Raw genomic sequence first — 118,295 nt, 5'->3', positions numbered from 1 at the left:
AAAATAATGAGGGGAAAGGCCATGAGAAGGAATTTAATATATTGCTGATATAACGTTTTAAATAGCATAAATATGGTTTTTTTATACGGATTTCAACGAAAAAAATCATTTCAATAAACTATTTGTGCTTTAATACATTTAATATTAATATTTTTAGTTGTTTCTTAAGAAAAACATTGAGAAAAGTTGTGAAGATTAAATAAGTAGTTTTTATATAATAATTTTTAATGCTTTTGGCTTTTCTACGACAAAGTAGTCATTTTGGCTCTTCATTTGATTATTGGCTTTTCATTTGCCTCTTGTATTCAGAGACGGAACCAGGGGAGGCAAGCAGGGCCGGCCCTGCAAAATATTTTAGATTTTTTAATTATTTAGTGTTTATATGTCTTATATATATATATGAATTCTTTTGTTTTTTTTTAATCTATATCGATGTTGCATTAACGAGGTGGTTGCATTGAGAGAGAGAGAGAGGAGCGGTGGTTGTATGTAAGGTAACAGACCGGGGAAAGACAATTCTACTCCTATTGATCTGCTCTCTAATTCAGCAATTTGGATTTGAGTCACAAAATTCATTACTAACACAGAGGAAATCTAATGTAGAGTAGGAAAGCAGGGTAGGCCACGTGGCTGTCCGGATACGATTCAACTCTTAAATAGAAATCATGGGTCTTAAGGAAGGTTTCGGATACAATTGTCAAACATGGAATCCACAAACTTGGCAATTTGTCACTCCCACCATGAGAGGAGGGAGAGAAAGGTTTAATTATAAAAGACATAACAGGAGGAAGGTTTTCGTAATGCAAGATGGACATGGCTTAAGCACTTGCTTTTCGTGTATCGCGCGGCAAAAGACCTCATGATCACAAAAATATATAGCAAAATACTTTTTTGTATAAATGATGGATATTAGGAGCGGCCCACCTGCATACGCCTATATTTTACAACTTGCAATTATTTATCTGCGATATAAAAGCGCAAAAAAAAAGGAGGAAAAATATAAATCAAAAGGAAAAAAAGAGCTTCCTTTAGTTTGTGCAATTCCCCAAATATATTTACAATATTTTTTAATTTTATATATATATATATATAATATTGTTTTATATGGTTTTTTAACTTGCCAGCACAAATCGCGTTAAAAAAATACATGTTAAACCGCATAAACAAACACTACAGTTCATGCTAGGCACAAAGACGACAAAATTTGGTTCATGCTAGCAAGAGCTGTGGGTGTGTGTTAATGGTAAATGTGATAGTAGTTATTTTTTAAAATATTTTATTTTTGTTTAAAAATATATTAAAATAATATTTTTTTATTTTTAAAAATTTATTTTAACCTCGTCACATCAAAACTATAAAAAAATAAAAAAATAAATAAATTTTAACCAATCTCTATGCTCCCAAGCACGGGCGAACCATATTGCGTACAGCCAAGGCAAGTTGCACTGGACTAGCGATTCAAATTCAGCAGCCCTCGTGGGAGTCGATTCTTTGCGATGGGAAAGAAATTGTTTTTACTGTCTTGCTTAAAAAAGAAAAAGAAAAAGAAAAAGAAAAAGAAAAGGGTTTTAAGTTCATTAGTCAAGGTAATTACGAGGTGAAACTGACAATTCTTACAAAAGGATTTACTTTCGCCTTCCCAACTACAGTATCCAACAACGGATAAGGGTACATTAGTCAGCCTCTTGAAATTTAAGTACTTCAAAGCACCACTGTCTGCCGTCACAAGCCACTTTCATTTGGTGACTCTGCACTAGAAGACTGTTTAATTTGTCAATGTTTCTTCAGGCACACACAGCATAAATCATGTTTCCTTGTGGCTAAAAAGAGGGTTTTAACACAAAAATTAGTAAAACCAAGAAAAATAAATTAGAATTGAAGTGTTCATGAACTTCTTGAAAGGAAAATCTATTCACGTCAGCATTCAAAACAAGCCTTTTGGGCCGACCACATCTTTTATTACAGACAGTTTTTATGAAGGATAATGAAATATATCTAAGCTCTCTGCTTGCACGACAAGAACATATTCATTCTGAGGATCCAGCTCATGCATCCCCGCATGGCTCCAGGAGCAATGTTCACTTCACAAGCAACGGTGAAAATATAGTCGCAATTCATTTTCTCCTATTCCAAACGGAACCAATCCAATCCAATCCACAAACCAATCAAGCAGACTGGAGAATAGTCGCAATGCATCGTCACACAGATGCTAAATTCGTAGATATGAAGGCAAAATATTATACATTGACCTTGATAGTTGAAAATAACCAAATCCAATCCTAGTTACAAACCTGTAAGTCTTCATCCCTTCTCCTCTTAATCCTCGTCTAGATCATCAAGCACTGATCATCAAACCATAGAGAATAAAAAGAGTCGAGAGCGCTTGTATGGTCAAAAGGGTAGTGGAGTAACCAACTCATTTACCAAGCCCACACGGCAAAGAAAAATACCAACCACCCATGACCAATTGCTCTCCTCTCTGCCGAGATTCCACAACAAGCAACTACTGTGATATGAATGAGACTAATAAACTGTCACGCACTAATCAGAATATCTAATTCAAAAGAAGAGCTTCATTGCTCAAGAATACAAGAATACAAGAATAATTAGAGTAAATAAAATAAAAACATTGAATAAGAAAACAGAGAGCCATGTGGCTGGGCTATTAAAAATGGTTTTCTTTCAGTCTTCACCTCACGCAGCTCGAGAAAGCACGAGTCTATTCTCTCTTCATCATCAAATTCTGTTCTGCTTGCCTTCAAGAAAAACATACAAAATCACCAATAGATAACATATGACGGATTGAAAAACAGAGAAATAAAAAAGGGAGATTACCCTTTTTCTCTTGTTACTTTTTTTTTATTGCACTGGAGTAAAGATCCCCTTCTCTGTGAGAACTTGAAGAAGATTACAAGATAAACCGACAATGGATGGGAACAAAATATAAAATCAATTGAACCTCATCTGATATATATATATATATATATAAACACTATACTCTAAATAAGGAGCTTAGAAACAGGGAGAGGATTAACAAAAAATACTCAGGAAATTATGTCATTTGTATTAGCCATTCTTCTTACAGTAAAGAGTTTTATTATATTAGTAGTAAAATCACACCCTTACACAAAAAGTAGAAGGGGTTTTGGTTTGATCGGTTAAAACATATAGGATCATATAATCTGTTCTTCAATGTCAAAAAAAAAAAAAAAAGAGGAAAAAAAGGGAGGGGGGTCAAAATTTCAAGGCTCATCTTCGATAACAGAGGCCAATCCGGTCACCATCTTAATCCCAATTTGTAAACTTTTGGGCTTAACATCAGGTGGCTTCCATTCTTTCACCGCTATAACCTCCTCTTCTGCCACGGAACCTTCAGATGACAAAGCAAACACAGACTCGCCCATCTCAGCATCATCCTCCACTGAATTCTTCTCCTGGCAACTCCGTTCAATCTCCGCAATCCCATTTTGAACCAAAGTTTGCTCCTTTTCCGGTTTAGGATATGTTTCTTTTGAGCTAAGAGGAGGTGTGGTTCGCGGGTGAGGAGAAAGCCACTTAGCTTTGATGTACTCAGCTTTTCTCCATGGCGGAATGGGCATGCCCTTCTTCTTAAGGCTCTGCTTTGCTGCATCCGATACAATGGCAATAATCTTCTGGAGACGATCAGCTTTACCTACGAAAATGTAAGGTAGTGTTTGGAGAAGAGATTTGTAAGTCTTGGTTGATCGAGCTATCTCAAATTCCGATCTGAAATCAACGTCAATTAGCAGCCTCTCGCCTGCGATGATCACATCTATGTATTCATATTCCCCTGTATTCGAAACAAACTATACATTATTTCCCATAATTGATTGCATGTAGGTGTTCTGATCACAATTCACATTGAAATGTAATCACAGCTCTTCTTCCCCGTATTCTCCCAGCAAATAAGGGATACAAAATTTTCCGCTCTCTGTCTGATGAACCAAACAGAAAATGAAGATATTCCTAAACTAGTGAGAATTTTGGGTTCAATGATTTTACTTGTTTCCGAAATATGATATAAAAATGGTTCTTTTTCTTTCTGGGTTTTAGTTAATTATCCTTTTCTAGGAACCAAACAGAATATAAAAGGATATTTTGCGCAATTTAGGAAACAGACACAAACACGGTTTATCCATTTGAGAGAGAGAAAGTACCGGCGGGATAGGAGGGGGCTTTTTCCCAGCGAGATTTGCAGATAGAAGCGTCATATCCAAGACCCAACAGACCATCAACAACGATCTTCCTCCAAACATCATCTTTTCGCTTACACATCTTGTTCTTATCAACAACCCTCGCTGTATCCGCCAGCAAATTCCTCTCACAAACACTTGCACACAGCACCAAACTCTGCCCATAAAAACCCTATCACTTGCACAATTCCAAAACCAAAAACAAGAAGAAAAAAATTCAATTCCAACGCAATTGATTTAATTACCTTTAGAATTTCAATTGCTTCAACAGAGGAGGAAAGATTAGAATCGCCAAAACCACCAAACGAGTCAAATTCATCTTCAGAACTGTCGTTACAATTTCCGTTGAAGCAGTTGCAGCGATTACGGTTACACCTAACTGATGGTTGCTTCTCGTTGCTATCCTCGATGAAGTTCTGCACCATTTTCGCCAAGCACACCGAACTCGGCTCGAACTCGTTACAGCCGTCCTTCAAGTGCGACTCCTCGATGGCACCGACCTTTTCAGCAGCTGAATTTCTCAGGAACTGCCTCTCAAACAGTCGCTTCAATCGTGATTTCCCCACCGGCTTTACTGACTCCAACTGGTGAGCCACTGGTTCATCGAGTGTTTGATAATCGATCGGCTGAATCTTCATTGGAAAAGGCATGATCGCAGTGATCAACAACACTAGAAAAAAAAAAAACTCCTCACTCCAATCAAATTCTCTCCTCCATTATTGAATTATTAATTTCTGCCAACAGACTGCACAGAAACCTCGAAAAAAAAAAACCTAAAATATCTTCGCTCTCAAGACAGATTGAGAAACGAAGAAATTCAAGAGAAATCCTTAAAAAAAAGTTAGTTGAACTGTAAAACTCTCTACTCTACACATCGATTAAATGAAGCAGCAGAAGCATTGATTACTCCACACAGAATAAGATCAGCAGATCAAAACGACACGGAAACCCAGGAATTTGCTGCGTTTACCAACTTTTTTCTAATTTGGAGGGACTCTAAAGTGTTGAGACCTCCTCCAGAGATTCTAATTATTACAAAGCAATAGTATTATATTTGACTCTGATTTGCGAGACAAAGCATGGAATAACTTCTAAACTCTGCTAAGTACAAGTCGCTTTTGTTTTGGATTTCTAGAAAAATACTGTTAAAGTTCCCGAAATACTCGACGGCAAGATAACGTCACCCTTTCACTTTGGAAATTGAACAACCGCCTACAATCAGTAGCCGAATCCTCCATTTACCGGTTAATAGATTCAACTTGCCGGCGAAAAGATGATCTCCGGCGACAAGACCCAAACAATACACAAAAAGAAAAGAGAGCGATGGAAATGAGAGCTTTCAGTTGTGTGGTGATCTTGATTTGGCGAGAGAGAGGATAAAGAGCAGAGGCCAGGAGCGTGTGTTTTAAAGAGGAAGGATTGCTGACTGGGATTGATCTGCCACGTGCGTTCCTACATGGCATTTAAATGTAATCTGCATGGAAAGAATCACTGCAGGTTGTGCTTTTTAAACAACAGCACGTTCTGGGCTTGTAATTATATACGGGTCACATTGTTTTAGTTTCCTAAGATGTCCCTGTTCTTTTTCTGAAAGGACAAATTTGGTACCTTAGGGTGGTTCCCTCCTCGTGGATATGGAGGTCTTTTGGGAACAGACTCCTCATGGTGGCAGTGGGTGAAACTACCATCTTGGCTTAATTCACCGTGTCAATTTTTTGGTTTGACGAAAATGACCTTTATAAATTGATGTTTTGGAATCTACTGGAGGACGGTATTTAGACGAGGTGGCTAGTGGACAGAAGGGCTCAATGGTCATTAGATTATTAGTAGTTAATTTCTTGGTTGGTTGAGTGTTCATTATTCGAAATTGCTTGTGGCTGTGGTGAAACCGAATACCGGTCGTTGGGTACTTGATTGACTAAAATGCCCCGAAGTAAAAAGTAACCAAGGCCAAGAATTTAAGAGCAGGAAACTAAAAGACAAGTTGATATTATAGTCATTTCATGCACGCAAAATACACGATACGGTTATTTGGTTAAGACATCAGGTGTGGAGATTTCGATGACGTGATTCGTGGGGAACAGGATTAATGTTACTGTTGAGTAATTACGGTTACGATGATGTTTGGATTGGACCGTGGGTTAATCTTGTAATTTCGAAAAGACAGAGGGTTAATGGGATGTCGTTTAGCAAGAGAACTGGGAGGGGGGGTGTTTTAGTGCGTGATGTGATCTACGCACGTGTGGGTGTTTCAGTATAGAGGTCATTGGGTAAATTATTCGGTAATGTATGGTATGAAGTTATTAATTGTTTTTTAAAGTATTTTTTACTTTAAAATATATTAAAATAATAATTTTTTTAACATCATAATATCAAAATAATTCAAAAACATTCAAAAAATTAATTTCAATTAAAAAACATAGTTTATATCGTAACAACAAACAGGTCCACTAAGTTTTCTATCCTGAATGTCGGTCTGACAGCCATAACACTAATTGGGTTTGTAGTTGTTTAGATTAAGTTATCTTTCTCATCATGAATTTCATGATAATTTAAATTAAGTTGTTTAGCAAACATACATGGAAGAAGTAAATGAAATTCATCTCTTGATTTTTTTAGTTTTTATTAACTGTTTTTTTAATAAATATAGATAATTATCAATTTATTTAAATACATATTTGCAAGAGTTTTTTTATTTACACTTTGAATTTTTGTTATAAAAATAGCTTTCTTAAATTGGACAAAGTCATAACAGATCAAGAATTTCGATTTATCATGGACTTTAGGTGTTAAACAAGACAACTCAAAGATTGGAGCTCTCCAACGGACATATATTTTGGTTGGTTTCTCTCCAGCGGACACATAGTTTCCTTTCATGACTGTATCTTTTTATTTAGAATTTGTCCATAGCCAATGTATTGTCATCCTTATCAGGTCTTTTCTTGTATATAAAACTTTATCATATATATTTTATAATTATATGAATGAAACACGTAGATACTAGTGTAGGCATCAATTGCTACATTGTGTTCATACAATCTTTCATAGTATCAGAGCTATACAGGCAAACACCTTTTTTTCTATGTATCTGTACACTTTCGTAAAAATATCTTCCTCGTTCACCATTTTTAATCTCCTAAACATTAGACAACTGACTTCGGTATGATTAGATCGAACGATTTGCCTAATTGGATTTCCCATTATTTTTTGTTTTATAAAGTAATGATTTGCTAGGTTTCGTGGATGGTACTGAATCATGCCCAACTAAGCTTCTTCTAGCCACTGGCAACTTTGGAACTTTCACTCCTACAATTAATTCGACCTTTCTCCTATGAAAAAAGAAAGACCAATTTATTCTCTCTTGGTTGAATGCCATTTTGGATTAAAAGGTTGTGTCAATAACCTTTGGTTTTCATATTGCTCGTACGAATTGGTTTGCCTTAGCTAACAATAATGCCTTATAATCATGTTTCCGCATCAATTACCTGAAGCGTCAATTACAGTTTTTAAATCAGGAAATGAAAAACTGCGGAGAATATCTTCAGGATGAAAAGTTATAGGCAAATCAACTGGCTGCAATCGGACAACCTATAAAGAATGATGACTTAATTCATCATGTTTTCAGTGGTTTGAATACCTCATATTCATCTCTCTCTCTCTCTCTCTCTCTCTCTCTCTCTCATCTTTATGAGTGCTATATTGCATGCCAAATCAATGAGTTTTAATGATCTTTTCTCTGAGCTATTGTCCCATGAGATTTAATTTGAAAGCCAATGACTTGTGCATGTCCCGTAGCTGCGCTATAAGAATATTTTTTTTATGATGGCTCGTCATCTTCGGGAGAAAAAAAAACAGAATAAACATTTTCAACCTAGTTTTTAACAAAAATTAAATATTCTTATTGTCTCCTCGTAGTTTGATGTTCTTGGTTTTTAATGGTTTTGACTTGTAATGAATCTCATTATCCTTCACTACTAGTTACAACAATTGGTATCGGGGCACAATGATTACCGGTGGTTTTGGTTGGAGGTTGTAGAAAATGTATATTGGAGCTCACTGATTCCTAATGGTTAGTTGTTAAATAATCATGGCTGGAAGATGTTATTAAATTAGACGTGCCTGTGTAAGGGGGAAGAGGAGGTTCTCTCTTGAAAAAGATGTCTCATTAATAATGTGTTGTTTGTGTCTATGTCAGTTGTTGTTATCGGAAATCCTGATAGTGAAATTCATAATGGGGCAACTTGCACAAAAATATTGAGTTAATGATTTAGAATAGTGTTGCTCACATAAAAATGTTGTGTTAGTAACTCATGATAAGAAGACTCACACAGAGGTGATAGGGATCCATGATAGGGTAGACTACAAATAAAAAATATTTGTGGTGAATGACACTCTTCGATGGAGGTCTAAACTCAAGAAAGAGTTTCTTACAACATGAAAACTCTAATGCATGAGTTTTTATTTTTAGGAAAATGAGTATTTTCCTTAGTTAATTTATATTTTCCTAATTTTACTTTTCTTTTTAGTATTATTATGTTTTTACCCTTTTTTTCTTATCTAAAGGGATAGTTTTTCTAATTTATTTTTTTTATTCAGTATTATTAGAGTTTTTATTTTTTTTATATATAAAGAGTTGTGAAAACTTTTTGATAAGTGAAGGTTTTAATGAATAAAAAATAAATATTTTAAGTGTCTTTTTATAATTATAATATTCTTGATTTTTAAGAGTTTTGTCCTGTAACAAATATCATTATTCTACTCCCGCGTGCATCACATTGCAATATATTAGCTTATGCTAAATTGCGACTGTAAGATGTAATAACCATATAATTCTATATGCTACAATTCATTTCAAAGTCCAATTCCACTCTGTCAAAGAACCCCTTTCTTATTCCGAAATACTAAGGGTCTTGTTCAGAATAATTAAGATTTTACAAAAATAATTGTAATTGTAAGACAATTAGGAATTTAAACGGAAAAGTCAACAAAATAATTAATTAAGCTTTCGTCTTACCAAATTCATTCAACTTTTCGACATTCAGATTCACACCATCAATATTATAACATATATTTGATCACATATTCGAAGTAATTTTGGGTTTGTTTCGGTCAAAATTGAAGGTTTTTTTACCTGATTTTTTCCATCTCAATCGAAGAAAAAAGAAGAGAAAACTTACTTTAGAAAGATGGAGATAAGAAAACGAGGAGGGAAATGATGATTGATTATATATGTAGATATTTTAATCTTTTAATATTTTATTTTAACTTTATTATGTAAGGTGTAATAAATAAATAAAAATTGGATTATAAAAATTCGTGTGCTCAACAAACTACAATATTTTTCAGTAATTTATCCAAATAAATATTATGATTTTGTTCCTCTATAATTTATGTCATAATTGATATCAAGTAATATCTTCTAAAAGAAATTGATTTCAAGGTTGTTTGATATTGAATTTTAATCTGTTTTTTTATTAAAAATTTATTTTTTTTTATTTTAAATTTTTTTAGTATTTTTTAATCGTTTTGATATGCTGATATTAAAAATAAATTTAAAAAATAAAAAAATATTATTCTAATATATTTTCGAGCTAAAAACATTTTAAAAATCAATTATTACCGTACTTTTAAATACTAAAAAAAATAAAATCTTTGCCGCTCATAGTACCTCTCCTTTATAATATCATTGCCTCAAAAATGTATACATATATGATTATCCTAGTTGTATTTTCCTCCTCTTAAAAAAGAAAGTAGTCTACGTACATTATTTTCATGATGAGTTCTATTTATAAAAAAATAAAAAGGAAAAAGTATAACACTAAATATATATCTAATTAAAAGAAACTAAAGTGTGTGGCATTTCCGCGGTAGTATTTTTTACTATTTAGTCTCTTACAAGTCATTATAGATTAAAATAATGATTTTTTTTCAAATTTTTTTGGCTGAATTTGTTTTTACACAATTGGGTTTTTTAATCCCAAATTAACACAGAATTGCACATTTCTTTGGAATAAAATGTCAGATTTAAGCCGGAGATCTAAGCATGCGGATTAGGCTGGCAACCCACGTGCCAAAACGTTTTTTTGTTTTAAATATCTATATCTATTTGGTAGTATGATAATAATTATTTTTTAAAATGTTTTTTTATTTTAAAATATATTAAAATAATATATTTTTTTATTTTTTAAAAATTATTGTTGACATAGCATATCAAAATAATCTAAAAATATAAAAAAACATAAGAAAACATATTAATTTAAAGTAAAATAAAAAATAAAAAATTTTAATTTTTTTCAAAAATATTTTTTAACCAGAGTGCCACATCAATTTTTTTTTTTTTTATCTTTCTAGAAGATACATCATATTTTCTTACGCTATAAATTGTTTTTTTCTCGACAGCCGGCGTAACACGTTACAATGAACTAATAATTTCTGTTAAAGATCATAATAAAAGGGCACTTTTGATAATGACGTGTGGAATTTCAATCTATCTATTCAGAGAAGTGCAAGACAAGCTTATTATCCCATCGTAGATAAATTAATCACGTGCCCAGGACAGGTTTATTTTTTCAATGCGGAAAAAAAAAAAAAACTGCAGGAGTTGGCAGTGCACTTTTCAGCGACGAGATAAATTTTAATTCTTATCTAAAAAGATTACATACGTGTTTAATAAAAATAAATCTAAAATAATATGTGATAATAATATTAAAATTTATTACAATGTTAATTAAAAATTAAGTAGGTAAATTGATACAAAAATATATATTAAGACATTTTATTATGGAACACGGGCAGTTCTTCAAATCTTTTTATTTAATCATGTAGCAATAAAAAAAATTCATATAAGAAAAGTAATAGTACAATTCATGCTTTTCTTATATATATATATATATATATATATATATATATATATATATATATATATATATATTCTCCCGACAATATTGGGGTCAAAAACATGGAAATGGAACCCGTTTTGTCAAATAAAAGCCATCAACACCAAATTATACTTTTTGAATCCACTATTTTCTGTCTTATCTGTCATTTTCTGGCATGGCTCTCTCTCTCTCTCTCCCCTGTCGTAAACTCAATGTTGTTATTTACTCACGCTTGAAATTTCTTTTTAATTTTAATATTATACAGGACATATATATTTCATGCTTTTCTTCTTACAACCGAATAACCCTTGAAAGCTTTTGAAGACGGGCTTCCTGTGTAGCCCCTTTCAGACGAAAATGCTTCGACGTACGTTGTCGCTATTTGCTTATTCTTTTCTTGCATGTCACGATTTACCTTGTGTAAAAGAAAAGGTAACAAATTAACTTGTGATAAAATGAAGACAACATTTTCCCATTATTAACAGGGACAGTTTAATTTTTAATGTCTTTTGTTAATAAACTATAACTCAATTAGTGTTAATATCGATCCCTTCTCCATCCAGAAAAGTTTCAAGTTCGAACCTCTAATTATTTGTAAGAAGAAATCAAACTGTTCTTCCATTTAACACTTCCATGCATGCATTCATCCCATAAAAGGAAGGGTCATGGGCTTGTTCGTGTTTGATATTTCATGTGGGAAGTTCAGTATCGATCATTCTCTACAAAACAATGGATGGAGTAACGTTTAATTCTAGTCTCTAGCTTTAATATATCTTATAGTATGTTTGAAGAAAACATGATGATAGAGAGGACAGGCAATCTTTTACATTTGTCTGTATCGACCGATCTTTGATATGATTGTGATATTGGCTCTGCCCTGCATCTCCCGATACTTGGAGATGGCCATAGTTCTTCGGATATCAAAACAAAAGAGTACTCACCACATGCATACTCGTGGCTGAGGAATTCACAGCACTATACTCCATGTGTGTGGATGTTTGCCGCACATCTCCCTCGACATCGATTTTCGATGAAGCAAGACTTCACATTATACATGGGACAAAGCAAAGAATCCTATGTGCAAGTAATTAAATTGGTTTTAACTTGTAAGGTTTTTAGTTTGTTTTTTAAAAATCATTAATTTAAATATTATAAACCATCTCAGGGTCAGTAAAAATTTATATAATTATTAAATTTAGAACCTAGCTCAAGAAATTAATTATCAAAATACATGTAAGCTGGTCTAAACACCCATATTTAAAAAAAAAAATTATTAAACTGGTCTCCTCCATTCCACGAAGTCACCTTGAGTTTGTAAGAAATTAATTTCCTATAAATATAGTGTGGATTGCTAAGACTCTATCAGAGAATAATTATGTTTTAATGTGTAAAAATTAATGAAAAATATCCTTACACCTTCAATAATAATATATATATAAAAAACTAGCCATCTCATGTACTTTAAGGTTATTGTCATGTAACCTCGTATAGTGTCATTTTCATATATATTTATTTCCACGATTATGGTTAAGAGTTTGTTTGTTGTCATTACATGAGTAGGGAGATGCATTCTTCTCTCATAGTCACTTTTTACCTTTTTAATAATAATAGAAAGAAAGAACTTCTAAATAATGTCTATTTTATGTGCTTGTTATTTAGGTGTGATGTTAATTTTTATTTTATTTTTTTTACAAAAAAAATCAGGAAAAATAAAAAATATTAATTTTATATTTTTTCAAATAAGATATTTTTAAAAAATAAAAAATGAAAAGCTATTACACACTCAAATTGGACTCAACAGTTGATGTGGGCTCCAACAATGGAAGGACAACCGAGTGATTGAATTGGACCCCACAGAGACACTAGTTTACATCTATGTGGTCCACACAGAATGATTCTATCTGCACAAGAAAACCCATTTACTTTATTGCTACACAAGAAAGACTACCTGTACTTGAGTTTGTTTGTCAAAGACTGGGCAAGAATTTAGCTGGGCCCATGAATAATTGGTTCCGTCTGATGAGTCTATGAATTGATATTTTGCATCAGCACCGCTCATTTGAGGCCAGACTTTGTAGATTTGATCAGTTGTGGGCCCTTCTCAACTGTATAATGAGGTGGTGTGTAGATGAGTTGTCAAATCTATTATGGGATCGTACCAGGTACAGTAACTGAGAAAATTGCAATTCTGTGCTCTCTTCCTTCCTTTCTAGTTATTTTGCTCCCCGTTACCTTTTGGTGGTACGGTCGTAACATCGTAACGAAGACTTGGGTAATGATGGGTATTATGTAGGTGGTTAGTTTTTGAATTTTTTTTAAAAAAATTATATTAATTTTTTTTAATTTTAAATTTATTTTAATATCTACATAATAAAAAAATTAAAAATTTTTATTTTTTAAAATACTGTGTCATTGAAAAACAAATATTATTTAGGTCTTGTTTGTTTTATTTTTCAAAAATGTTTTTAAAAAAATTGAAAATTTTATATTTTTTATTTACTTTAAATTAATATTTTTTTATTTTCTTAGATCATTTTAATGTTTTGATATTAAAAATATTTTTTAAAAAAATATATTATTTTGATGAATTTCAGAGCAAAAAATATTTTATAGAGCAACCACAATCACATTTTCAAACTCGCTCTTGATATGTTTCGCGTAGTTTTTGATGTTATCGTATAGAAAAGGTAAATTTTAAAAAATATTTTTAATTATGATTTTTTAAATATAAGTTTGAATAAATATATATTTACTTAAAAATTTAGTTAAAATTGTTATAAGATTAATTCTTGTTTGCAAAATAAATAAAAAATAAGATTTTATAAATAAAAATATATTATTTTAACCTTTATAAAACCAAAATTTTAAACAGAATTATAAGTCAATGCAAAACCCGAAACTATTTAATTAGTCAACCAATTAATTCTATAGTTAAACAAAAAGACAAAAACTAACATAACAACAAACTGTCATAGAGAGGAAAAATATCGCAGGAGAGGGTGGAAAAACATAGGCTAGCCTTTAGACTTTATTCGAACCACATCTTTTTTCTGTCCTTTAGTAGTTAGTAGCAGATGTGATTTAAAATGTTTTTTTAATATATTAAAATAATATTTTTTATTTTTAAAATAATTATTTTTAATATTAGTATATTAATACAATTTAAAAATAAAAATAAAAAAATTATTCTGATCTTATTACATATTTTCATAAAACTCATTTTAAAAGCATGGTATGAGCCCTTGAGTTCATCTCAAAAGCCGAAAAGCTCGTGTTAAAATTGGTTTTCATGCTATATCAACTCTGCTAGGCCCCATAAACAATAATATTTTTTTTTTAATTTATTCGCTTCGAGACTATGCTGGATAAGAGTATTCTGAATTAAACCCATCATTTGGTGTTTGGAGTTACGTGGGATTGATTAATTATTAATATTATTCTAAAAAAAACTCTGTGATGGATACTGGAGGATGAATAATTCTTTTTTTATTCCTAATAAAAATAAAATAAGGTCGTGCAATTTATAGTTTGGTAATCATCGTCTATTTTTTTTTAAGCTATACCTAGTTTCGCAATTATTCCTTTCTTGATGAGCCACGCGGTGCCTCTTTCTGTGGGCTGTGAATTACATGATGAGTCACAGTCAGGCATGTCCTTTCTGCAACATCAATCCATGGTTTATTTAAAATTTGTGGCCCCTGGTTTTACATTTCCGGTGGCTTTTACAAAATTTTATGTCTTGCAATTCAAGCGATACCACACATGTCTTTGTCTTATTGAAAGAACAATGATACCCTTTATTTAACCTGCTGACAGCAGGATTTGAATACCGGTGGTTTTTATTTGTAGATATATTAAGATAATATCTTTTTATTTTTTATAATTTTTTTTTAAAAAATTGAAGAGTCTTTGAAAACATGGTTGTAGCTTAAAAACAAACATTTTCTAAGAAAAAAAAGTTAAAAAAAGGAAGATAAGATAAGATTTAAAGATACAAGAACGAACATGTGGGAAGTTTTCATTGGCTAAACTATTTTAAACGAGTAAAGCAAAAAGGTTTTTGGCAGCAACCTACTCGATTAGCTTGCCAACTACAAAAGCACAAGTTTTCTTGACTTGGGGCAAAGTTAATTATGTTTTCCGAGAATGCTTTAGGGCTCGGACCCATTGGCTGCCTTTCTTTTTGGTCCCTTGATCAACGACTCCATTCTTTTCCTCGAATTCTTAATGATCAACATGACGACAAATTGATCTCAGGGGAACACAACACAATCTCCTCGTTTTCTCCACGTTTGGGATTTGCTTTATTCTTGTCTACTTTTTTGTCAACACCCGTTAGATTTCCCTTCCACCACACTACCAAGTACCTCTTAACGCGTCTGAGGGTGGCAATTTTCACAGAGCCATCAATCACCTACGCATGATGCATTGTGAGTGCTATCTGCGAGAGAACATACGGACGCTGGATGATCGATCAATGGCGGGGTTCAGGAAAATGGGCCAGCGAGGGCTTGGTTTTGCCACCCATCTTATATGGCTATCGCCAGTTCTCTATCTGGAATCGGGAACGTTCAAGTTTCAATGATCATGGGCTGTGATGATTTCGTAAATCAGATGTGCATAAGAAATTCTCAAAAATCAAACCAATTTAGCACGCACAGCTTCACTTTTTTATAGAAAGAAATACATGTACCCTATAGTCATCCAACTTTTCAATGGAGCAATCATAAAATCTGAAGAGCATCATAATTCTTCCTGCTAAAAAGAAATACTAGTTACTCCTAGAGAGTATCTTAAGATTTTCTGTCGCAAACTACATCATATATACACCAAAAAGTAATTCTCTTGAACTGCTATATGATCACTGTCATTTAAACTCATGGTAAAAGAGTACACCAGAGCCCAGAGACGGAGTCACGATGGTCAATAAAGAGCCCAGCGCCATGAGGAACCATGTCACCGAGCACCATACGGGCACAAAGTCCTCTTTGTTCTTGATATTGTTGACGCCTATACGGCATGGGATAAAGATTTCACTGCGCCATTAATGGTGGGTAGAGCCAGGCATGCAAAAATATTACAGCGGAACTAGTAAGAAAGGCGATGATGTATGGTAGTAACATGTATAGCAACAAGCAATGCTGCAATTCACAGACTGCATTCTACTAAACTGAACTGGGAGGTAAAAGAAAAAAGAAAACAAGAACATTTTCCCTTGTTAATTCAAACAACAAAAAATCTATAAAAAAATATCTATACAATTGATTCCAATCAACTTGATCTCTGCAAATCAAAACAATAGTAATGGCCCTTGATGTATATTTGATCACAAGATTGCCAAGTGCTGACCGGAAATAGAGTGACAAGCGAGTGTACAGGCCAATCTTATTGCCTGTCCAAAATTCCTTCCTGCCACTACCACAGCCAAAGCTAAACTACAAGTTCACAACTAGCAAAAAAACACTTGCATCTGTTGATACTGTCAGCGTACAGGGAAAAAGAAATAAAGTAAAGCATGTACTGATGTACTGGCTCTCAAGGCACATTTCTCTAGCTAGAGTTTCGCCTCGATGAAGCTGAAAAAGAATAGCAGGTGGTATCAATGATCTCCTTCACATCCTCAGACGATCAGAATTTGTCATGTTCATAACTCGCTTTATTGGGTATCTCGATTTATTAGTGTGTGCATAAATTAAGAAATACCTGAACTAAAATGAGTTAGGACTTTAGAAGGCAATCGTATAAGTATAACCAGAAGAACATTACGTTCAGGGAACATCAATCACTTCGAACAGACTGAAGGACAGGCAACAATGATAAGTTCACCAGACACAATGATCCCTCTCTTGAATTAAGAAGCCAAAAAAGTTCCTTTTAGATTGCTTGCCTTGACATCACAGGGAAAAAAAGAGAGAAGGTAGAATGGTATCAAACCCCCCTGCAAGTTAAAGCGCCTGTGCACAGAAAATGACGATGTAAATGCAAGGATTGGGAGGTCAGGACGAGAACGGGAGAGAAGAGATGCCACTTGCCCATTTTCCATATAAAACCAAAAATGCATCGTCTTCCAATTTGGGGGTATCTGAAATTCCAAAAAAGATTGCCTTGTTATCAACAAAGAGAAAAATTTCAACGGTTTAGCATGACTCGCAGGAACAAATACATACAGGAAAAAAAAAAATCCTGGAAGATCTCTATGAAGCACCAATGAGATCAATGATGAGTTGTAGAAACAGGACTTTAAGATGAGAAAACTGATGTTAATGTCTTCTCGTGACATAGACCCATGGAAAAATATCCTTTTATAACCGGATTTAAAAAAACAAATGACACAATTTGTCAAAAAATTTGGAAGGATGATATAGATTGAAAATCATTTTTTTTATAGTGGGACCAAACCTCTTGATCCCAAACTCTTACCACTAGACCACCACCTAAATAATTAAAATCATATTTGATAAATAGAATAGTTTGGACACATAATTATTAATATCAATTTTATAGCTCTTACCACTGTGTATATAAATATCAATTTTATACATAATTATTATTTCAGTAATGGTTATTTAATCCTGTTTCAAAAAGCATGTTGCAAATTAATTAATTAATTAATTAATCTTAATAAAAACTAACTTAAAATTTTATGAACATCTAATAAAAAAAAATTAAAATTCAATGGCAAAAACATAATGAAAATCTAATAATCACAAGATAAGACTCGAGATCTAATTACAAAAGAAAAAAAAAGGGTTATGTAACAAGAAAGAAAAAAATAAAAAGAAAGAATATGTCACTGAGACATACTGGGAATTTGACACATTCGGTATAATTAAAAAATCTTAATGGGATAATTATTACTATATTTTGAAAGATTATCAAATGAGATTGTGATTAATCCTAAATTAATCACAAATAAAACTCCTATCCAATTACGATATCATCTGGTGATCCTAAATTAACTGCGAACAAAATTCCTAACCAATTACGATATTGTCTGGTGGTCTTTTAATATGTAGTTAGAATTGTCTAGTTGTAGTTTTTCTAACGGTATCGAGTATGTTAAAAACTAAGCTGTGATATATTTATAATGACCCATTTTTTATTTTTATTGTTTTTTACTATTTCTCTTTCATGTCAAATCAACTTTTCTCTTGAGCAATTAAATTTTAAATCTCGTCTTTTGATCTTTGAATATTTATAAAATAAATTTGAGGTTAATTTTTGTAAGTGTTAATTGATTTCTAGGCAATATGAATTTTGAAACGATTGTGTTCATATTTGCTATTTTTTTATTACATGTGTTATTTTCCCAAAATTTTTATTAATCCATGTAAGAATGACAAGAGACCCTAAATATTACCCTGCAAATTAAATGCAAAATCTGGCCATACCCAATTTACGGGAATGAAAGCATGCCCAATTTGGCAGCTGAACTGCATCTCTGTTCTGAAATACCAACAGGTGAGATAACTAGAGGTTCCATGGAGTTTCTCCTCCTTCCACCACCTCACGATTCTCAAAAACCAACACTTCTTACCACAGCTAATGCCTTCCAAGGAAATTGAACCATGGCTGAACCATCAGAAAGCACTAATTATCCATTCGCCCGCTGTCAAACTGCTTCAGATGCACCAGCAACTTCAGCTCTAGTTGGTATAGGATCGACCATGGATTCAAACAGCTGGGGTGTGACAACAACAGGCTTATTTTGCTATCTGCATAGCAGAAAAATCTTCTTTTGTGCTGATGGGACCTGTTCTAATGGAATCTGTGCAGCTAAATCTCTTCTGGCTACCATGGCTCCATCTGATACGTGAATGATTTCTTCCAAATTCTTCCAAGAGTCAATGCTCTCCATACTTGCTTCGACTGCAACATCCCATCGGGAATAAACCAAGATACACATCATGGTTGCAAATAAAGCATGTTCAATAACCAAAATTTAATATTTTGACCATTTCGATTGGGAAAAAATGACGTCTTTGCTTTCAAAAAAAAATTCCAGCATGGCCATTCTGTTCCTAGAGTCGTGCTTCCAATGCCATTCTGCACTAGAGCTGATATAAATTTGTGCTTTGAAGAATTCCTGTACATGGAAAGATTCCAGAAACGATTGTCAGTGTGAAAAGTAGCTGACATGTCATACATCCATATTCCAGTTTAACGAAGAAAAATTCATTATTTCACCATCATAACGTAGTTTCTTCCGAATAGCAACTTCGCAAAATTGAAATCTGAGATATGTCTGCAGATCCATTTCTAAAGTTATGCTTTCAATACCTTTTATAGGATGAATATCATATGCCAGGCTTAATGAATATCGCATGCTAAGCTTGTTGGTGCTTTAGGATTTTTTACGGGAATGGGCTTTAAGAGCTCTGACCCAAAAACCATTTTCATAGTGGGTTGGGCTCAGCCTGCCCAAGCCCACCTCTCAGAGGTTTGGGTTCGGTTAAACCCTTGGAACCCACCAACTCAAGCCCATGAGAGCTCGAGGGTAGGTTTAGGAGCGAAGGAAGCAGAGAGCTCTATTGTTGACTGAATAATACAGCAGAGCAGAGGGCTTCCACTTTACGGGGTCACGCTACAGCAAAAGGTAAGGGTATCTCTCGTAATTAAATGCAAATGCAAATGCAAAATAAATTAGCTCACAATGATGCTTATTAAACCTGATATGCTTGGATACTTTCACTCGAGAGATTTGTAATTCAGTATTGGATTTTAATTTTAATTAAAAAATACTAACCTTATTAAATTAAATTGGTTAAATGAATTAACCCTTATCAAACTCAGTTAGATAACTAATAAAAAATTAAAAACTTAAAATAACATTATTCAGCCAAAAAATAATCAAATTGGGTTAACACAATAACCTATAAATTATCCATTAATTTAATAATTTTAACATCTTAAATCGGATTTAATAATTTTAATTACTAAATACAAAACCCTTAAAAAAAACCAAAAATAAAAATAATTAAGTTGGTTTAACCTAATAACCTATAAATTAATCTGTTAATCTAATGACTACAAGATATTAAATCAATATATAACTTTAACTGTTAAGGTAGTATTTAATACTAATTGTTTTTTAAGTAATTTTTATTTAAAAATAATTTTTTTAAATTTATTTTAATATTAGTTCATCAAAACAATCTAAAATTATAAAAAAATAATTTAAAACAAAAATAAATAAATTCAGAAACGCTTTTTAAACAGGAAAACAAACATCCTAAGGGTAAAACATAATTAGAAAGGAAAACAAAGCCAAAAATTTCGAAATCGAAAATTTGGGGAATTATTTCCCACCAAAAGAAGCCGCCCCTTGGGTTTTTGCACATTCAAATTCCCACCTTCCTTATTAAATTTATTATAATCCTCAACACCAAACGCTAGCCACGCATTTTCATTCAATCTCTACAGTCCCCTCTCCTCTCCTCTCCAGATTCAAAGCTCCTCAGGTCTCTCTCTCTAACTCTCTGATTTTTTTTTTCTTTTTCTTTCTAAATTGGAATTTTGGGTCTTCCATATTTTCTTTACTCTACTCCTGTACGTTCAAATTCTTTTGAATTCTCTCAAGATCTAAGAGTATTTTTACTGGATTTTGCTTAGATATTCCAAATTCCAAATTTCTCGTTTTCCCTAAAAAGTCCAGCCCAGATCTCTTTCTTTCTCTCTCTCAACTACAAATCTCTGTCAGTTGCTCTCATTTCTGGGGGTTTCCTATATCTTTACTCTGATTCTGCTGATAATTTCGAACTATGTTTTGCTAACAGCCTCTTAGAGGCACATCCTTTTACAAATTTTCTTCTGCGTTGTATTTTTTTGTGCCTTTTGTTTTATTTGTTAACTATTATCAATCTGAGAATTTGAATTTTTTAAAAGAAAAGGTGAAAGATGGCTGGGAAAGGAGGAAAAGGGCTTCTGGCAACGAAAACAACTGCAGCGGCTAACAAGGACAAAGATAAGGACAAGGACAAGAAGAGGCCCGTCTCTCGCTCTTCTCGTGCTGGCATTCAGGTAACATATATGCCCAATCAAATTATTTTTCATGCGTTCATTTATCATCGCTAATTTGACTATTCTAGCAGTAAATCAAAGGTCATTTCTTTGATAGTTTTCATTACATGTTACAGCTTGTTTGGGATTGTCATGTCTTGCAAAAACTGTCTTATAATTGCCAGTATTTGTTCTTTTCTTCCTGGTTTTGTACGAAAACAGCTGTGATTTTAAGGAAGTGGGTCTTCTTCTGCTTAAATAGAATCCCAATTTTAGGCATATGAAATTACAAGCACACATTTTGAAGAAAATAATTAGGTGTTAACGAAATGAAACGTGTAATTTTAAAGATCCTTAAGCTTGCCAGTGTGTGTTAATGTAGGTTTTAGTATCTGACTTGAGCTAATCAGAAGAATGGTAGCCATCTTGTTTTAAAATTTATTTAAAGTACCTTTTGTTTTGGGTAGAAAGAACAGATATGGTCATCACTTTAGTTTATAGGGTAAGATTTTGGTTATAGTACTGCATATATTCTGTTTACGAAGGTTTTTTTTTTCTATCACGGTGGCATTTGTTCAAGACTGTTATGATTTATTGACGATGTTTGGACTCATTTGACATGATTTTCTTATATCTATGATGGATGGGTGTAGTTTCCTGTGGGACGTATCCACCGGCATCTAAAGCAAAGGATCTCAGCTCACGGGCGAGTTGGGGCCACCGCTGCTGTCTACTTGGCTTCAATCCTTGAATATCTGACGGCAGAGGTTCTTGAGCTTGCTGGAAATGCTAGCAAGGATCTGAAAGTGAAAAGAATCACACCAAGGCATCTTCAGCTGGCCATTAGAGGAGATGAGGAGCTGGATACCCTCATCAAGGGAACCATTGCTGGTGGTGGTGTCATCCCTCACATTCACAAGTCTCTCATCAACAAAACCACCAAAGAATAAAGTTTTTGGCATCTGATCTCAAGTTGCTTTCAGCTGGACAATCATGTGTTAATTTGGTGACTGTATCTGGGTTTAGGTTAAGGTTAAGTTAGACTTGTTTGGTATTAATGTTGTGCTTGCGTTTGTGTAGGACATCTTGGTTAAGTACATATCGTTTGACTTCTAGGTTTGTCCTCTAGAACTAGTTCCTTCGTTTAGAATAGGAATGTTGTTTGTTGGATCCGTACCTTAAATTTCTTAGCATCCTCTTGACTGCTTCTAAATGCTGTGTTTTATAATTATGCTACTAAAAACTGAAAGGTGATGAAGGTAAATTCCTTTTTAACTTATCATGAATAGAAAAAAGTATTCTGTGATGGGTTAGCCTCTTTCTGGCATGAAGATTATGCCAGTTATTGGTCTGTTGCATCCCAGATAAACACTCCAGGCAATTCACTACTTACCGGGAACAAGATTTTCTCGGTTGCGATTTAGATCCGTTGAGTTCCAAGTTTTGAGGTGAAGGGTCAAGGTCGTTAAACAATGCATTGTGAACTAGCATCCGTGAATAATTTATGAAATCGATTAGAAAGGTTGGATTGATTTTACAAATTGTATAGTATTATTTAAGGAAAACATGCAACTGGTTGTCCTAAAATCACCCTGTAGCATACTGTCATTAAAAATGTAAATCAGATAGCCTTATCCTGCAATAGAAGTTTCCTCTCTTTCCATAAGAAAGACGAGTTAAACAAGGATCAAATCGAAAAGAAGCATAATATTGGAACTGCTGCAAGCACATTCCTGTAGTGGTATAACGGTACCCTCTAGGTCCTTCTGCTGGGAACTTAATCCCAAGGCTTATTCATGAATCTGGTTTGCCTACAACCGCAAGTGTCAGATGTGATTTGTAATGTGGATTGGGAGTGGCCTTCAGCTGCATCTGACGAGATGGGTGCAATTCAATATGCAATTTGTGGTACTATTGTCCGATGTGCAGAGAACGATGATCACGTTTCTTGGCAAGCTCATCTAAAAGGCGGTTTAATTGCAGAGAGGTTTTTGGATTATTACAGAGAAGGGAAACACGGTAGATTGGTTCGATTTAATCCAGGGTCCTATGCATGTGCCCAGATATGGTTTTTGAGAAGGCCAACCACTAAGACGAGACAGGTTAAAATAGGCAGGGTTATTGATGCTTCTTGTGCGGTATGCAACCAAAAAATGACGAGGACAGAGATCACATGTTCTTCACTTGCCCGGCTGTGGAGGATGGATGAGAGACTATTTTGCAAAACATTTTGGGTCAATGAAGTCGGGCATGCTAAACAATTTCTGCCGAAGAAGAGCTTGATGTCAGAGGTGTTGAGGCTGACCTTATGGCAGGAAAGTAGCCGAAGGACTCCTGCTGCTAGCGAGAAGAGATTTGACAAAAATTCAATGTAAGAAAAATGGAACGTATCGAGCTTGTCAATTTTAGACGGCGAACAAAGATTTCAGAATGCATAATTCTCATTTCTCAAAGGGTAATTATAATTTAGCCCTGTCAATTTTACGATATTATGAGTTAGTCCCTTGATTAAAGCTGAATTTTTTTTTTTTTTACAAGTTTCTAAATTGCTCTTTTTAAATGCATTTTAAATATTTTATGCAGTAGGTGAGAATGCAAATTTTAATTAGAAATAAAATACATTCTAGATAAATAATAATCAAGTTACAAACAAGTAGGAAAATAAAGGGAGTCGATATTAATTTTGTAAAACAAAGGGGTTGGCAAATTATTTTACTTAAATAGCAGGTATTAAACAATAATTACTCTTACAAATGATCATTCTTCCCGGGGCAACATATTTCCACAGCTTCATATGGGCTCACTTGCGATAGGTTTACCCATGAGCTTTAACAGCCCAACACACCTAGACTCTCTCCGTCTTTTTCACATGAGAGTGGCTAGAACAGGCTCCTTGATAATACACTTAAGCATGGAACACATGAACTGACTTTTTGACGAGGTTTACGGAAAATCCCACTGAGATAAGATTCTTTCTGAGATTGATTGATGGACTGAAAGTTGAGAAGACTGAACTTGGACAGGTTAAGTAAGCGTTCATGTAGGAGAAATAAATTCTTAAAAGAGTGTTGTGTGTTAATGAGTGTTGTGTGCTTGCTTATAGAATTTAAAGAAAATGATTGTAGTGAGAAATATATCTGGTAAGATCAGAGTGAAGATAGCAAGGTTGAAGATGATTCATCTCGAGATCATATAGCTTTAAACGTTTATATGGTGTCCAAACAAAGGGAATACTTATTGATATACTTGAAAACTATAATCTTGAACTGCATGGAAACAGGTGCCAGAAATGATAACATGTATATGCGAAAGCTGTTTAAATCATGAATTTCACGAGCTGTGTACTATTGACGATGACTATAAAAGTGACCTCAGAGAGATACGTGCCTTCATTTAATACATGTATGTATCTCTTGTCATGGTTCTAAGCGAGTAGATCAAATTTGACACAAGTGGAATGTACTCGAAGGTGAACAGTTGGTGTAGTATGCCGTGTGGTTCCATCTTGACTTCTTGAGAGATCATAGCTAGCCTTCTACCCAAAGTTTAACGATGGGTGCCGTGAGTCTATTGGGTTAACAAGGACTTCTTGGAAGTTGAGCCATCTTTCTTGGATCCAATATAGAAATGGATCCCATGGTGTGTCTAGACGTGGAAAAGGTGACTCGTGCTTAAGTCTTGAATGATTATAGAGCTTTGAATTTGTATGTCTCGATCGTGAAACTTGTGTTGTATGTCATATAACATGTGATCAAGATGTAAATTCAGGGCCATCACGTTTTTACACAATTTTTAGATGAAAACCAATCACTTTTGGACGAGAAAGAAAATCTTGAGGCTCAAAGAGTAACGAAAAGTACTGATTTTAGTAGCATAAATTGATCAATGATCAACATGATGCATTAAAATTATCTTTAATAGTCTACAATATCGATCACCTCCATTCATCTCGAAATTTGGAGGAATACATCATGCTAGCAGCCCCCAATGTTGTCATGCAATAGCGAGAACTGACTTCATCAGGAAAAACTTCTTTGTGGCTACTAAAAGAGGCATGGCAGCTCAGGAAAGTTGTGTTTTCCAGGAAAACGACATTCTGATTCTGAAAATGATCAGGGATCCACAACCTATATACGCCTTAATGACTCACAGTTTCGTTTGTTCATGTATTGTCTGTATAATTTTTAGATTTTTGAGATGACTGATTTGGAAATCTTCTTTTCTAAGTTTATCATTATAAAAATGCTTGACAAACTGTTGATGAGCAAGCATATATATTTGTACCATCAGCAGCCTCCTCCATAACCAGTTATTCGATCTTTATCCAATCTTGGTCTGTGGAGGTTGGTATATTAATTTATGTTATTCTACACTCTGGTGGGATCCAAATCCAAATCCAAATACATGATCGTGCCCTCTTACATCCTCAATCGTCAGTTGATAGTGAGATGGTCTCGATTAAGCTAGACATCAAATAAATATTAAATGGTGGCTCAGCGGTGGAGCCTGACACAAAATTTAATTTGGAGGGGCTAATTAACTTACTATAATCTTGCACGGTATAATCTTAATAACGCATAAAAAAGGAGTCCCAAGTCCTAACTCAGTGTCTAACCAAAATCAGCACTCATGCTTGTCCCACGGGCAGGAGCTCTCACATTCTTAACATGAACCAAAATAACAGACACCGGCTTGCATTTCTTTCTGAAATCTCTATACTTTTTTTTTAAAAAAGAGGTTTTCTAAGCTACCGTGCAATACTTGCTCACGGGATTCTCATGTTCGTTTTCCATTCACCACGAATTTCTTTCTGACATGGTCATAAACCACAGGTTTCAAAAAGATCCAAACATCTCTGGCTCTGGTCTAAAGTTTTATGAACCTAGTCCAATGAGGATACGTACTCAATTTACCTTAAGAAAAAATAAAAGCATAATTTGCAACTTCCCAATGAAAGATTCTTTGGATTGTGTTTTGTTTGATCCATGATGTCTTGATGTGATGCAAGTTGAATGAAAGACAGGGTGCTTCCACAAGAACCTACGCTGATCACTCAATAAGCTGACGATAATCAATGCACCGAGTAAACGTCCACTTGTACTTACCATTAGTACTATATATATATATATATATATATATATATATATGCTAGTGTGAACAAGAAATGCAATAACACAAATTAAGGTTGCAAGATTCCAAAAAACCTGAAACAAAAACTACAGGATCTTCTTAACTAGGAGTTTTGTTTAAAATGGTATCTACGTATGCTCTCTTTGTTGTCATACGCTCCACTTCTGCCAAAAACTAGATCCGAAGATACAATTCAAAGTCTAGGCCCTTTAACCTCTCTTTCTCTTTCTGATCAACCAGAGACATGGAAGCAGGGATTCTTTGGCAAACTAGAAGTCCTACTCCATCCCTGCCGCGACAGCCGCGTGGTTGTAAGATCAAATATCACTCTCCTGCTATTCTTGCAGTTCTTACAAGAGCACCGGATAATAACATGACTGGAGTAACAGAGAAAAGGAAAGCTTCAAATCGGACAGACAAGTTAACAGGACTTACGAAAAAGACTATCTATAATGATAGCTGGTTTGCCGAGCTAGCGATAAACTATCTATCACAGCAATTTCAAGATGCAACAGGTTTAGTTAATTTCTAATATTGATTATTCATGGACTTTTCTTCATTTCCTTTTCGAGGACAGAAAATCAGACCATGAAAACATGTGCAGGGTTAAGAAACAGCAAGAGAGGTTATGAGAGCTTGGCGCAGACAGCTACAGATACATGGCAGAAATTCAGTCCAATTCAACAACACGGGCTTGTGCTTCAATCTCTTAATCGAGCCATCCCCAGACTGATCTTGAACATGGCAAGTTCGATATTTTCCTTCCTGGTTTTACCTTTGTGTAAGAGTACTAATTATTCTGGTTTTCATGCACACATACTATAGAGAAATGCATGGAAACTCCTAGGCCTTCCAAATTCTCATCTTTATTTCTTTGAGAACAAGTTGAATAGAGTGAATTATAGTGGAACCATGTGCCAAAATAAAGCATTCTGACTGGATTTTTTAGCTGTTGCACATGTATTATGATCCATCCTTTTCATCTTCTTTACATAATTTATCAAAAGAAGATAACATTTCCTCTAATTCCTTCAATCCCTCATGTAGAATTGATTCGGAATTGTTTGAGACAGACACTCAAGAGTCACTACAAGACGGTTTGTTTGGAGAAAACAAATTAAAAGCAAAAAATATTTTTAGATTATATGGAACTCTTAAATAATTTTTCTACTAATCTATGTCATGTGAGGTAGTAATTTCTAAATTCTTCATAGCATGCTCCAATATTATAATGAATCAGCGTTGATGTTTCGATTTGTGGCAGATAAAGATAATGCTACCAGAGTCCACGTTTAAAAGAGAATACTTTGCGGCCTTCACAACCTTGTTCTTTGCTTGGCTAGTAGGACCCAGCGAGGTAAGGAATTTTTTGTTTTTAATGTTGTGGTAATGGTTGTTTTTAAAATGTATTTTATTTGTAAATATATTGAAATGATTTTTTTTTATTTTTTAAAATTTATATTCAACATAAGCACTTTAGAACAATATGAAAATATTAAAAAAATTAATTAAAAATAAAAAATAAAAAAATTTTAATTTTTTTTTAAATTCTTTTAAGATATAAAAACAAACATGATTTGTTGCTTTTACATGTGCTTTAACATTACTCCAAAAATTAAAGCTTTCAATTTGTTTTCTGAACTATAGTCTGGGCATGCTTGCTTTGTTTGTTTGTTTGTTTTTTTATCATCTGAAACCCGAGGGGTGTGATCTGGGAGGTTAGTGGGCCTAGGATCCTTTGCCTTGGGGAAAAACCATGCCAGTAGCAGAACAAAGCCAGTAAGGAATAGTTTGGCATTGCATACTGAAAATTGAGTATTAAGTCCACCCGGAAAAAAATAAAACCTTGAAAAATGGAGAATTAGCCTCCCCCAGATATGGCTTTCCTTCAACTAGGAGAAAAATTAACTCGCACGTTGTGACTCCTAATTTCATTTTCCATGCGAGAAATTATACGGTTGTCTGGATTTACAATTTAATTTCCTAAGTTGTAATTTCATATTAAAAGAAAATTAGTGCTCAAAACAAAATTAATGCATTTAACCTCCAAGTGACTAATTAAAAGAAAAACAGTTGATTTATTAAATATAAGAGTTAAAACCACATTTTTAAGAGTGCATTTAGCATGGCTTTTGAATTATGATTCATAGTTGAAAAATTATTTTCATACATAACTTATGATAAAAAATAACTTTAAATAGAAATATGTTTAGTAAAAATCACTCAAAGCAATTTTTTTAAATAAGGAATATAGTGCAAGTTATAATTTATAAGTTAAAAATTAAAAATTGTGAAAGGACTTATAATTGTGTCCATAGCACCACCCTTATCGTGTAACAAGAAATACTCGTTCAAACAATTGATTAATCAAATTTTAAAGTAATTAGTTCTAGATTGTTTTAATTAATCAAACTTCAGCAACCCAATATTTAAAATCGTAATTCGTAAATAAAAAATTATTTTTTAAAATAAGTAGTCTGATTATATGTTCAACATTATCTAAGCTTCCCAAAACAAGAATATATTGAATATGTTGTCAAAATCCTAAACGTAAAGGTCGGGCTACTGAATTCACATTTCCATATAAATTCATCTATACTGAATCTGTTTACTCATATTTGTTCTCCCTTGTGCTTGGTTTGATATTTTTCTTTGACCCAAAATTCCTCTCAATAGCTAGCTCTACGTTAGGTCATGACAATCATTGATGTCCACAATTATGGGAACATTTTGCAGATTAATCACTCAATAAAGCACAAGCACACACCCCCACAAAGCATTTTGCGAATTAAGATATTTCTATTAAACTGTGATTATACCCTAACGAGAGTGATTTCATGGATTTTACAAAACAAGGTGCGGGAATCCGAGTTCAACGGAAAAAAGGAAAAGAATGTAGTCCACATAAAAAAGTGCAGGTAAAATAACTTCCCTGCAATTCCAAACTTAATTATTATAACCTACGGGGGTCCCACTATCCCATACATGTCACCAGCCTAGGACACTTTACTTGGTAAATCAATCTGCTCCAATAAGTTTGATGCTTCAAGGCTCTCTCCTTCTCCATTTCCATCATGACCATCATAATGGCAATAATCATCATCATTTTCAAATCATCATTAAAGTTTTTATTGCACTTGGTATCTTAGCCATCAATCCTACACCTTGCAGGTTTTTAGAGGAGACAAACTGTGTTGGGATGTGTACCAATCTGTGTAAGATTCCGAGTCAAACATTTATCAAGCACTCCCTTGGAATGCCAGTTGACATGGTTCCTAGTAAGTATTCTCATTCAGCAACTATATGCATGGCCACACAGGCATAAGAACCAAATCACTGTATGTGGCACAATCATAAGAGACGGCATTTGAGGCAAAAAGAAAGAAAGGACAAACACAGAACACTACTGCATAAGAAATCAATACTCAAATTTTGTTTTGCACTGCAAAGGGCGTATAATGTGCAGAACATTGGAATAGAAAGTTGCCAATAGAACAACGATTTTTCCATTTTTCCTCTCATGGCAATTGAAAAGGAACAAAATAAAAAGGGATATACTTCAAGGAGTAATAGTACCTGCACTAGAGAATGTGGAAGCCATGCTCATCATGTCAATGGAGGGCCCCAAGGGGGGCCCAAGCATAACCACTAAGGGTGCAAAACTGCAAGTAAACCCATCCAATCTAAGGTGTGAATTTCAGCATATAGAAGAATACTGCTAATATATCAAGTCAAAATTACCTGAATTAGTGAACATTAATTAAAAATATATGATTCCATGATTGGTGCCACCAAGTCGTCCAAATTCAATACAATCCGCTAATTTTCACCTGTTTCCCATGAAACCAATCATGATCCTTAACCTGCTCCCATATATCATGACAACAAGCACCTAAGTTGAACGTTAGTCACATTCCCACGTGCCAATCATTAGCTGAGTGCAGGGCCACCACTGTTAAAATTTTGCAATCAACACACGATGATTTAAATGAAGGGGATCTGTCTACTGCAGCTAAGTTACTAATGGTTTGCTGTCTGATTTGTAGATTTTGATGATATGAGCTGTGAGATGATATTTGGTCAGGAGCCTCCGGCAATAACTGAAGATCCAGCATTCAAACAGCCATGCTATAAACTATGTAATAATTCAAGTCATCCTCACATAAGCACATGCTCGTGCATCCTTAATTCCACCATATGTTTTGGCTTAATGAACAAAACAAACACATCCAATCTGGCAGCAGATTGGCCATATGTGGATCAGAAGAACTTTTGAGTGTTCTAAAAGGCAGTCTACTAATTGAGAACAATAATATCAAAGTTCAGAAAATAAAAAAGGAAAGTCGTTTCACACTCACACAATCCTTGTGTATTTTGCAGGTAAAGCAAACCGAAAGCACATTATGAAATGCTCAAGTTAACATGAAGACGCAAGGAAGGAGGAGTTCGTTTTACAATATGAACCTTTTGTCCTGACAACTAATTGAGAGATATTTCTTTCATACTGTATACAATTCAGAAGTTCATGACCACTTGTACTAAGTCACAATATTGTAATGATTTTTTACTTATTCAATATACCACTGAAGAAATGAGAGACAACTTGTTCAGCACTGGAAAAGAAACGGTAATATTGTATCTACTGTAGTTTTGCTCTGTTTCTTCAAGAATTTTCATGCAGTCCTTGGAGGTATATAATTGTTGGCCTATAACTATGGTGATTTAGATTTCACAGTGCTATGGCAGTAAATACAAAAATATGATGATTAACCATACATTGAACTACGCAAATGTGTAACTTACCTTATTGAAAAGGTCTGATAAATTTCTTTTTTTTTTTGGCCAATTTATGATAGATGTCACAGGGCCCAAGAACTCAAACCCAGGATGGCTTTGGGTAGAAATGATACTCTACTAGTCATGACTCCAAGATAATTCCATAGTTTTTTTTTTCCTTTTTTGGAGATCAGTAATGGATGCCAGTCATAAATGGAACTTGCTGCTATAACAAGCAACTCAGATGTTGTGGTGTCAATGGGGAAGGAATATTTGTGGATTTGGTTGAAACTCACTAATAATAGTCACACATATCTGAGACAAGAATGTTTGAAAAATTGAAGAGCTGGTAGCAAATCATGATTACCTCTAATATAAATGCTTGCATCATATACTAAACGTGAAAGGTCATTCAAAATCAAAGAGGCTATTAGCATCAACTCTCTTTTCACCCCCTTCATTCAGATGAAACCATCATGTTGGGCACCATTTAAATGAAGCCAAACACCAAGGTCACAGTTTTGATTAGACAGATCCTCAACAGATTGATAAAATGTTAAAACATTGTTCCTCCCCTCTAAATAGAATTACCACCACGCTGATTTCATCACAACATTTGGTGAGGCTTGGGTCATTCAAAATCAAAGAGGCTATTAGCATCAACTCTCTTTTCACCCCCTTCATTCAGATGAAACCATCATGTTGGGCACCATTTAAATGAAGCCAAACACCAAGGTCACAGTTTTGATTAGACAGATCCTCAACACATTGATAAAATGTTAAAACATTGTTCCTCCCCTCTAAATAGAATTACCACCACGCTGATTTCATCACAACATTTGGTGAGGCTTGGACTAGGTGCAAAACCCCTACTTTCTTAATCATGCTCATAGCAAAGCCAATTAACCTTTTATTATGAAAAGTGCTTTGACCAAGGATTTATTGTAGGGTTTTGAATCAGCAGGGTGGACCAAGATTGTTTCCCACCTTTTATGCTCTGTCAAATGATCAAACTAAAGATTTTTCTGCTGTCTTTTCTGTCTTGTTGAGAGAGTGACTGACTACTGCCACCCATTATAAAAAATTTAGCTGAAAGTGGATACCCTTCATAATAATCTCTTTGCAAGTGTTCAAATATGAGACTCAGTGGAGAGACAGGGTACACCTGGGGCCAACCTTGAAAGAGGTATCATTTCATTCTACAAAGACTGTGTTTGGATCTAAACATTAGGCACAATGGAAAATGCGTAGAGAAGCATCACAAATTTAAAAGGATAAAGAAGGACGAATACCTGGGCGATGTTGGCAATAGCAAGAATTTCATCACCATGCCTATTCTTGCCAAAACTTCACGACCATGGACAGAGGTTTTATGTCACCTCGATATCTTATCAACCTAAACAAAGCTGCCAAAAACTAAACGAAACTAAGAATCCATAAAATTGAAGTAAAGCACACAAGTCTAATATTTTCTTCTACTTCAGACATTGGTGGAGCAGGACTTCCACCTTCAACATCCAATCCACAAACAAAAGGGGTCCTAAACAGTGAGTTCCACAGTGTTGCACAACATAATTGCACTCAATTATAGCTAATTGCTTACATCTGTATCTACTAGGCATAATTAATTGATTGATTTCAAGTCTTTGGAGTGTGATTATGGATTAAAAGCATCAGAAACTGATGCCAAATATCATTCAAAACAGCATAATTTTCAACCCATGAAATCGTGAAAAGAAAATTCAGTTTCAGTAAATAATCTTGACGCTGAGATACATCAGTAATCAAAGGCCAAGCCAAGCTAACGAAAATAATCACAAAAAGGATTAAAAAAACTGACAATCAACCAAAAACATATACAAGAAAACGAGAAGGTACCATTCATTGCAGCACGAATGAGCAAAGAGAGCTCAAATGAAGGAACTTGGAGATCCGATTTTGAGATTTGTAGCAAAAACCGTTACTGAATGATCATCGTTGTACAAGATTCTTAAGTAGAATCGGCACTGTGATTTCCTTGGATCAGCGTATCATGTCATGTGCCTTCATTGATCTATTCAGTTCCAATTTCCAAACAAACAGGCTCTGGCTGGAGAGAAATTGTCATCGCTCTTTTAGATAGGGCTTCTAATCGTGGGCTTGCGTTGGCCCGATTATATTGCTTGAGCGAGGGGCTTCGTATGGGCTTAGTAAATGGGTTGGGGTTTTGGGCTAATGGTTAAATGCCAAGTAGCTAATAGAAAATTTAATAAAAAATATCTGATAATGTAATAGTGATAGCTGTTGTTTTTAAAGTATTTTTTATTTAAAAATATATTAAAATAATATATTTTTTTTATTTTTAAAGATTTATTTTTAATATTAGCCTATCAAAATGACATAGAAACAACAAAAAAAAATTAATTTGAAACAAATTTTTTATATATTTTCTAAAATACGTTCAACCACAAAAACAAACACCACCTTATAAGTTTCAAGTCTCCTATTGCTTGAATTTCTCAACGTTTAAGATACTAGACAAAGGTAGATTTCTACAACTGCACCTACCCCAACCCATATAATTAAGTTAGCAAGAACTCTAAGGAGTATAGTTCAACTGGTCATCATGCTATGAGTTTATTCCCAAGAAATCATTATTTTGAGTGCCATAAACTTGAGAGCCACTAGAGGTTTATATGGTCGTTAACTTCAAGATCTCGGTAGATTAGTCGAGGTGCACGTAAACTGGTCCGGACACCCACGATTAAAAAAAAATTAATAAGAAAAAAAAAACAGGCATGGGTGAGTAAAAAACCATCTCCAATACAAAATGGGAAAAACACCGTTTACTGTGATTCTTGGCACGAGGGATGAGAAAGATAAGGGTTGTAAGCAAGGATTGTCGTTTGTGAAAGAGCACTTGCTTGCTACTAAAGCAGGACATCATTCTCATTTATTACGAGAATAATGTTTGTCTGTAGCTCTAAGAAAAAATCAGTGTGTTACACAGTTCAAGAGTAGAGTAAATTAATTGCAAGTTGTAAAAGAGATAGCGATGCAAATAAATAAATAAAAGTTTGACAGAATTTATCTGTCCATCCTTTTTTCCCAATAAAGACCGTCTGCAAACAAGAGATGATGCGCATCCATCGTTGACCAAAGAAAAACGTTAGCTGCCATTCATCACATCCTGAGTGCCGGGGCCATATTGTTTGCCCTTTGGTTAAAAGCTCCAGTGCCCTAAAGTATCCAATCATATTTGAACTCCACGTATATATATCCTTGAGCTTTAGCTTGGCAAATAATACTCCGGCAATGCCCAGTGAGATTGTCATATGCAGAGGCCCCATAGAGGTGACAAAGAAAGCCAGTCACTGTACGGATTAAGACAAGATCGAAGACTTCTTTTGCAGTCTTAAGTTCATGAAACTAATCAACTGCGTGCTACCCCAGAACACATGTACCTCTCAAATTAACGTCAAGTCCATAGCAGTCGCATGTGCACATGCCGGTGCACCACTAGCATCTTTCAACGTATAAATGGATAAGCTTGTGCGCAATTTGGATGACAGGGACCCCAATTTTCCCATGTTTAGAGATTCACGGTCATAGCTTCTTCTTGCTATCGCAGATTTCTACTTAGAAGTGGCGGAATATAGGAAAAGTGGCAAAAAAAATGAAGCCCCTGGTTACGTAGGAATACCCGTTAATATCTGCGAGTGAGAGGAGAAATTGGTCTGGACAAATAACGAAGAGGGACCAGCCAACTGGGACATATGGGCCACCAGGCCTGTAATGGAAAAGTGATATGGAAGAAGGGATCAAGGCCCACAACTAAAGAGGGCAGCGTGTTGAGGTGCCTATCGCTTTATAACCCCACACTGCATTTGTATCTTTGCGTTCATCGACCGGACAACAAGCCTACACATTACTGGCATTTTGGAGGGAAAAAAAAAGTAATAAAAAGCAAAAATATACGATAAAAAGAAGCTTTGACATGTTGATTCCTTCGCACTCAGTTTCGGGGAGTTTAAAAATGTAATAGTAATTATTTTTTAAATTATTTTTTTTAAATACATCAAAATAATATGTATTTTTATTTTTTATAATTTATTTTTTACATTAACATATCAAAATAATAATAAAAATATATAAAAATAATTTCGAAAACAATATTGTATTTTAACCGACGTGTGCTTTGACGGCAACCCCAAACAAAAGTGACAAATTACTATTGAAAGTAAATGATGATATCATTGGAATTTTCTAATCTGCAAGATGGTCTTGGAAATGCAATGCATTTAATGTAGGCATGCCTTGTCCTTATAGTTGGTGGGGATAAATGTGGATGAATTAGCCCAACCGTTCAAGATATGCTTGGCTCTTGTCGTCCGTCTGGGGCTTTGGCTAAATGACCTTGGTTCGTGAAAAATTCCTTGAATACTTATCAGACTGGTAAAACCCTATAAGGTATGCATCAACAACGGTGTCTATGTCAGACTACGTGTGTGTTTTTTTAGATAGTTTTGATGATTATTATTTGAAAAAAATAAATTAAAAAAAATGTATAATTAGTTGTGATAAGTTGGATTTAGATACGTGTTTGATAAAAATTATAATTAAAATTTATATGTAGCAACAAAACATGTATAAAATGTTTGATAGTTTTATTGAAAGTATGGTTGCGGTTGTTTTTCAAAGTGTTTTTTACTTGAAAATGCATTAAAATAATATATTTTTTATTTTTTAAAAATTAATTTTGATATTAACGCATCAAAATGATCTGAAAATCCTAAAAAAATATTAATTTAAAGCAAAGAAAAAAATAAAATAAATTTAAATTTTTTCAAAAGCGTTTTTGAAATACAAAAAAAAAACGGGGTTTTAGAAATTTTTACGAAACTCAGTTAAAAAAAATATAAAAATTATTGCATAAAAACCGCGTTTCAAATTTAATTTTTTAATGAATCCCGCAACATAAAACACAGTTTAATTTATCAAATATATTATTGTATTTATTTCACCGCAAACACAAAAACTAAAAGAAAACAAACGCAGCCTAAATCGTTTGGCATCAAATGGTTATACTTATAGGTGTTATGACTGGTTTGAATAATGTACCAACCACAAACCATTTCATTTAATCACAGCAGGAAGCTAAGCGACCGAACAAGCCCTACAGAAGGACCCAAGAAACCCATGATTTGGTTAGATTGGTGTGAGTGTTCAAGCGCGAACTATAGCGAGCAGTACCCATGAAATTCTGAGGGCCAAGCTCCATGGACTAAGGACTAATTAATTGCCGGAAAGATGGGAGACGAGAACAGGTTTTTCTGGACCTTTGAAAAACATTAAAAATCAGCACATGGCATGCTTATGATGCGGAAGAAGGAGAAGTAATCGTGTCTAAGAAACCTAAGTGCCTTTTATTTAGTCAATGCATTAGCCATTAAGCAGCTTTCTATCGGTACTTTTGAAGACAAGCTTTAAATTCTCTCTGCCTATGGTATTATATAACCGGGGCCAAAGGGTCCCCAGGTCATAATATCTCCTACTCGAGTTCTTCTTGTAATATTTTCCAGCACAAAAGGATTGTTCTTCGGACCTTATGATATATAGAGCAATTCTGCTTCTGTAAGTTAAAAGGGGGGGTTCCCTTGATTACTTATAGACGAACTCACTAATACAGATTCGTATCCATTCCAGCAATTACGAGTGTCAACCAACCAAGTTCTTTAAGATTGCAGACAAGCAAATAATGGAAGCGCGCGGTTAAATCTCCGGCAAGTAAAATGTGAAGAAATAGGAAATTATAGCCAGCTCCAAGCAAAGATTTGGAAAACTTTAGTTAACCAACCCGTCAAACCAAATCTAAATTGACAGCATTTCCACTAGTCAGCTCATGGATTACCCTGGACGGTTTGCCACAGCTCAGTCATTTGTCACTCCAAGCCCTTGCCCATGCTACTTGCTGGTCAGTGAGATTTTTGGGCAGTCCCTTATCTTCTGCATCTTGCATTAAGAAGGAAAAGGTGCAAGTAAAGAGTGAGGCAGTTAAGAGTTACTCCTCCAGTTTCAGTAACAATTACCTGTTGTAGGAGGGATACTGTCCATTTTCGCTCTACTGTATAAATCCATTTTCCCAACCAACTAGAACTTGCATTTCCGAGGATTCTCTTTACATCACATGAACATTCGTGATCCAAAGAAGGGACTAGCTAACAGTCAGAACACTTGTGAGTCTCTTGAAAATTTGAGCTCACGGTGGTCGGTGGACGTTATAAATATGATGACCACCAACCAACACCCTCTAGCGCCAGTCGTCATTGAAATGAACACTTCTGACCATAATTTCAGAGCAGCAGGTGGAATGATTATTCATTGCTTATTAGAGAAGACTTGTGTACTTAACTATGCTTTAGTGGTAAAATAATTGCACTTTTTAACTTGCCAATATTTTAAAATACCAAACATAATGCGTGCTTGAAAGCTTACCCACACCAAATTTAACATTTTCATTCGAGCTCGCCCCCCCAATTCTCTTTACAAATTGCAAAACTGAACGTTAGATTTCCCTGGTTTTCTGGTGAACTAAACTAAAAATTCCCCCCCAAATCGTTAAATCCCCCCCTCCCCTCCCAAACCAAAGAAGGAAAAAAAGAAACCAAGGCCACTTTATTTTTTTTGTTCTTTCAATTTTAGAATAACAATTTCCTTCTAGGCACGGGGACTACTTGATTACCCTTCCGGCAAAAGGCAGCGAGATCTCGGATGGTTTCGCCAATTAAATCCTTGAATATCAGCCTCTCGATATCTAAAACAGCTTCAGACATCTCAATTGGGCAGTCTCCCCATCCAGTTATAGTATCACCTGCGAGGTCCTTTCTAAGCATACCACAGATCACCTCAACCAAGTCATCCGATGCGTCTCTCTCCCTAATTCTTTGAAACTCTGACCAAACTTGTTGCAACGAAATCTGTCCTCCCTTCCAAGGAGGCAAATGTCTCTTTCGATTCAGAATTTCCGTGATTGTATCAAAAACAAGCTTTCTTTGCAGTGCTGGCACTTGGGAAGTGTCCTTTCCTTTGAGATGCCGCTGCCTCTCTAGAAACTGGAATATATCTGAGTCTTCGGGCAAATAATTTGAAGCTCGGAGGATATCAGAAATGTACATAAAGTCCCAGTCGTCTGAATTTGACTCGGCGTGAGAGATTGCTGTGCTCCACATATCATCCTCTAGTTCTGCCAATTGATCGGAAAAATCAAAAAGTGTTACAAGACATCGATGTCCAGAGTCACGATAAATTAACAGAATAACATCATTATTCACAGGCAGCACTGTTCCCATTAAAATGTTCCTCTACTTTTAACACAAGGTAAACAGTGTCCATATCAGTACGGACCATGATAGCAACAAAGTCTTAATAGAACTGGCAGAGAGAGCAACTGGTCATAAAAATAAGGAAATCCACATCCACAAACACCCACTGTGCTAGCTCTCTATAACAGGAAGGCAGGGCACTGTGTTTAACACCGTGGGCCATTATTAAAAGCAACCAAGACAAGCATGAAGCATACTAATTTCTCATGGAAGTCCTGAACGGACATCTGCCAGTCACCTCCCGGAAGCATATTCTTTTCGAAGTAGAGAGAAAGAAGAGTACGGGGTTTGGGGATATATTTTTTTCTTTCTTATTCCAGTAATTTTGCAGCAGGAGTACCTCTTCGACACTTAATTTTGCAGCATATTACACGTCACAGTTACTGAGTTACTCTGGCATTTAACACTCTTCAATAAGGACTGTCCAAGATCCGCAGTCGTTTTCTCGAATCCGATGATCATCATCACTTTTAACTTTAAGTTCTTCCATCTTTCCACGTGATTACACAACTGGTGCGTGTTCCATTTTGCAAGCTCCTACGTCGTTTTTACATGAACCAACCGGCCCCATCACCTGGTTTTAGGTTGCTCCCGCCTACCCGTAACAATAATATAGCATGACTTACCATGTTATCAAACAGTAGCTAAGCCACCAATTAAACCAACCCACGTCATCTATTAATTCGATATCCAGATTTTAGGCATCTTATTAGCCACTGACATGGCAAGTTTTTAATGGATCTTACGTGACTGCTGCACTGTAGGAGGAGGAGCAGAGGACTCCTACGCTAACTACAAGCAGGCCTAGATTTACTGGCCTAAGGTAAGGAATCAGAAACTACGTCACCAATCTAGCTTTTGAAGCTTCCTCTGGAACTTTTTTACCAAGCAAGCAAAAATTAGAACAAAATGCGACAGAGACAGGGAGTCCCCTTACCTTTAAAATCAACGCACCGTTTCATTACAGGTGAAGGAGAAGATTCCTCCTTGTAAAACGAGGAATCAAGCACTGATACTGGACTAGGTTGCAACTCGTTTGCAGTTATCTCTGCTATGCTATGAAGCAGCTTATCACACCTCTCCAAGAGATTTCTTCCTTCGTTATAATCCTCCAGTTTCAACCTCTGCAACTGCAAATTCTTAATGTTATTAAATTTAGCACAAATTAATCAACAAATTAAATTAAATCAATCCCTTAATTATTTAAAAAAAATACTGAAAATTCACCTCTATATCTGCGTGAGAAGAGGTGCTGAGACTACTCTCAGAGACAGTGGATAATTCATCCTCAGCAGGGACCGCCACTTTATCATCCTTGTGATAAATCTCAACCGTTGGTTTTCTTCTTGGTGACCGATTTGTCGTCTTCGAACTAATTTTAGGAGACTGAACCGGAGACTCTCTTCTCTGCTCCAATGAATCGTTACTAACTCTCCTCTGCGTTTCAACACTCATAGGTCTCCTTCTATTGGGACTTCTACCACCATTCTCATTTGCCATTGGCGAACTCGTATTCTTACCTCTGACTTGGCCCCTCACATTCCTTTCAATCTCCGGTCGCTCGCGCCTGGGGCTCATACCAGGCAATGTCTCAACGTAGTAAGGATCTCGACGAACACCATGTCTTTGTCTATAACTTGAAGGAGGCGAATCGCTGATGATTCTTCCATCTGGCCGGTTCATTGAAGCTGGTGATTTTGCTGGCTTCATTAGGATTACTGGAGTTTCTTCGTAAACGAAATTTCTTTGGTTAGTTTGATTTGTTAGCTTTTTGGAATGCAAAAGGCCTTTAAGTTGGAGAGCTTCGAGTATATGCTTAAGAGTTTCAAGATCTTTCGATGGTTCATCAATTCCTCTCATTTTCAGCCTCTTCTCAATCTCACCGCATATAGAAATAGTCTGTTTTGGCTCGGGAAAGAAATCAGCTGAATCGAAGAAGCTCTTTCTCTGTCCAACGCCTTTGTTTTGAGCTCTAGCTGGTTCAGCTCTCAAGTTCCGCACCGCATTGTACGCTTTTGGATCTACTGCTCTGCCATTTGGATTCAGATTCTTACCTCCGTTTCTTGAAATACTGGTTTGTGTGTTTTGCTGCAGCGTTTGCTTCAACTGAAAATTGACTCCATCAATGAATCGATACTGAAACAGATCTCTGGAGGCTCTAGACTCAGAAGCAGATCTTCTGAGTTCAGGTTTGTTAACATGTTCAGAAGGATCCGGACTCGAATCCTGCAATGACTCCAGCCCCATAAGCCTCGCAATCACACTTGGCGATCGGCGTTGTTTGTCATTATCGTCCGTTCGCTCTTCGTTGCACCGATTGACTGAGAAGATTGCAGTGTTTGTACGAATTTCTCTCGGCTTAAGGCTTCCTTTTGCATCAAATGTTGCTCTACTATCAAGAGACAGTCTTGGAGCTTCTTTGCAGAATTTCCAAGATGATTTAGTGCCTTGTTTTAATTCCAGAACAGGAAGAAGAGGAGGCGATTTTGATTGAATCTCAACGGATAATAGAGACTGCGGTGCTGCCGGTGAACTGAGCTCCGTCACCGGAGATTGCTTAAACCTGTCCGGAGAAGGCATTGATCTTGTTTGCTGCGGCTTATCCAATTCCCTTGGCATAGCTGGTGATCCAATTGACTTCTCTGGCTCTGGGGTTGAATCAACACCCTGAAAATTCCAACAAATAATTACACACTAAAATTAAAAACTAAACAGAGACATATCAACAGAACAGAGAGTGAAGATTGCAAAGGATTATTAAAACTTACCGTAGATAAAGGGAGACGTTTGGTGGCATAGAGGCGCTTTCCGGTGATAATCTGCTGACGATCAAAGATCTGTAGGAAGCCCGCCATGCAACCCATCTGCTTCTCCATATTTTGCTCTTGTACCATTCCCATCGTTTTGTTTTTCCTTTCTTTGTATATTGACTCACTTTCTCGTTAACTCTCTAGTCTCTTCTTTCTCAAGAAAACATTTCACTCTCCAGACTTCATCTCTCTCTCTATTTCCCGTGTGTATTTCTCTCTGAGACTGCGCCTATATCATCGTCTCCCGCTTTTCTGGTCTTTAAAAGGCTGGGTAAAGTTAAAAGGAAGGGCAAGACAAAATGACAAGATTTACCCTTTATTTACTAGAAAGGCCAAACTGGTTTTTAGCCGTTTGTGCCTTATCATGAAATGGCACTTCGGTCCTCGAATAAGAACGGGGCTTGAAATAGTTTTCAATTCTTGGCAATGCAACTCAGCATGTAATTGTTTTTTAAAATGGTTTTTTTATTTATAAATATATTAAATTTATAATTTTTTAAAATTTATTTTTAATATTAAACTCATTTAAAATTATAAAAAAAATAATTTAAAAATATTTTTTAACATAAAACAAATATACTCATACTCGAGGTGCCCTGCTTCCTGGTTAATTTGATGGTTTGGCTTATAAATTATGTTTTATTTTAAAAAAAACCAAGGTAAAATTGATTTTGTCAGATTTTGTTAGCCTAACATATCCATTCATAACTTAACCAGTCCATTTAAGGGGTTTGATTTAAAAATAAAACTGCTTTACTTTTTATTAAAATAAAAATCTTAAAACATGCCTTTTGAATTAATTTAAGTTAGGATGGGTAATGAATTTGAGCGGGATTAGCAATTTTTTTTTTTTCCCACTTGTATCGCGCAAGACCAGCAATAAGCTGGTCAGCTTCCGTCGGCAATGTACTCTACGTGTCAGATAATCCATTGTCTAGAGCATCGAGAGTTTGAACGATGACTCATAGATTGACTCCCTTTTTCCCTAAACTAACCCCAACTTAGTTTGTTCCTACTTTTAATGCTTTAGACAACGTTTTCGCTGAGGTTTTACCGTATCTAACTACACTTGTGTGTGTATAGTATAATCTTTGACCCCTTCGGTGTATTAGGTATTATGATACAATTTGTTTTTAAAATATTTTTTTTAAAAAAATTAAATTAGTTTTATTAAAATATTTTTTTAAATGGTTTTAATATATTATTATTAAAAATAAAAAAATATTATTTTAATATACTTTCAATTAAAAAAATATTTTACATCACTTAACTAAATACTCATAAATCATTTCATTCGACTATTATATATGCTTCTTCTTTAAACTCATCCGTTTAAGTCTGGCTGTAAATAGAATTTCATATTGGTTTTTCATTTTCGATTCACTTCTATAAATGGGAAACTGTATTCCTTTTTTGCACATCACTTGTTTTGTTCCTTCACTTTAATTATTTTCATGCATTTTATATGTTTTTGTTTTTAGTTGTTTTTTAAAAATACTTATGACTTGAAAAGGTATTGATGTTTTTTTAATGTTTAATATTTTTATGTACCAATATTAAAAAAAAATCTAATATATTTTTAACTAAGAAATTATTTTGAGAATTATGTGTGGCAAAATTTGAAACATCCCTCTAAAAAGTAAATAGATAGATGTAATGCAAGGAAATTGTTTTTTCAACCATTCTCTTAATAATATTTATAATTTAAATTTAAATAATAAATCAACTGAAATCATAGCTCTTCTTAATTTTTTTTTTTTTACTACACCCCTGGATAGGTGGTTTTAATTTTTATTTATCATAGTGATTATGTTTCTGGCGGTGAAAACTTGAAAGTAAAAAGGCAGCCCATGAACAGTGGAAAATAACCTATCATCCTCCCATCGTCTCACCAAAACGAGACTGTTAAGTATTCACTGATCATTAATCCAATCCACTTCCGTACACTCTACTAAAAGACACGAGACTTGGCTCGACAAAGTTCACAAGTTCATGTAGTCCTCCGCCTGACATCTTATTTCATTTCTACTATTATGTTGGTGCATGAAATTAATGTAGGAAATTTTTTTAAAAAAATATTTAAATAATTGTTTTAGGGATATGATTTTTTAAGCCATGAAACTGAAATTTATAACTCAAATTTGAACTCCAAATATCAGCTTTTAAAACAAAACGTGGAGAAATAAATAATTCATTAATTAATTTAAAATGCTTAAATCTAAAATTTGATCGATTATAATTTTTACAATAAATAATAGTGTAAGTGTATCACCTGTTTTATTCTTTCACTTTAATTGTTTTCATGTATATATTTTTCACAACACTCTTATAAACTATACAGTATATATTGATATCAATTTAACCTGTTATTTGTTATCAATAGGTTACCGAGCGCATGCGCTCCTATATATGCAACTTGAACTAAAAAATCTTTTAACGTAAATAAATAATATTTAAACTGTAAGAACTTTTTAATATTATCATTAAACTTAGTGTAATGAACTAAACTTGAAAACTTTAAACTTAAATATCTAAAATTATTTTATTAGATTAATTTTTTATTGTTTTCTCAAAGTCAAGACTGAAAAAAAAAATTTATCAAAATAAAAACTCTTGAGAATTTGGGATTATATATATATATATATATATATATATTAACATGACAGTCCTATATCTTTTAATTTACTATTTTTTTATAATTTCAAGCTTAATTCTACCTAATTATCTAATTAGATTATAAAAAGATTCAGTTATAAATAAAAAACTTAAAATAATATAAGAAAACCGAGGCGATTCACAGCTTATATAGGATGTCGGCTAAACGAAAGTAATAAATTTTTGTCCCTTTGCAATTATTATTCACTTACTATCTTTTTAACCTCTCAAGACTTCAATTCATGTGAACTGAAAAATACAGACACAACAATAGCTCCTTTTTTTTTTTTTCTCCAAGTGCAGTTGAAATTTAATTAAGGATCCTTCTCCTGAATGGAGCCTGGTGCAGGGATCCGACGGTCTATATGGATTTGAGAACTTCTGACCAATCACTGGTGGAGTGCACGTGCATTGCAAAGCACTCTAATGCCGCCAAGAGAGAGACAGCAGTGTGCTCATACTAACGCGAATCACGAGAGACATGGTGGTGTTTTGCAGGACTTTTGTTTTTGTTTTTAGGTGTTGTTTTAAAGTGTTATTTTGGTTTGAAAAATATTGATAATTTTTTAATGTTGTTTTATAGCTGTAATGTTTTAATGTTAAAAAAAAAAAATTATTGGTGATTGTGTTTCCGGTGATGAAAACTTGAAAGTAAATGTAACTTGCAATATGCTACTATTTTTTTGTCAAATGTTTTTTTAAAATTAAATTTTTATATGTTTTTAAATTATTCTATTAATATCAGAAATAAATTTAAAAAAAATATTTTAAAATAAAAAAATAAAAAACAATCTCATACATCCTCTCAAAAAGCAGCACGTGAGCAGTGAAAAATAACATATCGCTTTCCGAACTTAGAAGGTCGTGAACAACCACCCCACCATACATCCTCGCACCGTCTCACCACAACGAGACTGTTATGTATTCACTAATCGGTAATCACCGGTCCAATCCACTTCCGTACACTACTAAAAGACGCCAGACTTGGCTCGACGAAGTCCATAGAGGACTACACGTGGCATATCATCTTGGTCACCCCTGGAAAAGAAATACACGTCACGACAGGCAAATAAGGAGGCATGAGTACAGTTTGAGAGAATCAAGGAGCCAGCAGTGCTGTAACAGACACTACCTGACACGCAATGTAGTGGATGAAGGGCGGCTGACTGTTTGCAAGTACGAGATATTTGTTTATAAATACTTTAAAATAATATATTTTTAATATTAATATATTAAAATAATAATAAAAAATATATAAGAAATTAATTCAAAACAAATTTTTAAAAAAAACTTCATAAAACTCCAGTTTTAAGTTTTTAACACTTCCCAAATGGGCACTTAGAGTGTGTATTTTTAACTACGATTGAATTTGTTTTGAAAGTGTATTTACTTTAAAAAATATTAAATAAGTATTTTTTAGTTTTTTTTATATTTTTAATATGATGATGATTGTGAAAAATAATGAAAAATTTTAATAAATATTTTAAAAAATATTTTGTGTCATAATATCAAACAAACACTTACTTAATTTGCTTGCTTGTTAGAGTTGAGACATAATTTGTATTTGCACTTGATGATATGTTATAATTACCACATAAATTATTAACAATGATAAACATTATCTTATGATTTTAAAACAAGATTTAATTTGTGTTTGGTAATGTGATCCAATTTTTTTTAAAAAATACTTTTTAATTAAAAATATATTAAAATAAATTTTTTTATTTTTTATTTTTAAATTAACACATCAAAACCATAAAAAACAAAAAAATATTAATTTAATATTTTTTAGATTAAAAATTAAAAAACACTTTAAAAAACAAGTTGAACCATAAAAACAAACACTTAAAATTCATTTATTTGTGTGGGACTGCATCATATCAAAAACATGAACTTTATGTTTTTTATATGATACACTATTGTGTCGTGACACTTATTATATTTCATTAATTTAATGATTTATATACATTTTAATTTGCTTTTTCATGTTTTCACAGTGCTCGGTACCACTAGTAAGTCAATAAAAAGATAATTGGAGTTTCTATTATCCATAATATATAGAACAAGTCAATATAAATAATTAATAATTAGCACCCTAATGTTTTATCAATATACATGACCATTAGCTTGAGTCTTAAGTAATGCAAATGCATTGATTTAATTTACATCGTGTGATAGGTAACTTGTTTATTTACGCAGTTTGATGTGTTTTAATAAGTTACAAAATCCTTTTCTATGTTTTTTTTTAGCTTAAAACACAGTTTTCAACACACAGCATGAATATCAATGGTTTTTGTGGCTGTGCACATCCTTAAATCGAGCACCAACATCGTTTTTGGGATTTTTATATCCGTTGTGAATTTCACAAGCGCTGTCCTTTTTATAAATGGTATTTTCGCGTCCAGGTAACGGTAAACCTACTTCTTTGAGTGAAGCTGCATGCGCAGATTAATGAATTGAGCCCTAGCTGTTCTAGCTAGGTTTCTTTGCCTGTGATTTCAACCATTTATACCAGCTTATACCGACATAAATGTGCATACAAGACAATCAAAGCCGAGGAGTTTTTGACGTCTAGGTCTCCACAATCGACGTAAAACACCAACATTTTCTCACAGTTAGGTTATCTGGGATTCGGTGCTGGCTTCAAATTGGCAAGTTCCAAGCCAGTCTTAATCTAATAAACCAGACCCGTCCAGTTTAGTTTTGCCTGAACTCTGAATCTACACGTAACGTATTATTGTATTCCATCTGCGAGTTTATAAATTTGAGGACCCAACTGGTCAAATCCAAATCTGATGAGCAAATGAACAAAAGTGCTTACTCTATTCTCTTACCTTTGTCACATATGGCTAATTGTAAACTTCGAGCTACTTAGTATTGCTCGACTGTTCCCTCGGAAAGAGCTCCAATTACCTCCAAATTATGGTCATCTCAGTTAGTGGAGATTGATGGCAAGGATAATACAGGTAGTGTTTCTTTATATTTACTTCCTATTTATTATTCATTTAATAAGAAATTTAAATATTTATATTTTATTGATCGGTTTTTGAAGTATCCATGTATATATTATATTAATTTTTTAAAAAATATAAATGCTATGTATGTACATCTATATAATATGAATATATATACCGAGTTGATTTTTAGTTTGATCGATAATATTCATAATTTATCCATTATACATCAAAGAAAATAGAAATCCATGAAAAAATCCTACACATTATCCTCGGATGGGATTAAAAATTGTCATCTCTATGGAGGGAGGTAACTGATACAGTGAGTTTTGTGCATAAATTTCAACAGCTGTAAACAAGCAGTAAGATGGCTGGTGCATGCCAAACAGGGCCCCTTGAGTTGCCTTGAGATTTACTTTTATGACATGGCTTTGGGAGATAAGTGGGGTTCCAATATGGAAATTTGGGGGTTGGGGCTGCCACCCCATGTGGATTGTCTTCGGGACGAATAACCATAGCTTTCTGCGTTCCTCCATGTGAGTCTTTCTCTCAGTGAACAACATCTCTCAAAGTTCTGCCTAATATCATATGCTTTTTTTAAGGGCCTAACATCTCTTTCATACGTCTTGTCCACCTATGGTCCAATAATTATTATATATCATAGGAAAGAGCATGCACCCGCTTCTCTTTCACCTTTCAACACTCTCTTAGTTACTTTTCATTTAACCCACATGCATTTCAGATCTCCAGCATGCCTTTAATTTTTACCCCTTTTTTTTTATATCACTTACCTTCATCACTCACAAGGCTCGCGCAAGCCAGCTTCATAAGTGGAGGTGGTCAAAAAAACAAAACAAGTGAAAACTTAGGTGGGGTGTCCTGATAATTCATGGAGCCCACGTACGCCCCTCTCAAGCCCCATGTCCTGGTTACATGAATGTGGTGAAAGAGCACAAATCCCAACCTGAAACTTCCGTGTAATTCTTTCTCACCAACCCCCTCCCTCTCAAGCCACAGCTCTTGCACGCCTTCGCATTCTAATGCGTTTAAAGGATCGAGTGATTATTTGGTCCTCTCTCTCTGTAGCCTGAGCGAGGTCATATGGTGCTTGAAGCCAGCCTTGAACCACAAATTTCAGCTGCCTACACTAAAATATATAATACAGGGCCAACTAGTAGATGAATGGATATTCAAAACTTGTTCACACGGAAATGCGAGCCCTTATTGTTTATGGAAGAGTCCCCGTATGCTTAGGGGAAGCCCTGGGAACATAGTTTATTCTGCAAATTAATTGATTGGGCTAAATGGATTTGGGAATGCTGAAACAATCATGAAGAGATGGGGGATTCTGATTCTTCTCTAGGTTGGACCACTTTGAATATTTCTGACTCTATCCTAAAGTCACATGGGAATTTTATATTTTCTTATGAAATGATTGCCTATGACCGCTTCAAATTTTGCCGCTTCCGTTTCAATTCTGCTGATCTTCTTTTTTTTTTTTTCCAATTCTGCTAATCTTATTTCCCTCGCAAGAGTCACAACTGCTGGCAAGGGTCAAGGTTTTTTTTTTTTTTTTTTTAATTATTGGAAACAAAAAATCAATTTGCCTGCTGGCTTTGAGCTCCGGTTGCAAGTTCCTGTTTCACCTTTCAAAAGTGACATCTCTCTTCGCTTAACTGCGACGCTTAGTTAAAAAGCAAAGTCTCGGATTTGGGTATCACGACCGTGCTATGACACTTTGACGGGTAAAAATTAGCTTTTTTCACTTTTTTTTTTTAAAAAGAACTTTTAGACTAACCTTCTTCTTCTTTTATTTTTAATTTATTTAAGGAATAAGGGTTTAGATAAAACATCTCCACTATGAAGTTGAAATTCCAAATTTGCTTCCTTTATATTCCTAATTTTAGTATTTTACCCCACTTGTTTTTTTCCAGAAAAAAAAATTACATTTGGCATGCAGCATCTTTTTATAAACTCACATTTCACACTGCGTTTTATTACTTAATTTCTGGCACCGGCCAGCCCGTACTAGCAATAAAAACAACCATCCCAGAATTTTTTTAATCCCAACCGACCTTTTCTTAGTCTCCCCCTTCTTCCTTTAGTTCTTAAACTGTTGCTAAAAATGGACCAGGCGCCTGTTTATGTCCCTTGCCTTGTAAATTTTGGGTCAATTACAAATTTGTTAAGTGATATTCTGGGAGAAACGAACAGTGGCTGAACTAGAATGTTAGTAGTTCAGCTATGTTATGTCAAGTCAAGAAAGGTATTGACTATTATATTACATAGTTTTTTCCAAAAATTATTTTTTTAAAATGTATTAATTTTTTTAAATGTATTTTTATTTTTAAAATCGGCACATTAAAACCATTAAAAAACATTAAAAAAATTAATTTAATATTTTTTCAAATAAAATACACTTTTAAAATATAAACAAACACAATTTTAACAACAACAACAATAATAATAAAAAAACATCCTCTTAAACTGAATGTTGTAGTCAAATAAAGAATGGGCATTTATAAGACCTTTTATTCCATAGAAGGGGAAGGAAAAAAAGGATTGAAATCACATAGCACTTTATTTTACATTGTGTTTGAAAGTATTGTAATGATTGTTTTTTAAAATATTTTTTTAAAATATAATAATTTTTTTTTAAAAAAATATTTTAAATATTAATATATTAAAATAATAAAATTATTTATTTATTTATTTATTTATGAAAGTCCATTTCTGCAGCGTTAAGAAACCACACAGTTGTCTTGAAGCATGGAAGATATTTCCCAACTCTGGAAAAGAAGTCTTACCCACTTTCTCCCGCCTGTACAATTTAGAATCTAATGACAGTACTCCACAACTCTCGTGTCAGTTTTAGTTAGATGGAATAAGTGTCAAGCAGAAGCAAATGTCGCATTATCTAAAAGTGAAACAGAAATTCTCCTAGCATGTGCATATGTACAGTCATTATTTTTTCCTTCCTTCTGACGAGGGGAAGAAAAGGAGGGATTGCTTAACTTTAATTAGGCATGCACATGCATGATGCAATGGCATGTTTTCGTGCTTGAACTTGCTCCTAATTCATTGTCTCTTCCTAGTCCCGCAAAATATTTCTTAATTCAACATCAGATCATCAAGCTTGCCTGTAGATATAATGATTATTGCAGCATCTAAGTAAAATAGCCAGAAGAAAATAGAAAATAGCCTCAATTGATCACGGGCGTCGATCTAAGATTTTGGTTGATTATTGCACCTCAAGACACTCACAGACATATTTTGTGGGAGTGGGTATTCCTCTCACACCTTATTCTAGGGTTTAATTTTAGGCACCGACATTGTTTAGAAGGTTAGTCATTCTCCTCAAGCTAGACCCTAGCTTATTTTGCTTCATATATTCTCTCTGGACCCCATACAAGGTGTCTATTCTGGTCTATATTCTCTATCTTTTTTCTAAAAAATATAGTTTCTATCCTCCTAATTTGACCCTGTGCATGTGTATAAATTACGATTTTTTTTGTGTGCGGAGAATTAGGGTTAGCTCTCCTTGGACCTAGCTACTAGCTTAGCTTAGGAATTAGGATTTAAATTTCATTTCCCTTGCTTCCAATCCATAGGCCATAGATGCCAAAATAAGACTACAAAATGAATATAATGGTAAGAACAGCCGCTTGTTTTATAGAAAGATAATATATAATGCGGGTGTGGCCTGGTGCAAGGTGTGCGTTTCCATTTGCTTGGGAATAGTAGCCAAACTGCCAAAAGTAGTGGGCTTTATCATCGATTCATGCTCACCTCACATGGCTCCCCTAACTCTCTCAGTACTCTCGTTCTTTCAAGCGAAGACGGCCTCATTGAAGAGGGCAAAGAGCATGGAGCCACAGTGGATGCCTCCTGTGATAATCATTTGTTAACAATATATTTAGCAATTTTTAAGTCTTCCAATGAGATTTATGTTAAGTTAATAAATCGATGCACTTTAAGCATATACTAGTGTTGGGGGCACAACGCTTTGCTTGCGGAGTAAATTAACCTAAAGTTGGATGAGAAGTTGTATTCTCAAGTACAGACAGCGAGCCATTACATCACTTCACTAAAATTCTTAAAATGACTTTCCGCCGCTTGCCCCTGCGTTTTAACACTTTCGGCCCATCACTCGTAAGCGGCGAAGCACGATGGCCTCCTCTTGTTTCTCCTCTAGTGGGCCCGTACCGGCCCAGCCCACGGGGATTTAAAAAACATTAAATGGTGTTTTTAAATTTTCTTCTCTTAAGCAGTGCATGTACTGTAGCCCAACCACACAAATCACCAAGCGTGATCCCCCCACCACCCACGATTATTCTCTTTATTATGTGACTCAACATAATATGCATGATCTGTAAATATCTATCTTGCAGTATTGGAGCCCTCGTTACGAGTTTGAGCAAGCAATCCGTGCCGTTGACATTTTTACGTGAGATCATAGCTATAAAAAAATCAAGCTATAGATTATGTCATGATGATGGCAAACCATAAAAGAATTCTCAATAATAATTAATTTTTTTAATTTAAATTTATTAATTGATTCAAAGTCTCGAGAGCTGATAAGTTTTTAGAAATATATATATTATATGATTTAATTAGGCATAGATAATAAATTAAGATTGATTAAAGGTTTAGAAAGATAAGGATGGCTTTTTATGATGCAAGCATCAATTATCATTACAATGGACCGTTGAGGCACATAACCTGTCAGATATATAAAAAGAACAAGCACTCTTATCAACATGACGTCACCTGTGATCCACCACTGTAATGGACGATCCTCGTACAACCAGAATAATCACCACCACTTTCGCAAAAAATAAGGCAAGCAAGCGGTCTTCTCTTCCTTCTCCTTTTACTTCACCATACTGATTTTATTTATATGGATTTATATCGTAAAAAAATCAATAAAAAAACAAAATGTTTCTCACCACTAGATCTATGATCTATCCCTAAGACTATTTTCAAGCAACCATTATTCTCGCCGTGGAAAGTGTTTAGAGAACATTCATTTCTACTTATTGGAGGTCTAAATGATATTTATTACTTGAAAAACAAAGATTATCATTAACTTTTTTTACTTTGAAAAAAATATTTTCCCACTTTTATAATAACAATAATAATTATATTTTAAAAATTAGATTATCATTACTATTTTCACCTCTTCAAACTACTAATTTACAAATATAAAAATTTTATTTTCCCACTTTTATAATAATAATAATAATTATATTTTTTTCTTAAGTTTACTATAATGGTAATATAAGAAAAATTGATTACAGCAATAAAGTATTTTTACAGGTGAAATATGTATAATTGATATAAGAGTTTTTCTAAGCAAACTAAAAAAGAAAGAGAATATACATGAAGGGTAAGATAGGTATCATAATTAAAGAATTACTTTTTTTTTAAGAAATAAATTATAAAATATTAATTTATTGATCTTTTAAAAAATAACATAAAACTTAAAGATCATTTTTCTTTTTTCACACCTTTTCCATAAATGTTTCGGTCGATGGGTCCTGAGTAAATTATACTTTCTCTCCGATATTATATTTGACGTTAACTGTAAAACAATTAATTCTCAATAGAATTAGTATTAAACTATTAATTGAAGGGTGACCGGAGGATAATTTTTATCTCTGTAATTGAATGCTGACTTGAAAATAGGCTGACTAAAAAAATAAATAATAAATAAACCCTATGCTGCAGCAAATAATTAAAGAAAAAACAATTACAAGGATGAATGGTCCAATGAAATTGACACAGGCTGACAAAATACTTGATAATGCTAAACTTGAAAGCGGGTTTAAGTTAGCATCAAATGAGCTATTCCATACTGGAAAAGTTTTTCAAGCAAGGAAGAAGAGTGAAAACATACAGCTAGCCAGTATGCGTAAAGTTGTGGTTATGAGCACAGCAAAGCCGTGTCCCTGTTCTTTTGCAATTGTCATTCCATGTCAAGGTAAGCCCCTTTATTTTCTTTTTGTTGAGCATGATTACCCTTTTTTTTTCTTTTTTGAATTCAATCTTGAATGGTTTAATGTGTGGTTGTTTTGTATTTTAGTCCACAGTTTCTCAGTTACTCATAGTTTAAAGATTTTAATGAATTCTGGGCAGGATCCCTTTTCTTCAACAGACAATCTATTTTTTTTTCTCGGTTAAAAAAGTGAAGTAAGGAAAAGAATGATGTTATGTATCTGGTTGTGACATATTCTAATGCTGATTTTGTCCGATTCATGATTGACAACCTTAATTAAAAGTCGAAGGAACTGGTCTGATGCACAATATAATACGGTTCCTGTTAAATTTTAAAAGCATGAATCTTATGTCGTAGCACACCTCAAAAGTTCGATGAATAAATCTTGTATTGTTGAAGGTTTGGTGATTTTTATGTTTGTGTCTCTGTTGATTGCTGTTCATAGATGACCAAGTTTCAATTCTTATACGATGCTTCTGTTTGTATGAAAATGATATATTGGATTTGAGATCTTACTCAGCATTTTGTTTACTTGATCTGCCAATGCTTAAGACTGTATTCAATTTCATGCTTCAGCAATCTGATCCTTTAAATCTTTGATCTGATGTAACAAGATGGAATTTTGAGTTTTTGTTGGCAGGTTTGGGACGAATCCCTTATAATTTTTCTTCGTGTTCGTTCTTGTTATGATATTAAAAGATGGCACATGGATACAATACTAACTATTCTTTCTGCTAAATTCATTGCTTATATTTTCAGGGTCAAGCTTGAGAGACTCTTGAATCATGAAGTTTAAAGAAGGGAATTTGGTGGAGGTTTTAAGAAGAGACCATGAGCCATGTGGTTCGTGGTTTCCCGGAAGTGTAGTTTCGGCCCGTGGCAATTATTGTAAAATTAGGTACAAATCAGTTTCGGACAACAAGGGAGAGCCAGTTATGGAGAAGGTGCGTGAGGAGGATGTCAGGCCTCAGCCCCCTCATAAAAAAAGGAAAAGATGGATGGTTGGTGATGTTGCTGAGATATTTGATTTTCAATGCTGGAGAGAAGGAAAAATTGCAAAGGTGTTGAATAATAACCTCTTTGTTGTGAGGCTGTTCGGGTCCATCCAACTCAAAGAATTTCATGAATCGAGCATAAGGATTCAGCAGGCCTGGCATAATAATAATTGGTCGGTGATAGGAAAGGTATTTGTTTTCCTGCTTATGCTTATGCTTTGGTTTACCTTCAATTTCTCCTTGGCTAACCCTTTCCAGCTGTTCAAAAATCTGCCTCCTCCCTCTGTATAAATGCTAGTTTATCATACTTTGAGGTTGAACTGCATTTTGATCTGCAAACTGAATGTTTGACATTCTCTTTCTAATATTGAATTGCATGCAAAAGTTCTTGAAAAATCAGCTTAATAGTAAGCTTTTCTTGACTTTTCTATATGAGATCTTGTGCATGTGTGCTGCTGCTTGTGAACACCACCAGTCTTCTGATATTTCTGATAGTTTATCATACTTCTGGTCTTAATGTATTATGTCACTGCAATGTTTCATTTAACCTGTTTTCCTCTGTTTTAAATCCATGTATTTTCTAGTCATTCACTATCATATGGCTAGAAGTCTTCTTCTTTGAACCCAGTGTGTCTTGCTGCTCTTGATAGAAGTCTTTGTTTATTTGCTTTTAGTTTTCCTCTGCTGTGCATCCACACACTCGTATGAGAACAATTACAATTTATTTTGACGAGAATTGTGTCATTTTATTCTTCTAGTCCAAATGGTAAAGGTTTCTAACAAGTTTTGTAGGGAGAAGCTGTTACTGATATCCGAATAACTTCAATTGCAGGTTACTCAAAATATAGAACACTCCAAAAAATGTGCAGAAAATAAGTCAAAGCATTCTGGTAGCTTGGTGCGAAGGGCTCTGGTACCAGTGACGAGGAAAGATCCATGCTTACTAGAGAAAGATGGACAAAAACACCTTAAAGATGGACAGCATAATGTCAAAATGGGTCTTGACCAGCATCATCTTGAAAGATCTTCAAAGGACCTGGTTTCTTGTATGGAAGGATGCCACAAGCAACTTGTACGGAATCTTCCTTTTTTTAAGCGGGCAGACAACATTTCTTCTGAAAAATTAATAGCGGATGAGAAATTTAAGGGATCTAGTGAGATGAATGCCAACATGGTAAAAGCAACTACTTATACTTCTTCCAGGCCTCTTTTGACTGCAGATAGCAACCAAAGTTCTGTTGCTAGCTGCAGTTCTAATGGCTTCGCCGACTCCTCCAGTCATAATTTCCAAACACCATTGGATAATGCATCCCATAGGTCAGATGCCGAGTCATCATTTGTTTCCTTTTCTTTCATCAAGCGTTTAACTCCTTATTTTGAACAAAAGCTAGAAGCTGAAATCCATGAGCTAGAGTTTCATGCTTATCGGTCAACTGTGCAGGCATTATATGCCTCAGGTCCCTTAAGTTGGGAGCAAGAGTCACTCCTAACAAATCTTCGCCTATCCCTTCACATTTCAGACGAGGAACATCTTCTCCATCTGAGGCAACTATTGTCCACTCAGGTCCTGTAATCATCTTCTTTTCTTCATCACCTTTTTCTTTGTAGGTCTACACAATGATAACTCTGGAATTGGTTCCAGCTGATTTCAAACTACTTCATGGTTGGTGGCCTCGTTTCAACTTCTGATTGTACATCAATGTTCCCGTGTACATTGTTTTGAAATATTCTTGTTTCTGTTCCTGATGCTTGCTAATGATAGAAATCCTTGTCTTGCACGTGCTCTCGGAATTCAGCACCTCACCAGATAAGGTTATACGTATGAATAGAATGTTTTGGTCTGTCTTGTTAAAACTAAGTTGGCTTGCATGGCACTCGTGAAGATCCACCGCCAAGTATCATGCCTGCTCATTTCTATCAGGTAGTAGACTGCATATACTGGACTGTGGTTCTATCACAGGAAAGGGCTTATATGATATTATAGGATGGATATGGAGGCGTTTGTCTAACAATTAGCCACCTGCTATGGAAATTATAGTGTTTTTCGGCTGCTTCTTGAAGCCTTGAGAAGTTGAAATCGATCCATTTGAAATCAAACAACAAGTTAGTTTCTGCAACATTGATCTATCCTACATCTAATTTCTGGAAGTCTGGTGCAAACCATTCCAACATAGCAGTCTCTTCGCAAGTGTCATAAGATCCATTACATCTGGCTGTTTACGGTGCGTGCGCATATGAACACGTAGGATATTTTGGTCTTCTAAAATCTAGCGTCGCACCTGCTGTTTCAAGACAACAACGACCGATATTTCTGGCTCAGGGTGTAAAGAACCCACGGAACCCCTCAAGTCAACCCCGCTTCAAGGGAATAATATTGGCAGCTTTGTTTTTTAAAACGGGGGGATTTCTCGTATGGAGCTCCTTATATATATATGCAAATGCAGTATTGAGTTGCACCGAAGTTCCTTCCAAAATATAATGGGGTGAAAATGCAAAGAGCGGTTTATAATAAGATTTGTAGCGCCTCTGAAATTCATCAAAAGCTCAGAACCACCACCATGTTAAGACTTGTTGTGATTTTCCCGTGTTGACTGATTATGTTTGCCGAAAGAGTTGATTTTGTAAAAACGAGAAAGGATCGTGCCCTTTTCTCATTAGCACATTGTTTCAAGCTAAGTGACGGTTGTATAGCGCGGAAACTGGTTTCTGGAAATGTAAAAAATCCCATTCTCAATAACTATCAGGAATTTGTCAAATAAAACAAAATAGCGACTGGTGTTAACATGTTCAGCTGCTAGATGGGAGGATACCGCTTTGACGTCCTTGAGAGAGTGAGAATCTCTTAAATGTCATTGATTTACAATTTTATGAAGAGGAAATGGCTGTAGTATCAGTTGTCAAAACCCAAAATTTCTCTATTGCAGTGGGAAAATTCATTGACCATTCGCTAAAATAATAATCGTGCTGTCATATTTCACAAATCTGTTAGATAACAGTCTTGAAGCTTCCAGCAACAAATGCTACAAATCAGAGTATCCTGCACACGCAACCTTGTGATTTTTGAGGCCCCTCAAACCATCGATCCCACAATGGGTTTGCAGGGCCATTTGTTCTGTAATGGAAGAAACCAATGAATGAACATCATAGACGATAACAAGAAGTCATAAGAGGAAAACAAGAGGGCATATTGAGGGTGTTAGTGAAGTTACAGTGAGAGAAGTGGATCGGGTATGTTCTCCACATTGCGCAGCAACCTGAAGAACAACAATTAAAACATATTCAATCCTAAGAAAATTCTTAACAGCTTGGAGAAGAGATTGAGGAACTCTTGAGCAAATCCCATAGTTCTGAAAAAACAAAAATCATTTGTTATACTTACTCTTCACACACAGTTGATACATTATCTGTCTTTTCGAGCTCCTCCAACTCTTCCTAAAAAAGTGTATGAAACATTCAAAATAAGATGAATCCAGAATACACTCTGCCTACAACTGAGTCCATGCCAATGATGCATAATTAAATGAACATGAAGAAATGGAGATGATAATGCCCCCACATTGATCTGCATAGCATGGCTGAGAAAAACATTTTGAGTGAGGAGCAAACCTCGACTCCTACCATTAACCTCCACACCAACAAAGTGGTCGCATTTCAAAACCCTATTGAATATGCCAGGTTAAAGCAGTTGTTTTTTATTCAAGAAATACAGTCAGGAGTAAATGCATAATAAACCTGTAGCTAGATGGTGATTTTCATAGACATGTTGATGTTTTACTCGCTTTTTCTAAATTCTCCAGTCACAATGTCAATGGGGTACTGTACTTAATCATAAGCGAACAGTTCGAAATAGCCACAAGTATACAACTAGAAATGCTCCATCCCAATGCTATAAGCAACAAAAGGACTAAACTCTTCCTAACATCTGAGCCAAAGCTCAACTGCTATGATGCTTTGTGTGGTATACAAATATTTCCCAAGCATAACAATACAGCTCTTGAAACAAAATGTTAGCCATGAAACTTAAAAGTCACTCCATTGACTAGAATCATCGAAAGAGATTGAAGAGCTTCGACCATAGCTTTCAAAAACAAAATTCAATGAGCATGGTCAAGTAATATGGGTTGGAAAACAACAGTGTAGTCAAACAGTCCAACTTTCTATAGCTAAATAAACACAACAGAATTCATGTTAAGATACAAGTCATCAAGACTAGACACCAAAGATGAGAAGTATAAATTATGTGCTGCATTCTTCAAATTTCCCCCCAAACCATTCCTACTTAATAAATCCCAGAACTTTGCGCATGACTTTTAGTCCACTCCGAAAAATTGCAACATGTTAGGCTCTGCCAATTTAGATAGCATAATTGCCTTCCCCATTTATATTGACAATGAACTCAATTTCCAACCAGAAAGGATCATTTTTCCTATACAATCATCTAGCTCCCACCAAGTTCCCGTGATCTCTCTTTCTTCTTTCCATACAATTCAATCAAAGCATAAACTTTTTCGATGCCGATGTCCAGTCCAAACCCAGTCAGCGGGATTAAGCATAAACCTAAGCCAATGTCCAGACATGCTAAAAAAGAAAAGCTTTCCGGTGATCTAGACAGAATAAGCTAAGGTCTTAACGACATCATGGGAGAAAACTACTTTCCCATAAAACCAAACCTAAACGGCACATCTCATACGCTAATAATGTAGGCTGTCTGTAGCATTTAAAATATCCAACACAAAAAAAAAAGTTTCAAACTGACCTCCAAAAACTTCATTTCTTGCTCCACGCGCTTTAGTTCAGCAAGAATCCGATGTTTTCCTCTCGTATCAGCTCCCGCCGACGCACCTCCCCCTCCACCACCACCACCACCACCACCACCACCACCACTAACTTGTTCATCAGCCGACGACGCCGTTTCAGACTCCATTCCTTTTTCGGCCACGATTGAGTTCCTACTCCTCCATCACCACTTGTTGTTTTTTTAACATAAAAATATCTCACTTCACTGCATTAAATTGAAAACAAGAATCGGTACATACAGCCCTACGGATGGATCTACAACCAAACAAACTGCTAAGAAAGAATGCCCGTACAACTCTTGGACTTTTTGGGGGGGTTTTATTACTGCGTCCTCCTGCTCCTCCTCCTCGAGGCTCCAGTGGCTCTTGTCTCTTATTATTTTATTTAAGAGGCAGAAAATACAGCGACTTTCTTTTCTTCTTCCCTTTGAACAAAGCTGCTTTACTTTTTCTAACAAAAATTAAATAGTAAGAGATTTCTACTATCCCACGAGTCTGCCGACTAGTCTACTTCCTCCTCCTCCTTCTTCTTCTTTTTTTTTTTTAATGAACTAGACAACTAATCTACTTCCATTGCCATTGCTTTTTTTTATACCTTTTATAAATTAATGGTTATTCAAATGGAAATTTTAAATTCTTTAAAGATCCATATTTTTCTACCTTTTTCTTTAATAATATAATTTTCAATGTGTGATTTACTTTGCTAATATTTTAATTTATATTTCATTAAAATTATATTTTACATTCCAGATTTCATTCGTCATTCCATACTTGCACACACCAACATGTTCGCTGTCCTATCTGAGTTCACCCCAAGCAAATAAAGAGCCAAACTTAAACATGTTTCTTGTTGTTCATTGATGCCATTGTCAATTCTTCTTGCAAATTTACTTCGAAAACTTCACCTCTTCGCAGGTTGTATAAATAAGCAACTAAAAAACAAAGAAGACTTGTGAGATTTCCATATCAGGTGCCCCAGCTAAGATTGTTTCGGCATTTTGTTTTTCTTCTTATAAAATATAGAATACTTTACATGGACATCCACTCATTGGTGGCAGCCACCACCATCAAGATGCCGTATTTATCTTGGCAAAGTTGCCTTTCTTGTTAGGCACCCCCCCACACTTTTAGGCTGTCGTTTTTGTTTACTTCTGTATATTGGCACCTGCCATTTTTTAATCCATGAAGTCTCAAAATCATTAAATTATTTATAAGAGGTATTTAAATACATATTTGGTATTATAATGTAAAGTATTTTTTATTTAAAAATAAATTAAAATAATTTTATTTTTATTTTTAATATTATTATATTAAAATCACAAAATAATATTAATTTAATATTTTTTCAAGATAAATATATTTTTAAAAACACTAAAAACTAAAAATTAGCATAACATTAGTTTATCATACTATTCATGAAACTTGAATCCAATTATCTATGGCAACGAGGGAGAAGGAAAATGAACACAGCCCACTTCAAATGTTGCTTCCATTCACACTATTTTACAGCCTTAATTGTTTGGACTTAAACAGAAAATGTCAATTAAACTTGCAAATTAAAGCAACATTAAATGCAGAAATGCCACACAATTAGCACAAGAAATCCCATGTCATTGTGCATCCAGGTCGTGTTTATTATTTTACAACTTCACCCCAGATTAAAAATCTAACGAAGGAGAAAGGAAATGTAAGAACACACAACGATATGAAGAAAAAAGAGGAAACATTTTCAAATAAGCACAACCAAATCATCAAGCCATCTCAACCTCTTTTGATACAACTTGAGGGAACTCTTCAACACCATGGAGTGAGTTGTGCTTGGACTCGTACTTTTCCCCATCACCCCACAATGCATAGGCTTCTTCTCCGTGAATAGCATCATCACCAGTTTGCAATTCCTCATCAGTCAATCTTAATGGAACTACCAACCGAATCAACAAGCATATCGCACTAGTGACAAAAACGTTAAGAACAACCACAAAAAGAATTCCTAGCAACTGAACGCCCATTTGCTTGAGTCCTGCAGCGGTCCTGCCATTTTGTAGGCCATAGGCAAGTCCTATGTAATGCTGCCAGTCCTTTACCATGTAAAAGATGCGGTTGAGCTTCGGATTAGCAAAAAAGCCTGCGAGGATGCCTCCTAAGCTCCCTGCAACAGCATGGGTGTGGAAAACTGCCATGGTGTCATCAACTTGTTTGAGAAGCCATATTTTCTTGTGCAGGACCATCATACTGTACCATGGAATGCTTCCGGACAATATCCCCATCAGGATGGCAGCCCAACCTTGCACAACTCCTGTTCAATGGTAATTTTCTTACTTCAATAAATTTGGCCAACAGCAAGCTAGTTTGACTAATCTTATGTAATTTTACGGAGTATATTTTATATATATGCTAAGAGTCCGACTCACCATCAGCCATCACATCGCTGTGTCTATGGACTAGTGATGAGTCCAAAATTTGTTCCTATTTAAGGATGTAGATGCTTTGCATTTGCGGTCCTTACAAACTTTGAACTCATGGGATATAATCACCTAACAGACTAGCTAATACTATAATTAAGTTATACTACAAAAGTCGATGTTCACAATGTTTCTTTAGTCTCTTAAGAAATTTAATTGGTTTGATCCGATATTGCCAAAAGATAAAGGCCTTGAAAAGATCAAAATTAATTTGCAGAGGATAATGGCCAAAAAAGGCAAAAACAAGTGTATCGTTATATATATGGGCGTGATATTACCGGCAGCAGGGGTGATACAAACGAGACCAGTGATCATGCCTTGTGTGGCTCCGATCACAGAGGGCTTTCCAAAGAAAACAATGTCAAGAAGGAGCCAGGTCAACAAGCTGGTAGCAGTGCACACATGGGTGTTAAGAATGGCCAGAGATGCATCTGTATTGGCAGCGAAAGGACCACCGCCGTTGAAACCACTCCACCCCATCCAAAGCAGCCCAGCACCTGCCAGCATCAGTAGAATGTTGTTTGGTGGGAACCTTTCCCTGTCCTTGTTTGTCCTTGGTCCCACCTGTTCCATATAAACCGTTAGCATTATATGAAGTTGGATTTTCCACTTTTATCCATCATCTTCATAGGCTTTTGAGCCTTTTTTTTTTTTTTTTTTGTATTATATGGATACTAGCTAGTAACACTACAAGTTTCTAACATATGTCCCGTTTTAACTGAGCCATGTGTGCTAGTTAGCAGTTAGTTACCCAATAAGCTGCAGTAAAACCAGCAACGCCAGAGGAAAGGTGAATGACATATCCTCCAGCGTAATCAATGATCCCTAGCTTAGCTAACCAACCACCTGGACACCAAAGACTATAAGCAGTGAAAGTGTAAGAGAAGGTAAGCCAAAGTGGTACAAACAGCATCCACGCATGAAAATTCATCCTTCCAAGCAACGCCCCAGCCACCAGAATCAACGTGATCGCAGCAAACACAAACTGGAAATAGACCAGGGTCGCACTAGGCAAGTACCCAACATAGGCTTTGTCCAAAAGAAACTTTTGGTCCAAGGAAATATCGGGCCTACCAAGGAAAGGAAGCATTTTGTCTCCGAATGACATGTGGTAGCCCCAGCCCACCCAGCACACGAGCACAGCCGCGAAGGCGTATAAGGCCATAAACGCGGAGTTAACAGCCCATTTCTTTTTCACGATACTGCCATAAAGGATCACAAGGCCCGGCACACTTTGAAGACCCACAAGAGTTGCTGCCGTGAGTTGCCACGCGTTGTCTCCTTTGTTCATCCACTCCGGGCTTGCCTCATCGGGCAATAGGTTGGTTGGAATTTCTGCCATTTGGACTGAGCTTTGTCTTGGACTACGGCTTTTTTGCCTCCGATATACAGGAGGTGGTGTTGAATCTTGAAGCACACAGGGTGCGATGATATTTAATTTGGAGGGTGCTGTATTTGCGCCTATATATAGGTGAAAGTAGTGGGCGAATCTGCTCCTGTGCTTTCTCTAAGGTGCCTGGACTCTGCCCCCGTAATCGGCTTTTGTTAAGTTACTTATTAGCCCTAGCATCGATATTTTTGTAAACTGAAATTTGTCATATTGAGGGTTAAACAAGTAATGTCATTGTCTAACAAGAAAAAAAAAGAAGAAACTCAAGTACTGTGTCTTTCTTTGGTAAGCGGAGAATCCTACGAGTTTGGAATCTCGGCAATGAAATGCTCGCCGGAAGTTGGCTGTTATAATGATACTACCTAAGGAATGAAAGATACGTTAACAAATGATAGGGTATTTTCTTTGTTTTTTCCTTTGTTATAAAAGATACAGCTTTTGGCCTGATTATATTAACATGTATGGGAACAGCTTATAATTGATCTAAACGCAATCGTCAATGTTTTGGGGAATATTTAGCGACACGGGAATGATTTTGTCAGGTAATACGTTGATCGCATTCGTGTCAAGCAGTAAAAGCCGTTGAAACGGAAAACTCATAGACAGCAAAGAGTTGTGAAATCCATCAGAATCTTGGACTGGAGGAGCAAGCAGAAAAAATATCATCTTTTGTGCTAGCAATCAGTACATTGTGCTTGAATATATATAAATTACAACCGATCACCTGCATCAAACTGGTAATTAAAACCGATGGCTGTGAAAAGGGCTGTAATTAATGACTTTGTAGCACCGAATAGATGTCGAAATTCTCTCATTACTTGAGTCGTAGGATTATCTGTGGATTCTACATGGATTCCGACTTCCATCCACTCTGTATCATTTTGTTTTTCCTTTACATTCAATGTGTTAGTTTTAGTACCACTACCTTGTAAAGATTTTAATGTCGATTTGATAAAAAAGATAAAAAAATAAAAGATTTTTGTCCATGAAGGTTCTATGGCCAGCTGGCTTCGACCTTTTCCAATTAACTTTTGTGTTCCAATTTCCAGTGCCAGCAAGAAGAAAGATTCCTCACATTGGCTTGGGCTTGGGCTTGGGCTATCACTACCAAACCCAACGTGCTTCGATCCAGGTAATGTATTGCCCGAGCCCAACACTGCCTTATAATTTTTTCCATGAGATTCTTAATATTTTATATTAGTCCAATATGTATTATTTTAAGTAGAATATAACTCAAAATATCATAAGTGTGAATTTACACTTTAACCCTTTATTTCTATAAAAAAACAAGACTCAAGAGTTATAAATATATCATGAATCCTTAAAACTCAAGGTTCATAGTCTCTTCATTCTTAATATTTTCAACATACATATTTTCAGAGCCTCTTTATCTAAAATATCATTGTATTTTCTCTCTCTACAAAGTTACTGACTTAAGCACTCATGAGTCCCCACATTTATCAAAAGGGACCTTTTACAAGTATTGGTTATTAATCATTCGAGATTTTCATATTAAGCCACCAAATACCTTGGCTAGATAGAATAGATCAAATTGTTTGAAATAAAAGATTAACTGATTATCTAACACGTCAATCTTATTCTTAAACATCTTGTATTTTAATACCTCATCAAATTGGATCTTAGTTCTTGAATTTAGAATGGAAATTGATTCATTTAACATTTATTTAACAAAGAAAACAAGAAAGATAACTTTCATTTAAGGATGGGAATGACAACATAGATTATGTTTTGTACTATTCATACCTGAACAATACAAAATCATTATTTAAACCCAACCCAAACTTGATTAGGTATGGATTTTTTATACCCAAACCCATTCCGATCAGGTTTTGGGTATCCATCAAGTATCCATAATTCAAATTCAAACCTAAACTTGAACCCAAATAGTGGTCAATAAAACACATTATTCATGCACTTTCAACTTTTTTTTATTGTTCTTATAAATTAAAAATAGAAAATATATAAATATTGAGCCTAAATCTATATAATACATTTGTTGGCTTAAACCAAACTAGTACAATTATTGTGTAGTACAAAGATGAGCTCATTAAGCATTTTTGTATCTCTGTATTCATACTAGTGCTTGCAAAGGACTTGTAAACATGTAAAAATAATACATCAATATAATTATAGCTGAACATATTTAGTATTTGGTTATATAACTTTGGATTTTGCTGGAAATATATATATATATATATATATATATATATATATATATATATATATATATATCCAATCTATTATTGTGCCTCCAGTTATAAAATAGTTAGGTCATTTATGGATGATGATTCATGATTTTCTAATGACTAATCCATTTAAGACATATTTTTTTATGTGAAAAAAATCAAGTTGCTTTGGGTTAGGCAATGCATACTCACCGCCCAACATCAAAACCAGAGATGACATGTTTGGTTTGTCTTCTGGCCTTTGTTGCATGCATAACAAACCCACATGAATGCATCTTAACACTTTAGATACAAAATGAGGATGATCTTTAAAGTCTTAAAAAGCTTAAGAATAAGGTGAATTAGAGCTTTATTGCAAATTCTAAAAATTTAAATTTCAATCATGCTTAAAAAATTGACACCATATATAATATCAAAAAACACAAATTAAGGATATAAGGATAGAGAAAGAAGCACACCAATTTTTATAGTGGTTTAGATAATCGCCTACTCCACTTATTGAACTTTTATTCAATTGTTCGCTATTAACTCATAGTTTTTTTAGCGGATGATACTTTACTAGTTACATTAATTGTTTTCCATAATCAAAATTAGAAAACCTTACACAATGTTTTTCAAGGATCAAGATTTAAACCTTTCACAATCCTTTTCAAAGCTTAAGATTAAACATTTCACTTAATGGCTTGTAACTAAATATTATCCAAGTGGTTCAAGTATCACTTTACTTTCACAATAATTATAACTTTTACAAGAGTCATCACACTCCACGAGAGAACATTTCATAGGACTAAGCTTATATAATTATAATCCAACTCAAGAATGTGAATGAAATGTGGAATAAAAGCTTCTTAAAGGATCAAAGCATTAAGAGTATGAATTGTAGAATTATAAGAGTGTAAGAAAGTTTTCTCATAAAATCAAATGGGTATTTATAGGAGAAAAACTCACATTTAGTTGTTACTTTCATGAAAGAAATAAGAATAAGAGATTTTGATTTTTCAAGTGTTATTCTTCTTTGTGAGAAATAGCTACGAGCTTTTTTATTTTAGAAGAGACAAAGAGTTGTTACGAATAACTAGAGTGTTAGACACACTCATTCCAAAATCACTAGTTTTCCACCTAAGCTAATAATAGTTAAATAGTGTAGGAACACATATGATAAGTTATTTTAGCTAAAAATGGATAAGAAGCTTTGCTTTTTATAAAAATAAATCAAGTGATTGTATCAGAATATATGATTAACATGGTTTTTCATAAGGTATTTTTAACTATACAAGTCTTGGTAAAACAAATAACTTGGATGATGAATTTCGGCAATATAAAAATAATTTTGGATAAAATTTATTTTTATGATATCAAATTAAATTTTATAAAAACTTGATTAGATTGAAATGAACTTAGGCATATTCAAATCATATTTACATCTAAGGAGTCCATGTTGCTTTAAATGATGCATAAAGGTTTTAACAACATTAAAATTTTTAACAAACATATTAACTTCATTAATTATTGTTACTATCAAAATTAGCCATGAGGGTTTAAAAACCTTTAGGCTAATAGAAATGAGTTTATTTTTCAAATTTAGTATTACTAGGGTTTATTAGTTTTTTCTATATAAAAGGTTGTAGCCTTTTAACAAATGAAGACATGAATGAATAAAAAATAAATATATCAGAGGTATTTCTATAATTATAGTATTTTTAGCATTTGAGAGTTTTAACTTGTAACAAAACTTGTTATCCCTCGCTTAAATCTGCGTTGAAATCTCATTTTTTTTAGTATAGAATGGTGATGTACACGTTCTGTTTTCTCATTTTGATTTTTTTTAATTGTGTTTTCTCAGTACAAATTCAAATATTATCTCATTAAATTGGTTTAAATCAAGTTTTAAAACCAAGTAAAAACCTCCAATCACCAAGAACATGCAAGAAAAAAAAAAGAGACCACCAGCCAAAAAAACACAAAAAAATAAAAAAAATGATGTCATAAAAAAAAGCTTTGAAAACTAAAAAAGCAATATTGAAATCTGCAGTGCTCGGCAAGGAGTTGCACAGTACAAGACTGAACAGCAAAACACCTAGTAGTTTTAGTTTTTTTTTTTTTGTTGTTGTTAATTGTTAATTATTATAATATAATGTAATTTGGCCTTGAGGAAGGGGGTCAAGGCCCACAAAACACAAGAACACACTAATTAGTAATCACATCGTATTTCATGTCCTGTGCCTCCTTTATAGCCTTGAGTGTCTTGCGCCGACACAATTGTACATCAACAGCACGATGACGTTTTATAACTCAATGCACTGTGGAATTTGTCAGTACTCGTTGAGTTGTCAATTTCTACTTATTTGTTTAATAACTATCAAGTCTTTCCTTTTTCCTTGTCTGTTTTTCCTTATTCGCATGAGAATCCTCCCATTTGGCCACAGCATGAGGTGTACTTTTTAAAAATTTTAAAATTTTTAATTTCATCATTTTAAAATTATCAAATACACTAAAAAAATTAATTCAATATTTTTTATGACAAAAACATTTAAACGCAATTCTAATAAAAAATAAAAAAACAAACTGGCTTATAATCTCCATAGCTGCCTCTAGGTAATTTTCAATCCTTCCCATTTTTCTTCATGAGAGATCGTAGTGCTCTTTTTATAGCTCATTTCTATATAATCAATTTAAAAAATAAAATATTTTACATGTATAGCCAATATAATTAATCTGTACAATATTAGAAAAATATCACATAATTATTTAGAATATAACGACAATATATATGTATATATATATATATATATATATATATATATATAAAGAGTTCATTTTTTAAAAAACTCGAGTTTTATAATCACGTGACAAAGTAGTAGAGGGACTTATAAAGTTAAATTAAATGTACAGAAATCAATTAAACTAAATTATAATAGTAAGGGACCAGTATGGTTTTTTAACTTGCCCAAATTACGAAGCGTTACTTTGAAGCTGCTTGGTAACGTGTTTAAAATAATATTTTAAAAACATTTGAGGTTTTTTATTTAAAAATATTTTTTATTATTATTTTCATGTATTAATATTAAAAAATAATTTAAAAATAATAAAAAATACTTTTTAATATACTTTTTTTTTAAATACAATTTAAAAAACAAAATCATTTCCATTCATATCCTAAAAACCAGTGCTTTTGTTACCGGATTGGGATCCTTGTTTACCACCAACCCAACCCACTTCTACGCACATAAATCTCAAGTACCAAACCCACTGCATGTTCTGGTAACTGGTGGTAAGCCTCCTCGACAGCTGCTCTAGGTCACTTACTGGTTCTTTTATCTATATTTTGTTTCGGTTCTTGAGAGATATAGCGAGTAACCACAACCTTGCACACTAGAAACTTGTGCATCAACATCACTCTTTGAGCAACGACACACCACAGCCGATTAAGTTTTTTGCAAGTGGGTTTTCTCTATAATCTCCAAATTCATTTCTATTCCTCTGTGGGTTTCTTTGTTTGGTTCAGTCATGACCTCCTCAGTGTTCAATGGAGCTGAAAACCTCGCTCTAATAAGAGGCATAACCCCTAAAGGGTTAGGCTTTTTGGGGTCAGATTTGCAAGGGAGGCACTTTTCTAAAGTGAGTTTAATCTCTAGCACTAGAATCTCAAAGGCAAGAACTTTAACACCCAAGTGCAGTTTATCAGCCCCTAGGCCAGCTTCACAGCCTAGGTTTATCCAACACAAGAAAGAGGCTTTTTGGTTCTATAGGTTTCTTTCAATTGTGTATGACCATGTCATAAACCCTGGGCACTGGACCGAGGACATGAGAGATGAGGCACTTGAGCCTGCTGATCTCAGTGACAGGAATACGATAGTGGTGGATGTTGGTGGCGGCACTGGTTTCACCACTTTGGGTATAGTTAAGCATGTGGACGCCAAAAATGTAACCATCCTTGATCAATCTCCGCACCAGCTTGCAAAGGCCAAGCAGAAAGAGCCTTTGAAGGATTGTAAGATTGTTGAGGGCGATGCCGAGGATCTACCATTTCCTACCGATTATGCTGATAGATATGTGTCTGCTGGGAGGTATATCTCTGAATTACATGCCTTGCCTTTTGTTTGAACTGAATTATTGTTTTTGCTATTTGATACTGCGCTTTGTTGTGCTAAATTCTGGTTGTTTCATGTTTTGGTGGCCGAAGAAACAGTCATTTATGTTGGACTACAATGAGGCTTTTCTGCAAACTCTTTTATTACCTTTGAGCTTTTTAATTCCTTTTAAGAATTATCCAGAATGATTCTCCTGGTCAAAAATTCCATCGAATGGTTTTCGTGAATATGCTTTCCTGTAATTTGGTATCTACTTTCCAGAAGGCATCAGAACTTAAAAAAAATATAGTTCCGTCAAAGTGGCACCCGGCTAAAAAGTAGAAGGATTTGGAGAAAGTCATTGTCTTCAGTATTTTGCATGAAGTGGCTTCTCCTGAACTATAACCTGCATATCCCAAGTCTTACTTGATTTTAGCAAGCGATGGCCTCTATTTGGTTTCTATGAATCAAGTATGTTAATGGTTAGTCTACATGTTGGTAATGTACCATTGATGTAATAGAAGCTTTTGGGTAAGCTCTTAGGAGTGTGCATACATCAATTTTGGTCACTCAGTATGTAGCTTAAAGAGTAAGAATATGGTGGATTTTCAAGAAAAAATAAATAATTGGTGCTTTGTTGTTGAAATTTGAGCGAGGTAAACTTTCTTAATGATTTCTTATGGGAATTACATGTCTGCACCTTCTCAGTATTGAGTACTGGCCTGATCCCCAGCGTGGCATCAAGGAAGCGTACAGGGTTTTGAAGCTAGAAGGTAAAGCCTGCTTAATTGGTCCAGTGCACCCAACATTCTGGTTGTCTCGCTTCTTTGCTGATGTCTGGATGCTCTTCCCTAAGGAGGAAGAGTACATTGAGTGGTTCCAGAAGGCTGGGTTTAAGGATGTTCAACTAAAGAGGATTGGTCCAAAGTGGTATCGTGGTGTTCGTAGGCACGGGCTGATCATGGGATGTTCTGTAACAGGTGTTAAACCTGCATCTGGAGATTCTCCTTTGCAGGTAACTATTCTTGACTTACCATTGCATGATAATAACTACCCACTTTACTCTAGCTTTGCATGTCATTTAAATGGAGGTAATACAAGTCTGTTATTTGCACCTGGCTGGCTTACCTGCCATGTTATTTTTTGGTCTTTGCCATTGAGGTTTCAATTTTTAAATCATTATTAATTTAGAATTAGAGCTTATGTTTATATTAGTATGAAATATAAAACTCGAGTTATGAATTCGTTGTACTCTCTTAGAGATTCAATAGGAGTTTATTAATATTTGAGATGGCAGTGGATCTTGTAGTCTTCTATCATCAGTCTTTTCATTGCTGGGAGTAATTCACTCTTTTAGGTCATGGGGTTGCATGTAAACTTGACAACATAGAACCACCAGTAATCATCTCTGTTAAGAATTCCTGAAGCAAGTCATTGATCCATGTTCTGCAAAATGAATTCCAGTTGCTTGGATCTATTTTGTGCTGATCCTGGCTGAAAGGGGATGAGCTTGTAATTCTGAACAGTTCAGGTTCCACCAAGAAAAGAAAGAAGATTGTTGCACTATTGTAGAACTTCTTTAGGTTCTAGATATAAATGAACTTGGTTTGAGCTTCCAGATTTGAATCTTGATCCTGCAATGATATAGGATTTTTGGAATTTTCCAATATAGCATTTTAGGAGAAAGTTGACAAATTGAAAGCTAGAATCTGATCGATAGGTTCCCTGCTGAGAAAGAATATGATTTAACACACAACATTTGTATTTAGGCTTAATTTCATCATCTTTGCACCATTGAGATCAATATCACGGCCTACATAATCATCATCACAGCATGGTTTTGGGCCCAAATTCTTGAACAGCTAAAATGATGAAATTGAGAAAATTCTTGTCGCCCTGTTTACGGGCACCACAACTTTTGGTTTTAATAGTGGCATGGTCAGATTCCTGCAACTGACTGGAAAGTAGTTTGAATGCAAGGTTTTAGTTGACTTACGATTTAGTATGTGGCCATGAAACTAATGCCCTTGGAGCAATTGAGATTGGGAATCTATTTGAAAATTATGCCTTGTTCTGCAATTGCAAGCTTCTTTACTAATCTTATCTTTCACCTTTGCAATGTTTCCTTTTCTTTTACCACAGCTTGGCCCAGAGGCAGAGGATGTGTCAAAGCCAGCGAACCCGTTCGTCTTCTTTCTGCGCTTCATTTTGGGTGTCATGGCAGCAACGTACTATGTGTTGGTTCCCATATATATGTGGCTCAAAGATCAGATTGTACCCAAAGGTAGACCAATCTAAGAGAGAGGTTAGAGCTGCTTGTAGTCCTTGAGTTTCATGCATTCCCCTGTTTTGTTTTTCTAATCACAATGCTTAACTCATAGGCATGCTGTTATATCCAACCCTAGGTGGGTTTTAAACTCGAGTTGTTTATTTAAAATCTCCTAAAATTATTCGTGGCATTTCTTCCCCATCTCCTCCAGTTCTCTTTAACAAGCATTGATGATTTTAAAAAGCCATGCCAAGGCTGCTCGGATATGGAGTTTCTTCCAACAAAATAGGACTAAAGCCACTATGCTTGAGACAAAGCGATGCTGCTCTTCTATGAAGAGCTCCTGACAAATTTATATAAGCAAAAATAGCCCCTTAAGCTACGAGGAAACAAACGTCCCAGGCCCCAGTTTTTCTTCCCCGTCCATCACATGCAATTTGCACGGCATGAATAAATACTTGCGATGGTTATGAATCATGAGGTTAGAGAGAAATATATTCGAATGAATCCCGAGTAATGCTATTGCTGCAGAATATAGCCTTCTCGAGTAGAATAATCCCATGTTAACACTTATTCTGAATTAATTTACTGTTAAGTGTCTCTTCCAGTTTTGCTATCCCTGTTTAAGTCTTCATCTCCACCAGATAAACACGAAAACGTCAATTGCATCATCCCCGGTGTCCCCTAACCGTTTGATCCATGGGATTATATCTCCGTCCGTGGTAGCTGAAAGTTACATCACCGTTGATTTGCTAAAAAATGGATTTTATGAAAAAGGTAGCCATTCGCATTAAAGCTAACCGGAATAAAGGTGGTTGTTGGTTTTGGTTCCCGATTGCCGAGTGTTCTGGTAGCTGATTTGTTTCCTTAAAGCAAAAGGCAGCTATTAGTTAATTAATAAGATAGATGGCCGTGCTACTCCAAGAGTTAATTTATTTTTTTCCATTGGAGAAAAGATATTAAAATGATGTAAATATTTTTTTAAAAAAAATATTTTAAGATTCTGGTCATTAATTTAATAAATTTTAATAAATTTTGTTAATTTAATAATATGATTAAAACATAAAACATCAACAAATAAAACGGAAAAAAAATAACAACGATTCAATACAAAAAATAAACACTTGTCAATATTATAAAAATATATATTTATTAACAATAAACTAAAACTGCTCGGTGTTTTACTGTGCAAGTCCATAGTGAAACGCTAATCAGTTTTTTTTTTTTTTGTTTTTTTTTTCATTTTTTTTGTTTTATTTTTTTTGTTTTATTTTTTTTCTTTTTCTATGCCTTTATAGGTTTTTTTTTTTTGCTTTTTTTTTGTGTTTTTTTCTTTTAATGAATTTGTTTTGTTTAATTTAGTTTGTTAATGTTAATTTTTTTATTTAGTTATCAGATTTTTATGACACGGATCCCGGGTTTGACCGGTTAACCTGGTTTGACGAGTTAACTCGAATTTTTTTTTTTTGCTTTTTTTTCTTTTTAATTAATAACATGTACTCAAATTGTTCAATGTTTCACTATGCAATCCACGTGAAACGCTAAGCTGTTTTTTTTTTTTTTTTTTTTTTTGCTTTTAATGCCTTTATGGGTTTTTTTTTTTTTTTGCTTTTTTTCTTTTTGTTTGTTTTAGTGAATTTTTTTGTTTAATTTAGTTTGTTAATGTTAATTTTTTTTGTAGTTATCAAACTTTCATGACACGGATCCCGGGTTTGACGGGTTAACCTGATTTGACGAGTTAACCCGGAATTTGTTTTTTGCTTTTTTTCTTTTTAATTAATTTTTTTTCGTTTAGTTTAGTTTTTTAATGTTAAATTTCTTTCTATTTAATTATCAGACTTTCATGACACGTATCCCGGGCTTGACGGGTTAACCCGTCAATTTGTTTTTATATTTAGTTATCAAACTTTCATGACGCGGATCCCGGATTTGACGGGTTAACCTGGTTTGAAAGGTTAACCCAGTTAATTCAGATTTTTTTCTTTTTCTTCATTAGTTTTTTTTTTTTCCTGTTGGTTTTTTTTCTTTGTTTTTTTTAATTAATCTATTTAATTATCACACTTTTATGACACGACCTTGCAGCCAGACTCGCATTCAAGACTCTTGGGTCCGGTGTTGCAGCCAGCAGACTCACTTAAACTTGAGTCATGTAAGTTTAATATTATTATTAATATTATAAATATTACTCTTGAATCAAGCGTTGCAACTAAACTAAAGACTTTTGGGCATATCTTTGCAGAAAGACCTAACACTTTTAGATCTTAGCATTTTTTGATATTTTTTATGCAAGAAAAAAAATTTAACCCGTGGCGCGTGCCTTTGTTTTTTTTTTCTCTTTTCCTTTTTAAGCCTTTTATTGTGGATTGCACAGTACAGTCCACAGTGAAAAAACTGATACCTTTAGTTTTTTTTTTTGTCTTTTTTTTTTAATTTAGTTTCTTAATATTAAATTTTTTCTATTTAATTATCAGACTTTCATGACATGGATCCCAGGTTTGACGGGTTAACCCAGTTTATTCAGATTTTTTTTTCTTGATTAGTTTTTTTTCTTCCTGTAGGTTTTTTTTTCTCTTTGCTTTTTCCTTTTTAATTATTTTTTTTTAATTTATTTCATTAATAATAAATCTTTTTTATATTTAGTTATCACACTTTCATGACTCGAATTCCAGGTTTGACAGGTTAACCTAATTTGACGGGTTAACCCAGTTGATTCAGATTTTTTTTTCTTTTTCCTTATTAGTTTTGTTCTTTCGATTTCATCTTTTAATATTATATGCAGTCCACAGTGAAAAGGCTGAAACCTTTAGTTTTTTTTTTTTTTTTGCTTTTTTTATGCCTTTTACTGTGGACTGCACAGTGCAGTCCACGGTGAAAAAGTTGATGCCTTCTTTTTTAATTAATTTTTTTATTTAGTTTGTTGATATTAAATTTTTCTCTATTTAATTATCAGACTTTCATGACACGGATCTCAGGTTTGACGGGTTAACCCAGTTAATTTAGATTTTTTTTTTCTTTTTCTTCATTAGTTTTTTTCTTCTTATAAGTTTTTTTTCTTTTATTGTTTCTTTTTATTTAATTTTTTTTATTTAATTTAGTTCATCAATATTAAATTTTTTTCTATTTAGTTATCGACTGATGCTTTTAGTTTTTTTTTTTTGTTGTTTTTATGTCTTTAACTGTAAACTGCATACTGAGTCCACAGTGAAAAGGCTGATGCCTTTTTATTTGTTTTTTTTCTTTTTAATTAATTTTTTTCGTTTAATTTAGTTATCAAACTTTCATGACACGGATCCCGGGTTTGACGGGTTAGCCCAGTTAATTTTGTGTTAACCTGTCAATTTTTTTTTCTATTTAGTTGTCAAACTTTCACGACACGAATCCAAGGTTTGACGGGTTAACCTGGTTTGAAGGGTTAACCCAGTTAATTCAGATTTTTTTCTTTTTATTCATTAATTTTTTTCTTCCTTTCGGTTTTTTTTCTTTGTTTTTTTCTTTTTAATTAATCTATTTAATTAACACACTTTTATGACATGACTTTGCAGCCAGACCCACATCCAAGACTATTAGGTCTGGTATTGCAGTCAAACTCACTTAAACTTGGATCATGTAAGTTTAATGTTATTATTAATATTATAAATATTACTCTTGGGTCAGGCGTTGCAGCTATACCCAAGACTCTTGGGTATAGCTTTGCAAAAAAACCTAATACTTTTAAATCTTAATTTTTTTTATATATTTTTTATGCAAAAACCATTGACCCCCGGCATCGCGCGGGTCATGTAACTAGTAATATTTCTAAAATGTCTCAATGATTTTATTTGTTAACAAAGTAAAAATTAAATTAGAATGGAATGGGATGATTGCACAGAAAAAAAATGATAAATGACAATTAAAAAGAAAAAAAAAAAGAAAAGAAATTGACCCTAGTCTGTCTAACATAGCCTATAGAATCAGACATGAAAATTTTTTATCATCCAGCTTTAGCAAAAATCAAATCAAATCATTACTTAGTCGTGAGACCGGGATAATTCTGTGGAAATCATATTAAATAAAATCATGAAACTCAATTCTCAAACCAACTTAATATTGAAGAGACATTAAAAAAAAGATTAAAAAGCAATGAAAAAAAAGGTTCGAGTCAAACTTGGTGAACCTACTGAATTCATGACCCGAGACATGATTTCGGGATAACTCTATAGAAAGAAAAGGTAAAAAAACAAAGAATACCAATTTCTAACGAACCCAATAATAATGGATGAAATTAAAAATAAAAATGACTAAAACCATTCGGCCCAACCTTCAAAACTTATGACATGAATCGTGCATCCAAATCACAACATAAAAGTCAAGCCTAAAAAAAAAATAACAATGTAAAATTCTCAACCAACCAAAATAATTAAGGATAAATTTGAAAAAAAAATAAAAAAAAGCATAAAAAAGAAAATATAGATTTGAAAAGAATAAGAACCAATTTGACATAAAAAATCATAAGGGATGAAATTGAAAAAAAATCAATAAAAAATTCAAGACCAAATACATTGCAATTAAAAGAATAAGGATCAACTATGATATAAAAATAAAATATGAAAGGATAAATTAAAAAAAAATAACTTAATAAATAACTCAAGACTAAATACATTGCAATCAAAATAATGATGATCTAATTTGAATCAAGAAACAACTATACTTTTCTTGTTTTTTTTTTTAATGACCAACATGTTTTTCTAGGAGAGGAGAGAGGAAAGAAAAAACACGTTGTCGGAGCTCAATTGTTAGTCTTTTTACTGTACGCACCTCACCACCGTGATGAAAACGTTACACATGCCAACTACTTTTTAATTAAAATATTATTTTATATATATTAAAAGACCTAATCACCCCTGAAACCACATGAAAATAACAAAATAACTAAAATACATTTACATTCAAAGCTAAGAATAACTATTTCTTAGGGGCGTCTAAGTAATTTCATTTGACACAAAAATTTAAAAACCCGAAAAATACTTTTGTTTTATTTAAAGATGATTAATTAATTATACTGTGAATAAAAAAGATGTAAAAATAATAATTAACCCTCTCTAACCCTCTCCAATCTATAATAACTAATAGGTTCCATTAAAAATACCTTCATACTCCTAAACCCAGGATGCAAGTTTACCGACCAAGAATAAAATAATAATTTTACTATACAGATGATCTCTTTTAGTTTTTTTTTATAATTTAAAAATTAAAGCATTGACGTAGCTTGACAAGCAAATTGCCATGTCATTCGGGTAGACTATTCGGGAATACAATTCTGTTAAAAAAGCGTTATTCCTATCCCTACTGGGCAAGGCATCTTATGATAGTCTAACTTTTTTTTTCCGAAAACTTCAATATCCTATCGTTCTTGAAATTGAAACGACTATTAAGAGCAAGAAGGTCGTACATGTATCAGAAACAGAAACGGAAAAAAAGAAAAAAAAAATGCTGAAGCCTCGTGTTCAAATGGAGAGCAAGAAAGAAACATACGAAAGTTCATTTGGCCCCAGTTAAGAGACACAGAGAGCATAAACTCCCACCAACTTTGCCCACCACCATAATTTTAACATGGCAAAGATTGCCGTTCTCCTTTTCCATGACAAAAAGGCCTCTCAAGGCTACCTCATTTCAGTATCAGGACTAGCATCCCCGTAGGAAACTAAAGCTTGCTGTTCAGACGGTGAGCTTGATGGAGACATGCTAGCTCTAGCTGCTATGCCTTGACGTTTTGGTGGAACAGCATCGGGAGATCTAGAATGAGAAGATCCACGGCTGCTAGACCTGGAACTGGACCTGGATCTCAGTCTTCCTTTGTTAGGAAATGGCTTATCATCAACTCGAGGACCTAATCGAGATTTCAAACCCTCGCTTATGGAAGGTCGCTTATCACCAGGTGTAGGACTTCGTCGTGGACTCCTGCTTCTACTTCTCTGCCTTCCATACCTATGAAAAATCAAGTCTGATTAAAAATCGCCATGCATGTAGTGCCTCAGTTTGCAAAAATAAAGCAACATAAATGCTGAGAAACTAAGAAAATGAAAATAGCATGGAATGGAGTTGTCTGACTGCTGGCATCAGTCAGAGAGATAGTGAAAGCCAGCCTAGCCATATCTCATGCATGACAGATAATTTGTGATTTTTGAAAGACATAGAGAGAGAGAGAAAACCTAGGGGGACTCCTGCCTCTTGGTGAACTTATATATCGTCTTGGTGGAGAGCGCTCAGAATAACTTCTGTAGCTTGGCAGCCTAGAGGGTGGGGGAGTAAAAGAGGATTATATTCAGATGATGGAAGTCCTTCAAATGAAATGCAATTTATGGCATTGAGCTTACCTATCACGGTTCCTCCCATTGATATTTCTTCCTCCATAACGGTAGGACCTCCGAGGGGATCGTTCGGGAGACGGGGTGCGATACCGACGTGCAAATGCATAACGATCGGTGAAACCACGCCCTTTTCTAATGCGCGTGGGGGCACCATTTGGGGATTGACTCTGGTTTGACATAGAAGGTTCATGGTGGCCTTTGTTGGCAGGACTACCCAGTGGACTCCTTGATGACCTTCCCTGGCTCAGCTCCCCAGACTTCCTAACTGGACTTCTACTGTCAGTTCTGAATCTTGGACTCCTGGAAACTTCTTCAGGACTCATGCTAGGACTGCTCCTGCAGGTATTGTTTGGCCTACTTTTGGAGCTTGGCATTGCTCTCCTGTAAGAAAGTGCAATTACAATAAGTTATAAACTCCAGTGAGAATGTGTGATGCAACAAAAGCACAAATATGTAAAAGCAGACACCTGGATTTGTTTGAGTTATCTGAATGGGGATGCTGATTATGAGTTGCGCCCGATTTAGAATCCATCCCATGCCCATTATTTAGATGTTCGTCATTCCTGGGAGACAATTCACCTTCTTCATGTGGCGAGCTGCCCGCAGCTTTCATGGGCTTTTGATTCCTTTGGTGTTGTTCCACCACAGCTTCTTTCTTGGAGAGATGGGACAGGGATTTTCCACTTGCACCTGCAATATCAACTCAGCAATAAGTTAAAATATGCACTACCACTGTCAAAAATCTCAGCAATTCATAAGTCTTGCTGTATTACAAGCATTTAAGCCAGGAAGAGAACATCATGTAAATATAATACAACATAATGGAGTTCGTAACTCGTAGAAATACAAGGAAAATGCATACCAGAACTCTGAATTGATTTCTTTCCAGCCTGAGTTGAGTTACTGGTCTTATGAGCAGCAACAGGACTTCTATCATCAGATGTGCTGGTAGTGCTAGAACTATCAGTCTCTGTATCACTTGAGCTCTCAGAACTCCTGAAACAAGACCATTATGTACAATTAACACCATTGAGAAGTACATGAAAATACAAGATGGGAAAAGGCATCATTAAAGAGGTTGCACTTCAACTAAATATAAACCTGACCATTTAGATTTCCGCCTTGATCGTTTATCACTTCGCCCTCTCTTCCTCTCCCTTCGTCCATTCTTCTGTTTTCTCCCATGGTACTTACCTCTTTTTGCTGACCTCCTCCTTTTCTTATGCCTTCCATCACTAGATGAACTTGAATCAGAATCTGATTCTGAAGATGATGTTTCAGAATCAGATGAAGATGAATCTGAATCGGATGAAGAGTATCTCCTTTTTCTTTTCTTCCTTGTATCCTTCAGGGATTTTTTACTTCTTCCTCTAACTTGAACATTTGGACCATCATCTGAAGGCTTCCCAGCTTTCTTATTCTTTCCTGAGAGAAAGTAACATCATATTGTACGTCTTAAGAAGTTTGGCAAGCATGCTCCAGAAACAAAAGTGCAACTACCCAAGTTTTACCTGTATCTTTCCCAACAGCATCCTCAATTTTACTTTCAGAAGTTTCACCACAATCCACAATTTTTACAGGTCTGGCAGGTTGGCCACGGGCACTTCCCACCTGTTCAATTTTCTTCACAATGTCCATTCCCTTAACCACCTTTCCAAAGACAACATGTTTCCTGCCATACATCAGAAAATGTGAACCTAACAATATGAGCATTTTTTAATAGTTACCCTTGTTTGAAAAAAAGCTTTATGAGATCATGAAAGCAGCAATGAAAGGTAAAAGATTTGAGGGCTAATGGACAAATAAGTAATAAGAGCCAAAGAAATGAACGGAACAGTTGAAGGTCAAATACCCATCAAGATGGGCCTGAGGCTTTAATGTTATGAAGAATTGGGAACCATTTGTGTTTGGACCGCTATTTGCCATAGAGAGATGACCTGCTCCTTCATGCCTCTGTATAAAATTCTCATCTACAAAACAAGAGCATAATTTTTTATAAAAAGTAACGATGGGAGGAATCCATCGTTGCAAGCACACAGATGATTAAACATGGAAGATTACCTGCAAACTTCCCTCCATAGATGCTTTCTCCACCAGTGCCTGCAAACCAAAAAAAGGTCGAACCTTAACCTTACTAGTCTGGCCGAGAGTATGGGGCTCCAACAGAGAAGCATGATTCATTAGCAGGATAGAGAACATATGGAGTCAAAAAGTGTACCATTTCCCTTCGAAAAGTCACCACCCTGTCAGGACAAGAAAAGTGATTGAAAATTTTGCTCTTAATTATATATACAAAAACCTAAATAACTTGCTTCTTTCTGCAGCACTATTTCATAGACAGAAGCTACCCTCTGATTGCAATAACTTTTGATCTGTGTAATTCGATGTGCTATGTTATTCCATCTCCCAAACAATGGATCCAGTTAAATAGTTGTGCAGAACTTTGATCTCATAGAAACAACATATACAAAGTAGGCATACTAATTATTTGCACAATCAAGAAACCAGGATACAGCTGTATAGGGGGCACATAAACAACTTCTACTAAATGTACAAGTTTATCCATAAGTTGATGCGTCATAAATTCATACTGAGAAATCAAAGTTGGTGATTTAAAAATATAACAGCCAAGAAATATGTGTAGGTAAGTAATCTTTAAGCATGACATGTTAGAAGACAAAAAAATTGATGACAGGTCAATAAACCAGAGTTCAGTATTTACTAGTATTCGACATGTTCAGAAGCATGCATCAAGTCAATTATTTAATTCATTGATTATGGCAATCAGTAAGTTCCCCACCAAAAAATGATCTCCTGAAAATTAATGGGTGCACAGGTATCAAAGCTTGACCAGATCAGTTTATGGACAAGAGATCCTATGGCGTCCATAACATTGGGATTCAAGAACATGTGCATAGAGATAAAAACCTGTCTTCTCAAACAAATATGAAAACTTAGAAAATCTTAAAATTGGAAAGCAGGCAGTGAGAGAAACCAGGTAGCTTTTGCCAATAGCTTGACGATGTTTAAAAATTTGCAGCAACAAAACTACTTATAATCGAAAGACAAGCATCATAGTATCTCGCGGTAACACTTATTCACGAGGGAAAAAAACATACTTGGGCCATGAATTCTTTGATTATTCGATGGAAAGAAGAGCCCTTGTAGTGCAGAGGTTTCCCAGTGGTTTTTCCAGTACCCTTTTCACCTACAATGGACAACAAATACAGGTGAAATCCAACACGCTGCTAGTTAAACTAAAAAGGAACACCTTCAAACATATTGACTAGCACAGAAGAAAATTCGATCAAGAGAAACTATGCCACTCATTTCTAATGCCAACAAAAAGAAAAGGATAACATCCAAATTAAAATGGCAGAACTATAATAACAGATTGAAAACATCTTTTTGATGTGGCAGCACTGACAAGAAATATAGGCATCTACTACCACAAAGCTGACCAGTCACGGCCAGGATTTTTTAAAAAAGAAATGTCTTGCTAAAAGGAAGTGAAAATGCTAAAGACAACCATCCTTTTCAGTTGCATCCCCTTCCTCATGGAGAGGTACAGTATTCTCAGCACCATGATAAAATTTTCAAAGGATTACCAATCTTTCTCTGCTTGTGCACTTAACCATCAGGGATCGTTGACCAATAAGGGGAACCAGTTTGACCGGGCAATTCAATGTACTTGCTAATAAATTCATAAACACAATGCCACCCACTTTGATCCCATCAAAAGCATAAGTTGCTCACCATTTTCGACTTTTCAGTTCTCTTAATGTGGTTTAAGGTGACATTATAGTGCAAACTTCCATTTAGATATATTAGGAATCCGGAGAACTTTAAACGACAGCATGCTCATGGAGTTGGTCTTCCAATTTATAACATAAGATTTCTTGTTTCTGATCCTTTTGAATGCAAATCACTCTCCAGACTCCAGACATGTGTAGTAATTAGAAGTTAAATATACATTCTTACAGTTTAGTGAACATTTTGGCCACTATTATGTCAATACATCCTAGTCCTTTGTCCCTTGTCCTACCCAAGAATATCCATCAAAAAACCAAGCACGTTGTCTTAAATTGTTACAAGGAGCGAGCTGCTTATCAAAATTTCAATAAGGTATACTGGAGGGAGGCATTCTGAAACACTGTCCTTAAAGAGTAGCTAACTCGGGCCACAAAAGAAAGAAGAACAATGTATTACATCTATAATCAAGCAGAAAAACAATTTGGAAGTGGAATAGGATATTACGAATTGAAATAAGCTTCCATAACTTAGCAGATCACAAATTAAAATCAGACTCTTTCATTCGTGGCATGAATGCTAAATGGTTATACACATTATAATATGCAACCATTTAATCAGTAATTCGATTTTGTCAACAACTTGCATGTTTCAAATGGAGATTCATTGCACATAGAACACAATTAGATGAAACACAAGATCCCATCAATAAATTACAGGCAATAGTTCATAGCACCAGTGCCTTCAACAGCTTTTCTTAAAGCCAAAAGACGACGAATACAAACTGATAAAGGAATTGAAAGAATGCGAGAGAGATTCAAAATACCTGTACAGAGTGCCCGAAAATTCTCGGCAGTCCTGGGGACAACATCTGCGAAAAGCTGTCCATTCAAATGAAACAGGTTTTATCTTTATCTTGATGCTTAAAAACCAAACTTCAGTTTCCTACCAATAAAGAAGATTAAGAAAATGCATTACCTCGATAAAAATCCTTTCGGCAGGATCTCCGTCGATGGACACATCTAAGAATACGAGAGGATTCTTCTTCTTGCTCATCTCTCCTCTTATCTAAAACACTAGACAACAGCTCAAGATTAGCATTTAATTTAGAAATGCAGCCTGCTATTAAAACAGAAATAGAAAAATCCTAAACCCTAAACCCTTAATCTTACATTCAATCCCAGAAAACAATAGAATCAGGATTTGTTCGCTTTAAATTCATCGAACGTGCACAATGGAACAAGAACTAATTATAATTAAAACTCTCGAATATCTTGAAAGAAAAAATAAATCAAGGAGATTAGCAGAAGATTTCAGAGCGAGATGGCTTTTCGATGTTACCTTAATTACGTGATTAAGTTAACTCGGGGCTGAGTGGACTAGCGAGTTACACCTGGAGAACAGAAAAAACAACGGCCGCAAACGTGAGCCGACGAGCGAGGAATGTTTTTTTTTTTTCTTAGCTGAGCGTTTGCTCTGATGAGAGGTTTTGGTACAGTTTTTACGTGATTAGTGAGCTGGGGTACATTCTCGTGTTTCGCAGGTAAGAAGTTTTTCGTGGGGATACATGATTGCTCCTTTATCTGATCGCCACGTGTTGGGATGTAAACTCTGGTGATGATTGAGCCGTCGGTTATTTGGACTTTTTGCTTAGACCCGTTAGTAGTCAGATACAATCCGTGTCGCATGTCACCTATGGGCCAGCCATGAGCTGCCGTCCATTTGAAAAAACAACAGGTGGAAACACCGTCATTCAATTCAATTTCGAGAGTTACTCTTCTGAACAAATTCAATTCAGCTTCGAGAGCTTCGAGTCCCATTTGAACTGAGGAGGTTCGTAGATACGACGGGTGATGATGACGCCGGGATCCGTTTGTTTCCGAGTGCATTTTTGTTTTAATATTGGATTTGCAGATGTTTAATTAATTAATTAATATATAAATTTTTTATAATTTTTTATAATATATAAAAAAAATATATATTGAAGTTCAGTTGTAATGCCTAACCCAGCTATCCTCTCCTCTCTCTCTCTTTTTCTTTTTTTTTCTTTTCTCTCTTTTTCTTTGGTCAAGTCTAATTGAGCTCGAGTTTCAGTGTGGCTGAGCTCACTAACCTTAATATATAATTGATGAATAGTAATATGCATGTCACTATTTATGAATAATACTTTTTCACTTGTTTTTATTTAGATATTTTATAAATATTCTACAATGCTATGTATTCTTAGATTTTTTTTTTTTTGAAGAAGGTTCATAAAAAAACAACACCACACAAAGAATACGCATCTTTATCTACACATAAAAAATTACACATTAAATCATCTTGATTTTTTACATGCTTGTCACTTAATCAAACAAAATCAATTACTAATTTAAGCATTAGATTGTCCCTTATTCCACGAGAAACATGTTTTACATGTACGATTCAGGTCCAAAACTTACCAGTCAGGAAAAGCTTATATTTTTATGTGAAGTTTTTGCACGACTTCATCAAATTCTACTAAAAACTCTCTCTTAAAACTTTAAGAACAAACTACAGTTTATAGCTTTTCTTAAATCTCACTTTTAAAACCGCAATCGTAAAAGTTACCACAATGTCAAACACATACTTAAAGTATATTTGATATTGTGGTGCATTGTGTTGCATCAAAATAATTTTTTCATATTTTTTTTATTTTTGATATCAACATATCAAAATCATTGAAAAGCATTAAAAAAACATTGATCTAGTTTTTTTTCAAGTGAAACACACTTAGGAGTAGAAGCTATCGCACTCCTAAACACTAATTTGATAAAAATATTTTACTTGATGTTAAAAGGCTGAGCTAGTATTTTAATATTAAGTGTCATCAAAAGTTGATGGAGTGACATCATCAACATACATAACATGAACATGTCTTACATTTTACAAGTTTATCACTTGCGTTTTTGCTCCAGGTTGGACCTCAAATTTTTAGAATATAAAGAAATAACATATAGACAATTAGAAACTTTATGGCATTGCCATTAAATTTGTTACATCGGATCAAACTTGAAAAATGCTGACCCAATTATTTTCTTAAACTTGGTTTTAAATTAAACTGGGTGGAAGTTGTCTCTATGTAATCTTGTTCACTAGGTAGGTCTAAAGAAAAAAGGAAAAGAAATTGTTCATGTTCACCTCAGTCAACCAGCAAAACTTGCAACCCAGATTATGAACTCTATTAGGTTTAATTATTTTTTTAATTTTATAATATAATTAAAAAAATATAAAATCCGATTCACTATCAACCTAATACTAAATGATAAAATCAAATAAAAACCATGAGCTATGTGAGTCTTATTAAAAAAGCCATGGCATGTGGGCTAGAGATAGGCTCATGCGTTTGGGTTGTATTTTTCATCCACAATAGGTCGTCTGTCATTTAGAATAAAATATTGCGCCCACAAGTCTCAAACTCGCGACCTCAACATTATTTTAACGTGTTAATCATTGAGCTACAACACAAAGTTGTTAATTAAATGACCAAAAACGTATGCTAACCTAGTCGTCTGTCATTTATAAGAAAATATTCCCCACCAGGTTTCAAACTTGAGACCTCAATGTTACTCTCAAACGTTAATCATTGAACAACAACACAAATCTGTTAACCAAACAATAAAAAAATACATCAACCTGGTTTATTATTCATTCAAATAGTAACCAAATTTCATTTTTTTTTGTTTTTGTTAATGTATCATTACAAAAACGTCACATAAGTTTATTAGTAAAATTTGACTTTTATCTATAATGTGAGTTAGAGATGTCATCTCTAGTATATGTTAGTTACTACTTTTCGTGAAGATGATTTTGATAGGTTACTCTAAATTCACTTTTTCACTGGAAAATCTAATGTGTCTTAAACTCTACAAGATTAGATGGTCCATTGTCATTCCTTGGTTGTAAAACAAAATACATTTAGAATGCAAAGATTTATTGCAAGTCACGGGTTAGAAAACTACAACCTATAATACTATTAATATTCATAGTAGCAATATTTAGTCATGAGCTACCAGCTTACTATTAAAAGAATCGTGAATGCAATTCATATTGTAGATGCTAGTTGTATTTTTGCCTTTATTGTATGTTAATCTAAGATTCTTATTGTAGATTACTTCCATTATTTTAACGTGTTAACCACTGAGCTACAACATAGAGTTGTTAACCAAGCAATTAAAAAATATATTAATCTAGTCATCTATTGTTTATAAGAAAACAATTGTGCCCTCAAGTTTTAGACTTAAGACCTCAACACTACTCTCATGTGTGTAACCAATGAACAATGACATGAATATGTTAACCAAATGATAAAAATAAATACATCAACATAGTTTATTGTTCATATTAATTGTAATCTAATTTCATTTTTAAAAAAGCTTTTGTTAATATACCATTATAGAAACCTCACTTGAGTTTATTAAGAAAAATCAACTCTAATCTATAATGTGAGTTGAGTATGTGATCTCTAGTTTGTGTCAATTACTACTTTCCTTAAAGTTTATTTAACTAAGTTACTCCAAATTAACTTTTTCACAGGGAAATCTAACGTGTCTTGAATTCTACAAGATTAGATGGCCTATTACCATTATTTGGTTAGAAAACAAAATAACATTTAGAATGCAACGGTTTATTGCAAGTCGCATATAAAAAAAAACTAGCACCCATAATACGATTAACATTCACATTAGAAATATTTAGTCATAAGCTAATAACTTGTTTTTAAAAAAAAATCATGAATGCAATTCATATTATAGATGGCAATTGTATTTTTGTCTCTATTGTATGTTAATCTATGATTCTTATTATAGATTACAACTAAATTCATAGTTATTATATTTGATTCGAAAACTAACCTAAAAAAATATGGGTAACTAGGTCATTAGATTAATCCACGAGCTACCAAATCAATTTGGCTCAACTATTTTTATTAAAATGTTAGGGTCTTGTTCTTTTTTATAAAACACTAACTAAAGTTTGGACCGGTTGACCAGGTCACTAAGAACCTAGTCATGTCAACACAAATTTTATTAGGTCAATGTCCTGTCAGATTCAATTAGAAATTAAAACCAAGATAGGATATGGGTTCAAGGTTTTTTAGATCAACCTATAAAGACGGGTCAATTAACTAGGTCACTATAGTTGCATTTTTTATTCGCTACATGTTAACTCGTAATTTACACATGAATAACAATTAATATTCAGTAATAAGAAAACTAAAAAAGTACAATTTTTTACTATGCATTATTGTGCATGCTCTTTTGTTTCATTGCTACGCAATATTTGATGCACAATGTTGTTTTTTTTCCTATCTTTTCATTTGATGTGTTGTGATATTTGATGTGTTGATATTTTCTTTTTATTGTATTTTTTTTTACAATTTAATGTGCTTGATAAAATTTTAGAATTGAATTTCAAACCAATCTTGTTAAATAAAAATTAAATATGTAGTGTTAATTTTTTTTCTAAAAAAGGACCAGAAAAAAAAATCAACAGGATTGTTTTAGATTTACGCAAAAAAAGGTAATTTCATCCAAAAGTTCTCCACCTCCGACTCATGCTCTGTGACATTATCGGACAGAGAAGATATCGATTTTTTTATTATTAATATGGGTGTCCGAGCTAGTTTAAGAAGATATTGATTTTCATTCACCAATGTTGCTGCTTTACTCATTAAAGTCTTTTTTGGAAAGTTCACGTACCTGTTTTTGTTTATGAATTTGTACAATCACACGTGCATAACGACAAGACACAAAATTATCGGTGTTTAAAATGAGTTTTTCTTTTTCTGTATTTCCTGGTTTCTCTTCACGTGTTTAAAGATCGGTAGGAGTTCTAAATTTATTGTAGCTATGTATTAAGTGATTTCATACCAAAACAACTAAAATGCAAGGTGTATTTATTGTATACTCATGCATATTTTAATATTAGCTACGATAGCCTTTCCAAAAAAAAACACAATAGCCTTTGAGTTAGGGGTATTTTAATCTTTTTACTTGACTAATTAGATTATCAGGTATACATGTTTTTTTATATTTTTTAAAATTTTAAATGACTTGATTATTCATAATTTTAAAAAATTTAAAGCTGTTGAAGATGGATATCAAAGTCGAAGTCCTTTTATTTTTAAATCAAATAAAAATTTAATCTTGCCCCTGCAATCAAGGAAAAATAAATCATAGACCAAGGGGTCTTTTAGTCTTTTCACAAAGGATTTGGGTTAATCTCATAACTACGGAGGATAATCTAGTCTTTTTAAACATGAATTATTATATATTAATCAAAAAGGTGTTTGGTATGTGCTTCTCATAGGCAAGCACGTGGGAGGTGCATGCAATGCCTTCTAGTGGAATAACTAGCCCTTTCGATTGGGAACCTCGAGTTGCAAGTGGTAATGAGTTAATAAGGGAGAGAGGATATCCCTGGTTAGAATTCTACCACTGATATTTTTCAACTCACATGCTAGTATGTGATCGATCGGGAACCTCAAGTTGCCTACCCGTGAGTCGCGCGCGCACATAGAACCAGCTAGAGTCTAAGGTCACCTATGCAATGATCTAAAACTCTCATTTAAACCATCTAGGTGGTGGCCCAGTGGTAAAAACTTGGGACCAAGAGGTTTGCTCCCTCTATGGTCTCAGGTTCGAGCCCTGTGGTTACTCATATGATGGCCACTGGAGGCTTACATGGTCGTTAACTTCAGGGCCCGTGGGATTAGTCGAGGTGCGCGCAAGCTGGCCCGGACATCCACGTTAAACTAAAAAAAAAAACTCTCATTTAATAATAAAAAATAAGATATATTTATCGATTACACTTTATGAAATGAGAATTGCTCTTACTTAATAAAATACACTAAGTATAAAATGAAGATTTTACACTACTTCATTTATAAGACATGCATAAAAATATATATTTTAAAAATATTTTAAAAATTTTCATTTATAATTCTACTCCGTATCCTTTCACGTTCACTTTAGACTGCTCTGTACACATGTTCCGACTCGGTCCACCAGTGGCGTGATGAATTAAAGATCCATGCAAGCAACTATTTAAATTATTAAATTCTAATTACTAGTGTCCAACAGTTTAATTAAATTTAAAATGTTGTCGTATTTTGAACGGAACAAAAGGTTTCTTGGGAAATCACGTGCAAAGGAGAAAAAGTCACCGCGTAGATGACATTTCTAAGGGTCAAGACACAGACAGACACAGACACAGACACAGACACAGACGCAGACGCCCTGTAGATTATGAAATTGGGGCATTGAAATCTCGCCCATTCAAGCGTTGATTTACGACTCTCTTCTAGATTTTTTCTAGCTTTGAATGGAAATCATCGATTAAAGCGTGTATGACTGTTTCAATCTGCCCCCTTGAATAATTTTTAAAGTCTACCCTTCTTTGGGAGGCCTTCATACCTAAAGCTCAAGCTTCCATATAAATTTCTTTCCTCGTTGCTCATTCTTTCCATCTACCAGCAAACAAGAGAGTTTTGTTTTGAATCTTTAAGGCAAAAAAAAAAAGGAAAAAGATGGCAGATTCTCTGACAGAAGAACAGGTTGCTGAGTTCCGAGAGGCCTTTTGCTTGATCGACAAGGACGCAGATGGTGCGTCCTTCTACACTTTTATTTTATTTTTGTTTTATTACTTTTATTTTATGAAAAGTTCTATTTATTAACTAGTCATGCCTTAAGACCATGTTATGAATTTCTAGTCGTCAATTGGTTCCAAGATTTATCCATGCTAAGAATATTTAGACAACTTGACTGTGCTCATAATTAGAGCTCATCATATTTCAGCCAGGGTTCAGCTCGAAAATATTGTTTTTTTTTTAAATAATAATAATGTCATTTGTAACGTATAGGTTTCATTACAATGGAAGAACTGGCAACCATTGTCCAGTCATTGGATAGACGTCCTACGAAAGAAGAAATTCAAGACATGATATGTGACGTTGATCTTGATGGAAATGGGACATTGGATTTTGAAGAGTTCTTGAATATCATGGGAAGGAAGCAGAAGGTAATTAAAAATATAAAAATAATATTGTTGGTACAGCATGAGAAATGCATTATTGATAACGTGAATAAATGTAATTTTTGTTTAAAAATATATTAAAATATTTTTTATATTTTTTTTAATTTCTGATATTATAACGCCAAAATTACTAGAAAGAACTAAAAAAATATTAATTTAATATTTTTTAAAAATAAACACATTTTTAAAACGTATTTATATATACACACACCCATTGTTAATTTGTTGCTTTTATATGGGAATGCTCGTTGTTTTCTCTGAGACTATAGGATTAATGTAAATGTAATTCTTGCAGGAAAATGTCACTGAGGAATTAAAAGAAGCTTTCAAAGTTTTTGATAGGAACCAAGACGGATATATTTCGGCCAATGAGGTGAAGATCATCGCTAAGATTATTTTAATTTAAAACAAAAAAAAAATTAATTTTTTTTTAAATACTTTTAAAATACAGGAAAAAAAAACAGTCACTTCGTTTACATTTGCTTAGTCAAATTTATTTAGTTGCTCACACAGTGTTGATAATCTGCAGCTAAGACAAGTGATGATAAATTTGGGAGAGAGACTGACGGAGGAAGAGGCTGAACAAATGATAAGAGAGGCTGACGTGGACGGTGATGGTCTAGTTAGTTACGAGGAATTTGCAAGGATGATGATGGTTGCTTTCTGACTGTTTTGGAAATAACTAGCCACCACATTCATTTTTATTTTTATTTTTATTCTCGTTGAAAGCAGACATTTTTTGGAGTATTTATTTTATAAAATTAAATACGAAATTCGAACAGATACGCTATATAATCCTATTGAATTAATATATACACAGTATTTTATAATATTTTTTATTATTACATTTCTAAACACCACAAAACCACTAAAGAGCAAAGAAAAACCACTTTCCCTGTTGGGAATTACTGCACAAACTACTATTTCTCTGGTCAATTGGGAACATTGGTCATAGACAGCATTTTCCAGACGACAAGAGTGGTAATTGTTCTATGTTTTTTAATATAGATATATATTCTCTTTCTTTTGTCTTTGTTCTCTATTTGATATTCCTGTCTTCTCCTTTTATTTATATCTCATTTAAATATTGGTAATTGTAACCCGAGGACGTTAGGATTTCTCAATTTACTGTTACCACTATTATTAATGCCAATAAAACAGTATATTTTATTTACATATCCTGTATTTATTTATTTAATCTATAAGTAATTTGGTAAACTATATATATAATTAACAATTTTTCCACAACCTCAGTTGAGAACATGGTCCATAATAACCATTTTTTTACAATATATATATATATATATATATATATATATATATAGAGAGAGAGAGAGAGAGAGAGAGAGAGAGAGAGGAAGAAAGACAGGTTTTATACATGTATATAACGTTATAATTTTAAATGAAAAGCGTATTGAAAGAAGAAATAGAAATTGAACAATTAAATCAAACCATTGAAATGTCGATATAATATAAAATAACTAAAATAAATTTTAAAATCGATTATCTTAAAGAAATCAATCCAGAGTTTGGGTAAGTTTGTATTCTTTTAGACTTTGGATTCAAATTGTTATTTTTATTTTTATTATTATTTTTGTCGTAACTCAATTTTTAAATTTTTCAAAAAAATATAAAAAATAAAAAATAAATGAAATGAAGATTGGGTTAGGACAATATAAATTTAAAGTTTGGGGACTAATAAGGATTGAATTATAAATTTGAGAGAAAATCGGAAATCTGGAACTTAATTAAACTTGAAATTAGTTTAATTAATAAAATTATAGGCAAAGTTTATATCTAATTAAGGACTGAATTGAATAACTAAAAATAACAAGGATTGTATTGTAAATGGCGAAAACTCTAGGGGTCCAATTACAATTTATCCAGGGTCTTAATTACAAAATGACAAAAATCCAATGACCAAATCGAAAATAGCCATTTGAATTAGGAAAACGGAGCCGTTTCAAAAAAACAAAAACAAAAAACTATTCATTGCCTTCTTCCTCAGAAACCGTTTCATCAGTCAAGGCAGTAGAGTCGTTTTAGCAGTAAAGGCACTAAAACTGTTTCAGTCATAGGGCACGTCTCACGGCTACTATCCCTCGCCCCCATGATGCATGCTGTTACCAAGCTTCGAACGCATGGCATTCTCTGGCCTTATAAAATCCAGAGAAAGGCCACAAACCAGGAGGCGGGAAAACACGAAAAAAACGGTGGAGAGAGAAAGAGGGGGGGGGGGAGGAAGAAGCAGACAGAGGGAGACATGGAGGCAGAAAAACCAGAGGAATACTAGAACGGGAACGAAGAAGAACATAGACACAAACAGAGGGGAGAACAGGATGAGCCAGGGAACTGAAAACAGAGGGGAGGAGGACGATAACAGAGGCAAACAGAGAGTACGGAGAGCAAACCAAAGAAAAACCAGAAGTCGGAAACGAAGCTACACAGTACACAGAAAAACGGGAACAACAAACTAGAAACAGGAGCATGCAACAGAGATAGAAACTGAGAAGGAGAGAAGGTAGCTTTGGCCAATCAACACATCTGCGCCATTGTCTTCGTCATCAAACTCTAGTTCCAGGCAGACACTGAGAGAGACAGAACGAACAGAAAAAGAAAGAACAAGGAGCAGGAAGGAAGCTGAAGACAGGAGCTTCGCCCAGCACCTGCAGTTTCGTGCAAAGTCTCTGCAAACTAGGTAAGTTTTCGCTTTCCCCCGTTTTGCAATTTTAATTACTTCCTTATTGCAAAGCGTGCATTACCTGATGCACGAGTGATCAGCCAGCCGGGTCACTGGCTTGGGCCAGTGACCAGGTTGGACCTGCTGGCATGATCCCAGCCCAAACAAAAAAAATAACTGAGATTGCAATGAACTTGAGTTTCAGGCCCATCCGGCCCAATCTGTTTTGAGTCGAGGATGTATTTGGCTCAAACAAATATTTTGATATTAATGAGTTTGGCAAAACACATTCTTATACCTTACTCTTTTATTTTCACCCTTTTTTATTTTGATAAACAAATATTTTTGATACAAAAAATTCCTAAAATATTCTTATTATTTTTTATAAGGGTATTTATTATCATTATAATTATCAGCATCTATATTACTGTGTTGATAGTGATAAAAAATACTGTTAACAATGGTAATTTTATTATTGATGATAGCAAGTTATTATTATTTTTTTCCTTGCACGATGTTGTGGGGGTAGTTCTTACTTTTAAAATCAAGTTTTATTTATTTACATTGCAATTAAAATAGATATTTATTAGGTGAATTTTTATTTTCTTATTAATGTATTTTTTTTGTTTTTACAATAAAAAACATGTTTTTTTATTAGTGGCCTTTTTTTTGAATAAAAAACTAAAAGCTATTAAAAAAAATACTCAAAAAAAATCCTATCATTTGATTTAAGGAAAGAAATGTATCTCTTCAATTGAAACTCTATTTTTTTTGTTTCGATTCCAGAGATAGCTAAAAACTCGGGTTTTGGATTCTTGGCCCCGTAAAACTATTTTGAAGTTGTTTTATATGAAAAAACCTACAAAACATCCTAGTAGCATGGTAGCCTAACTATATCTATTTTAATTTCAAAAAACCTCAAAATCAATAAAAAGAAATAAAGTAAATCTAAAATCTTTACCGAGCTTGGCTAACTTTTTTGTTAGGAAGGTGAAACTTCAAGAACATCTTTATGAAATTCTATTTCTCACCACAAACTCAAACATAAAAATAAATATTTTTAGTTGTTAGAATATGTTAGACCAAACATCTTCTCTCTCATTTCTTAACTAATAAGTGTAATGATATAGTTGTTAGAATATGTAAAGCAAGTAGTTAGGGTAAGATTAATTTTTTTCTTAAGATATATTTGGTATTGAAAGAATGATTAAGAATAAAATAGCTCGTTCAGGTTTTTTGAGCTACAATATAGATATTGATTTACTCTTCGTGACACAAATTTTTAATAAAACTAAAATAATATTTGTTTTATTCATGAAGAGCTGCATTTCAAAAAAAATATTATTTTTTGAATTAACCACTCTTTAAAATCTTCTTTCAAAAAATAAATAGATATAAATATAAAAGTTAAATACCGAATAAAGATATTATTATTATTTTTTAAAGGTCGTAATCTTACTCTTTATTCAACTTGTATCGACAATGAAAGCTATTACAATGTGAAACACATAATTAAAAGCAAACGGGCCACGGCTTCTAGTGATACCTTCCGGCGTTTTCAGAACTTTTTTTTTTGGAGCTTGTCGGCAGATGCTTGGACGACATGATTTTATTATCTAATTTCCAAGTTTTCAAAAAGAATGGACTTGTGCATCAATGGCAAGAGATACCTTTGCATGGGTTAGAATACTCGAGGTCGGCAGAGAGAACCCAGGTGCTCGTTTCGATTAGTTTCACATGAATTTGACCAGGTTCAGCTTGGTCGTATACGACACGCACCTACGACTACTAAGAACTTGTACGGTCATTTGATAAATTAAATTAATTTGGACATCATATGCCAAAGGACATGTTCAGCTCTACAAACACTTCAAGCAAACTAATTTTCTTATAGAAGTTCACCTGTTCTTGTAACATTATAGCTAGGGTTTAGATAATAATGGCTAACGAAAGGATTTGATAATACCAAGAATGCATTTCTTACAAGTTGCTAGTTAACGGCTGATGTGTTAAACGAAGCATGTCAAGTCTTGCGGCCATTAGCAAAATTTTCCATCATATTTATTTCCCGAGTCCCATTTTGTTTCTTCATAATCATTTTTCAACAAAATCCCAAAAATCCAATTAGTTTGAAAATATAATTTTTGGATTGAATAATCAATTGGTTCTAGTAATTTTATCTATTTTTTTTAGTTAAAATAATTGATAACTTATACTTGAAATTTAATAGGCTAAAATAATATGTGGTTAGTATCTCCAAAAGATCTTATTTGATAAAGATAAAAACTCTTTATGTTTAAATAAATATCTTTTTAGATAGAGATGTTCTAAAAATATATATGTAATATGTAATGAATATTATGAATATTTGTTCTTAAAGTTTTATGCTGGTATATTTATAGCTTACTAGTCTTGTTTTTTTATAAAAAATAAAAATATAAAATATAAAATAAAATTTTATCATAATAAAATTTAATAAAATATAAATACCTATTATATCTATATCAATACATCACATGAATATGACGAGTTATTGAAGGGTTTTTTTTTTTTGGTAGATGTTTGAGTTATTCTGGTTGTTTAAAATTATTCTGTCATTGTTGTGGGGATAAATATCTTAAATTCAGATGATTTGATGGATATTAAAATATCTTAGCGCAGTTATCTGGACATTTCCGAAGCTCACGATCTTAAGAAACTAATACCAGTTTTCGTACAGGCAAGAACAAAAAAAAAAAAAAAAGAGAAGAAGAACATGCAAGAACATTGCTTGGCTCGAGTAGAGAAATTAGCCATGCAAGCATTATCATCACCGCCTCAAAACATCATCATCATCATTCATCACACTCGTCGTGGTCAAATTAACACCATCAAAAGAAATTGCACGAAAAATCACCCATCCCTTTAGAAAATTATATTTCAGAGTCCAGCCACCTCAAGTTTCGAAATTTCATCGATGTATGTGTATACATGGAGACTTCGAAGAAGCTGCAATGGCGGCTACAAATAGACTAAATTAGCAACGTCTTTTCAATCTTATCAAAGTTTGCAATCTGGACTGCTCTGCTCCCACGAAATTACGAGGCAACTTCCCTTATTTATATGGTGACGGTGAAAGTTGTCGTGTCAGGCAGGACATCAACAGCTTATTATTAAAGACAAAGTTGCAAAGTTGAGTTTTCTAAGAACGTTGACAAAACGAGGAAGGAAGCTGGGAGGTGATTGTTGCGTAATAAATTCCAAATGAAAGAAAAATAAAGAAGATCACAGTCGTTGACTGAGTCAGCGGATTTTTTTTTTCTGGGGGGGGGTTGAGGGGGTAGGGGGAGATGCATAGAAACTATGAACACGATATTAATTTCAAGCAACTGTGCTTATTGATATGGTCAAGGATTGAGAGGACGATCAGAACATGGTGATTAATTTCGGCTTTTTTTTGCTATTAGCATGGAAAATTAAAAATTTTAGGAAGAAATAACATGGATACAATTTATTTTTTTAATGAAACAGCATGATTTATGCTCGTTGCAGTTTCAAAACATTACATGTAAAGAATTTATAAATGAAAAACATGGTATTAAATAAATGTCGTGTTTTTTAATAGTTATTTTTATACAAAATATTATATTAAGAAGGGAGTTTAAAGTTTAATTTCACAGTTAGTCGCGATCTCGAATCATGATATATTAAGCTGTCATGCTTTAAAATTGCAACAGGCTGAAATGTGTTATTTTTTTTTAAGTATACTATTCCACTGATATTTTTAATTTAATATACTAATTTAAAAAATCATTATTTTCGTGTAGAAATTACATGGATTCTATGTGAATATGAAAAATGAAGGGTTTTTTTTTATTATTTCAGTTTAGCTCATGTTTACATTAATTTTTTTTCTTTGTTTTTTTTCCCTTTTAATTGCATCTTTATTTTTCTCAATTTCATCTTCAAATAATTCTTAACAATTATCTAGGTTATTTTTGAATTAGTCAAGTTGACTAAATCACGTCATAACAACTTCTTTACAGTTTAATTTTAAACCTGAGTTAAACAAAAAATCAAGTCGAAAAGTTTTTTATATCAATTTCATCATTTGTTTTTTCAATTTTACCCTCATTAATAAACATTGGTAAAGTTGCCTTTGAACATACTAATTTGACTGGGTCATGGTGAAAAATCTCTCATACCGTTTAATTTTAAATTTAGATTAGGTAAAAAATCAGATCGAGAAGTTTTAAAATTGACATGTTGAATCAGGTTTAATAATAATATTAAATAGTTACATATAGTCTAGATATTTTTTTTTCATGTTATTAAAAAAAATTGACCCATAAGGTAGGGTGGACCCATAAACTAATTGAAAGATAACTAAGTTTGGGAGGGAGAAAAGGCAAGTATTTGTTTGAAGGATGGTTAATGTTTCATTTCAAAGTGTTTTTTATTTAAAAATATATTAAAATAATTTTTTTTTTTTAAATTCATACTTGATATCAATCCATCAAAACGATCCAAAAACTCTAAAACATTTAATTTTTTAAAAAATGAAATTCTAGACAAATGTTGTTTTGACCGCAACGCTAACAATTTATTTGGTATTGTGATAATGATTGTTTTTTAATTATTTTTTTTAATATATCAAAATAATATTTTTTTATTTTTTAAAATTTATTTTTGATATTGACACATCAAAATAATCTAAAAACATAGAATAAAATTAATTTAAAATTAAAAAAATTATTTTTAAACCACAAGAACCAACATACTCTTTGGCTCAAAAGGAAAATCAAAAGGAAGTGAGAGTTAATGGAGAGGAAAATCTCCTCTCATGTTTCGACGAATTGAAAGTGGGAGTGATGAATCCTGATGGAAAGGAAAGAATATTAGATTTGTCTGTTGAACGAGATGAAAGCTTGTTTTTTAAGTCAAAAACAAAATTATAAAATTATTTTTATTGGATTAAATCTCAATTTCGCCACTTATATATTTGATTTTAACAATAACGACGTAGGAACGATCACAGTTTAATAATGTCACATCTCCATCTATTCAACGCTAACGACAATTAAAAAATAATATATAGTTTGTACATCCTCATTGATGTCCTCATCAAGGCACTATAATACTTCAATATATATATATATATATATATTAAATAAGAATTTCTCTCCACTCGACTAGTTTGTATAGATGAACAAGTCAAAAGAATTTTCTCGTGACTTAGCACTAAAAATGGCCTTTCAGACAAATTGAGATTTATTTTTGTGTATTGGAGTGAAAGGCTTAACCATTTTATTCAAATTTTATAAAATATCTTAATTATCGAGGTGAAATTGATAAACTTCCAAGGTTAATCACATCCAGAGAAATTGATAAAGGCACTAAAAATGGCCTTTCAGGCAATGTTTAGCTTTATTCACATCCAGAGAAATTGATAAACTTCAAAGGTTAATAACTTAATTGATACGGGGATAAATATATCAAGAGCAAAATTGAGGTTTTTATACCAATGAATTTGGCTAATTTGACCCCTTGTATTTCTTGCGGTGGTTGGAGTTATTTTTTATGTGTTTAATAATTATGAAAAGTATTTTTTGTTTAAAAATATATTAAAATATATATTTTTTAATTTTTAATACCAGCATATTAAAATTATTAAAAAAACATAAAAAAATATTAATTTAATATATTTTTAAGATAAATATTATGTGTATATCTTCCTTTCGGAGCACGAAACGAACATCATTCTCCACTTTGGCTCCTCGGAACTATTCTCGGCGCATGGATTGAATGGTTAAGTGGGAGGGTGGAAAGTGAAAAGGAAGACGATACAGTGGAGAGTCGATGGGAAATAATCGGACTGTTTAGTTGCTTGGTTGGCTGGAAGGAAAGCAGAAAAATAATTTAATAAAAACTAATATATATAAGAGCATATTCTATATTCATGGTGTGTCGTCGTAACTGGAATCGCTTCCTCCAAAAATTTTCCACGTGGTAATGAGGAGGGCGACCACTCATCCAAAAGTGGAAATAATCTGAGAAAATCTATCCATCACATGATCTTCGAGAATCTAGCATTACCCTTTATGGATAATTTCAACTCAAAGAAGTTGAAAACGTGAGAATGGAAGAAAATAATGTATCTATGATTGCATAATCCTCGTTAAATAGCTAAGTTGGATATATTAGCCATCCTAGCCATGCAAATACCAATGCATGAGACTCCATTCACGGCATGTTTATCATTGCCATGTTGTTCGTGTCACGCGGCTGTTTGTGTTTGTTTTTAAAGTATATTTTATTTGTAAATATATTAAAATAATATTTTAAAAAAAATATTTTTAACATCAGCACATTAATATAATTTAAAAACATAAAAATAAACGGGCTCTAAATAGCGTGGTTACCAACCTCATGTTGTTTTGGACCTCGACTCAAACTATTAAATCTAATATTATAGAAATTTCTGAGCTATTGACACATGTCAATGATTTTTTTCAGTCCTGTAAGTCAAAATAGTGTCATGCATAATCTATGAACACAAACTTTTTATGCTTGTACTCACATATTATCTACAACTACAAACTTTTATACATGGATGGCGCTAAATTATTCACCTTCTTTCTCCATCAATAATTATTAATAGCCAATATATTATTGATAACCACTCATTTCTCAACCAATGGAGGGCTATATATTACAACCGATGATAAATATTGATATTTTCATTAATAAATTATTATGAAACTCTTAAAGTCTTGAGGTGAATTGATGTGACAAATATCTGTGAATAACCTGAATCATTTAATAAACAAAACAAGTTAGAATTTCTCAGTCAACACTATCTTTAAATTTTTATTTTTCACAGATTTTTTCAGCATTATTTTCTTCAATGCAATTACTAACTTAAACATCATAAAATTTTTTATTTAATAAAAATTTTATTTTTTTAAAAACAATCAATCCTAAATTAAACCATTAACCCCGTATTAAATTCATACATTGTATTCCAGGATCATAACTAGTGATTTTTTTTTTAGAATTCATATACAACTATAAGCAAGGTCACCATCTTTTGTACCCTACCACGTCCTTGAAATGTCTATTTTGCTTTCTCTCTCTAGAATTCTGAAAGTATCTCAGATTTTTTTAGTTCCGGTCATCTATGGTCATCGGGAAGGTGGCTTTTTGTTTTTTTTTTTTTAGAAAAAACTTCTCTCAATAATGTCAGATATAGTATTATTTCTACTACATCTAATATTTTTTTCCTGATTCTATCCAATTTATTTTTTGTTTTGTCTAATTTTTTTGACATTTCTTTTTAGATTAAGGTTGTTCTTTGATTATTTTTTCTTATTTATTATGTTATTCTACCCTTTAATGGGTCTTTTACTGCAATAGAAGTTTTATTTTCTATACATGTAATTCTTTTGTTTTGTGGTAGCCTTAAATTATGAATATATATAGAAATCCTTTTCAATTTCAATTCAATTTTTTTTTTAAAAAAAATGTGCTCTAAGGGTGATATATTAATGAATATAATCTGAAAATCTTCACTTGTATAGTTAATTGATTCATTTCCAAAAAACCATATAAAATTGTTCATTTCACTTTATTTTTGATATTATTGTGCAACATGGTCCTCACTTGAAAATATATTTAAATATTTTTTATTTAATTTCTTTAAAATTTTCAAGCATATCAAAACAAAAAAAAACAATTAAAAAACATCGATTCAACACTCTTTCAAATAAAATATATTTTTAAAACATATTAAAAAGAATAAATTACTACTCACAAGTTGCTTCAATTATCATAGAAGAAGAGAAGTATATATATATATATATATAGCAGAAATAGATTACATGGAATAAGTTTCTAAGCACTTCTCACTCTCGTACAATAAAATTTTTATACCCTCTAGATGAAATACTTGCCCATCCATCACTCGCAAGTACGGGCATGGAGAGACCATTATCTGCTAGTGGTCGGTGCAGTATAAAATACTCTCTCCCAACTCTATTGCACTCGAGAAAATTCTAAACCCAGCAAACTGAAAGCCTTTTCTTGCCTGACATGCTACAAAAATCACAATTTTCTTCTTTGATTTTCAGGGGACCACGTGACAAAAACCCCTTGCCTACCATAGATTCATGTTTGGCGCAAAAACAAAAGGTTGTGGTGTTCGATTTGCCCTCTTTAATTTGTTCTTTTGTGCTCACCATTTATGTTTTTCTTTCGTGGCTGATGGTGCTCGGGCGGCACACGCCGATTCCATGCGATGGGACACGGTGTACGAACAATTTAGATTTCAAACACAGTTTTAATTGTCCGGCCATCGCTTGGCACCTAACAGTTGATTTTGTACGTTAAGATGCCGACAAGTGGTGGTAGGTACGGCAGCTATAATATTAATTTTGAGATTTTTAATTCTTTTGTTGGGTTAATGATAAAAAAAAAACAATTATTTTTGAAGTTAAAAAAATTATTTTAATATATTTTAAAATGAAAAATACTTTAAAAACAATATTTATTATATTATAAATTATTTTTTAAAATTTTAATTTAATTTAATACAATATACAAATTACATGAATGGATTGGACTGGTGAGTCCTTCAAGCCATAAGATTTTTGACCCTAATCTCCTATTAACTTTAAATAAAAAGAATATTGCATAAATTCTTTCTTTTACATGAATCTGGTTTGCTAAACCGTCTTAATTGACTACATCAAGCAGTTTAAAAAGAAATATATAATTCACTGCATCTTAATTTGTTGCAATCCAGAAGCCAAGTCAGTGCAATCCTGACAATTAATGGTAGAAAGAAGATTGTCAGTCGGGAGGCAAACAGCTGGTCAGAACCGGCGCCGGTAGGGCAATGGATGCTGTACGGAGCTGGACAATCGGAGAAAGATCAATGGCTGCAACGAGACAAGAAAGGGAAAGCTGAACCTGGTAAACAAATGCCCTGTGAATGTCAAGATAGACTCCAAAGCCTTGAACATGTGACAGCTGCCGACGTAATCCAAGCTTAACCAAACGTCTCAATTAACGTCTGCATAGAAAAGTCGGCCACAAACGCGTTTTCCAAACTCTCTGGGTCCAAGCTAGTACTATTCCATTCCGGACCATTTACTTTGAAGAAAAATCTATGAAGAATTCTTGGATAAAATAGTAGCTATGCGCCAGTGATTGTGGAAAATATTACTGGCATTTTGCTGAAAATCTTCTCTCTTTTTACGAATTAGCTAAAGATAGCTCTTTCCATGATTGTTTCTGTTGCTGGGAAGACTAATGGGACAGTCTTGGTCCGATTACGCTGCCATCAAATAATTTATTTCCAAGTCGCTAAAAGGAAATGAAACCATTTGCTTTGCAGGCATATATTCAGACTATGTCCTGGGAAGGTGGTAAATAAAATCTGAGTTTTTTTAAAATTTGATTTTTTTATTTAAAATTAATTTTATTTATAATTTTTATTATTTTAATATGCTAATCTTAAAAATACATTTTAAAAAATATATAAAAATATTATTTAATATATTCCTAGACAAAAACTATTTGAAAACCATCATGCCGTTCTTTAAAACATCCCATGACTAATGCCTGTCCTGTGGGAACATAAATATTCGAGGCGAAACTCCAAGTGTTCATTTTACTTAAAAGAATAAATATTAAATTTATATATTTCAGTGTTGGTTGATAGTCTTAACACGACAATGTTAAAAATATTAGAATATTGTTGCCACTTGTTCACTTGCTTGGGAAGGGTTTTTTCTTTATATATATATAATAAAAGATTCCCCTTCTTTGTCTTTTCAAGAATAGAGGTGAGAGAAGCTTGTTAGGCAATGTGAAAATCTCCACAGCAGTAACTTTAGTTCTTTATAAAGAACTTGAAACGCCAAGTTAGTTCGAAATGAATTTCTAAATCCGTGTCTTTGTACCCGAACTGAAATAGTAAATCTCTTCCTAGTTCTGAACACCTCCCAAGCGTTGTCGCTTCTCCGCGAAGGAAAGAACAAGAAGAAAACATGGCAAGCAGCAAGCCATCACATATCGACTGCAGCACATTGCTTGTCAACACCTTCAAGAAGGCCCAAAAGAGATGGCGCATTGCTTATCTAACAATTCGCTCTGTCAGGGCAATGCTTTCTCTTGTGAGAGAGATTGTATCAGAAACTAACAGTCACCAGTTCTCTGGGGTTTTGCACTCTGTTTCCTACGCTGCGCTTGATACAGAGCCAAGCAGTTCCCCCCATCACAGGAAAGGAAATGAATCAACTATCAATATCCCTAATATTGATCAAACGAAACTCACTGAAATGGTGAAGGAGAAAGACTTGATAGCTCTCAACCATCTTGGAGGAGTTGAAGGTGTAGCTACCGTTCTTGGGACAAACTCAAAAATTGGAATCACTGGTCATGACCAGGAAGTCAGCAGGCGGCGTGAGATGTTCGGTTCCAACACTTACCATAAGCCACCTCCGAAAGGATTTTTGTTTTTTGTGATGGAAGCTTTTAGAGACACCACCATTCTTATTCTGCTGGTGTGTGCTGCTCTTTCCCTTGGTTTTGGCATCAAACAACATGGCATAAAGGAAGGTTGGTACGAAGGTGGGAGTATCTTTGTCGCTGTCTTTCTGGTCATTGTTGTCTCTGCGTTCAGCAACTATAGACAGGAGACACAATTTGACAAGCTATCGAAAATAAGTAACAATATTAAGGTCGATGTTCTTAGAAATGAACGGCGACAACAAATCTCCATATTTGATATTGTTGTTGGAGATGTTGTCTTCTTGAAGATTGGTGATCAAATTCCAGCTGATGGCTTGTTCTTGGATGGACACTCTTTGGAAGTGGACGAGTCAAGCATGACAGGAGAGAGTGATCATGTAGCGGCCAACACCAAAGAGAACCCCTTCTTGTTTTCTGGTTCGAAAATTGCAGATGGATATGCTCGAATGCTCGTGACATCTGTGGGGATGAACACAGCATGGGGGGAAATGATGAGCTCAATAAATCGTGACTCCGATGAACGAACACCACTACAAGCCCGGCTTGACAAACTAACTTCTTCTATTGGGAAGGTCGGCCTTTCAGTTGCTTTTATAGTGCTTGTAGTCATGTTAGTTCGTTACTTCACAGGAAATACAAAAGATGGAAATGGGAAGAAGGAGTATATCGGTAGCAAAACAAATACAGATGATGTGTTAAATGCGGTTGTACGCATTGTTGCTGCTGCAGTCACTATTGTGGTTGTTGCTATTCCTGAAGGTTTGCCGTTGGCAGTCACACTAACACTAGCTTATTCTATGAAGAGAATGATGGCTGATCAAGCTATGGTCAGAAAACTTTCAGCTTGTGAAACAATGGGTTCAGCCACAGTCATCTGCACCGACAAAACAGGCACATTGACACTAAATCAGATGAAAGTAGCCAAGTTCTGGCTTGGCCAAGAACCAATTGAGGAAGATACTTATAAAGCAATTGCGCCATCAATTCTTGAATTACTCCACCAAGGAGTCAGTTTAAACACGACCGGTAGTGTGTACAAATCTGCATCAGGATCTGGACCTGAGTTTTCAGGCAGTCCAACGGAAAAAGCAATTCTTTCATGGGCTGTTTCTGAACTGGGCATGGATATGGAAGAACTGAAGCAAAGCTGTACCATTCTTCATGTTGAAACTTTCAACTCAGAGAAGAAACGAAGCGGGGTTTCAATAAGGAAAATGGCTGATGATACTGTTCATGTACATTGGAAAGGAGCTGCTGAGATGATTCTGGCTTTGTGTTCAAGTTATTATGAGAGTAGCGGGATCATAAAGTCCATGGATGAGGATGAAAGAAGTAAAATCGGGAAAATAATCCAAGGTATGGCAGCTAGTAGCCTTAGATGCATTGCATTTGCTCATAAAAGGGTTACCGAGGAAGGAATGAAAGACGATGATGGCGAGTCACACCAGAGGCTACAAGAAGATGGTTTGACCTTTCTAGGGCTAGTTGGTCTGAAGGATCCATGTAGAATTGGAGCCAAGAAAGCAGTAGAACTCTGCAAAGCTGCAGGGGTGAGCGTGAAAATGATAACTGGTGACAATATTTTCACAGCGAAAGCTATAGCAACAGAATGCGGCATACTTGAGCTCAATAACTATGTAGACAATGAAGAAGTGGTGGAAGGAGTCGTATTTCGGAACTACACAAATGAACAGAGAATGGAGAAGGTAGATAAGATCCGCGTGATGGCAAGGTCCTCCCCTTTCGACAAACTTCTTATGGTACAATGCTTGAGACAGAAAGGTCATGTTGTTGCAGTCACAGGAGATGGCACAAATGATGCGCCTGCATTAAAAGAAGCAGATATAGGACTCTCTATGGGCATCCAAGGTACCGAGGTTGCCAAGGAGAGCTCAGATATCGTCATTCTGGATGATAACTTTACTTCTGTGGCCACTGTTTTGAGGTGGGGACGGTGTGTCTATAACAATATTCAGAAATTTATCCAGTTTCAACTAACTGTGAACGTTGCAGCTCTTGTAATCAACTTTATTGCAGCAGTTTCTGCTGGTGAGGTTCCGTTAACAGCTGTTCAGTTGCTGTGGGTAAACCTCATCATGGACACATTGGGAGCTCTGGCTCTTGCTACAGAGCGGCCCACTGATGAGCTAATGGAGATGACACCTGTGGGGCGAACCGAGCCCCTAATCACTAATATAATGTGGAGAAATCTTCTAGCTCAAGCCTTTTACCAGATAGCAATCTTACTGACATTACAATTTGCTGGCGAGTCTATCTTCAATGTAAGTGCAGAGGTTAACGATACGCTAATATTCAACACTTTTGTGCTTTGCCAAGTTTTCAACGAGTTCAATGCAAGGAGTATGGAAAAGCAGAACGTATTCAAAGGCATTCACAGGAACCATTTGTTTCTGGGTATCATCGCAATAACTATTGTTCTTCAGGTGGTGATGGTGGAGTTCCTAAAGAAGTTTGCAAGTACTGAGAGGTTGAACTGGTGGCAGTGGGTGACTTGTATTGTGATTGCAGCTGTATCATGGCCAATTGGTTGGTTTGTGAAACTTATACCAGTTTCAGGCAAACCACTCTTCAGTTACCTCAAGAAGCCAATAGCAACATTTAAAAGAGTTATGCATTCCATGTGCTTTAGAGGAACATCTTCCCCTGGGCTTGGAACTGGGTGTGGTAGAAGGTAAAAGAAGTGTTCTAGAACCAGCAAAGCCAACGGTATAGGCCGAGTAGTATTCCAAAGAAGCTTCAGATAATAGCACGTTGCATACTGAGCATCAGAAGCAATTTACTCTTGATCCCAGTTCACGAATCCTCTTTTGCCAGATTCACGCCACTAAAGATTCATTGGGACATGAATGTGGCAGAAAAGGATTCGTTTATTGAGATAAGCTTAGAGTAATTTTCTATGGCACTGGCGCGACGCACTCTTAAGCAAGCCACTTTCAGCATACTACTCTTCCAATGCCTCGTAGCTTTATATACTGATAGATGAAATTCGCTGCGCAGAGTCTTCTTGTAAAAATTTATCATTTTATTGTCTGATATGTAGAGAGATCCAAAACGTTTGTTAAACAGCATAGCTGGTGGGCTAAAGGCTCGTAGAAGGAAATAATACAAAAAAAAAACCTGTTCAGTTTTGCCCAACAGTGACATCAATGTTTCTAGTCAACTTGGTTCGGCCAGTTCAAAAAAAAAATTGAGAGAAGCCCAATCAGCTGTTCGGGCTACTATTTAAAAGAAAGAATAGAAGACTGGCTCACTTACCGATAGAAGAGAAAACGAGAAAAAAGGACGGGTTATTGGAGCTCCACCGTGCCTTCTCCACCTATATGCATCGGTCCAATAAGAAGATCGTAGTGAGACAAATCCAACGACAGAGTCATGATGTCTCCTCAGGCGACGCTGCAAGTGGCGAGCTTGATTCACACGTTAACGTGCGTATTACACCTGCTAGCTAATTTCTTCTCTTTTTTTTTTCAATTCAATCCGCGATTCTTCAACAGCTCTCTAATCCAGTCTCTAAATTTGATTGACCAGACAACTTGCAGGGGAATGGAAAAAAAGAAAGAAAATATTGGCACACACGTGCTCTTGCTGCCCAGACACTACACAAACCTAATTTGCAAAAGTCAGGGGTGCACGCCTTGTCATTAAAGCATCGCTGAACAACCTATTCATGCTACATTATGTGCATCTAATTTCCAGTCTCACCAATGACTAGTACTGCGCTATCCTATCTCACTAATTATTATCACGACGCAACAATCAAAAACTTGTTTCACAGGTTACTTGTATGGTAAAAATAATTATTTACACAGATAAAAACACAAATAAAAAAACAACAAATTAAAAAGAAAAATTAAAGTAGATTAAGGTTGTCACACGAAACCCTAGTTTATAATTTTATTATTAAATATTTTTTTAAAAAAATAAAAAGAAAATAATAAAAATCCTACTTTTCAAATAAGAAGGTATCAAATCACTATAAAATTACTACGCATATCATTTAATTTCATAAACTAAATGAAAAAAAAATTAAAGAAAAATAAAAAGAAAATAATAAGCATTCTACTTTTCAAATAAAAAGGTATCAAATCACTATAAAATTACTACGCATATCATTAATGCATAACTAATAAAATTAAAATATTTCTTAAGAACTTTTTGCATTAGTCTTCTTAGGTTGAAAAACTCAATCCTCAAGTTTAAATTACTTTTGCCTTGATCTTGTGAATGTCTATTCAAGGCTTTTCAACTCCTTTTCTTTTTTAGCTTCGGGTCTATAACAATTTTAGACATGAAATTTAGTTCATTCATTTTAAAATTTGTATAAAAAACAATAATTAACAAATTATTTCGTTTGCATTAGCTTCTAGACTAATAAATTGTAAACCTAAAACATGCTTCATCAATACATGTTGTATCCATTGTGCTGCTCGACCTTTTACAATAGATGCTTCTATGTACCAAGTTGTCGTAATACACTACACTGTTAGTGGTCTATAACTTGATATGTAAAATTCATGAGTCTTTTAAAAATGCACATAATTTTAAAGACTCTAGAGGGCAACTAATAGTCCAAAAGGCCCAAGGCTATTATTAAAAGAAAAAAAAACATGTTTTGTCAAGTTATCGGGTACGAGGCCCAACAACCAAAATAAGACAACAACTTATCCAGTTAAAAAAAACCTCAAACACTTATTTGGGCTTTGATTGTTAAAATAACTGTTTTAACTACTCTTTAAAAGAAAGAATAAAAGACCGACTCATTTACTAAGAGAATAAAGAGAAGAAATAGAGAAGAAAGGTGGGCTTTTAGGGCTTTACCATGCCTTTTCCACCTATACAGACTGCATCACGTGAAAAAGCTTGTCGAGATGAATCTATTGACACTAAAAAAGGCCTTTGTTTGAGTCATGATGGCTCTTTATGCACCACCATAAGTGTTTTGGCTTGTTCACAAGCTAGCACATGTATTACACTCACCATCTCTTTCCCCCCTTTTGTTTTCAATTCAACCCTTTGTTTTTCAATACCTTCCTAATTCAATCTCCAAAATTAATTGATCAGATAATTTGCAGTGGAGAAAAAAAAAATATATTGTTATGCATGTGCTCTCGCCACCCAAACACTTGGAAAACTTAACTTGCAGAAGTTATGGGCACCCATCTTGCTAGTACAATATAACACAACCACCTACTATTGTTACACGATGCTCATCAAATTATTTTTTGTGTGGAAGTTATAGGTTTATGCTTTATTAATACGGCATAATGAAACCATCCACTAATGTTACGCGGTGCACATTGAATACTTTGTTTTAGATGTTATGAGCACATACCATGTCATTATGACACATTGTAACTACTTAGTAATGTTCCTTGACACACTCCTAATTCTATATTGCTACCTAGTCTCACCAATTAACAATGTGACACAATAACTAACAAATTATTTTATTATTCTTCTCGATTATTCTTATATAGTATATCTACAACTCTACTCTTCATAAGATAATTTCATGTAATCAACGTATATAAATACCTCAAGTCATAAAGTAATAACACAACATGTCATAATATAATACCACACACAACAATAACAACATATACTCTCATGTTCCCGTTCTTTTTTTTCTACATTATTTTGCTCTAATGATTCACTAAATCATGCATGAGAGGGTTTCTTTTCCTGATATGTTACTTGTTTTTGTAGAAATTAAGGAACAACAAGCTCAACCCAATTGAAGAAAAAATATCATCCTAAACCCATTCTATCAGTCGTGAAAAAGGCCTAATTCAATATGAAGTTTTTGGACTTGGTCGAAGGCTTTACCATGATAATAAAACCAGCCCGCCCTTCATTTTCTGATCTACTCTGACAAGAAAGAAAAACAAGCAAAGGGCATAAATTATGAAAATACTATTAGAGAATCATCAACTCCCATTGAGCTTTATTGGACCAGATCAAGCAACAGTGCAATCTATCCCTCCAAATTATTAACCTGCATCAAATTTTGGTACTGATAGAATAGAATAGAAAGTTTAAAAATCCCAGTAATTACAATCAAATTTTGGTACTGATAGAATAGAATAGAAAGTTTAAAAATCTCAGTAATTACAATCAAATTTTGGTACTGATAGAATAGAATAGAAAAGGAAAAATCATTAAGAATTAAGAACTAAGAACACGGGGAAAGCATTTGGGTTTGTTTGGGGTGTGGTTGTGGTTGTTTTTCAAAGTGCTTTTCATTCCGAAATATATCAAAATGATATTTTTTTATTTTTTAAAAATTATTTTTTAGATCAATACATCAAAACGATCCAAAATATAAAAAAATATATATTAATATTTAGCTAATTTGTTTTTTGAATTTTTTAGAAACAGGGTTGGCCAGCGTTATTGAGAAGATGAGATTTGATTGTTGTTCATTATTTTACCTATATATGCATGGAAAAAAAAATCTTTAAGTATTTGCAAAAACTGTTGAGTCAGGTGATTAAGTAAAACTTGTTCAATTCCTTGATGTTTTTTGGTTTATGCTTTCAAATTGAGAGATAACATCCAAGAAAATTTATTAATTCTTTTGAATGCATCAAATACATATAAAATGTGCGTTTTTAGAATAATAGCGAAAGGACTTAGTTTCATAAATTTATCTAAAAATATTGAACTTAAAAAACGCAGCGCGGTAGAGAGCACCATGTAGCAAATTGATGACTGATCATGGCAAGCTAGCTTCAACTTCAGACATGGTAAAGTGTTAAGATTAAGCCAAAACGCACCGCTTTCTTGTAAGCTCCAATTCAAACGTCCATATTTGCGTCGTTTTGGTCCTTTAGCATGGAGGATACTCTGTCAATAAAATTGAAAGGGCTAATGAGCTGGCATTGAAGTAGAAAAGAAAAGCCCAAGTGCCCAAGACAAGGACTAAAGTCCATCAAAGTGCTTGATGGATTGTTCTTTTGATAACTGTAAACTAGTTTTATTACTTCGGTGCTCTTGAGCTGATGGCCAGCATCCACTTGTTCGAATCTTAAACGGTATTATTTTGAGATTTTAAAAAAAAAACTAAATTGATTAATTTTAACCAAATCAACATTTATTTAATTTAATATAAAACTCGATTAAATCTAAATTTAGGATTAACATATGTTAAACGGAGTTTAATAAAAACTCGAGAAGACTGTAAGAAAAAAAAAAAAAAAACTCAAGAATGCACAATTTCTTTCATATTCATGAGTGTCTAAAACTTCTCGGTAAATAGAGAAGACTAGTTTAAAGATATTATATTCATTAAAAAATATATCCTCAACTAGCTAGGAGGAAGACAAGTGTCGTGTATAACTAAAATTATAAAATAATATATTTGATTCAACTCGTTCATAACAGGTAACCTCCCTTTGATTTGTCCACAACCACTTTCGAGGATTCCTATGAATAAACAAGAATATTCTAATTAAAAAAATATGTATTAATTGTAAGTTTATAATAGTGTGAGCCACAAATTAAGATTCCAAGTGCTTTCCCCTTTCTTTTTTTCCATTTTATTGTATTTATTATTTCATGATTAGTTCAAGGCAGGATTCAAATAGCAATTTATCATCAAAAGCACCCTTATCATCATGCTAAATAAATATTTAACCATCTAGTAGCTGCCCAGAGTTTGGAACTAAGAGTTTTGCTTTTCCTGTAATCTCAGGTTCGAGCCATATGGTTGCTAATATGATGATTACCAGAAATTTACATAGTTATTAACTTTAGAATCATAAGATTAATTGATATACGTACAAGTTAGTCCGAATATCCATATTAATATTAATAAAAAAATATCGTGTATATTTAGGATTACTATGTGTCAGCTAAGCATAAAAATTGAGTGTAAGAAAAGAGAGAGAGAGAGAAAGAGAAAAGGACTCGATGCGTGAGGGATAAGATAGGATCTCAAAAGCATCAACCATGCTATCAGAGGAGAAATGCTGCCCTCTCAAACCCAGAGAGATTGCTTGGCTAGAATAAAAGAGGGCAAAATTAGAGCAAACCTTGTCCAGGGGAGCAGGCCCAGATTGATGCGGGAGCAGTATCACCACCAACGGGCTGGACTATATACAACAAATTAAAGTATATTTTCTTCATCGAATGCAAACAAGATTTGATTCCTTGTTTTCTTTATGAAAAATCTCTAAAATAACCTTACCATCTACAACATCTAACACCCACCAATGATTGTGTATTTAACAAGCAACAATTTGAGACTTAAAGTAGGATTTAGAATGAGAAGTAGCTAGGGTTTTTTCGTGATGCCATCAGCAGGTGAAACTACCACATGATCTAATCCATCCTTGATAAAGAAGGAGGTTAATTTAGATCATGCTGGCAGCTTCAACTGCTAGTGGTGCACGAGAGATGATCAACGGATCAATATCCAGCGATCTGGGGAGACAGGGAGAGAGGGGGGCAGAGGGAGGTAGAGAGATGTAAATGTAACTAGTTTTGAGTTCTCTCTGCATATGGGGTTGCTGCTAGGGAAGAGAGGAAGAGAAGGATATATATAGCGGCCAAGGGCCTAGACAAGAATGCCTCGTCTCTTGGTGTTAGTGTGATTAGCTTATTTAATCTTTTTGATTATAATAAGGAGACTGAAAAGCTTATATTATGAGGATATAGTAATAAATTAGGAAGAAAACAGATGGCAGTGGTCCAAAGCGAAGACAAAATGAATATTATCATGCCCACGCCACCACCATGCAGACAAGGAAGCGAGTTCTTCCAAATTCTCTCCCCTACCACCCTTATCACTTTTATCCACCTCTCACTCCTTCAATATGCAAGTACTATCATCCTCCATGAACCTAAAAAAGAGTGCTAAGCATAACTATAGTAATTAATCTATATATGGGGCCCTGTTTTTCATGGCTACTTGGGGAAATTAGAAATCTCATGACCTAACAAAGCCATGTGCTCTATTTGCTCAGGCCAAGAGAAAGGGAAGGATCATACGATATTCTTTGTCTTTCATGTCATGTACTCCAGTGGTATATATTTTGATGCATACCCTTTTATTCCATGGAAGAATCTTCCCTTTAATATTGTTCTAAATGAAGAATAGATAGATAGCATTCTTCCTTGCTTTAATTTCTTTCTCTCTTTTTGTTCTTTTTGAGATAGAAGCTTTAGCTTCTTTCTTTATGAATAATGCGGCATGCCATTTGTCAGAGACTAGGTCCTCATGCATCTAATATCTGTCAGGAACATGTTAAAAGTTATCTTTGAAGGCATTATTAAGCAAACATTTGGTAATCTAATCCGTAAAGTGAACAGTCCATCTGACAAAGGAAAAACAAGAAAATGATATAAATTCTGATAAAGTATGTTGTTGATTTTGACATTCTGTTTTCTTTCAAGTTGTTTTGATCCCCGTGGTAGGTTTGTGCAAGTGGAACCAGCAGATGGACGCAGAGTAATCCCAATATATCCAAATCCAGGTCTCAAAAGGTGGGAAACATGATATTCTAAAGAATATGTTAGGAGTTCCCATCTATTTGGTTTGAATATTGATTGTTTTTTAAAAGCATGCAGGACGGGATTAACTACTAATTCACCTTGTAAGTATTCTTTCATACTCCTAGCAAAGCTGCTTTTCCAGTACCTTCACATGATTTTTCAAGTGATTAGTGCGGTTGCAATCAAAAGAAAAAAGCACTTGGAATGTGATTTGTTCACTTGCTAGATTTTCATGGGCTCCTTAATAATTGGGATTCCATTTTATATTATTCGGCTCCATTTTTTCTGCACACGATTCTAGCAGTAATTAACGGGGCAATTGTTTTTTGTGTTTTTTAAGATGTGTTTTGTTAGTATTCTAGGACAAGACAAGACATAAACATTATATAAATAGCTAAACTAAAAAAATTAAAAATATATATATTTGGTTAAAAATTTAAAGTCAAAAACTTACTTTTAAAATAAAAAATATAAAGAGACATTTTCATTATTTCTATCTCTTTTTTTTATTTCAAGATAATAATCAAATCCTTATAAATTCCATATCAATCACTATTAAAAAATTAATAAATAGCAATAAAAGCACCGACATAAAATATTTCATCGGTAATTTTCGATGAAAATAACGATTGTCAATGAAGATTCATTGAAATCATCAAATTGAAACAAGTATATAATTTTGTACTATTTAACTGTGATAAATTAATACTTTTTGTTCATTAAGTAAATTTTATAATTATATATTTTTAAATCATTTTATCTTATATTTTCTCTTTTAAGCTAAATTCAATAAACTTTCTTTTAGACAATATTATAAATTACTGTTATTTCAAAATTCAAATGCTAGTGAATCTTGAATTTTCTAGTTACAAGATAAAAAATTTATTATGTGTTTAAAACACAAGAAAGTATTTAATATTTCATAACTCTAAAGTTTAGATTTAATTAGGTTTTTTCTTTGATCGTTAATGTTTGTTAACTTTTACACAATGTTCAACATAAGAGTCAATGCTAGTAGATTGAATTCCTATCTTTTAGTCTTGGAAGAGAATAGTTCAGTGTTATAATGAATATTTTATTAATGAAAGTCTTTGATATCGAACAATATGACAAGGGTAAAAAAAATCTATAATAATAAGATTTATGTAAAAGATTTGACTTTCAATGAGTTTAAAATTAATTATTATTGCAAGTTACATGAAGTTATTGAGTTGCGATGTAATAGATCGCAAGATATAATATTTATTATTCAAATACTATTGATATCATACCGATAAAAAATTAGAATAGATTTTCACAATGATTTGGTTTAAATAAATAAAAGAAATGGTCTTCATAACATCAATGATGTTTTTATTTTTTTCCAAACAATTCCACCAAGTGTATTATACACTTTTTTTATACAAAAAATCATAATAAAATTGATTGGTTATATGTAGTGAAAACCAAACTTAAAAGTCATGTTCAAATTGTTAAAGATAATAACAATAAAGTATTTAGGAGAGAAAATCTTTCAAATACACGAGTTAGTTAATTCATATCGAATTGATCCATCTATCGAGTTAGAAAATTTAAATTTAAATTTCATTGAAAATACCTAAGTTGATGTTGATAAGTTAAATGTCATATTGAATACATGTAGATATAAAAAGATAGATGAAAAATGATGAGATTGACCTTGAATTCAATAATAAAAAAAATGAGTTTAACATAAACATGAAGAAAACAAAGACAAAATTTACAATTAGAAATATTGAATTAATGTAGATGTGATGTTTCATTGTAAAATAAAATTGAAATTATATAAGATATTTATTGGTGTTTTATAATATATTATATTTATATTTGTTGGATAATGTTTCATATTTTTTAAAAAGTGTATTCACTATTTCAATAATTCCACGAGTATTTCTTTTTGCGTGGTTGTGGGTATAATTTGATCGATTATAGATTATTGGCTGAAGATCTTGATGCTTATAAGAACACCTTTTGCATCGGATCTAAATTAATCACCTTATTCAAAACAAAAAAAAAAAAAAAAAAAAAGCAAATTCTAAATTTAGACAAAAGGCACATCACCAAGAAACATTTTCATCATTATTTTCAGCGTGTAATAGCACTACAACCACTTCAAGTCATTGGTTATTTTGCTTTCCTCTATTAAAAGTACATAAAACGTTTCTATTCAGTGATTTAGCTATAAAAAAACAAAGGAAATTTGACTGAAATAGTGGCAGAAAAAATTCCCAGAGGATAATTTATGTTTCTTTCAATTTTTCGAAACCACAAACGGTACTACGATCATTACATCTATGAAAATGCCATAGCAGATGTACAACAATAATTTCTTATTTTAGAGGCCAGAACCATTGTATCGATTGGCCCCTTACTGCTTTCAAGTTAAAAGGGAACATGTGTGTCACAATTCACAGAGTCAACGGCTCAATGAATGACCTAAACAAGAGCAAATTATTCCTCCTATCAGCCATTAATCTGGTTCTGCTGCTCGCTTCGACACCACGGCCTTTTGTCCGGGGGGAAATTGTTATGCAGATCTTTAGTGAAAAATACTTAGTGGCCGACATGGCTGCATATTTGATGTTTGGTTTATTCCTTAGATTGGACGTTACATTGCAAACACTGTTTACTTAATTACTGCTCTCTCTTTTTTATCAGATCAGAGCATGAAAGCAAATGATCTCTGATAGATTCCTTTGTTAGGATATTGCTTTGAGATTTGTAATAAAGTATACTTTTGATGCAGCCATATATTTTATGTTGAAATCAATTTACTCAGAAAGTATAAGAAAAGCCAATGAAAAACAACTAATCATGAAAGTTCAACAAAAATCAAACCCATGAAATCACTAAGATACCAGATTAACTTTTTTGAACTCGGCTAAATATAAGATCTAAGTTATCTGACAAGATATCAAGCTACATGCACAGATTTTGCAAGATATCAAACACATTTCAAATAAATGCATGCCATTGCATGTGAAATATTTGGACAGAACTAATTGACAAAGGTAAACATCTCACTTTGCGAATGTTTAAAGAAATCAGCATTGGCTTTAACAATACCTCCTGATTTTAATTAAAATAGCATTTTCAGCCATGATTAGATGATATTAATTTGCAGGATTCCCCTTTTCCTTTTGATCATTTCAATACCTTAATTGCAGTGACCAAAAACTGCCGTGTATGACCACTGCAGCTCATCGCAAACCTCCTACAAGCAGCTAAGGCTATATCTGCGGCACTAATTTGAAGCCTTTTTTGAAGCTTTTAATTAGGTTCAGACGAGATATAGAGGCTAATGCAGCTCGTGAGTGAGAGAGAAGAAAAAGATGAGAGAAAGGAGGACCAAGATGGATTTAAAGTTGATGATCAGATGCAATATAATGGTTGTTTATCCATTTTGGACGCATGCCAGTTGCTATTAGTTACAGAGTCTGCAATTTACAGACATAGTAGACTGCTTAGGCCTGTGAGGTGTGTGCCATCCAAGTTTTCGGAGGTTCTGTAATATTTTTTGTTAGCGGGGTGTTTGTGAGTTGTGTAAGAATTATTTTTAAAATATTTTTTAATGAAAAATATACTTACCAGTTAAGTTTTGAAGTGTTATGTAATATATTATTTTTTAAAATATTTTATTATTATTATAAATATATTAAAATAATATTTTTTATTAATATCAACCCATCAAAATAAATTAAATTATTCACTTGGACTTCGTAATTATTTCTTTGCAATAGAGAGCATTGAGCTAAGCACCCATTAACAAATTAATTAAATCCAACAAAGTAGAAATTGCATTCTAACGATAATTTTCTTTTTTATTTGTAGAGAACGAACATGTTACGGAGAATCACCATATTACAGAAGTATGGTAATTTTCAGACGTGTAAAACTCCATATAGCATTAAAAGGAACTGCAATATATGTATATATTCTCAAGCAATATAGTCCATACTAGAATGATGGCCCCACGGGGCTGGATAAACTTTTCTTAGAGAAAAAAAAATATCCATATTCAATTTGACTAACAAGTAATCCAAATCATGAAATTATAATAATCTCGTAGAAAAAACAAATAATAATAACCAAATTTAAGTCGATTAAATTAAAAAAATAACTAATTTTAAAAAATATCAAAGAAAAATAATCAAGTTATCTTAACTAACCTAACACCCATGATATAAGAACAAGGTAAAAAAATTTAAATTAAAAAAACATAGAAAAAAAAATTAAATAAACTCAGGTTAACTTAACTAACCTGCACTCGAATAACACCACAAAAAAAGCAAAAATATCATAAAGTTCAAGAACCAATAATTTAATGTCAAATGATTAAAGTGAAAAAAAAAATCAATTTCATAAAAAAACATAAAAAAAAAAATTCTCAAGTTAACTCGATTATCCCGCTATCTAAAATGAGTCACAATAACACCACAAAAAATATAAAACAAACCACAAAGCTCAAGACCCAAAATCTAATGTTAAAAAATAAAAATAAATAAAAAATCAATTAAAAAAAACTAAAAAAAAAACCAAACTTAAACTTGGTGAATATTCAAAACCATTAACTCAAGTTTTGAGATCAAGATTACTTCGTAGAAGACAAATATAAAAAAAATAAAAAAACAAAATCCTCAATCATAAAAAGTTAAAAGACAAAAACAAGTAACAATCAAAACAACGAGAACTAAATTTGATAGATAAGTTAAATGAAAGAAAATAATTAGAGACTAATTTGAAAAATAAAATAAATTAAGAATTTTTTTTAAAAAATAAAAATCAAGATTGGATAAAAAAATTAAATGAAATAAAATATTAAACGATAAAATTAAAAAAATAAAATAAAAAAATAAATCAAGAAAATGATATAAAAAAATATTAATAAAAAAATAATGACCAAATTGGATTAAAAATAAAATAAAATAAAATGATCTAAAATAAAATTGAAAAACAAATAAACTTAAAAAATATTAAAATCAACACAAATAACAATAAAAAAAAACCACATTTGAAATAAATACAAATTGGAAGCGGAATTGAATTCTTGTTAGACCATCATGAATCTCAAGGCTATGAAAGATAAAAGATAAGGATAAAAACCGCCATAAAATCTCACCACATGCACCACCTCATCAATTAGGTCGTCACTGGATGCTTTGAAAGACATGGTAGTTGGACGATTCTGGCTGTCATACGACGCCGCATGAGCCGCCTAAAAAACACAAGCAACATCCACTTACTTTCACACCACCAACTATTTTTTTAATAATATTTTATATTTGTTAAAATAATAAATTAATCCTCATTGAAACTTGATTATAACTTAATACCCATTATGAAAATACACATTTTTTCTGTTTTAGTGTTTTTTTTTTCCTTTTAAAAGACGTTGTAGTAGTCATTTTACTAGGCTAAAACAATAAAAGGCCAAAAAGTCTTGGAACTCAACTTAGAAAAAATTCACTTTTAAGGGTATTTAAATAATTAAATAATTTAATGGAAGACTATAGTCAAAGAAAAAAAGATAGGGGAAGGCTTGGCATAGAATTTGTTTTGACCAAAAATAAAACTCTTATTCTCAAGCGAATTTGGAAACTTGGTTGCAATGACAAGGCCAACGGGGCTAATTTTATCAGGGGCTAATTTTACCAGGGAGAAATAGAAGCCAAGTTTCAGTAATGGGGTGTCTCAGTTTAGTAAAAGATTTTCAGTGATTTGAAAAGGTATTTACTCAACTATTACTAGTAATAATTAGGTTAACATCAGAGACAACTACAAACTTCAATTGGAAAAGAGTAAAGAAGTAAACTTTTGGTAAATAAATACTAATATCTGACAAACAAGACCCGCCTTCAAGGTCTTATCCATTCTGCTCTGTTTCATATCTCATTCTGCTCTATTTCATCTCTCTTCCTTGAAGGCGGGTCTTGTTTGCTAAGATGGGGAATTGGATAAAGGATGTGTGGCAATGACATTTGTCTTAGATATGACCTTTTAGAGCTAGAGAGAGTTCGATGCTTGTGCTAATATCAGATCTAAACCTAACAAAAATCCATCACATAAAAAAAAAAGATAAGTTGTTCTGAAAATAGGAAACGGATGGAGGATATACTGTTAGCTCATTTATGCTTGCCCTTAATATGAGTAGATTTGCTGGGCCCAAACCATATTCTACAGATGTTTGGAAATTAGGTAGCACTCCCGGAACTAAAATGACCTTATCAGGAGACATATCTGGAGTCTACATTCTATAACTGGCTCTTAATGAAAGGCTCTATACCACAACTTTTCTCGTCAGGAAACATATCTTGAGACCACAAGATAATTGTTGCTCTTTTTATGATTAACATTATGAAATTATCTCTTATATTATCATGCACTGCCTCGTGGCTTGAAAACTTTCAAATAAAATTATAGCATGAGGATTGAACTAGATAATGCTTTAAGTAA

The 118,295-nt window shown here is 33.8% G+C and overlaps 11 protein-coding genes, 3 long non-coding RNA genes and 1 pseudogene across 32 annotated transcripts; 7 read left to right on the top strand and 8 right to left on the bottom strand.

The window, feature by feature from the left end:
* Positions 1-3,044: 3,044 nt before the first annotated feature.
* LOC7476874 (uncharacterized) lies at positions 3,045-5,706 on the bottom strand. The gene is made up of 3 exons (XM_002306772.4): positions 4,460-5,706; positions 4,179-4,371; positions 3,045-3,811 (listed from the first exon to the last, which is right to left on the bottom strand). The coding sequence occupies exons 1-3, from the start codon at positions 4,862-4,864 to the stop codon at positions 3,243-3,245; spliced, it is 1,167 nt and encodes a 388-aa protein (XP_002306808.1). The 5' UTR covers positions 4,865-5,706; the 3' UTR covers positions 3,045-3,242.
* Positions 5,707-15,730: 10,024 nt separating this feature from the next.
* On the bottom strand, positions 15,731-19,001 carry LOC7476873 (pyruvate kinase isozyme A, chloroplastic-like; annotated as a pseudogene).
* Positions 19,002-20,371: 1,370 nt separating this feature from the next.
* On the top strand, positions 20,372-22,304 carry LOC7454316 (histone H2A variant 1). Of its 2 annotated transcripts, none has more exons than XM_006383621.3 (3): positions 20,372-20,553; positions 20,978-21,112; positions 21,745-22,304. In XM_006383621.3, exons 2-3 carry the CDS (start codon positions 20,990-20,992, stop codon positions 22,039-22,041), a joined length of 420 nt encoding a protein of 139 aa, XP_006383683.1. In that variant the 5' UTR covers positions 20,372-20,553; positions 20,978-20,989; the 3' UTR covers positions 22,042-22,304. The 2 variants fall into 2 exon arrangements, with proteins under 2 accessions (XP_006383683.1, XP_006383681.1); XM_006383619.3 differs by having other exon boundaries at positions 20,376-20,553; positions 20,983-21,112.
* A 3,928-nt stretch (positions 22,305-26,232) lies between these two features.
* LOC112327644 (beta-carotene isomerase D27, chloroplastic) lies at positions 26,233-30,823 on the top strand. Of its 2 annotated transcripts, XM_024602078.2 has the most exons (7): positions 26,235-26,736; positions 26,826-26,965; positions 27,486-27,578; positions 29,078-29,139; positions 29,393-29,499; positions 30,268-30,360; positions 30,602-30,823. In XM_024602078.2, the coding sequence occupies exons 1-7, from the start codon at positions 26,466-26,468 to the stop codon at positions 30,640-30,642; spliced, it is 807 nt and encodes a 268-aa protein (XP_024457846.1). In that variant the 5' UTR covers positions 26,235-26,465; the 3' UTR covers positions 30,643-30,823. The 2 variants fall into 2 exon arrangements, with proteins under 2 accessions (XP_024457845.1, XP_024457846.1); XM_024602077.2 differs by having other exon boundaries at positions 26,233-26,736; positions 30,268-30,823.
* On the bottom strand, positions 29,001-33,111 carry LOC18099656 (uncharacterized). 10 transcript variants are annotated; one of them, XR_008059300.1, is made up of 4 exons: positions 32,876-33,111; positions 29,963-32,403; positions 29,798-29,883; positions 29,001-29,557 (listed from the first exon to the last, which is right to left on the bottom strand). It is a non-coding gene; the product is annotated as an uncharacterized LOC18099656 (long non-coding RNA). The 10 variants fall into 10 exon arrangements; XR_008059301.1 differs by having other exon boundaries at positions 29,001-29,432; XR_008059302.1 differs by having other exon boundaries at positions 29,001-32,205; positions 32,290-32,413.
* A 4,521-nt stretch (positions 33,112-37,632) lies between these two features.
* Positions 37,633-41,420, bottom strand: LOC7454314 (protein LONGIFOLIA 1). Of its 2 annotated transcripts, none has more exons than XM_024602226.2 (4): positions 41,127-41,420; positions 39,586-41,025; positions 39,296-39,488; positions 37,633-38,219 (listed from the first exon to the last, which is right to left on the bottom strand). In XM_024602226.2, the coding sequence occupies exons 1-4, from the start codon at positions 41,256-41,258 to the stop codon at positions 37,675-37,677; spliced, it is 2,310 nt and encodes a 769-aa protein (XP_024457994.2). In that variant the 5' UTR covers positions 41,259-41,420; the 3' UTR covers positions 37,633-37,674. The 2 variants fall into 2 exon arrangements, with proteins under 2 accessions (XP_024457994.2, XP_024457995.2); XM_024602227.2 differs by having other exon boundaries at positions 39,296-39,482.
* A 5,207-nt stretch (positions 41,421-46,627) lies between these two features.
* LOC112327463 (uncharacterized) lies at positions 46,628-47,480 on the top strand. Its single transcript, XR_002981679.2, has 2 exons — positions 46,628-46,789; positions 47,127-47,480. It is a non-coding gene; the product is annotated as an uncharacterized LOC112327463 (long non-coding RNA).
* A 5,062-nt stretch (positions 47,481-52,542) lies between these two features.
* LOC7476871 (uncharacterized) lies at positions 52,543-55,548 on the top strand. Of its 3 annotated transcripts, none has more exons than XM_024601971.2 (4): positions 52,543-52,760; positions 53,535-53,959; positions 54,603-55,087; positions 55,212-55,426. In XM_024601971.2, the coding sequence occupies exons 2-4, from the start codon at positions 53,561-53,563 to the stop codon at positions 55,234-55,236; spliced, it is 909 nt and encodes a 302-aa protein (XP_024457739.1). In that variant the 5' UTR covers positions 52,543-52,760; positions 53,535-53,560; the 3' UTR covers positions 55,237-55,426. The 3 variants fall into 3 exon arrangements, with proteins under 3 accessions (XP_024457739.1, XP_002307616.1, XP_024457738.1); XM_002307580.4 differs by adding an exon at positions 53,352-53,415 and having other exon boundaries at positions 52,544-52,760; positions 54,603-55,548; XM_024601970.2 differs by having other exon boundaries at positions 52,545-52,760; positions 54,603-55,548.
* Positions 55,549-56,664: 1,116 nt separating this feature from the next.
* LOC7476870 (guanine nucleotide-binding protein subunit gamma 1) lies at positions 56,665-59,152 on the bottom strand. Of its 2 annotated transcripts, XM_024601972.2 has the most exons (5): positions 58,861-59,152; positions 58,527-58,772; positions 57,150-57,202; positions 56,980-57,024; positions 56,665-56,882 (listed from the first exon to the last, which is right to left on the bottom strand). In XM_024601972.2, the coding sequence occupies exons 2-5, from the start codon at positions 58,692-58,694 to the stop codon at positions 56,798-56,800; spliced, it is 351 nt and encodes a 116-aa protein (XP_024457740.2). In that variant the 5' UTR covers positions 58,695-58,772; positions 58,861-59,152; the 3' UTR covers positions 56,665-56,797. The 2 variants fall into 2 exon arrangements, with proteins under 2 accessions (XP_024457740.2, XP_002306804.3); XM_002306768.4 differs by having other exon boundaries at positions 58,527-59,149.
* A 1,004-nt stretch (positions 59,153-60,156) lies between these two features.
* On the bottom strand, positions 60,157-62,479 carry LOC7454313 (ammonium transporter 2 member 4). Its single transcript, XM_002306767.4, has 3 exons — positions 61,780-62,479; positions 61,307-61,592; positions 60,157-60,862 (listed from the first exon to the last, which is right to left on the bottom strand). The coding sequence occupies exons 1-3, from the start codon at positions 62,368-62,370 to the stop codon at positions 60,318-60,320; spliced, it is 1,422 nt and encodes a 473-aa protein (XP_002306803.2). The 5' UTR covers positions 62,371-62,479; the 3' UTR covers positions 60,157-60,317.
* A 5,308-nt stretch (positions 62,480-67,787) lies between these two features.
* Positions 67,788-71,154, top strand: LOC7476869 (2-methyl-6-phytyl-1,4-hydroquinone methyltransferase, chloroplastic). Its single transcript, XM_002307579.4, has 3 exons — positions 67,788-68,692; positions 69,404-69,710; positions 70,838-71,154. The coding sequence occupies exons 1-3, from the start codon at positions 68,133-68,135 to the stop codon at positions 70,991-70,993; spliced, it is 1,023 nt and encodes a 340-aa protein (XP_002307615.2). The 5' UTR covers positions 67,788-68,132; the 3' UTR covers positions 70,994-71,154.
* Positions 71,155-76,303: 5,149 nt separating this feature from the next.
* On the bottom strand, positions 76,304-82,565 carry LOC7454312 (peptidyl-prolyl cis-trans isomerase CYP63). Of its 4 annotated transcripts, none has more exons than XM_002306766.4 (14): positions 82,403-82,565; positions 82,040-82,137; positions 81,888-81,942; positions 80,431-80,519; positions 79,530-79,554; positions 79,373-79,411; positions 79,164-79,281; positions 78,823-78,983; positions 78,418-78,736; positions 78,174-78,307; positions 77,779-78,001; positions 77,318-77,692; positions 77,153-77,233; positions 76,304-76,928 (listed from the first exon to the last, which is right to left on the bottom strand). In XM_002306766.4, exons 2-14 carry the CDS (start codon positions 82,115-82,117, stop codon positions 76,604-76,606), a joined length of 2,022 nt encoding a protein of 673 aa, XP_002306802.3. In that variant the 5' UTR covers positions 82,118-82,137; positions 82,403-82,565; the 3' UTR covers positions 76,304-76,603. The 4 variants fall into 4 exon arrangements, with proteins under 4 accessions (XP_002306802.3, XP_024457822.2, XP_024457823.2 ...); XM_024602054.2 differs by having other exon boundaries at positions 82,040-82,129; positions 82,403-82,559; XM_024602055.2 differs by lacking the exon at positions 82,403-82,565 and adding an exon at positions 82,234-82,249.
* Positions 82,566-88,492: 5,927 nt separating this feature from the next.
* LOC18099655 (calmodulin-like protein 11) lies at positions 88,493-89,894 on the top strand. Its single transcript, XM_006383617.3, has 4 exons — positions 88,493-88,683; positions 88,941-89,098; positions 89,409-89,486; positions 89,643-89,894. The coding sequence occupies exons 1-4, from the start codon at positions 88,608-88,610 to the stop codon at positions 89,778-89,780; spliced, it is 450 nt and encodes a 149-aa protein (XP_006383679.1). The 5' UTR covers positions 88,493-88,607; the 3' UTR covers positions 89,781-89,894.
* Positions 89,895-101,598: 11,704 nt separating this feature from the next.
* On the top strand, positions 101,599-105,464 carry LOC7476868 (calcium-transporting ATPase 12, plasma membrane-type). Its single transcript, XM_024601597.2, has one exon. It carries the CDS (start codon positions 101,825-101,827, stop codon positions 105,002-105,004), a length of 3,180 nt encoding a protein of 1,059 aa, XP_024457365.1. The 5' UTR covers positions 101,599-101,824; the 3' UTR covers positions 105,005-105,464.
* A 2,781-nt stretch (positions 105,465-108,245) lies between these two features.
* Positions 108,246-111,226, bottom strand: LOC112327590 (uncharacterized). Its single transcript, XR_002981920.2, has 2 exons — positions 110,363-111,226; positions 108,246-109,175 (listed from the first exon to the last, which is right to left on the bottom strand). It is a non-coding gene; the product is annotated as an uncharacterized LOC112327590 (long non-coding RNA).
* Between the last annotated feature and the right edge of the window lie 7,069 nt (positions 111,227-118,295).

Source organism: Populus trichocarpa, chromosome 5 (genome assembly GCF_000002775.5).
Source record: "Populus trichocarpa isolate Nisqually-1 chromosome 5, P.trichocarpa_v4.1, whole genome shotgun sequence".
Lineage (NCBI taxonomy): Eukaryota > Viridiplantae > Streptophyta > Magnoliopsida > Malpighiales > Salicaceae > Populus > Populus trichocarpa.
This window is presented reverse-complemented; position numbering and strand designations above follow the sequence as displayed.

Bases quoted from the DNA above. Each gene is read 5' to 3' on its own strand.
- LOC7476874 (XM_002306772.4), bottom strand. From the start codon at position 4,864: ATGCCTTTTCCAATGAAGATTCAGCCGATCGATTATCAAACACTCGAT. The intron at 4,372-4,459 runs GTAATTAAATCA...TTTTATGGGCAG, and splicing joins AAGCAATTGAAATTCTAAAG to AGTTTGGTGCTGTGTGCAAG. The intron at 3,812-4,178 runs GTACTTTCTCTC...TTTCGAATACAG, and splicing joins AGCCCCCTCCTATCCCGCCG to GGGAATATGAATACATAGAT.
- LOC7454316 (XM_006383621.3), top strand. From the start codon at position 20,990: ATGGCTGGGAAAGGAGGAAAAGGGCTTCTGGCAACGAAAACAACTGCA. The intron at 21,113-21,744 runs GTAACATATATG...GGATGGGTGTAG, and splicing joins CTTCTCGTGCTGGCATTCAG to TTTCCTGTGGGACGTATCCA.
- LOC112327644 (XM_024602077.2), top strand. From the start codon at position 26,466: ATGGAAGCAGGGATTCTTTGGCAAACTAGAAGTCCTACTCCATCCCTG. The intron at 26,966-27,485 runs GCAAGTTCGATA...GATTTGTGGCAG, and splicing joins CCAGACTGATCTTGAACATG to ATAAAGATAATGCTACCAGA. The intron at 29,140-29,392 runs GTAAAATAACTT...TACACCTTGCAG, and splicing joins GTCCACATAAAAAAGTGCAG to GTTTTTAGAGGAGACAAACT.
- LOC7454314 (XM_024602226.2), bottom strand. From the start codon at position 41,258: ATGGGAATGGTACAAGAGCAAAATATGGAGAAGCAGATGGGTTGCATG. The intron at 41,026-41,126 runs GTAAGTTTTAAT...TGGAATTTTCAG, and splicing joins AACGTCTCCCTTTATCTACG to GGTGTTGATTCAACCCCAGA. The intron at 39,489-39,585 runs GTGAATTTTCAG...AAGAATTTGCAG, and splicing joins CTTCTCACGCAGATATAGAG to TTGCAGAGGTTGAAACTGGA.
- LOC7476871 (XM_002307580.4), top strand. From the start codon at position 53,561: ATGAAGTTTAAAGAAGGGAATTTGGTGGAGGTTTTAAGAAGAGACCAT. The intron at 53,960-54,602 runs GTATTTGTTTTC...CTTCAATTGCAG, and splicing joins ATTGGTCGGTGATAGGAAAG to GTTACTCAAAATATAGAACA.
- LOC7476870 (XM_024601972.2), bottom strand. From the start codon at position 58,694: ATGGAGTCTGAAACGGCGTCGTCGGCTGATGAACAAGTTAGTGGTGGT. The intron at 57,203-58,526 runs GTCAGTTTGAAA...ACACTTTTTTAG, and splicing joins AAGAAATGAAGTTTTTGGAG to GAAGAGTTGGAGGAGCTCGA. The intron at 57,025-57,149 runs GTAAGTATAACA...GTTGTTCTTCAG, and splicing joins GTATCAACTGTGTGTGAAGA to GTTGCTGCGCAATGTGGAGA.
- LOC7454313 (XM_002306767.4), bottom strand. From the start codon at position 62,370: ATGGCAGAAATTCCAACCAACCTATTGCCCGATGAGGCAAGCCCGGAG. The intron at 61,593-61,779 runs GTAACTAACTGC...TATATGGAACAG, and splicing joins GTTTTACTGCAGCTTATTGG to GTGGGACCAAGGACAAACAA. The intron at 60,863-61,306 runs GTAATATCACGC...ACCATTGAACAG, and splicing joins TTGTATCACCCCTGCTGCCG to GAGTTGTGCAAGGTTGGGCT.
- LOC7476869 (XM_002307579.4), top strand. From the start codon at position 68,133: ATGACCTCCTCAGTGTTCAATGGAGCTGAAAACCTCGCTCTAATAAGA. The intron at 68,693-69,403 runs GTATATCTCTGA...GCACCTTCTCAG, and splicing joins AGATATGTGTCTGCTGGGAG to TATTGAGTACTGGCCTGATC. The intron at 69,711-70,837 runs GTAACTATTCTT...CTTTTACCACAG, and splicing joins CTGGAGATTCTCCTTTGCAG to CTTGGCCCAGAGGCAGAGGA.
- LOC7454312 (XM_002306766.4), bottom strand. From the start codon at position 82,117: ATGAGCAAGAAGAAGAATCCTCTCGTATTCTTAGATGTGTCCATCGAC. The intron at 79,555-80,430 runs GTATGTTTTTTT...TTGTCCTGACAG, and splicing joins TCAAAGAATTCATGGCCCAA to GGTGGTGACTTTTCGAAGGG. The intron at 77,693-77,778 runs GTGTCTGCTTTT...ACTTTCTTACAG, and splicing joins GATAACTCAAACAAATCCAG to GAGAGCAATGCCAAGCTCCA.
- LOC18099655 (XM_006383617.3), top strand. From the start codon at position 88,608: ATGGCAGATTCTCTGACAGAAGAACAGGTTGCTGAGTTCCGAGAGGCC. The intron at 89,099-89,408 runs GTAATTAAAAAT...TAATTCTTGCAG, and splicing joins TCATGGGAAGGAAGCAGAAG to GAAAATGTCACTGAGGAATT. The intron at 89,487-89,642 runs GTGAAGATCATC...GATAATCTGCAG, and splicing joins GATATATTTCGGCCAATGAG to CTAAGACAAGTGATGATAAA.
- LOC7476868 (XM_024601597.2), top strand. From the start codon at position 101,825: ATGGCAAGCAGCAAGCCATCACATATCGACTGCAGCACATTGCTTGTC.